Here is a 105,403-nt window from a genome sequence, read left to right as displayed (position 1 = left end):
AATAAAGGTACGTGTTGCGCAATCATATTGTTAAAATCCTGTTGCGGGTCAGATGGTTCGTAACAGAGAAACATCATAAAATCTACCCGCGAACTATGGGTTTCACAAGATTAGACACGTAAAACTCTGATGGTCTGACCACCACTTGAACCGGGAATTTGTATACGGTCAATAACCTATTTAACTGCTAAGTGCTTTGAATTTGTTTAACTGCACAACTTACTTTTTGAATTTAACTAATTTCATAGCTAATCGGTATAACACAACTATATTTTTTTTTTTGCTTAAAAACGAGAGAAGCAAACGTAAAAGAATTGATTATTAATGAAAATAATCAACGTCTATTATATATGATTTTTTTTTTGTTCTTTATACATGTACTGTTGCTAGAAAGAATCCTTAATTATTTTTTTTTAAATAGCATGTTATATGTTAACAAAGCTCAATATGCTTGCACTACTACAGAATAAGTGATTGCACACGGACATAAACAGAGGAGCTACACGGATTTTCTGTCGTGTGAAATGTGAGGGTGTAGAAATCTCTGAATATTTATACACGGATATTTATCCATATGAGATTATTGAGAGCTATCCTCAAGAGGGGGCTCTTTAGAGAGACACACCTTCAATGTGGACAATAAATTCTCGAGTTCTTTAGGAAGAGATCACCATTAATGGCCGACAATAAAAATCTCTGGTCCGATTTAATGAATGTTTTGGTGTGGGATTTTAATTAAGAGACCGAATCTTCTGCTGAGAGATCCAACTATTCATAATTTGAACGGTTATTAATTATAACCGTTAAGATTATAATTGAATTCTATTGGTCGAATTTTCCTGTCAACATGTGAGAAAAATTAACCCAACTTTTAATACATAATAACATATCGCTACATTTTAACTTTTATTCTATAATGTTTCTTTATATACATAAAAAAAGTTATCACATTTTAACTTTTTTTTTAAAACTAAAACTTATAAAATTTAATATTAAAAAATTATCTAAATCAACTACAGTCCCATATTTATGCATAAAAATATGACTTGACGTGATCAAAATTATCCACATCAACTACAGTCTCATATATAAGCATAAAAATTATCCACATTAACACAATATGATGTGAATAACACATCGTGATTTGATCATGTTACGTGATAAAAAAAATTCACATGACGTGACGTGACGTCATGACCAAAATAATGAAGGGTCACATCATGAAAATAATAACATTATGCTTGATCACATTATATGTGTCATGCCATAATAACCAAACATGACATCAACTAATTAGATTTAACTCCAGTTTTTTCTTTCCAAATTTTAAGTTAATTCATGAAAAAATAATCATGAAAATGTCAAAAACACATGAAAAGTTACAAAAATGGTAAAAAAAAAATAGTTGGAATTAGACTGATATATGGCTTGGTTGTTACGTTTTCTATGTAGCTTCTGGATATTTTTATATTTTTCTGGTAATGATGAAGTGGTTTTTCGCCGAAATTTTTAAATATATCATACTTTCAAAAAAAATAAACCAAACAACCACAACTTCTGAAAATTTCGATTTTTGACATGGCCGCATCCCCTAGATGCGGCCACCCCTTTTTTTTTCCTGTTCAAATTGAACTGCACGAAGAAGAGAAAAAAAAAAAAGGTGGCCGCATCCCTAGATGCAGCCCGCAGAAAAGTGGCCGCATTTTGGGAATGCGGCCATGTCAAAATTCGAAATTTTGAGAGAAAGTGGTGATTTGGTTTATTTTTTTTGTATAATGGTATATTTAAAAATTTCGGGGTTTTTCGCTTTTTATGATCATTGAAATGGGCCTTAGCTTTTTAAATATATATATATAGAGAGAGGGGGTTGACTACTCTACTTATATAAGTACTAGTAATCGTGCCCGTGCACAGCAACGGGAGCAAATTATGTAGTAAAAATCATTAAGCTCCTTAATAAGAAGGAGAGATAATTTAAATCAAATTTGTAGAGAAAAATAGATAAATATTATATTTATCTACAAGATAACACATGTGAACTCTAGTGTAGAGGCGCGTTCCACGGGTGCGGCGCGCGGTCTACGGGCACTGGGATCATATGCGGCGCGACCAGTGCATACTTAAGTGTTGAAGCTCATAATTTGAAAAATTCATCTATGTGCGATCTGGAAATTCAAGGCTGAGCATCATTCAGAAAAAAAAAAAAAAAATCAGGACCCTTGCAGGATCTAGACATTAAGCTCCTTAATAAGGAGGAGAGATACGGGGGTATATGCTTATAAGTCATTTTTTTTGTTTTCAAAATCCAAAAAGTCAATCTGAACCGTTAGATGTGATTTCTATATTAAAATGTGCTTGGAGACCAAATTTTACATTTTTCTGAATTTGTTTATCTCTCCTCCTTATTAAGGAGCTTAATGTCTAGATCCTACAAGGGTCCTGATTTACTGTTTTTTTTTCGGAATGATGCTCAGCCGTTGAATTTCCAGATCGCACATAGATCAATTTTCCAAATTATGAGCTTCAACACTTAAGTGTGCATTGGTCGCGCCGCATATGATCCCAGTGCCCGTAGACCGCACGCCGCACCCGTGGACCGCGCCTCTGAACCACGCACAGTACCTGCGGACCGAGCCTGTGCACCGCGCACCCTTTTTCTTTTTTTCTGCTGAAGGCGGGATTCGAACCCAGAAGCCTCTGAACCACGCACGGCACCTGCGGACCGAGCCTGTGCACCGCGCACCCTTTTTTTTCTGCTGAAGGCGGGATTCGAACCCAGTTGGGTTCTGTTGGTGCCAAAATTCTTACCACTACACTAGAGTTCACATGTGTTATCCTATAAATAAATATAGTATTTAACTATTTTTCTCTACAAATTTGATTTAAATTATCCCTCCTTATTAAGGAGCTTAATGTTTTCTACTACATAATTTGCTCTCGTTGCTGTGCACGGGCACGATTACTAGTTATTTATTAAGTCACTTTAAAAATCGCTGATTCAACAGTTGGCTTAATAAAACAGTAAAATCAAAAGGAGGCTAATACTATTTAAGTCGGGCAGATCTGTAGTTTTTGATGTGTTATTGGTTGATTTGTTGCTCTACCCTCTTTTATGTGTATCATGACTGTGAATGGTGGTCGTGTGGTGCGGGCGAAGGAGGCTAATGCTTTCACGTCCTCTCGGATGCCGATTGGATCTTTTAACCGGTAATGCAAACTCTCTTGCCGTCAATCTTCCTTGTGTTACTCTTTTTTTGATTTCGGGCAGAGGCTGCCAGAGTTTTAATATTAGAAATCTAGAAAAAGGGTTACAACCAGCATGATCAACGTCCAATACCAGAACAGTGCTATGCACACACATCCCTCAAGCCTAAAGATAAACTGCCTATATTATTCCAAAACTAAAAACCCCTTTTCCCAAACAGAAACATTCCTTGTGTTACTCATGTTGGTCATTTGAGGATCAAGCTCTTCTCGGTGTCGTTTTCCCTGTTGTTTAGTGGAGGGGTGAACCGTCTGGGATTTACTTGTCCTTGTGTACGTCGACTTTGATTTCAATAGTTTTGCATATCTAATTGTTTTGCCTTGATGTCGTATGATTTGTTAACTTGGGGGATGGTTAAATTGTGAAACCACTTAGACCACTTTCTATTAATGCCCTGTTGGTACCAATATCCGATGGGCTTAGTAATTGTGATTTTTCTACCTTTTGAATTGAGCTTGACTCTAAATGCTTGATAAATGTATGAACTAGCAATTAAACACTTCACTACACTTGATTTGTTTTTAGAATAGCCTAGAGTTATGATTTGCTTGAGTTCTCCTATTAGTACCACATGTACCATAGTTCGGATATACCCTAGAGATTATATACAATTTGAATTCCTTGATGCCTTGCTCTAAATTACATTTTTACACCCACCTACACACTGGTATCTGTTGATACCAGCATTTTCTGGTATACTGGAATGCGGTTCTGAGTTTCCAGAGTCATTTCTGCAATTTTTCAGCATTCTGCACAGTTCTGTGTTATTCTACAACATTCCAGGGTCTTTTCTGTAATATTTCAGGGTTTTGTACAGCTTTGAGTGGATTCTGTTAAATAACAGGGGTTATAATACAAAATTACGGGTCTGACAGGGTTTAGTAGGGGTGATTAATGAGCGAGTTAGGGTATGCTCATGCTCGCTCATTTAGTAAATGAGCGAGTTGGTAAATGAGCGAGTTTTTAATGAGTGAGTTATGATCGGCTCACGAGTTATGAGTACTAAAATTTAATAAATTGTCATAATTCATTTAAATAAAATATAATAAAAAACCAATAAAAATAGAATCATAGTGATACTTTCACAGCTATCGTCCAACAAACAACAATAGAATATAACAAAAATCAATAGTATCATCTAACAAAGTGTAATACTTTCAACTTGTTCTGCCGAATTAAAAAAAATGAATGTATGATGAAACTATGAATATTACACATGATTTAATGAGGCAAGGCTGATGTGGCAGAAATTTATTTGGGATTGAATGTGGCAGGGATTAGATGTAGCAAATCATAAATGAGCGAGTGGGGCATGCTCATGCTTGCTTATTTAATAAATGAGCGAATTTAAGCAAGTTGATAAATGAGCGAGTTTAAGTGAGCATTTAATGAGCGAGTTATGAGCGGCTCACGAGTTATGAGCAATTTACTCACCCCTAGGATTCAGGGATCAAACTGTGACAGAAAATAAAACTTATTTAGAAAACAGTCTCTGAATAGTGAATAGGGACCTCTTTGTGACATGATGTTAAAATTTGTATAATAAACCTTTTCTAGTGGGAATTTCATAGAAATATTAGTTTTAAAATGTAGAAAATTTTAGTAATGATTTTAGACTACTATTTTGATTATAGGAAGTATATTAGAAGTTTATGTCATAAATTTTTAACCATGAATTAACATTAGATCTAAAGGTAAATAGAACTAAATAGAAAGAGATTTTAAATAAAATATGAGCTTCGGCTCTTCTGGACACGGTCCAAGAATTTGACATAAAAAGATTAAAGGAAGATATGTGACTAGATCAAAGTAATCAAATTTATTTATAATTTTCTTATTAATTATTACAATTAATTATATGACAAAATCCCACTTAACTGAATAATTTTAGATGTTTCATTTTGGACTTGATCAAATTTAGGAAGTTAATTAAAAGTAGCATAACGAGATGATTTAAATGAAGATTTCGGCTAAGTTTTTTTATAAATTAAAATTTAAACAAGCAATATATCTTCAAATAGAATTAGATTAGATTAAATCAAGTTACTCATGATGAATTCGAATCAAGTCAATCTGACTGACTGAATTGGTAATTTTTATAAAACCAAAATAATCGAGAATTTGACCTACACATATTAATTGGGGCAAGGGTTAGAATAAATTAGAGTATATTTTAATTAGTTTAAATTATGTAATTTCATATCAGCAGACTCCGTACGAGTCTGATCCTTGGACCGATCCGACTGACACGCAAATCGGACCATACGAGGATCTCGCTAATTTTGCTGAGGGTTAGCTGCCGCGTCTTCAGCCATTCAGGTGTGAGATATCTGAATTATTCTTTTCGTGTGCGTAATCTTGCCAGTCGATCCAAGTTACAACAAGTTACAACTTGCCATTCAGGTGTGGGATATCTGAATTATTCTTTTTTTGCATGTAATCTTGCCATTCAGGTGTGAGATATCTGAATTATTCTTTTCGTGCGCGTAATCATATAGAGGAGGGATCAAGTTACAATAATTTTTGAGTTACAACAAGTTACAACAACCATTTTTTACATTTTCAAAGTCCAAATCGTCGATCCAAACCGTTAGATGTGATCTCCACAATAAAATGTGTTTTCAAATCAAATTTTATATTTTTTGGAATTTTTTTACTATTTATTAAGATGGGTACAAAATTTAATGGTCTGAATTTGACTAGTTTTTGTACTCATCTTAATAAATAGTAAAAAAATTTCAAAAAATGTAAAATTTGGCCTCCAAGCATATTTTATTGCAGAGATCACATCTAACGGTTTGGATCGACGATTTGGACTTTGAAAATGTAAAAAATAGTTGTTGTAACTTGTTGTAACTCAAAAATTGTTGTAACTTGATCCCTCCTCATATATATATTATTAGAATATTAGGTTATTATTTTGTCTTCTTCTCGTAGAAGACAATATATTATTATTTTATGTGCATACGCATGCATTGGTGAGAGCTGAGTAGAGACCGAGTGACTTCGTTCCTTCTTGTGGTATGGGACATGGGACGGCTCAACAGCCATTGAGCCGAGGTGTCACTTGACTTTCCGGATGGTCTTCTAGGACTTCTATTATATGTATAAACCTTTGATTATATATTCTTTTCGATCATTTTACCATTACGTGTGGGCCAGACTCGAGCCTTGAGGCACGAAACGATTCGGGAGTGATTCCCCCTACATTAGGAGCTACATTGCCTAGAACGGAATTCCAAAGGCCTGACTCGAGCCTTGTGGAATTGTGTGTGGTGCATAAGGTCGAACTCGAGCCTTGATGCACGGAGCCTGACTCGAGCCCCTGATCTTATTGGTCTGGCTGGACAGTAGAGTTCTCTTTTGCTCATGAGGGATGAGATTGACTTATTTTATGACTTGCATTGTATGATTTCTCCTATTTTATATGTTTGGTTGACGAATCGTTTAGGCGAGATGAAACACGAAATTTAAGATATAACCATCTGCTAGTGTGCTACTATCTTGTGGGCAATGCTCAATGTTATTAGGCAACGCGTATCATTGTGCCTCTGATCACAGTACTTGGATTATATTGTTGCGGATCTCTTGATCCTATTGGCACGGCACGAGGTGATTTACTTAATCTGTATCATTATTATATTTGAGCACACAGTGCTTCGGTACTGGACTCCGATTTGATTATCATCTGCTATTGTATTTTAAACTTTGGGTTATTTCGCATGTTGGCATATTAGAATATGCGCATCATGGCATTGATTAAAAAATGTTTTCTTTTGTATTAGATATTGATATAGGTTCACACATGTGCATATTTAATTATATTCATAACTGTACTCAATTTATAAATAAAAGTGTTTTGACCGTAGAGGATCCCTGAGGGGATAATTCTGGGTTACATACTGGGCGGTTAGTCACTCACCCACAAGTTATTTTGTGGGTTTATAGGTAAAGAGTCTGGCGATCCGTAGCAGGAGGTGTCAGGAGCTGTCCCTGATGACCACACCGTTTGATTTACTTTTATTTAGGATTTTGGTAAGGATCATGAGTATCTATATTCTTGTATTATATATGGAATTCATTAGATTATATACTCCCCTTCTTTAGATGATGTTTATTTTGAGGTAACGTGGATTACACTTTGTACGATGTGTATGTTTATGTTTATTTATTTATATGTTACTGATGCTTGACATTTTATATTATGCTTCCGCTGATGTTTTATTATATGTTTATCTTAGCCTAGCGTGCTTAATGATTAATTAAGCACGGGACATTGTTGATCACACCTTAATCCAGAATTCCTGATTTTAGGTGTAACACTAATTCATGAGCAAAACTAGGGTGTGATGTGCTCACCAAGAGGGGTTGGTGAGCACACCTCCAAATGACTATCGAATTGACTCCGAACTACGAATCTAAACCGTTGAAATCCAAGTACTTCGTAAGTGATGCATGTACATGCAAATTTTTTAAAATTTTGAATTCATTTAGCACATGGTCAAGCGGTCAAAACAATGGACATTTTATAAATTATTTTTTTAAATGGTTTATGTATTAATTTTTCATCATTGTTTTGACCGCTTGACCATGTATTTAATGAATTCGAAATTTTAAAATATTTTATGTACATGCATCACTCACGAAGTACTTGGATTTCAACGGTTTAGATTTGTAGTTCGGAATCAATCCGATAGCCATTTAGAGATGTGCTCACCAATCTCTCTTAGTGAGCACATCACACCCTACTTTTGCTCCTAATTCATTAATCGACGAACTGTATTTCTTTTTTATAACGAACAAACTCATTACATCTTTTACAATAAAAACATTATCCCTATTTGTGCATTGAACAAACTGGATTCAAATCAGCTGAAATTCGAGATCCATGAACAGTACCTTGAAATTTTTGAAATTCTGAATCTAACCGTCCAATTTTTTTTGTGCACGCATCTCGAAACAGTTGGTTATTATGTGCATGCATCTCAAAACAGTTGGACGGCAGGATTCGGAATTTCAGAAATTTCAGAGGTGTTGTTCATGATCTCGGATTTGAGCTTATTTGAATCCAATCAAACTAGACAGTTGACTGCAGAGAAGATATCCAATTTTGAAAGGGCCCACTTAGTGATTTAAATATTCGAACCTTTAGATGTTTAAAACTCACCGTTTGAAATGACGATTTAATATACTGCCAGTTCTACTGGCGATTAGGATATTTTTTGAATTATGACGAAAAAGAGGTTAACTCTTTTTGGAAGTTGGTAAAATAAAAATTTCGGATCCACACGTACGGATCGAATAAAAAATTAGACAAAAATGAGTAAAAGAACCGTAGTAGGATACAAAATAAAAAGAATAAAAAGGAGAAATTAAAATTAGCAAAAGGATCTACTTTTAAAAAATGATTACATTGAGAAAAAATTGTACATCTCAGCAGATCAATACTTGGAATATTTTAAAATGAAATTTGAGAAAAAAAAATTAATGTAATTTCTGTTGAAGAGAATAAAATTCTGAATCAGAACTAAATTTTCAGAAATAATTATTATATTTGTAAACAATAAAGAAAATCATGTCATGTCAGCTGGAAGCAAAATAATTAAAGAATCAGATTCTTTTTGTGTAGACCATATATCCATCTTTTTCAAATTTCAATGGACATGTACGGGATGAAACTGATATATTTATTAAACCAAAAAGTATGATTCTAATTCCATGCAAAAACTTTAATGGAAACAATGAAATATAAAAGAAGCATACAGAAAAACATAATATAAGAAAACAAAAATTATAGCCTTTGAAAGGTTGGAATTTGTGATTAAGTTTTTAAATAGAGGTCCTTAATATTTTGCTCTTTTTTTTTAAATTGAAAATGAATATAAACCAAATTTTAAATTTCATTTAATATTCTCTTAAATATTAAATTAGTGATTCTATAAGAAGTAGGACTGTACAAAAAAAGCTAAAATTTGTAACTTGTTCATAACTCGCTGGCTAACTGTTTGTTTTAACTCGCTCATTTATAATTCGAGTTGGCTGACTCGTTTAATAACTTAGCTAAGTTTGAGCATACTCAACTCGTTCATTAACAACTCGAGTTACACAAAATTCATCACAATAAATTATATGTCCTTCTAAATGACTTCTAAGCTATTGTTTGGATTGTTTGGATTGTTTGTTTTGTTAATTGTCTTGTTAATTATTTTAAAATTGTTTGTGCTTAGATAAACTCTTACTAAGTCATTTGAATTGTTTGTGTTTAGATAAATTTTTACTAGTATATAACTATAACTAAGGAAATTAACTGGTTGAATGAGTTATAAACAAGCTGTGAGTCAACTCGAGTTGATTTTACAGCTCATTATTATCATCCCAACTTGAATTGACTCATTAATTAACTAAATAAGCTAACTCAAACTCGTCTCATTTACGTCATAATAGAAAATAAGGACAATCATACAAATAAAATCTAGATATTACCCCTCTTCAAAAAGAGAAAAAGAAAAAAATAGATATACCCTGACACGTGGCACGTCTGAGTCATCAATAAAATTTGGCTGTATCATACTGACATGGTTGAAGCAAAATCCCGCACTAAAAATAGATAACCGTAGAAACAAATGAAACAAAAATTGGGTGAAGATATTTACAAATTACAGAGTTTTGTGCTTCATGCCGCAGACGGACAATAGAATCGAAACAGCGACTCGTGTGCAAAAACTACTCTGTCAATATATTTACCCCAAAAATTCGCTAATTCCATTCCATTAAATAAAGACAAAGCGAGGTCTCGTCTCTCCATTTCTCCCTCTTTATCAACTCTCGCTATTTGCCTCCGCTCTTGTTCCTCAAACTAGAAAGCGAAAGAATTAAATTTGTGGTATCGATACAACAATGGAGAAATTGATGGGATTGCTCAAGGTGAAGGTAGTAAGAGGGGTTAACCTCGCAAAACGCGACGCCCGAGGCAGCGATCCTTATGTCGTTATTAAAATGGGCAATCAGGTTTCATTTTTTCTTTCTTTTGTTAATTTTGACCAAGTGCCGCATACTGGTCCGTAAGATTGTGCTTTTATCTTGACTGTTAAAGTTGATTATTTAATACGAGAGATTCTTGTATTAGAAACTGTGCAAATTTTATTATCTGCACTTTAATTTGAGTTTGTATGATTGTAAAGTAATGAAGGAATGCATTACATCAGGGGAACATAGACAGATACTAAATGTGCAGATGCAACCCTACAAACTGATGAATATTTTCGGTTTATATATGCAATTATGTGATATAAGCATACTGGTAACTTACAAAAGCATCCAGGAGACATTGAAAATTCTAATAAATCAGTAAAATATTTTTATGATATCCTCTGTGACAGGAGTCTCTGTCCTTTAGTGTACTCCACAATTTGGAATGGTCAGATTGAAGTATCTGAACTGTCTGATTGAACCCATGGGTATATTTCTACAGGGCTGACAGCTTTGAGATTTGTAATCAACGGTTCAGATGCATTGATCGGGAGTTAAAGAATAAAAAATCGATTTTCAAAATTTGTGATTAGAGTTTTTTAAATTTTGATGCAGAAAGTTAAAACAAGTGTCAAGAAGAAGGATGTAAATCCTGAATGGAACGAAGAACTCACTTTATCTGTCTCAGATGCTACTGTGCCCATCAAACTTGTAAGTTCAAACTTATTTTTACTGCTACTTTTGTTGTTACAAGGTTTTAGTTGATTTACACAGATGGTACCTGAATTGTCATTTATTTATTGTTTTGGTTCCCATATTTCAAAAGTTATGTTTTGTGCCGAAATAATTCTAAATATATTTTTTTGTGTTCTTATCATCATCATATTTTCAAATTAAAGGAATGGATCAGAATTTTAGCCAGATTGTGAGAGTCCATTATTGACTGAAAGAAGCGGGTCACTCCACTTGAGCAGTAAATAGGAATTCGGTTACTTTTTAACTATTAAATTTTTGGAAGGAATTTCATGTATACCCCTCAAAAAACTTGAATTACGTATTTCCCCTTCAAAAATTCATAATATCATATTTACCCTTCTAAAGTTCAAAAACTCATAAATTTACCCAATTTATTGCCTTTTATATTAAAACTCATTTTAAATTTAGAATGTACCCATTTTACCCATTTTAAAATATATATATATATATATATATATATATATATATGTAGCCTCTATCTCTCTGGTGAAATACATGAAATTCCCGCTAAATTTTTTGGTCCTTCCTATCTCCTTGTTCTTTATTTTTTATTTTTTAAAAAGGTCATAGTGGGCTCTACCTCTCTAGTGTAATATAAATATCTTGAATTACTCACCTTCTGTGACCAAAACAATTTTGTATCAGTCAATTAGGGCTCATACTATTTAGATGCTGGTTGACATCTTTCCTTCTTACTGTCAGGTCAGTATGTGCACAGAAAAAACTTCAACCATTTTGTAAGATAAAATAGGATATCATATGAAGTATCAATATTATTGTCCTTCAATTATGGTGATCACGATAATTGGCAATTGATAATTCTTTCATGTGTCAAAAAAAAAAATATTTAATGGGAGGGCTTGTGATAGTTATTCAATCTAGCAGTTGTTCAAATTTCTGTCTAATCAGAGTTGATAAATTGAAAATTATAGTTATAGTACTCAATTTTTTCAAGGATAAAAAAATAATTGATGAGGTGTCTTTAGGGCCACCTCCCCTGATGAAAATATACTTTTACAAGAGATATATAGCCGAAATATCTTGCAAGTTGCAACAATAGATGCACTTGACATGTTTTTATCTTCTTTCTTAAAAAAAAAAAAAAAAAACATTGAACAATTAATGGGAGAGGGTTTATGTCTTACAGCTAACTACTCAGCAATACAAACAATCAACTTGATTTTAACATCTTGAATTTGTAATTGGACATAAAATTAATGTCAAGATATACATCAAATTGTATTACTTGATCGATTTTTTGCAAACATTGTCAAATACAAATTTCATATGGCCAAGATAGAAGAATCTAACTACAACCTATGACTAACAACTTAGGGAACATTAACAAAACAACTAACATGCGTAATAGGCAGTCTACGACAAAGACACGTTCACCAAGGACGACCGCATGGGTGATGCCGATTTCAACATGTGGGACCTCGCAGAAGTGGTGTCGATGGAACCTGACCAACTCTTGGCCTTGACCGGCGAGTCAATCCGGATCGTTAAACCAACCCGGACTAACTGCCTCGCTGAGGAAAGTCATGTCAAGTTCACTAATGGTAGAATTTGTCAAGACCTCGTCTTGCGGTTGCGCAATGTAGAGAGGGGCGAGATCGAGCTACAGCTGCAGTGGGTCAACATTCGTGGGCCCATGATTTAACTAACATTGCTAGGTATACTAACTGTTGTTGTAGAGTATTAAATTTTTCCAAGTCTTCAGATGACTTAACACTGTGCTTGTGACGCAGAGTTTAATGTTGTGTTGTGTATTTCTGTGTTTGTGTAATAGTGTTATTGTGAAGTATATGAAGTTAGATCTGTGATATAAAATAATTGTGACTATATCGTAAATGATGCACATATAGCATATTAAATATCCTAGATAAACCTTTTTAATTTGTCTTCGATGATCATTGATCATACTATTCTGTTTTGTTCCTCAAAGGATGAAAACACAACATAAATTAAAATTGTTATATTGACAACCGTTTTGGGGAAGTTTCATGTATATCCCTCAAAAACTATGAAATTATATATTTCCCCCTCTAAAATTCATAATATTAGCCCTTCCAAATTTCAAAAACTCACAAATTTACCCATTTGATTTTATTTTCTATTAAAATTTATGAAGTACCTATTTTGCACTTTATTAAGAAAAATAAAAAATATGTAGCATGTTATAGAAAAATGGTAGTCTTCTAATTGGTCGGTTTCCAAAGAAAAATGGGTCATTTTTCTACTTATGCTTACACAAGTATATACCTAAATGTCACTATGTGATAGGAAAAAATTGTGACTATATCCTATATGATGCGCATATTGAAATACTAGATAAACCTTTTAAATTGTTTCTTCGATGATCATACTATTATGTTTTGTTCCTCAAATGATGAAAATCCAACATAAATTAAAGTTGTGATATTGAGAATCATTTTTATCTGTTCCTCTATTATTAGGTTTCTTTGAAACATCTTTTCTTACAAGCATGATCAAGTATGAAAAACTAAAAATCCCAAATATAAAATAAAGTCACAAAAGGAACTTTAAAAGTAATTATGTTCTACTTTTATTATACAAGTTGCTAATTTGTCCATTAATATAGGAAATTTTGGACAAAGACACTTTCACAACGGACGACTCAATGGGAGAAACTGAGTTCACCATACACGACTTAGCTGAGGTCGCGATAATGGACCTGAAGAGTATACCCGATAATACTGTTATAAAAACACTTCACCCAACCAAGCAAAACTTGCTTGTATGTGCAAGTGAAATCACTGTGAAGAAAGGAAAGGCTTTTCAGGGTTTGATTTTGCGGCTAAAAAATGTCGGCTCCGGGGACATCCATCTGGAGTTACAATGGATTAATGTATCATCTTCATCGCATTAAGATTTGCATTTTATGTGATGTATGGTGTGCATATTATGATGTCTTTGGTTATTATGCATAATTTGTTTAATAAGCAGTCTTGGCAATAGCCAGGAATCTCTACAACCTTCTTATTTTTGGGTGCATTTTTCTGAGTGCTTGTACCAGTATACCAGTGAGATTATGAGTGCGTCTCATTTTGGAGACTAAATAAAAATGCTTGTTTTGCTCATCCGGAGAACAAAAAAGGAGAAGGAATGTGTTACATTTCTTTTGTGGTGTTGTAATATTTTTTTTCATGGGAAATATCATATCATGCGAAATGAAAAGATTGCTGATGATTCCGAGAAATAGAAATTCTAGTTGTAGTGATTCCTAATAAAACTTCAAATGAAATAGTTTGCTTTCGTAGTTCATTCGAGGAATATCATGAATGAAGAATATCATACACTAATTCAACCTTAAAGTTTAGTTGGCCAAAATCAAAGTTGCATGTATCCTTCTTGCTTTGCTAGTTATATTGTCACATCTTGGATTTTTGACCTACAGGAACATGATTACAACAGCATCTTCGTATCTTTTTTTGACACATCAATCTACGCCGCTAAAAAGTAACAAATTCGAGGAGCTATAGAAATCATTGGTTATTTAACGACATGTTTCCCTATAACAAATTTTATACAATCCAATAATTTACAAATACATCAAATTAAATACCACAAATATTATATATATAGAATTTACTTTTGCATCATTTCACGAGACTATCGCACGTTGGTCTTTCAGATCAAGACAAACCATGTACGTACGTAAATCCCAGTTCAATGATTTCATGTACCAATCACAAAGCAAAACTTTAAGACCAGCAATTTGAAACCGCTAAATATGCCAATTGTAAATTACACAAATTAATTCTCTTGATATAATTTGATTCCCATTATTTTGACGGCTCATATTTTTTCTCATGTACAATATAATTCAATTCTTATAGTATAAATAAGGAATTAATAATTAAACAAAATAACAAATAATTGTTTATTCAAGTTATAGAAAATTTCGATTAACTGAAACATTAATATGATAATGGGTGATGCCAACAATTCGAATCGGAATGCATGCCAACGAAAATCCAACTTGAGAAATTCATCAATTATATTTGCTCTTTTTTTCCACCACTTTCGGAAGCAACAAGAACTCTCATCCAGACGAATGCGTATCCTCTACATTAACTCAAAAGGAATCTTTTGAGTTAATCAATATCAACCGTTTGATTTTAAACAGAGCTAATTCGCTACCTGCCTATACTATAAGGGGTCTTTCAATATTAGTGCAGATCTAGTCTATACAATTTTTTTAAACAGGTTGGACGGTTGAGATTGATTAACTCAAAAGATTCCCTTTTGAGTTAATGCAGAGGATACGGATTCCATCCAGACTGGGTTGAAGGGGATACGGCCATTTTTATTAATACCCTAAAAAAAAGAAAATTTTAAAACTGCCCTCGCATTGAATTTTTTTTTTTTTAAAATTGCTCCGGCCGCTGGGCCCATGGGTGGCCCACCCTCCCTAACAGACTGCCCGGGTCAGGGGCGATCCACTAGGGACCAGACTGCCTGTGGTCTGGGCGGTCCTCTTTTCTTTTTCTTTTTTAGAGAGATCTTAATATTTTGATTTAAATAATTTTATGAAGAAATTTTTTATTTATTTAGAGTGTATGCCAAAAAATAAGACATTTGATATATTTGTGCAGTGATGTCGTAACTCTTTATAATTTTGATTTAATTTGTCAGTTAAATATCACAAGTCTAAAAATAACACTAATTAAGGACTTGGCATTGATTCTTAATAATTTATTTTATTCAAATATATACAAGGAAATATAGTTAGATTGCCTCAATGATGTCAAGTTTTTTTTTTTTTTAGAGAATAATTGGATTATTTGATTATTGTCAACATATACCATTTGCTCGGAGATAGGCAAACGAACACAATAAATATTAAATGCATTTTAAAATAATTATATGAATAATTCTTGAATAATCTCTTAGACTTTTGACTAAACAAAATACCAATCGTTGTACGTCTACCGTTGAACGAAAACTTAAACTGAATTTTTGAGGCACTAAACGACATTGTTTGAAATTCTGATGCTTTGGATGCCCGGGGGTGATCCCCAGTGCGATATTCGGATCCATCTCGTCCCCCCCTATTTCTGAAAAGTGGTCATACGCACAAATCTGACTTTCTTAGCCAAAGTTATGATTTTTTCTAAAGCCGAACTTTGAAAATTCATAACTAATTGTAGAAAAATCTAAATAAATTGAAATTTGTATCAATTATGTGTATTTTTGAATGTTCTACATGCTGGTGTAATCACTTTTTCAGTTTGGTTCCTGTATCAGTCCAGACTTGCTGATTTACCAGAAGATGTCAAATTTGATGTTTTAATGCATTGCACTATACCAGTGGACTTTGCTTAGTGCTTGGCTGTTGAGTTTAGACTTGGTACCATACCAGAGGTCAGTCTATGGTGCTTTGTTTATAGATAGAGATCTAATTTGAAGTTTGTTCATATTTTAGTAGCTCTAAACTACTGTTTTAGTACCAGAAATAAAGAGAAGAAGATCAACAAGCTGTCAGAGTTTGAAAATTTTTGAATCAAGGCCAAATCCTTAATTAGTGTTATCTTTAAACTTGTGATATCCAACTAACAAATCAAATCAAAGTTATAAATAATTACAACATCACTGCATAAATATATCAAATGTCTTATCTTTTCGCATACACTCTAAACAAGAAAAAAATTTCTTCATAAAATTATTTAAATCAAAATATTAAGATCTCTCTAAAAAATAAAAAAAGAGGACCACCCTCCCTAGTGGACCACCTCGACCTGGGCAATCTGCTAGGGAGGGTGGGCCGCCCGTGGGCCTAGTGATCGGGGCAATTTAAAAAAAAAAAACCAATGCGGTTGCAGTTTAAAATTTTTTTTTTTAGGATATTAATAAAAATGGCCAAAGAGGATACACATAAAAAGGGGTCAAGTATATCTTAAGTACATCGGACAAACCAAAATCGAGCAAGAATAAATTTTTTTGTGGTTTTTTTTTTCCGGGAATCAAAACAAAGAACAAGGAAAAAGGGTACAAGTAATGTTTATCTAAAATTTCGTCTACAGTATCTCTGATAGGTGGGTCCCATTTGTCAGTGACACCAATTTTCAGCTCGCTCTGATTTTTTTTTTCCTGAATTACTATTTTTCATTGCTCCAATTGGTATTTTAGTTTTGGGACTACACACCCTTATTTTATTGTCTTTTTTTTTTGATGTAGAAACAAAAAAAAGACAATAAAGTAAGGGGTGTGTAGTCCCAAAACTAAAATTACCCTTTTTTTAATTACCAACTCAAATTCATCTCTAAATTGGTATTTCATTCTTCTCTTCAATCGAGACCTGAATTTCTATTTTTCGTTGATCTCATTTTTATTTTAGTTTTGCAACTACACCTTAGTTTACTGTTTTCTAAAAAAAAAAATTTAATACCAACTTTTTTCTATTTTATACATAACATGGTAATCCTGCACACTTCCAATTTAGATGTGTAATGTATGAGAAGGCATTATACATAGTAATATATAATGCCTTCACATATCTTGCAACTAGAGCCTATCTATAAGAGTCTAGACATGCATGACATTTGGCTAAAAAATGTTTTATCTACGCAATTTGAAATTCATGACATGGATTTCTATAACAATTAATAAAAAAATATTATTCATGTATTTTTTTTTTCTTCATTGCAAATCTATTAGTGCTCGAAATAGATACAATTAAAGGAGCCAGCAGCAATTCTTAATTTCCCTCATTTGTATCAGTTATTTATTGCAAAAGGTTAGCTTATTTTCTGGAATGTAAATTTACAATTTTTTTTATAATGTAAATTGAGAAAAGTACAATTTTACATATATACATCATTGTTTCAACTTTTGGCATAAATTTTGCATGACAGTACTAATCTGTTATGTATCCACATAATGTTTCGACTCAACTGTTAAAGAAGTAACTAATTCTGAAACTAAATTTGCAAATGTGTTAGTAAGCTTCTATATTCTAATTTCAGATGGTACCGTTCGTCTGATTGTCTACAATCATACACAAAGTTTGACTAATAACTGTTCTCACATTTTCAAATATTTTTAAATGACAACTCAGAACGACATAATGCCACTTGCAAAACTCTTAATTGGGTACGCTTGGGTGACATAGGAATAGCGCTAATCCAAGAATAGCAGCTATTCCTGAGTTAGCGCTATTCCTGTGTCATCCAAATGTAACCTAAGTGCATAGAATTGTACTGGCCAACAATTAATTATGAGAGAAAAGCAAAGCTATGGACTGCTTATAACGCCATTCACAACAACAATTACTCTTTATGATTTTATATTGTTGACAAAGAGGTAATCCAACCAATCAATAAGTTTCTGGTCACGTGTAATTTCAATTATTGGTTAACTTTATTTTCCTAAAAGACTTTTATTTACTGTGCGATGGAACAATTACATCTTCTTACACGAGATCACTTGCAAACTTGAATTTTCGTAGTTTGATATATGATTTAAACAGAATCAAGTGCTATAGTTTGCAAAATCTTTATACATATAATTCTAACAAGAAAGTGAACAAGAAAAGCTTCACACCCTTTTTTTTTATTATTTACAAAAGCCTATTATTATTCAGAAGGAAATTAAAACAACACGGCAACATTAGAATACAATTGAAAGTAAATTACAGGAATGAAAGAAAGAAGAAAGAAAAAAAAAACAAACAAACAAAAAGGAAGAGAAGACATCATTTCAAATTACCATAGAAGAAAAATCGGAATCGGGATGGGTCTTTTGATCGTGAAATCGGAATCAAGTGAATCGGTCGGAATTGGCCAAATCGGATTGGAAACTCGTACTTTTTTGAAAGAAGCTTGTTTTATACTAAAAAGTAATTTGTCAACAATTTTTGTTTAATCAAGTAATTACAATCAAATAATTCACTAATACAATATAATACGAGCATTACTCCTCTTCAATAGTTGTTTAAACACTTATATTTAAATATAGGTATATATTCTAGCAACAAAAGTAGCATAGTGTGGTGTTAATTGGTTTGATATTCAAGAGCTCCCTTGTTAGAGCCCCATAGGAAACAAAAAAATTTGGAGATTGGTATTTGTACATTTTGGCCAAAATTTGACTCGATTGGACCGTTTCAGCTGAAATTTGACTAGAATCGGACTATTTCGGTCAAAATTTGACTAGAATGTATGAGACCGTTTTAGTTGAAACTGAATGAAAAAATCACCTACCATATAACTCAATCTAAAATCAGATTGGTACAGTCCGATTCCGATCCTGAACGGCCGATTTTCCTTTCTATGCAATTAACTGCTTCAAGCAAGACTGAGGTTATTAGATTCTCGGTATCAGTGTCGGGCTTGCCCTTGCCATATCCATCGCCATTTTGGTAAATAAATACGTTGTGCCATGCGCGAGACATTAAAAGTGACATCATTGATGTACTTCTCCAGAGCAGAATTGCCTACAACTTCACCATCAAGTGATGTCTAGTATTTCCAAATCAGTTCCTTCGTTTCTTGGCGAGCAACAAATTCTGTGACACCTTTGTCACGCCTATAACATTGAGTGGATTTGTTGGTAGCCCCCGTTCTATCTCGTCCTAAAATTTCAATTGTGATTTGTAATGAAAGAAAATTGTTTTAAATGCAGTGTATATATAATAGAACGAATCATTTTCTTCTTTTTCAGATGGTTCAGGATCCTAATATTGATACCAACCTCGCTCATTTTCAAAAATCTTAATTTTGAGGCTGTCTGATTCATTTTGAAAGAATAGGAACTAATTATCTATTTGGGTATGTGCCTCCAGATTAAATTTATTTGGGCAACAGCATAAAATTCATTATTATTACTTGTTCTATCCATATTATTTTAACGATAATTTGTGAACAGATCTTTGACGATAATTTATTATTTAAAAAACAAAAACAAAAAAAACTGTTCATTTACTGCACAAAGCCAAATATAGAAAGCAGTATGTACAAACAACCGTAGCTATGTACAGTCTTACCAAAAGTTCTCCATAAAAATAGAACTTAAAAAACAAAATCTTGAACTAACTAATTGTTGATTATTTCCTCCAGCCAAAAAGTTTCAAATCTCTCTTTCTCTGTAAGCTAACTACAGCTTATGATTAGATCATGTATAAAGTTTGTATCTATTCGTCAAGAGAGAGGTATACTTTCACTGGCATTGGCATTTTTCAAAGTCTCGTGCTGCCGGTGATGTTTTCCGAGTTGTATCTCTCTATAGTGGGTTCTTGCTTTAGCATATGGAGCCTCCCTCGCTACAAATGAGAAAGAAAGATAGGAATATCAGACAGAATCAAGATTGCTACTTTCTTTAGGGGGAATTTCATGTATATCCCTCAAAAACCTTGAAATTACACATTTCCCCCTCTAAAATTCATAATATCATGAGAGATCCACTTACAACATTTGAAAGTTACATCTTACAACAATTTGATTTTGTAATTTTCAAAGTCTAAACAATAGATCCAAATTGTTCAACATGATATCTATATTAAAATGTGCTTGGAGATCAAATTTTACATTTTTTTTTTATTTTTTTTACTATCTATTACGTATTTTACAAAATTGCTATTTTTCAGTGGTCCAGAATTGTCTAAAAATAGCAGTTTTGTAAGATAATAAATAGTAAAAAAAATTCAGAAAAATATAAAATTTTATCTTAAAGCATATATTAATATAGAGATCGTGTTTAACGGTTTCGATCGACTATTTGGACTTTGAAAATCACAAAACCAAATTGTTGTAAGATGTTGTAACTTTCAAATGTTGTGGGTGGATCCCTCCTCTAATATCATCTATACTCTTCTAAATTTAAAATGAGTTTAAATAGAAAATGCAATAAATTGGATAAATTTGTGAGTTTTTGAAATTTATGAGGGTGAATTTTTGGCATGGTATAAACAAAAATTATAAATCAGTACAACATATGTATGCCCTTGTGTCGCAAATTCTACACAACATCCAGATAACTGCAAACTTACACTGAATGTTTTTTTTTTCTTTTTTTTTTTTTTTTTTATATTTTTTTATGAGAAGCCGGTAGGCACACTGAATGTTGCTCATATTTGTAATTCAATACTAATCTTTTTGGGCATTCTTTGAAGACACTGAACCATTAAATCAAGGTCCAGTCAAGCAAAAATTGACTACTTAACAGTATTAACTCAACCAAATCACTATTTCAATCAGTTTATGCAAACTTCAAAATCTGCAATTAAATTTTACTTGGCTTGATTTTATTCATATTTGGCTTAAAGAAAAAGGAAGCAAAGTTGGTCAAGGGGAAACTCAAAAACTAAGCCAAAAAGCTTATGGATGGGCCAATTTTACATTAGCGATAATTATTAAACTGAGTGATACTAATTTAAGGGCCTTCTAGTTCTCATACTGTTTTTTCTATTATAACATGAGTATATATCATTTTCAGCCTAGATCGCAAAAAAACTGAAAAAAAAAATACTAAATGTTGTAAGTTTGTAAAATAACAAATTTTAACAAACTTTAACTGAAAAAACTGTTTGAAATGCTAGAACACAAGTAATTCTTACCTTCTTATTAAATCAATTAAATTAAGAAGGCTAACTTTATTTTAAGTATGTAGCACAACACTCTTGACTAAGATGGAGTATAAGAGAAATGAAAGAAGCACCGATCATAGGGATGTCAAAAAGCAATAATTTATTTTTTATATGAAGTAATTTTCACAAATTAAGGGAAGTTCATGCCCCTCCATTACCCCCTCTCACCCCCCCCCCCCCCCCCCCCTCTTATATAATATAATAATTGTTAATTTTAGCCTCACCTGCTGCCAATTTCTGGGTACGAAGAATGTTTTGCCTCCGCTTCCACCAACAAGTTATAAAAACTAGCACAAACAAAAGAGCAAACAGTGAGCCAAATGCTATGCCAATTTTAGCACCAACTGACAGGTGGGGCCCACATTCTGGCAGCCCGGGAATCCCGCATAGCCCATCATTGCCTGTAAAACTGTAATGCCATTTTAAATTGGTTATTGTACAAAGGATAAACAAGGCTTGGATTTTATTAACAAGTCATTCAGACTCTAACTTTTTATTTATGGTGCAATTTCATGTATTCCCCTTCTACAAATCAAAATATTACCCCTGAAAAAAGAGAATCATGTATAACCCCACAAAAAGTATGGAAGAGGCCTTCCATTATAATTTTACATTTCGTGAGCCATACATGACATTATTCCTGTATTTATACATTTTATTAGGGTATCCAGGTGATCCAATCTTGAAACGTTTCCAGGTGAGTTTATAAAGTACCTATTTTAATAGAAAAGACAATAAAGTGGGTAAATTTGTGAGTTTTTGAAATTTAGAAGGGCAAAAATGATATTATGAATTTTAGAGGGGGATATACGTAATTCGAAGTTTTTTAGGGGTATACATGAAATTCTCCCTTTCTTTTCTTACTTGAATCTAGCTCTGTGAAGAGGCCTTCCGCCAAGGTTAGCCGGAACTTTTCCAGTAAGGGAGTTGCCATTAAGATTCCTACAAAAGAGAATTTATAATTTCGGTCTTCTAATTGAGCTTAATTCAACAAAAGATAAAATCAACACAGGCAATCTTACAATATCTGTAAATTTTGGAGTGCACCCAGACTCTCTGGAATTGTGCCATTGAGCTCATTATACGATAGATCCCTACCACAACAAAATTGTGTTAGTGTCGGCTTGTACCATCTAATCTGCTGTCATCATTTTTACTTATTTGCCTTATTTGAGATTTTCATGTTAAATTAGAAGGTTCTGAGTTTTGCAGCAACCATGTTATCTAGATTTAAATTCCAAAAAAATAAAAATAAGAATCTGCAATAATACTATTACCTGAAAGCAAGAAAAGTGAGGCAATTGATAATAAGAAAGAGAGGAAAATTGAAAAAGACTAAACTGTTGGGAAAGAACTATTAAAGGTGTGTCGTTATGTTTTCTAGGGTTATGACTTACAAATGATATAACTTGCTTTCAGAGGGAACATATCTGGGGATAATATCTTAAAAGAACTGGAGTATATGTAATGTACTTACAGAACTTGCAATTTAGCAATCTCACCAAGTGTCACTGGGATAGGACCCCTAATGCTGTTCTCACTCAAATTTCTATTTTGAGAAAAAAAAAAAAAAAGGTTAAGAAATTAAATAAATGAATTTTTGTAATTAGTTAAAGTTGACCTACCAAAGTCCAAAATTAAGTTTGCAAACTCACATGCTTTGAAGATGTTGCAGTTTTGACATTTCGTTGGGCAAGAACCCCCTCAATCCTTGGTTGTCCAGCCCTCTACATATTAAAAAGATAACAAAGATGAGATATATAATTGATATATTTTTATTTCTAAGATTGATGCAAGCATACAAGAGTTCTAGAACATAGAAATAGTAGAAGAGATATATTATATTACAATCCATCAATGACCCATTTGCCCTTGGTGCTATCAAACTGACAGTCGACCCCACTCCAAGGATGTTGCTGTGGTACACAAGGGTCACCATTCCATCCGAACCGAAGAGGGAGCCCCAGCATAGCCTTCACAATTCGCAGTGCCAAAACTTTTAAAAGAAATCGCAAGAGATAGGTAAAGAATTATTAAATAGCAGTGAAATGCAACTTGATACATATAAAATGGTAATGTCATGTATAGCCCAGTGATTAAAGATATTACTATTTGTACCCAAAGAGCACACATTGTGAAACATTAAAATGTCATATGTGGCACCACCCCCACCCCCTCCAAGGATCAAATTACCAGGCTTGGGTACCAATTTAGAAACTTTTTGTTACATGTAGGCAGGCTTATATAATATAATACTTGCATGGATTCTAGTAACCTCAAAGAATGCTGCATACCTTCATCTGTCATAGTAGTCATCTCAGCGGCAATTACCTCGAAGACCTCAATTGCACTAATAATAGCATGGCCAGCCGAGGGCTTTAATGTAATTTTGAGTGACTTCCCACTAACTGATACAGTTTTATTCAAGACAACAGCAGTGTACCGCTCTCCAGTCATGCGTATCACATCTACGTCCTTAAACATGACATCTCCATTTATCAACACATCAAAAACCCTTTGCAACTCCTTGGTAACCGCCGGATCAATTTCCGCAAAATGTAACCACACCGAATAATTCTTGTTTGGGTCAATGTCTATTTGAAATGATAACCCAGTTTCTCTATCCGTACCAACAATGGCTGACTGGTACAGAGCCAGGGGGTAAAAGTTTGGCGAAATTGATGTCTCAGCTATGACATTCTCAGTCGATATAGCCTTGTCATCTCCAGTAGAAAATGTTTTGATCGGCTTCCAAAACCGGTCCCCACCCCATTGGGTCCCGTTCAAGTCTTCATCAAAGGCTGGTTTTCCGGTCCCAGATGACAGTCTCTTCACCGGCCTGAGCACAAACTTATCTACCCACGACTTGCCAAGGTTGTAGGCATTGTCGTCTATTTGGAGAACTTCAATGGACAAAATAGAGGGGTCGCCGTGACCCGTTCCATGGAAACATATAGAGGCTGAGGTGCCAGTGACATCCACAATTGCTTCAGCAAAAGACTGTTCGTCCACACCACTCCAGCCAGGTTGGAGAGAAGCAAATTGTGTGCCCTCAACAGATAAGTCAAAGATTGGTTCAGAAGCAAGATTTGGGTCGGCAATCAACCCGAAAAAGACCCGTATCTGGTATCGACCAGCTGGGATGTTTTCAATGTAATAGCAATTCTCAGGGCCATCAGAAAGGGGGAAGAAGCGAAGGGTTTTGAGAGGAGGGGAGATGAAGCTTGGCCGTGTGGCATTGGCAAAGCGGCCACCTGTGTAGCCGAAGTCACGGTACCAGAGTGTGCTGGTGGGTGGTGTACGCACATCTTCTCGGCTCCCACAACTGATTCGGAGTGTATATGGTGCTGTAAAATTGAAATATTTGTAAGCATGTTTGTAAGCATTGTACCAGAAATTGAAATATTAATTATATTCCTTAATTGAATATTGCAATTTAGAATATGCTTTGTAAATGGGGCTTAGTTTATGGAATTAGCTCAATACTACAGTTTGATAATGGCCTGGTTTCAAAGAATAATTACAAACTGTAGACTAACTTTTACCAAATGATCCATAAAATATGCTCAAAAAATAAACTAGAAAATCTAACAAGTTATCTATTATGGTACAGAACACAAATAGCTTACACTGGAGTCCCAAAAGCATCTGTTAATTTGGTAATAAAGCAAAGAATAAAACGAGATTGCTGGAAAATATCCAAATACCATAAGGGAGCTTAACTAGGACCAGAAACCAAAATATTCCTAAATTTGTAATTTTGATAAACCAGCTTTTACCAGAATTATGGATATTTTAATAATGAAAAACAAATCCATAGTTTCTTGCTAATTTTCAACTAATCAATTCCTTTTTCAGGAGTAAAAAATTGGCTAACTAGACATAAATTACTAGTTCAAGCATAACCGAGAGACTGAAGAAAGCTACTAAAATTGCGAATTAACAGAAATGAGAAAACAAGGTCAGATTATTCATAATTGCTTCCATTAAAAGAGCATTGAAGGTTGAGAGTACAAAAACTAGGGCAAGAGAGGAAGGTAAAAGAGAGAGATTCTAACTGTTGGATTGAGCAGCAAAACCCCAGAGAGAAGTAGCTGACAGATAAATATGGATAAATAGCACCTGAAAAATGGTGGATCCAAGCTGCATTCTCTCTCTCTCTCTCGATCGAGATGAGCTTCTCTTTCAACTCTCTCTCTCTCTCTCTCTCTCTTCCCTGACGCAGTGACCCTCTTACTGCCCAACACGAGCCATAGTTGCCTCGAGATTGTTAATTTAATTTATTAAATTAATGGGTTCATATGGTATGTTTTGTTTTGTTCCCTCAAACGGTCCCCAAAAAATCATCGTGACTCACATAATATTCTAACTTGAGTAAGGCTACGATGCTATGAGTTGCATAGAGGACTACGGTACTACGGCTTAATATTTGAGTTTTTTAAATTCTAACGGTCGATCCGAACCATTCATCTTGTTCTTCATATTAATATGTGTTTGGAAACCAAATTTTACATTTTTTGAAAAAAATTTACTATTTTTTTAGATAAGTAGAAAATTAAATATCTGAATGGTGCAGAATTTTTTAAATCAAGTGATTTTCTACCTATCTAAAAAAATAGTAAAAAATTTTCAAAAAATGTAAAATTTGGTCTCCAAACACATATTAATATGGAGAACAAGATGAATGGTTCGGATCGACCGTTAGAATTTTAAAAACTCGAATATTGAGCCATAGCACCGTAGCCCTCTATGCAACCAATAGCACTGTAGCCTTACTCTTCTAACTTAATAACGTGACCACATGACGTAACGATTCCTAATTTAAAGTATTAAATTAATAAAATTTGATATGTATCTTATTTAAATGGCAAAAAAAAACTCATCTTTTAATTTTACCATCTGTAGATTAACTATTTAACTTTAACATTAGTTGTGAAGGTGTCATGATAAATTTAATGTCAACAAATATCTTCTTGTTATATAATTTATTTTTAAAATCAAGAATTTGTATATCTATGTGAGTTAATTTCATATGTATGAATTGACTAGTACAAAATTACACAAAGTCAAGAATCAGTAAAATTTTCTTACTTCTAACTCATGCAAGTATATATTTTCTTTGTTTGTTTTCTTATAGTCTTTCATTTGAGAAAATAATCGCAAGTTCATTGTAGCATTTCTTCTATTAAACGAAATACTAAGAGCATTATGGCATAATATATTCTTAAACTTTGTTCTTGAGTCTTGACAATCAAGCACTTCAAATAATTAGTTCAGCATTGGGTACCTCTGGGTGCAAATTGGGTACCTCGAGCTCAGCATTTGAAATTAACCAAAAATGATTAGCATATTTTGATAACAGTACATATTAGTTGGTAATATTTGGCAACAATTGATGCCAAATAAGTCCAAACAGAGATAACTGCAGCGATTAGTGGGTTACTATGCTTTGGATCATAGCCGGTAGCTCCCAGTCACGAGGGCTTTGTAAGATTCTCTTGCCGGTGGGGTCCACAGAACAGATTAGTCCGGATCCTGTGTGGTGAAACATTCCATTGTACCTGAATTATTAGATCTACTGAGTACTAACACTGAGAATGCTGCCATGCTGGCAATAGTACTCGTAACATTTTCTCTCTCAAACCACGGAACTCTTAGGGCGTGTTCGGCGTTTAAATGGGATGGGAAATGGAAATGAGAATTGAACTGATTTTTACTGTGCTCGTGGAAAAAAAAAAAATTCAGTCTGAGTGAATTTTTTTTTTCCCACACGCACAGTAGCGCACAGGCCCTTAGTCTCCTACTTCGCAAACGAATTTGCATCCTTCTCAATCTCATATTTTGAGTGACTTCTTGGAAAATCTCAACCGTTGCAATACGTTCTATGCGAATCTCAAAGCTCAAATAATACTGACCCCCTACGTCATCCCCGAATAGGCACCGGACACGTCAGTCACACACAATATGAGATATCTCAGAGGATACGCACTCCTCCGTAAACTTTGCTACCGACTCCCACAGACGATCTCTATCCTGTTTGCTCAACAAACCTCCATTTTAAAAGTAATGGAGACGACCAGCCCTATAGTCATAAACCCACAAGCTTTTGTCAACGAAAGAAGAAAAGGCGTTGAAACGGAGACGCTTGCTGCGTGAATAATGGCGCGGTGAACGGTGTCGTCGTCGTACGAGTTACGACCCTGAAAGCGACATTGACCTTCCTCATTATCGTGCTCCCACGCGACACCGCAATCTCCTCTACAATTATTCTTCGGTTCTTATGTGGCGATGCCTTTGTAGCCAGCAGGACTCCGAGACGAACCCGTATCCTCTGCATTAACTCAAAAAAGAATCTTTTGAGTTAATGAATCTTGACCATTCGATATGCTTTAAGTTTGTGCATACTAAATTCGCACTAATAGTAAAGGCCGCCCTATATCATAAGCAGGAGCCAAATTAGCTCCGTTATTCTCTTTTGAGTTAATGCAGAGGATACGAATTCCACTAGAGACAAGACAACTCAAGTAGACAACAGCGGTGAAATATATCTAGTGGTTTGCTACTCGGGCAGGGCCGGGCGGACCGGGCATACCCGAGCACGGGTATCTCGGGTAGACGGGTACCACGGACCGGACATCCTCGAGTTTTTTCCCCAAAAACCGTGCCCTTCCTGTCCTATACCCTTGCCCGCAGTACCCGCGAGGGGCAGGGCGGTCCGGGTAGGGGCCGGTCCGGTCCGGTTTTTTTTCTGTTTTTTTTTCTTTTTTTCTGTTTTTTCTTACGGTGTCGTACGAATATTATTACGTGTTTATAATTCGACTTTTAAAATCTGAATAGACATAATAGTTCAATATCAAATAGTGTAAATATATATACATAAAATTATCAAGTCACATCTTTATAATTTCTAAATAAATAAAATTTGTAACTTATATATAAAAATTATTCGTGCGGAAATTTGTATATTTATTCGGCTAAGTACAAATGTATTTATTTATTTCTTTACACGAGTCATTTTATTTTATTTTCAAATTCTCATTCTCATTCTAATTATATTTTATTTGTAAATTTTAGTTTTATTATTCATTTCTTTGTCGCATATCATTATGTTAAACTGTAGAGTTGGGCTAATATGACACTAGTGTTATATCAAACTAAATAACACCACATCTTAAACCCTTAGATCTGCTTTAAGATTCGTACTATCCGCTTTTACTGTTCAAGCACTTCATTTTATACGAATCTTAAAGCAGATCTAAGGGTTTAAGATGTGGTGTTATTTAGTTTGATATAACACTAGTGTCATATTAGCCTAACTCTAAACTGTATATTTGAATGTTGGAATTTTCATGTTTCACTATATAAAAAAATATTACTATACAATTGAAAAATCTATCATAATAGTAATAACGGACATGATATTAACAACACAATATCATTATTACTACAATAATTAAAAATAATTTGTGACGCATATAAATAAGAAATATAATGTTGTGGCTTCAGTAAAAAAAAAAAAAACATTATGTTGTGCTTTTTTATATTGTTTTTATTTGTGCAAAAAATGAATTCAAGAACTAAATTGATCATTTGATTTATAACATGAAGAAAGAAATGATATAAGATCAGAGGCGGAGGGAGTAAGAGTCGTCAATTGACTCCCATATTTTTTTCAAAATTTTTGTATTTATACACAATTTTCTATATTATATAGAGTAAAATGCTACGGATACAGTAAATTGATCCCCATTCTCAGTATAAAAATTATATATGATTGACCTACATTCACAAATGACCTCCATAGTCAGAAAGTCTGGCTCCGCCCCTGCATAAGATCTTTAGAATTTACCTGCTCAAACTTCGCTGACTAACAAATAGTAAAGAAAATTGGTTAACAGGTTTAATGAATAACGAACTTTTTGAATAAACATTACAAAACTATATAATACTCTTACCTGTTAAGAGTAACGAATCATAAGTAAATACTGAATAAATATCAAATATATTGGCACGGCAGAGTTAGTGCAGTAGCATGTCGTCTCTCCATATAGAGATCATATGTTCAATTTTTAAAAATAATATCTGCTTGAGTATCCTGAAACCCTTTAATAAAACAAAATTATCAAATAAATAGATATTAGATAACATATATATTTGAAGTATCTATTTAAGAAAAGAAAATTCAAAACTAAATATATTATTTTAGACAAATTATGTACATAATTTAGGGGTGAAAACGAAGAGGATATGAAGCGGATAGTGGTAAAATCATATCCATATTTTTTTTCAATTTTTCGGATATGAATACGGATATGGATCGAATCGGATATCTATTAAAATAATATTAAAATATTAAAAAAAATACTAAAGTTCATAATATTTACCTATTATAATTATAATGGTGAATAACAATATTTTTTATAATATATATTAAAATATATAACATATCGGATATAGATAATTGAAACGTAAAACCATATCGGTATCCATATCTACACGGATATTCGAATATCCACATCTAATTTTTCAAATACGGGTCGAATACAGATCCAATATTATTCATACCGTTTTCACCCCTAACATAATATAATAAAAATATAAACATTATAATTATTGGTTTCATTATTTTTTAAAATAAATGAATTACTTATTACATAAAACTATATAAAATTTCTTATATATCATTCTTATAATAAATACAACTATATAAAAATATCCTTTTAAACACATTATTTCCATTGTTTGTACATAGTTTATAGAATATCGTATAGTCAGTGCACCATATAGTACGCATGATACATTATTGTATAGTTTAAACACATTATATTTCTTAAAAAATGTCAAATCCGGTGGGAATTTGAATTTCAAAATTCAAACGGGTCGGGTATAAGGGTAGGGTAGAACGGGTAGGGTACACGGGTATACGGGCACGGGTACGGGTAAACCGGGTTCCCGGTCCGGTCTAGACGGGCACGGGTTCAAGGCGGTCCGGGTATACTCGGGTTTTTCCCCCACAACCGGCGTCCGGCCCGTTTTATATCCGTACCCACCATACCCGTTTACCCGTCTATAGCCGGACACGGGTACGGGTACCTCGGGCAACGGGCACGGGCGGGCAGAGTAAAGACTGCCCAGGTAGGATAAAATTAAACCTCTAGATATATCTCACAAATTGTTATAATAAGAATTTTTTTTTTTTTTTTTTTTAAGACCCGTAGGCATTTCATATATCCAAAAGTTATTATACAAGAGAGCTGCTGTTTGAATTGCAGCCATCATGTACATCCACTGTAAAAAAGACTTATTCCCAACTACAACGCCAGTACAGGTCTAAAAACAAACATTGAGACCAGTACCAAGCGCAGCATATTACATTAGGGATGGTAATGGGCCGAGCCTATGGGTATTTTACTAAGTCTATGTCCAACTTATTCGTTAAAAACTGATAGCCCACTTGCCCGGTCTAATCTGATGGGTTTGAAAATCTATGCCCCCTAAATTTTTAAATATACCATATTCAAAAAATAAATAAACCAAATAATCACGTTTTCTTAAAAAATTAAATTTTGACACGGCCGCATTCCATGTGGCCACCTTTTTTTCTTTTTCTTTTTCCTTCTCAGTTAGCTTCGGTCAAAATTTTCAGTCAAACATGATTTTGGTCAAAATATTCGGCCCCTTCTTTTTTTTTAATTGAACGGCGTGAGAAGGAAAAAAAAAGTTTGGCCGCATCCCCTAGATGCGGTCCCTATTAATGGTCCGCATACCCTAGATGCCGTCTTCAAAAAAGAGGCCGCATGTAGGGAATGCGGCCGTGTCAAAATTCAAATTTTTCAAAAAATATGGTTATTTGGTTTATTTTTATTATTATTATGGTATTATTAAAAAATTTGGTCCCGGTCCGCCCATGAGTCTTTTCCCCAAGCCGGAGATCTCAATTCCACAAGGGAGCAAAAATAAAGATTAAAAAAAACTGGGAAAAAATTGCAAATAATTCGGAAAATTCGGAAAAATATTCGTAAAATTTGCAAATTATTCACAAATAATTCAGTTAAAATTTGATCAACTAAATACTTCGGCCTTTCGATTCGCCATCACAGAAAAAAAAATTAATAATTATTCACGAATAACGCGAAACTTGTGACTATGTTGTAGTCAATAAATGAACCCAAACTTTTTTTTAATGATAGAAGGGTTAAGCCTCATGCTCCCCTAAATCCGCCTCCATTAATGATATCCGGTGGGTAGTTATTTTGGTGACCAGCTCAGCACGTTCATCTTAAAATATTCCAGACAAATATTATTAAATATTTAGGGTTAGGCCCGCTCTACGGTTCCATAATCCATTGGTAATTTGGCATTTAATATTCATTCTAAGAGCATCTACATCCGTGAAACTCTTGAAGTGTCTAAATAACTGTTAACTAATTTTTAGAAATTTTGTCTCTGAAAGTTTTTAAACCCCCACATCCCTGAAACTAAAATTAGAGTTTCTTAATTGCCACATCAGCAAATAAATTAAAAGAAAAAATAATTTCAGCGAATTATTTGGCCACGTCAGAGTTTATAAACGGTTTCTTATTAAGAAACTTTGGAGCAAAGTTGCTAAATAAGAAACCCATCTGCATCTCTGAAATTAGTTTAGAAACTGCCACATCAGATTAGAAACTCCAAGAGTTTCAGGGATGTAGATGCTCTTAATTAATACTTATTTTACTGTTTACAAAGCGTAAAAGTACATTCAAATAGAATGTCGCGACTCGCGGTAACCCTGAAACAGTGATTTAAAAAATAATTATATAAAATCATTTTTTTTTCTTTTTGCAAATATGTGATTGATACTTGGCGAATCCATTTGATCCGACTTTAGATGGTTTCTACATCCCAAATCTGCTTGTCCAAATTAACACTTGACGAATCCTAAAAGAAATTCACTTCACAAAAAAAGGATGGAAATAGTCACTGGCAGTCTGTTGCAATTCAGCGTTTAACAAAGAAGAGGAGAGAGAAAGAGGAAAGAAGAGAGAGATGGACTCCTATCCGTTGTGGTGCCCCCGAAAAGAAAGGCATTGGCTCAATTTATAACATTCATCTTATTGTTGATCAGTAGTAACCTTTGGCTACACAAACATAATCGCTGTAACTATAAGGAAAATGTTGTAAAAATAATCAGGCGCCTGATCAGAGCTGTCAAACGAGTCTCAGTGGAAACTGATGACTGAGATTCATTTCAGACTTACGCTTCCGTTCCCTCCCGGTTTCACGTTTCCACCGTCTTGCTAAATCACATTTGTACTTGGCATTATATTCAACTAAGTGCATTCTTCTTCTTTTTTTTAATGGGGACAGGACATTACAAATATCCAATTCACCTCTTTCCCCAGTTACCCTTGAATTGGAACCGAGTTGAATAGTAAGCCTTTACAAAAATTCTAAATGTATACTGGTAAAGTGGTAATCAACTAAAATAGACTAATTAATTAATTTAAACTGAGTTCACTAAACTATACACGCTATAAATTATCAAATACATTCAGTTGATGATTTGACTTGTCACAAGTTATGTTTTTTACTAGTATGTATAATGTATTCAAGTGTTTCAAAAATTATAAATTTAACCATTTACTACAACTCCCATATTTTTAGGACATGATGGGACGACTTTTTTTTTTCTCTGTAGCATTTTAAAAAGAAAAATAATTAAACTTGTTACATCAACTCCGAATTAATTCAAAATCTAGCTAAAAATATTTTTCAATCCACAAATTTCAACCTGTGCAACTAACTGTGGGGAAGCACAACCAAAACCCTAGTGCAAAAACTAAATAACTAATAGACCATGACAGTCTGGAAAACACAATTTGTGTGAAACAGCACATTTCTGATGCACAAGTTATATACCATGCCATCTGACGATACAATTTGTGTGAAACAGCTAACACTTCTGATACAAAACTAATAGACCCCATCAGTTTAGAACACAACTTGTGTGTGAAACAACTAACACCTTCGAAGCAAAACAATTTAAAAGACCATGCCAGTTAAGCCAGGTTTAGCACAATTTGTTCCAGGTACTGTCTTTTTTGACAATTATAGGCTTATAAATATTACGTGCCTTGCACAATGCTAGGCATTTAGAAACTATGCCACAAATTTTCATCTGGAACTCTCATCTCAGCAGTAAAATATATAGGCAGCTAAAAAGATTTATGTAAGACCATCAATATAATTATATAATCAGGCACTTGAGCTGAGATGTGAACAAAATATCTATATTTATGCACTGTTCTTCAGAGACTGGAGCATTGATTTGACGACCCAAATATACAATTAATCATTTTGAAACAAAAAAAAAATAACACTAGGGAAATGAGATTGGAATCAATGGTATGCACTCGGGCATTCAAAACAAATTAACTACAATTATCTCTAGAGCTTTGACCATTAGGTTGCTAACTATGACTCATAAAGCACTCTACAGAATAAAAAATTTAACTGCTGAAAAGGACTATTTGAAAAAAAAAAAAAAAAAAAAAAATCCAAGACGCTAACCCCATCCAACAGACCAAAAAAAAAAATGAAAATAAAAAAGAAGAAAATTATTCACATGGTATGAAGAAGTTTGGTAAGACCAGCCACCTTAATTTTCCCTTCTTGCATAAATCTCTCTAAAAGCAAAAGCCGCAACCAAACTACCTTCTTTTACCTAAAAATATTTCCGACCTGTAAATAAAAAAAAAAATGCAAACAAACAGTTCGCATAAGAGCAGTGGCACATATCTCCAATTATTGTACTTTTACAAACCTATCCGCTTTCTAATAAGTCAAGAAATATATAAGATGAAGCGTGACCTATGGGTACAAGAACCATTGATTCAAATATGGACCCATGTGCTGAAATCATAAATTAAAATGGTGGATTGGGTCAAATTTCTGGTAAAATTTGAGGTCAATTTAGGTCAAATTGCTTTAGCTCACCATTGTCTCAGGTTTTAGGTCAGGTTGATTCTAAATTAAGTTCAGGTATAGGCTTCGTCTGGGGTTCAGGTTCATTTGGTTTCAAGCAGTCGACTAAAGAAAGTATTCAGGTTGGGCCCACCTCAGTTTCAATTAGGGATCAGGACATATTCTGAGTCCACAAAGACTTTTCTGGTTGATACCGATAAATGGGCAAGTAAATACTAAACTGGAACAGACATGACCTAATAAATATCAAAGACAGAAAGGCTTCTTATATAATGCTTTATTTCTCCATTAAAATAGACAACAAAAATAGGTCTCAGCTCAGTACCATACAGGCAACAACCAATATACTTCACTAAATCCAGAATAAAACTGAAATACTAACATATATAAAATGGACATGCTAGAATGAATATTAAAAAGAACTCACCAAAAGGGGGTCCGTGTATAAGTCGAGACTAAATATTTGAATTAATAATTTTCTTTGTATTAATATACAGCAAGCAGTGTTAAGCAGGAGGCAAAGAGCGCCGGCAAGTGGGGCACTCCATTTTTATATCCATCCACCTTTGTAAACATCCCGAATGAAATAAATGCTCACAAGGTGTCACCTACAACAAAATATTTCATAACTTGGTTAAGTACAGACTAGAATATCTGTGGGCTTTTACATATATCCCACAAATTACAGTACACAATACTAGACTGGTACATGTAACAGGTGAAATGCAGCAAACGAGCAGGTGTTGTGCAGAAGTGGTACCATTCCCGAAATTACCCAGTAATAGGCAATTGGAACCAGCCCATATGGTTCCACTAAAATTGTTCAACTTTACATGAATCTGTCCAAATTAGTAAATTTACCTCTATGATCAAATTGAGAATAATAAATACCTTCAACTACAACTGTAAGATCCTTTTAACGTTTTTTATTTAATATTTGGAATTAAGGTTCTTTTACAACCAAGGTCCGAGGTCAGAAACAGCTACATATGAGATTATCAATCTAAATTATAAGAAAAACATTATACTGCAGTTCATCACAGTTCATATAAGATACAAAATACATGCTAATATCAAAAGTAACAAGCTAAATACCTAAAAATATTTCATTGCATATTTCATTCCACACCTAAGTAGCTTTTGGATGCGAAATAACGTATTCTGGTAACCTATTGTAAATGAATCATACCATGTAGTCATATCGGCGTGACAGGTCAATTGAAGCCATGCAAATTACGCAATCGATCGCTTGTGGGTTGGTCTCCACCTTTCTATGGTAGCAATATTTTTCCGGCAAGATCTGAAAAAATAAAAAACAAATTTGGTAAGGCAATTATTTACAATCAATTTAAACAATTTAGGGTCATCTACTTTTAGGTTATTTGCCAATTGGGTTACTTATTTGACTAAACTCAAATTTCATCCTATATTTTACTGTCTTTAAAGATCGCACCCAACATTTATCTAGTTGCATATAACACTCGATATTTGAGCAAGAAGTAGTGACAACCTGGCGAGGGATAAAACACCTTGACCCGAGATAATGCTGGAGTAGCAATATGCTGGCTTGTACCGCGACAAAGATCGTCAGGCAGATGCACCACCATTTGTCAGTTTCAATGCGCAAGAAGTTGGAGGGGCAGCCAAAGACGTAGAGTGGGATGGCAAGGCGGGTGGCACTCATACCCAGGATGTACTGCGGGTGGAGCGGTTTACGGGTATCTTTTATTATGTTGGTGACAATTTGGGGTACCCAGAAGGAATAGACTAAGAAGATTAAGGCATGCAGGAATACTCGCAGTTCATAGGTTACCAGGATTCCACCAACCAAAATGCCATCTACAAAAAAAAAGAAAAAGGGGGGGTATTTATTTGAACATTATCTCTATCTATTTGTATCTCCCTCATTAGGAAGCGGGGCGCGTCTGATGGGCATTGGACTAAAATCGATCCGATGCCCACTCGGAACCGCTTGATTTGCTCCAATATTCGTGTACGCATGATCCACACGAAACTTGAAGCGGCACGAACGAATATTGAAGCGGCGTGCACGAATCTTGGAGCAAATCGGACTGTTCCGGCCGGGCATCAGATGCACCCCGCTTCCATTCAATTAAGTCCTAACACAGCCTAATTATGCCCCGAATTGTTAATTACCGCTCAAGGAGTATCATAATAAAATCAGGTAGTAATTTGTACTCATTTGTGAAACTAAACCTCTATTATAGCTGATTGCAAAACTATAGATCAAGAAATTCTCAATAATAAACCTTGACCAACCTTCTATATTGTGATTGAACACCGAATAAACTAAGAAAAGTGGTCAAAACAGTACAATCACACAGCCACCTCATGTATACCTGATTTGATCAGTAAAGTAAAGGAACACTTACAGAAGCGACTGTAGAGCACAGAAAGTTCACGCCGCATCAGTTCCCAATTCTCACTGCTAGACGCCGGTCGTGTGGCCTTCCATATGGCCAAGAAGTACCTCATTTCAAAAATGGAAAACACCACGAATTTGAAGAATGCCGCTGTTGCAAATGCATTAAATAGTGACTCTGCATCCACCCCCGCAAAAAGAAATATTGTAAGAACTAAAACATCTTCCAAATTTATATTCATGCTCAGTTGTCTATAGGTGGAAGGACACAAGACTATATGGAGGAGGTACAATGGAAAGAAGTTAATAAATACAAAATTGGAGTCAGGCTACAATACTTTGCAAAGTGCACGGAACGGTCCATGCGATGGATCTGTTTAAACATTCAAAGATTCAATCTGAATCGTTCAAAATTATCTCCATATAAAAATGTACTTGGAGACCAAATTTTACATTTTTTAGAAATTTTTAATATCATTTTAGATAGGTAAAAAATCACTCAATCTAAAAATTTTGATCCATCCAAACGTAGTGATTTTCAACCTATTTAAAAAAATAGTAAAACAAATTCTTAAAAATGTAAAATTAGGTTTCCAAGTTTATATTCATATGGAGATCATGTTGAGCAGTTCCGAACTTCCGATCGACTGTTCTAAACTTTGAAAAACAGAGATATGGATCCATAGCACGGACTGATCTGCGCTTTGCAAAGTACCATAGCCTCACTCTACAAAATTGTACGAATGACTAAAAATATCCCACAATTTAAGTTGGTGCAATTTTATATAGTCTCGGCTGGGTGAAAGGCTTAACCAACCACCCAAACCAAACCTGGTAATTATAGATACTTTCTTTATATTTTTCATTTCCATCTCTCCATATTCTGCTTTTATATAGAGGCCTTAATTAAAAATAATATGTGTGGTTACTTCATTTCTCAAAACCAGTTCACAAAGAAAATGCTAGTAATAAACTAACCAACAACTGAACCACGGGCTTAGTGCAGTGGCGCGAGCCCCGTCTCTCTACAGAGAGACGCAGTTTCAATTCTTGATAATAACATCTAAAGATGCTGGGGTGTAACAGTACCCTTTAATAATAATATAAATAAAAATAAAAATAAATTAAAAAAAGAAGAAAAACTAACCAACAACTACTCCAGCTGCCAAATGCAAGAGACAGAGATAAGCATCCATGATAGCCTGTTGCCCAATCATTACTAAAGACACCTTAGATGCTCCCTGAAAAATTGCAAACAATTACAGTGACATGTATATGAGGTGCCTCACAAAAAGTAAAATTAGCCTTTATTGAGGAGATTCAAATAAATAACCAAGCTTACAAATTGACTATTGCTGTGTTCCATTTGTCTGATGTGGAGGAGAACTTGAAGGAAAGATATCTAATTTATTCAAATTAAAGAAGAAACATAAAAATAATACAATTTCTACATGTACAAGGCTATGAGATATCCCGTATTTGCATCTGCTGTTTAAAAGTACAAGATGTATTTGCCGTGCAAAAATCTGAAAAATCCAGACTCAAAGGGCATCGTAAATACTTCGGTAAACCATATAAGATGAAATATGCTGTGCATCCTTGCAAAACATTTGTGCCCACACAACTCCAATAGTCCCAAAAGATATCCCCTGTATAAACTTTCTGAATATACACACAGGAGAATAAAATAGATAAGTTCATTCAAGAAGGATACAAAAGTGACCATGAGGGTATAATTGACCGCCTTGTTGTAATAAACATCTACATTTATTGATGACGCATTAAGCAAAATGGGAGTGAAGCACTCTCCATCTGAATCAAGTGCGGGTGCCTCTGTTAGACCCTCGAACCGATACTTGTCATGCTCTCCCTCTGACGAAATGAAATTTCAATATTAAAAGTTCAACAGTAAAAAGAGCAAAGCATCAAAAGAATAGGGTTAGAAAGTGTTGACCTCACCAGAAAAGGTATATTTTTTTTCTTGAGAAATAATATACTTATTTCTTTGAGAACACTATGAAACGAACAAATTCTTGGACCTAGCCTAAATTTTTTTATAAATAAAATGTGTTCAACAACAGGACGCATTAACCATATGTACCAGACATATCACAAATTCATAATTCAGTTATTATTTCTTTATGGGTACTTCATGAAGTTTCAGAAAATGAATGTTAAGATTAAATGGAAGCTCATAAAGTTAAAATTAGAAGTTAATAGCTTCTTATGATACTTACTGGAAGTATTGGACAAAATATTTCTAAATGAACTAATTGTATGTAAAAGTTCAAAAAAAAAAAACATATTACACAAGAACTTTTTTCCTTGACAATATATTTGTGAAGATGAGCATTGCAAGTGGTTATTATAAAACTAAGAAAAAAATGAAGCACAAAATAATAATTAGAAGCAAAGATGGGATGTTTGAGATACCAATTTGACTAGCAGATATGCGCGACACCTTGGCTGCAATCTCTACATTACAGTACTTCTCCAATTCTTTTGTTAGAGCTGATACAAAATTAATGAATCAGTAGATAATAAATAAAACAAAAAAAGTATAAACAAGTTCATGAATTCGGTTTTTAAGTGAACTTTCAGAGGAAAAAAATTAACCAACAAAGACCCCAAAAAACAACAATATTGGTATCAACTATTTCTTATAATTACCATTCTTGTCCCCATTGTAACCCTTGAGGGGATCTGGATACACTTGATTGGAGAACATTCCCATCTATCAGAAAAAATATAAGAAATACCAATTAATCTAATATAACTTCAATTTTGACAAATTGTAAATTTTTTTTTTCTACGAGCTAAATTACGAATTATTACCAGATGGTATGGATTTGACCTAGAGTATTCCTCTTCTGGGAAGGGACCATCACCTCCACTAATAACAAAAATATATCAATTTATATATATTTATATAGTTATTATAACAGAACCACAGAAGGAACTGATTCTGTATCGGTATCTTACCTGTTAGCAACCATGCGTAATTGTCTGAAAGGCCAGACATACACACCTTCTATCCTCAGTCGAGCATGTTCACGTTCATTATCGAATAAATCTTGAAAAGTAATAGATCCCTGTAAAACCAAATACAGAAAATTATTTATTTTCTAAATATTTTTTTCTTAAGAATTCAGCAAATTATTATTATCTCCCAGTGATTACAACAATTAGCCACCCCGCAAGTAAATACACATATAGATGAAATAAAACTATTTGACAAGAGATGTTACAATGTGGTCTTAAATGCACCAATAGACTGTTACAATTGATACCAAATCATTAAAGTTAGATCTCTAAATTTTAAAAATTAATTGTACCGTAACATAATGTACGCCTTGTAACTTTGACGGCTTGCTAAGTAACTCCAAAACAGACACACCTTGAAATCCACTGGAATCAACGAATTTGGATGAACCATTTGTGGGGCCCATAAAATGCCAAGTTCCTGAATCAGAAAATAACAAAATAGATATAAAAAATAACAGAAATATCAGAGGTTACTTCCTCTTCAAATTTATAATTATGTCAGAAAAGAATTACCTTTATATATTCCAGTAATATTCCAGTAATAAGGGTTTAACTCGGCATCATCCCTTTTAAATAAAGCATTCTGGAGACACAGAGAGAACAAAATTAATCACATATCCCAAAAATATATGCAAATTGTATACATGCAGAAGTTCCCAAATATGGCATAGGCAACATATCAACATATGAATCCAGAATAGTGCCAAGTATATATTTGCAATGCATCAAGCACTAAGCAACTAAATATATGTATATAACTGAACAAAGTGAAGTATGGAGTTCTCAGCCAATTTTAGCCAATCGTAAAATTCCAATATCACAAATAACTAACAATTCTGCAAAAAAAGCCCCTAAATCAACCGAATTGCAAGAGTAATTCTACCCCAGTTGCCAACTTTGTTTTTAAATAATTGAGCTACAGTACTTGCGCTAATTCAGGGGGAATGCAAACTTATAGAAGTAGCACAAACACAAGGGAATAAGATAAACATCAAACCAAATACATAAATAGAAAAAAAAAAAAAAACAAAGGGTTCACACACTAATTTTAGAGAACAACCAAACAATTGCATCGCATAAAGGGCCCAATTAAGTATAGTCAAACAAATTAAGTAGAACTACAAACCTCATCACTCCATGCGGCTGAAGTAACAACTGTAGGTCGATCTCTTATAGGCCTCAGCGAAATCGAAGGTCTAAACAACCCAATAAGAAGGAGAAAAGCAGATAGAAGAGGAAAGGTTTTCATTGGCGAAAAGAAATTAAGCGCAGAATCAAACCCTTCTGCTCTCTGTCTTCCTGGAAAAGCAAGAAGAGAAGCCGAGGAAGGTGAAACCACCGAGCTTTATTTTTTCGGATAGAGGGGAGATTGCTTTGGATGGAGTCAAATACCAACCAAACACAACCCCATCTCTCTCGGAGAGATTAATAGGAGGTGGAGAGAGAAAACGAGAGCTCAACGAACTGAGAAAGAGAGAGAAAAGGAGAGAGGAGAGAGACAAAGAAAGGTCAAAGACGAAACAGGAGAGAGACAAGTTAGAAAGCGTGCGAAATTGAGCAATTTCTTTGTTGCTGGAGAGAGAATCGAGACGAGATTCTTGAAAGGGAAGGAGAGCGAGACAAACAGCAGATGAACCTGGACCATGGAAAGCTATCTTGTCCATGGGACCCACAAGAGACCTTAACTTCAGATCCCATATAGTGGGTCCAACATGTCATATACTGAATTGTAATTACCACATAATTTCTGTCCCGGGTTTATGCAGGCACCGGGGGCAATAATCTAGTCGGATTTCCTTGTTACAATTTCTCAGGACCAGACTCTGTTACAGTTTATGTTTAGTACGTCCCTCGAGATATAACTTAGTCTGTGGGTCCCGGATGACAGTAACTTGCATCATGATCTGTTTCAGAAATATTGTAGTAGAGAACCTAGACAGGCATAAATGCATTGGGCTCTGGCTGCTCAGTAGCCACAGTTTTTGGTTGCACCTTGATTAATAAATATTGTACGATCGAAGTAAATGTATTTCCCAACTATCAAAGTATGAACTATGAAGTACATACTCTCTTTCTCGGCTCACATTAAATTTTTCATTCCATGTTTCTCCACTAAGTTGTGGAGGGTAGAGTTGGCGTCCGATGAGAGCGGTTGGTGGGGTCAACTGGGGCCATGTGGACTTGAGCTGGGAGCTGTTAAAAATTATCTTACTCTCTTTTTTCTCTTTTAAGTAATTTAAGTTCAATTAATTCTTCAAATAAACTAAATCCAGTCAAATTATCTTTTCCTGTTCTGAAGTTATTTAAACTTAAACAATTCTACAAATGAACTAAATTCGGTTAAAAATTACTTCAACAGTTCTTCAAATAAACTAAATCCAGTTGAGTTCTCTTTCAGCCCCTGCCAGATAAAATAGTTCAAAATTGAACAACTTTGGAAAGTGAAAAGTAACAGTATTATCAAAGATAAGAATCAAACTAATAAAAAATCCTCAAACTAATTACGTCTAGATTATAGTTAATTATTGGTTTAACTTATGCTTCAACTAATGGTCATCCTTTTTGGGGACTGACTGATTTTCTCTAAGAATTGTTGGTAGAGAAGTTATAAATAAGTTATGTTTTAGAACGAGATAATTTGGGATGACTGGAAGGAGATTAATTATCTCATGTGAGATATGTTGATAATTTTATCCGCTAATTACTTTCGTTTCAAATTAAGTCATAAACAAAGTGTTTGATGCAGGAATTAGAAATTAGGAGTTTATTCTTTATATTTATAATTTTTATATATACTTATATTTTTGTAATCTCTTTATAAAACAAAATGATTTAGCGTTTTCAATCTAAATTTTCTAGTTTTGTCACTGGTTTTATTATCACGGTTATGAAATTATAAATAAAACCTATATTTTTAATTATATTCCCATTTTTGTTATCGATTCAAACATCGCCTCTGAGTTCAGAATCTAATTTATCTTATCATTTGATCATATAGTTACTATATTTAATTACTTTGTGATATAAGATGACATGAGATTTAAATATCTTTACTTTTAATTGGTCGATAAAAATGTATTTATTGCCATCAATATAAATTCTCCTTAATTGTAAGAGCACTTGACTGATACAAAAACAATTAATGATCATGCCCCTTAATTAAGCATAACATAAAATTCTTTATAACTTGTCATTTGTCTACTTTTTTCATTAAGATACTTGTCCTTCCAACTCATGAAGATACTCTCATCTGCAATTAAATTAACAAAGGTAAAAAAAATTGCAATAAAGCACAGGGAAATTATATTATAATGCATTAATAAGATTAACACATAATTAATGTTTCTTAAGAAATCCCTACCATTTATATTGGTTGGGGTCATCATGTGTGGAGCTGATTAATTGTCAATAATAAATTAATAAGGTGTAAAATGGAGAAGGCAGTGAGAGCACTACATAGGCACCCGGGACAAATTAAATATATATTGGGTGCCCCTATTTTTTATATTGATTGGGGTCTAAGAAATCTTCTCAATTTTTCACAGCTTTGTTGGTTCTTCTCAAAAGCAATATAAAATTTTATATTCATTACGTTTCTCATATGACATCTTTCGGAAGAAAGCAAAATTATTAAGTTAAGAATTTATATGAGTCAATGAATTAAAATTACCTAAATTAAGGAAACTTCACTGGCTATTAATTATTGAAGTACTTATAACAAATACAGATAAATCCACATGCAAACATTCTTTTTTTTGAAATAATATTGAATGGAAGCAACTTCAAAATAACAGAAACAATTAACAGCAGAGGTGGAATTGATATGGTAGAATCTTCTTATAGAGTTGAATAAAGGATATAAATTCACATGCAAACATTCATACCCTGCATATTTAATTTGTAGTAAGTCAACTAGGGAATGTTCTCCATAATTAGGCCATAACATGCAAACCCTAATTAAAATTTTTTTTTTCTGAGAGTCAAATGCTCTTGATGGCATTTGTTGTGCTTAATGATTAATTTGTTGGCTTTATAAATTGTAGGACAGATGGTTAGTTCAGAGATGCGTATTTGTTTAGTATTTGGCGATCGATGTCTATGATTAATGTCAACATCACATATTCACATCACCCATTAATTTAAGATTACAATAACAAAGGTAGTTGAGCTAAAATAATATATAGTTCTTCTGTGGAGCAAGAACATGTGGTTATCACAACAATTTAATTTCTCTTTCTATTTCAAGTATGCAATTGCAACATGTAATTGTTTGATTTGTCAAACTGCTAAAAAATTATTTCTTCTATTAATTATATTTTATGCAATTGCAATTGCAATGTTTAATTGTTTATGTTTTCTAATCGCTCCAAAATCAGCTATTTCATCTTTTTAAATAATATCAATTTAGAATTCAGAAAACTCACATTTTTGTTTCTCTTTTTAGTCCTCTGAATTATGCTAGCAACATGTGTTATTTTAATTAAGATTAGAGGTCAAACAACTCAACTATTTAATATCCATAGGGGATTCTCCTTTATGAGTTTCGAACATGTGATCTTCTGTAAGGAGGATATTATCTTTGTTACTAGACCAAATGTTGGTTCTCTATGCTAGCAACATGTTGATGTAGATAATTGTCAAAAAAAACTTCTAATTATTATTTTTCCTGTATCAGAGCTTACAAATTTTATTTGAGATGTCACGAGTATTGGAGAGATTTTTCTTCATCTCTTTTCTCGAAAGTTTATTCATCTATATTCATGTAATAATTTTGTAGACATTATGTATTCTTATTGTAGTTTAAATTATAACTAAGCGCAGCGTCGTGCTGCATTATTGACCTATTCATTTAATTATTTTTGTACAAATAAAGAGTTCAAATATCTTATAATAATGTTATGTATACATAAGAAAAAGTCTCCACTCAATGAACACTATTTCTTATAGATTTAGCAAGTATAATAATAAAAAAAAATATCTAAAATATGCGGTATGAAGCAAACCGTATTGAACAACATTCTTCAAACATATTAGTTGTAAACAAATAATAACGCAAGTTTATTTTGACATATAAGTTTTAAAAAAAAAATTGCTATTAAAAAATTAAAAAGTGAAGGTATAATGGATACACAAAAATAAAGACATGTAAACCTTCCTCGTTATAATTATAATATAATAGTAGTTATTATTATTATTATTATTATTATTATTATTATTATTATTATTGTTGTTGTTATTATTATTATTATAAGGATATAAACTAGAGAGATATATGTGTTGCCAATATGATTAAAAAAATCAACAGATACATAAATTCACTGTAAATACATTTTTTAAATAATTTTATGCATTTTTTTAAGAATTTGTTTGATTTAGAAGTTAGAACAAATAAAATTATGAACAAGCAAAATACATAAGTTAAGATGTGATTATGTGAGTTTTGGTATTTCTTTTTTTTTTTTTTATGAAAAATGAGGATCTAAAATATAGAACTCATACAACGGTCAGGATGTGATTGGGCTAAGAAAAAAATTTAAAAAAAGAAGAAACTGATCCAAAATAGGCCCACTACATACACCATCTTCCCAATTTCATGCATCTGCTTTGGGCCTTTTATTATATGTCTACAGTCTACACCCATCCATTAAAATTACAAGGCCTAGGCAACATGGTCTGATATATGGACCATTCTGTAAAAGGAAAACTTAAGTTTTACAGAGATCTTGCTGGAGCAGAGGGCCCACGAATTAGTGCTTATTCCTGATACTAGCATAGGTACCAAAATGCATGAATGGTGCAAGAAATTAACAAAATAAGGAGATCATTGGTGCATACATATATATAACTTCACTGTTTTCAGAGTGTGTTGCATGTGAATATTAATTGGGTTCATTGAATAATCTCAAGTGCAAAGCTTCACTGTTTTCAGTAGTTCTTGTATGACTATTTAATGTTAATTGGGGTTCATTGATAAGCAAGGTTTACAAAAAGATTAAAAAATAAATGAAAAATTCCAAAAGTTCAATCAAAATTTCATTCTCTTACGTTTCTACTACACATACATTTATTGAACCAAAGTAATCATATTATTTAACAAAAAATAGCTTGTTAGCTATTAAACAGCCGAGACGGGGAGTTCATGGTGTTCATGCTCTTCGTCTTGCATTGTCACATTTGATTTGGTCCATTTGATACGCAAGGTTATGATCAAAAGAGTAGTTGCTTGACAAGCTAATCCGCATATCAGACCCATCCACAATCCCTGCAAATTTACATATACATATATAATTAAAACTTCATTAGATGATACAGTGCAATATAAAAGTTTCTCATTGGATGAAATGGTTTACTATGTAACAACTTTAAAAATTATAAAAAGTACATGCGCATATTGTCCTTGATAAAAAGATGCGATTTTTGTAAATATATAATACTAGCGGATTTGAGATCTATTTTCTACTGGTAAAACACTTAGCCTGTGTGGGTAATAAAGATGTGATAAAAGTACCTTGGCGTAAAATTCTAGTTTGAATGCAAAGAGAACCGCCAATGGCATGCCGATGAAGTAGAAGGCTACTAAGTTGGTCCATGCTGCCAAGTGTTGCCACCCGCATCCTCTCGCGACACCTAAAATTTATCAATTACAATTTTCAGAATGTCATATGAAGGAGAATTAAGTAGCAAGTGAATAGCTGTGAAACCTAATATTTATGAATAAATAAATTAAGTGCAGCTGTCAGGTTTGTAAGGAAAGTTAAGAATATAAAATAATAACCCTACTGGATCCCCTGACAGCTTCTGTCAGGCCTTTCAGAAAAATAACCCTACTGGATATATCTAAAAAATCCATAATGTGACTTTCAGCAACAAATTATTGATGATTTTAATATTTTGAGGGGCCAAAATGGATAATTAGTTTTGCAAAATGATTTTTGCTGCATACTAAGTGGTGCAAAATTAATTAATCTGTTTCAGTCTAACTCAGTTTATTTGTATAGCCTTTCAAATCTAATGCACCTTACAATTCGATGTCATTTTTTTTGTTCATATTAGCTTTGGTTTGTATATGCCTGTTCATTTTATGTGAAATTGAGGTGACTTTTATGGGATAATTTTATACTGATTATTTTTTTCTGATAAATTTCGATATTATAAAATATGACAAGTAGTCAACAATTGAAACTGACCAGATAGAACTCCTTGAGCGGAGTCAAAAAGGATCGAAGTGGCAAGCAACGGAGTCATAGATGCGAATGCAGTAATGATATCTTGGGTACTACTAAAGAGACTGGCCCACAGATTATGGAAAATTGCGAGTAGTAGAATAACTGTCAAGGCAAGAAGAATTGACAGTTTTAGTGTCACTGATACAGCATTTTTCGCTTGCTGTATGTTTCCTGCTCCGATCTCATTCGAAACACGTGTGCTGAAAGAAAAGAATTTTGCCATAAACTTAGTATAACACGAAATTAGCAATGAAGATAAGATTTGAAACTTGAAAATTTCTTTCTAAGTACCTCACAGCTGCACTAAATCCATATGTAATCATGTATGTAATTGTCTCTGTGTTCACACTGCATTACATGTAACTGTCATTATGTAATGTTTGAAGAATACAATAAAAGTGAGACGAAATTAAGAGGTGTACATAAAAAGAAAATTACCACATAGCAATTAATGAAGTGCTTAGCTCGGAATTTGGCATCAGACCGGCAAGCAAGACCAGAATCTCAAATGCCCAATACTCAAAGCTGTATTAATGAAAAATGACATAAGTACTATTTAAATATGATATTTTTTTATTATTAATTACCTTTTACTATCATGTACCAGTTAGTAATAATGGTAGCATAATTAACTACTAGGAGTTCATATGTCCATTTTGCATAATAAATTTCTCTTTTTGATTGGTTTCATGATCGATTAAACATATTACTTGTAGTTGCAGTACTGTACAGGTAATATCAAGTGCAAGCTTTGTCATGTACCAAATGTGTACCAGTAAATTCATACCGACACCATATGTTTTCTCAAATGTGAATGGGAATATGGGATCATTTGATGAACCAATTCATACACACCACACACACACACACACACACACACACACACACACACACACACACATGCATACATGATACTAACCAGACCATAATTGCCGATGGAACAGCAAGTTTCATGCTCGGCAAAACATGCTCGAAGGCCTCCATTGAGAACCCCTCCCACGTGTGCTTGAAATCCTTGGAATACTTCACGTATCCCGCAAGCATTAGGAAAGAAACCCATAATGAAATTGACCCAGCAATGCCGGTCCCCACGAACCCGAGCCCGAACACATGCACCAACAAATACGTGATCAAGACGTGTGCTAGTAGAGCGACCAATGAGCACACAACAAGTGGCATCACAACTGTCTGTGTCTGGAGGAATCTCAGGATGCATTGTATACCGCCGTACGCGAATAGACCAGGAATGAGCCACTTCAGGTATACACCTGCCATGTGGGCCACCTCGGGTTGTTGTTGTAGTAAAAGGAGGATTTCTTCTGAGAAAAACCATAGAAGGGAGACCAGAATGCAGAAGGCTGTTGAGATTATAAGGGATGATTGGAGGTAGATGCCGAGCATGCGGTATAATTTTGCACCATGGCCTTGGCCGCATAGTGTCTCGAGAGCGCCACTTAGACCAGTCTGAAATAAAAAAAAATGATTATTTAGTGTGTGTGTGAGAGAGAGAGAGAGAGATTATGGAAGTAATGGATATGATTTTTTTGACTATGATCAGTACTGGTACAATTTCTGATTCCAGAATACATGACCATTACCAGTAGAATCAAAAGGTCATGATCAATTTAACTGGTACCTGGTACTCCTATTAAGACTGATACCAAAATATGATTGGTTATAATCAGTGTATTTGTAGTGTGTAGCATTAACTGTAGTGTTGCAATGAACAAGTGAAGTTAATTAAACATGAAATAGTTACTGTTCATGATTGTCCCTAATATCAGTACAATTATGGATGTGATCAGTACTGGTAATTTATTCGTTATCAACAATTCATCAATTTTTTTCATATATTTTTTAAATAGTTTCTCGATTATTATATTTTTGTGTCGTTGTCATGTACGTACATGACTATTCACAAGTTATGAAGTATGAACTTATCTTTGAATACTATAATGTTTTGATGTAACCATAAAACCTTACACCAAATTGGTACAGTGAATTGGTTTCTACTCTGATGAGAAAAATTACCATATACCGTATATGTAATATATATGTCACTGTTAAAAGGATAAGACGTCTGTTTTGAGTCAAGGAAAAAAATGGAAGGAGGAAAAGAACTTGTTTTATACTTCTGTTAAAAGTTGAAAAAGAAATTTAGTACAATTCAGTCAATTTCTTCTATGATGAATAAATGAATATGGCAAGAAGTAAACTGAGAGTAAAATTCCCGAAATTTTTATAAATACCCAAAAAAAAATATAAAATTACGGAATCTACCCACTCTTTGAATGAAATTCGAAAAATATCCAATCTAGTTATCCAATAACCGGATTTGTGACAAATTTCCGGTCAATGGATTCCCGGACTCAAAACAATATATCCGGTTAACCATTCACCGGAAAGTTGTATTTTTTTTTTAAAAAACAGAAATTTTTTTATTTTTTTTATTTTTGTATTGAAATATTAGAAATGTTGAATATATTTCTTTAAAAATAGATGGAATACAATATAATTTGATTTATTAGAAAGACTGCAGCAAATAACCCGGATCAATATTTTTCAGGCCGGATTTTTCGCGGCTGTAAGAAAAATTAATATATTTCTTTATGTGTTATTGGAAAAAAATAAAAATGCTTAGATTCTGAGTTATTGATCCCAGTTCAAAAGTCACTTCTATTTAATCTAGAAAATATTGTGATCCTTTTAGGACATTTAATTTATGAAAAGTTGTATCTATTTTTGAAAAAAAACAAAAACTTTAAGTTATTTAATAATTGTTATTCAAAAAGAATTCTCAAAATAGATACAACTTTTCTTAAATTAAATGTTCTAGAAAGATCACAATATTTTCTAGATTACATAGAAGTGACTTTTGAACCGGAATCAATAACTCAGAATCTAAGCATTTTTTACTTTTTTTTTCCAATAACACATAAAAAAATATATTAATTTTTCTTACAGCCGCAAAAAATCCGACCTGAAAAATATTGATCCGGGTTATTTGTTGCAGTCTTTCTAATAAATCAAATTATATTGTATTCCATCTATTTTTAAAGAAATATATTCAACATTTCTAATATTTCAATACAAAAAATAAAAAAAATTATGTTTTTAAAAAAAATAAAAATAATACAACTTTCCGGTGAATGGTTAACCGGATATATTGTTTTGAGTCCGGGAATCCATTGACCAGAAATTTGTCACAAATCCGGTTATTGGATAACCGGATTAGATATTTTTTGAATTTCATTCAAACAGTGAGTAGATTCCGTAATTTTATATACCTAGGCTAGTCATAAAGTACTGATCTATTGACATAAGGACAAATTTTTTTTTTTTCAAATTTTTGAGAAAATTTACTGGTTAAAACTTGGCTCAACAAAGAACATGTAACAAAGGGCTTGTATTGGAAATGTTTGTATAACGAAAGGGCATCAGAGAACATTACATATGTATATAATTAAGTTCATATGTTCAAGTTGAGAATAAATGTAGATATAACACTAAAGAAATCATTTTTTTCCTAATAATATATATATTCATATTCAAACTTTTAGAAAAATAAAAAACGTATATTAAGAAAATTGATACAAATAAGAGATATGTTATTATGCACAGTACAGATGTATATTTTTTTTTTTATAAACTTTTGAATGGTCTATAATCTTAAGTGATTTTCTACATATCTTACAAAAATATTTGTTTTTTTTAAATGTAAAAATTTGATCTACAATTATATTTTTATATAGAAATCATATGAATCGGTTTAAATCCGCTATTTAAACTTTAAAAATAAATATATTAATATGCACTTCTCTCAAATAATAATAATAAAAAACATATTCTAAAACTAGGTGGGACCAAAACAGAAAGTTGGTCTGAACTATTTATTTTACTTCTTGTTCGGGATCCAAATACAACTAACTCTGTTCATAATCCAACTGAGTTAACCTCTGTTACTTTTTTGTTTTTTTTTGTTTTTTGATAATGCTGCCAACTGGCTAGTGGCTACTGGCACGGAATCTATCTGAACCATTTATACGGAGAAAATGCAAGGAAACAATGAAAAGTGAGAAGCGACAAAATCATCTGAGGAAGCACGCGTCTCACATGTTATATATGCACATTAACAAATAAATTATTTGAGTTCAATCCGGCAGGCAACAAATTTATAATTCAAAAATAATTATATAATTCAGAAATAATTTTAAATCATGCGGATCGGAAATTTAAGTAGCAAAAAAAATCAGAAAAATTATGAGAATAATTTGATGTTCAGTTTACCATCATAATTCACAAATCCTGTAACTATATATAGAGAGAGAGAGACATATAATACTACAGTCAACAGCCACACCCACATGTATACTCTGACAGAGGAAATTATTTATTAATTAATTGCATTATTGTATATTATCTTATCAAATAAGATGGATGAAATATCTCCAAAAGTTTATAAGTGTTTTTTTTTTTTTTCAAATAAGAGGATCGATCAAATGCACATTAAAAATCATTTTTGTAATATCAGCGGTATAATGAATACACGTCAAGTCAGATTAATTATTTAATCAGAAAAAAAAACAATTCCTGTTCTTCGTACAAGAATTATAAACCTTTTGTCAGATTGCTGTCAGTTGCTTTTTGAAAATTTGCATGCTAACAAATTTGCTTACTGTTCATTTAACAAAAAAGAAAAATGATCTAATTGCTTATTGGATCTCTCTCAAGTGCATGCAGTTCACATGTAGTAGAGCTAGAAATGTGCATGTGAGATCCGTATCATGGAACCTATGCTAATTGATTTATGAATAAAATACTACAATTGCTGATTCTATTCTTTTCATATCTTTGGATTTTTAGGCTTATATTATTGCATTTTTTTTGGGAAACTAAATAGTATAAAATCATTAGATAATTCCAGACTTAAATTGTATATGTATATAAATTAATATTATATATACAGCTAGTTGAGAGTAGTCAACCGGAAGTCCGGAACCCTCATTTTATGGATGCAATCTAGTTACGCATCACAGTACATAGCAAATCATTTCTCCCCATCCTGATCAATATTTAATGCACTATTGAATATTGTTATATTGATGGATACAACATACAAGTCACGGTTGCAGCTATCTAGATATTTAAGTATCGAACTTTGTATGCACTACCACAAGTCTAGAACCCCCACATGCGGGAATTCGCATCCTCTGAGATATCTCACATTTTGCGTGACTTTTTGGAAAATCTCAACCGTTGTAATATTTTCTGCTCGAATCTCAAATCTCAAATAATACTGCCCCTACGTCACCCCGAATAGGCACCTGACACGTCGGTCACGCAAAATATGAGATATCTCAGAGGAAACGCACTCCTCATGCGGAGATCACAATATATATATAAATATATACACAGAGAGAGATAGGCTAATGTGCATTTGAATGTATATGGTCCGAAGTGCTTACGGTCCAAATTTGAAATTTCAAAATCCAAACGATAGATCTGAACCGTTCATCTTGTTCTCCATATTAATATGTGCTTGGAGACCAAATTTTACATTTTTCTGAATTTTTTTACTATTTATTAAGCCACTTTGAAAATCGTTGATCCAACGGTTTTACTGTTTTGTGCAGCCACCGTTGGATCAGCAATTTTCAAAGTGGCTTAATAAATAGTAAAAAAATTCAGAAAAATGTAAAATTTGGTCTCCAAGCACATATTAATATGGAGAACAAGATGAACGGTTCGGATCGACCGTTTGGATTTTGAAATTTCAAATTTGGACCGTAAGCACTTCGGACCATATACATTCGAATGCACATTAGCCTATCTCTCTATATATATATATATATATGAGTAGAACTAGGGTGCTCTTAAGCTCACCAAAGTGTTTGGTGAGCTTGACTCCAAAACCCATCAAATCGATTTTAAATTACGAATTCGAACCGTTGAAACCCGCCTACCTTACGTGTGATGCGTCTACATGTGAAATTTTTAAACATTCGAATTAGTTTAGTATAAAGTCAATCGGTCAAAATTAGAAGGTTAATAAATTAATTTTAGTGCATTCATTTTTTGAACATTTTTTGACCGCTTGACTTTATACTAAATTAATTCGAATGTTTAAAAATTTCACATGTAGACGCATCACACGTAAGGTAGGCGGGTTTCAACGGTTCAGATTCGTCATTTGAAATTGATTTGGTAGGTTTTAGAGTCAAGCTCACCAAACACTTTGGTGAGCTTAAGAGCACCCTAGTTCTACTCATATATATATATATATATATATATATAGAGTACGGCTAGCGCGCTTCCTCTAGCATATGGGCGGAAATGCTTCTGGTGAAAAGTTGAAATTTCAAAATCCAAAAAGTCGATCTGAACCGTTCATCTTCTTCTCCATATTAATATCTGCTTGGAGACCAAATTTTACATTTTTCTGAAATTTTTTACTATTTATTAAGCCATTTTGAAAATCGCTGATCCAACGGTAGCTTCTGATTTTTACTGTTTGGTAAGCCACCGTTGGATCAGTGATTTTCAAAATGGCTTAATAAATAGTAAAAAATTTCAGAAAAATGTAAAATTTGGTCTCCAAGCAGATATTAATATGGAGAAGAAGATGAACGGTTCAGATCGACTTTTTGGATTTTGAAATTTCAACTTTTCACCAGAAGCATTTCCGCCCATATGCTAGAGGAAGCGCGCTAGCCGTACTCTATATATATATATATATATATATATATATATATATATAAATGAGGAGGGTTCAAATGCCTCCATTTTTTGTGCCTCCACCATGTCTCCATTTTTTAAAACTTTAATAATTCAAAATTTAAAACTTAAAAATCAAAATAAAACCGTTGGATATGATCTACATCATTTTATCTATGCACATATAAAAAATTATGACATTTCAATTTTATTTTGATTGTCATCAAGAGCTTGTAAAAAATGCACTAATTTGGATGATTTCTAGACGTTGATTTTTGAACTTATTGATTCACATAAAAACAAAATTCAAATGTGATAATTTTTTATGAGCACATAGAGAAAATTGTTGGATTTATTTCTATGCAGAACCGTATTTGCATAAATAAACCCTAGATATGCCACGATCCTCTAGTGAACCATAATCTGAAATTTAAAGTTACCTTGATCAGTAGCCATGGTCTTCCAGGGATGCACAATCACCGTTGATCACCGGAAGCCTTTAGATTTCCTAGCAATCTCTCTCAAGTCCGATGGAGAGAGCGAGAGAGGCGGCAACAACAACACTCCGTTCTTCACAAGAAGAGATACCCGAATCACAAGTTCTTTACCGAAAATCCCCTTCTCAATCACAAGATATCAATCTCTAATTTTGTTTTCTGTAGAGAGAGAAACTAGAGAGAGAGACAGATCCGTCTGTATTATCAAAAAGATGCCGATTCAATTTGATTAGGAGCTATATATATCAGGATATAGGCCCTTTTATGAATAGGCGCCTTTTGGTTTATTAATCAGATGAATAGATACCGAATTCCATCTGATTAATAAACCTTTTCATTTAATCAAATGAATATGTCTCTTTCTTTCTTTAATTAATTAATTAATCTTATTTTCCTTATTGGATCCTTAGCAGGTCTAAATTCAAAACTTGCCTTATTGGGTATTTCCTTATTTACGGAACATTGTCATATTTGATTGTGTTCCCCAGGGACCAATAGCATAATTGTATTATTACCAAACTTTATATAATTTAGACCATCACTAAATCATAAAGTTATTAATACGCATTCTACACATTAAATGCCCCACTTCTCATGACACATATTAAACCCGACAAATAATATTTAATTTGATCACTTCATAACGGATCTAAATTTTGACAGTCTATTATTCAATATATATTTATATTACATATAAGCCCACATATGTTGTAATGAATTGAAATTAATTCCAACAAAAATAACATAGATCACATCTAACGGTTTTATTTTGACTTTTAAGTTTTAAATCTTGAGTTATTAAAGTTTTAAAAAATAGAGGCATGATGAAGGCACAAAAAATAGAGGCATTTGAACCGTCCTCTATATAAATATATTTGTTGACAAAGTTTTGTATTCCGTAATTAATTACTCATGATAAGCAAGTACGACTTGAACAGTAGGAATGATTTGACTAGAGAGATGTAAATTATAAAAGATGGAATGTAATTTGGGATCATTTGAGGAGCACATCATTTTCAATGAAATTAACTATTTGTGTGGACCCAAATATATATACTAGGGTTAATTTCTCTCCGTTCAATATAAAATACGAAATTAATTCAGATCCAAGATACAAACTTACGAGATTATGACAAATTGACAACATTTTTTTTTAAAAGAAAGACAAATTTCAATTAATCTTTCAAACTCATCAAATATCTGACACTACTAGAATTTGTATTACTAGTATGGACAAAATAATACTTATATGTAAGCTAGGTTATGACTTGACTAAATAATTACAATACTTTTCATATAGTCAGTAATTTATTTATGACACGGATCAAATTTAGATCGAAGTAAAATTTTTTTAAAGAGAAGTAAAGTCTTGCATTTATGACGATTTCACATTTTAACACACCAACAGTCATCAAATTAATAGTAAACATTTAGAAGGAAATATGAACTAAATTATATCCCAACCACCACCAGATAAAAAGGAGAAAAAAAAAATAGGAAGATGAAACTAATTAATGTTAATCAGAAACACAAAAACAAACATTATTATTTAACTTCAAATTGGATAAGGTTGACAACAAGTACATACCATGAGGGCCAATCCAGTGACGGTACCCCACGAGTTTCCGAGTGTTGCACCGGCGAGCTCGGCATCACCGAGGTGTCCGGCAAACATGACAGACACAAGCGTGATGGCATAGTACGACATGTTCGTCAAAATCATCGGCAATGCGAAGAGCAACTGCCCCTTCGCTTCCTCTACATCAACTATCTTCTCTAATCCCCATTTCTTTTTTCCTTCCCAATTATTGGGCTCTAGCAATGGTGTTGCACTAGACATTTTTCTCTAGAGACAGTACTGTTTCTAGCTTGCTTTGAGTTAAATGGAAGGGGATTTAAAGAGTTGTGTGGTAACTTGACTTTGTATGTGGCCTTTTAAAGAGTTGTGTGGATGTGATCAATGTTGATGCGTACTCTGTGGATCTCTCCGTTTTCTTTTTTATTTTAAAATGGTTGTAAGGGAATAACTTAGGTGCACATGGTCTAGTATTAAATATTTGCAGTACGAAAGTGGCAACTTGAGGGTATATAATGAATTTGAGTAGAATTTTAAGTCCATCATGTATTTTTGTGAACTCAATTCTAGAATCTATCAGATTGATTTAAATGACGAATTCAAACTGTTAAAATTTGTCTAACTTACGAGTGATACATCTTCATACAAAAAATTTGAACTTTCAAATTAATTTAGTATAAAGTCAAGTGGTCAAAATTAAATAGTTTATAAATTAATTTAAATGCATTTATTTTTTTTTATCGATTTTTGACCACTTGACTCTATACAAAATTAAGCATTTCAAAAAAAAAAAAAAACTATACAAAATTAATTTGAAATTTTAAAATTTTTTGCATGTAAATGCATCTCCCGTAAGATAGATGTGTTTTAACGATTCAAATTTGTTATTTGAAGTCAATTCAATAAATTTTATCGTTTAATTCATAATAAAACTTGGTGAGAACATTCTAGTTCTACTCAATGAATTTCATATTGTTGGTCCCAAAGGCACTTAGAGGGGGGGGTGAATAGCGCATTTTTTAACTTTTAGTCTAATTTATAAATTCCTCGTGTATTGTATAGTTATTCTTGGCAAAAACTAAAATAACTTTGTCTTAAACTAAAATATAAAATAAGTAAAGTAAATAGTAGAGTTTAGAGACAATTGATACGAGAGTTGTTTACGGAGTTCGACACTAATGCATATGTCTTCGGGACCTGTGACCTTCGAGATGGTGTGTATTTCTTTACCCAATGAGAAAGGAATACAATGTGGAACCAGTGAGCCCTTACAATCTTCTGGGAAGTCACACGGTCCGAACACGAGTACTAAAGGCTCAAAGGAAAACAATCTGATCCGCAAGGGCTCAAGGATTGCAAGGTGAGCACAAGGCTCAAGGTAGTAGTTGATTTGATCACGCAGAATCACTGTAGGAGTTGTTGTATTGATTGAATAAGTTTGAGATTAATTATAAGTATTGAAGTTTAAGTGCACAAGCAACAACTGTTTTTTCTAAATCTAAAAATACAAATTGTTTTATTGTATAGTTGGGCTTTTTATAGGCTAAAGCAAAATATAGCTGTTGGGAAACATAACAGCTGCCTATTAATTCTAACGGGTGCCTATACTCTCAAAAAAGGAGAAAGAGTTATAGCTGCTCTCTTTAATTTTAAATGGATTCCTAAATGGATCTGAGGCTTAACGAGTCTAATATAATTTATTCTTCATTCTCAACAGTTATGTCAAATTTAATACAGATTCTATATATTATTGAGGTCCGAATCGAACAAAAGTTCCTAAGAAATAGTTGCAAATTTAACATATTCAATACTGAACTCATTTTGTTCGCAAAATTGAGACGAGTATTTATTTTCTATGAAAAATAAAAAGACATGGAGTGTTTTCGCTAATGTATGTATTAATTCTTTTTTCATAAACCTCCTCTATTTAAATGAAAGATACCGTGGAACGCGAGTAATTCACTAAGAACACCTTTGAAAAGATTACGTGGTACAATTGGAATCCAATGAGCCCAAGTATTCAGCTTCCTGTACACCCTCGGGTACTTCGATCTTCATTACTTCTTCAATCACTCTTTTACCTGCAAATGCAATGGTTGCATCTGGTTCACCAATAATTATATTGCCAAGCATTCCAAAACTGGCCACCTATTGTAGGTGATGTCAGAAGTGACACTAAAAAGAAGTTTTCATGGAATTGAAAATTCAATAAAGTCGAAGATATTTTACCCATCTACATTAAGCTGAAACTTCATTCTTGCATACGAGCTCCTCCAGAAGCACAACAAATGATGAGAGGTAAGGATTTTCTCGTAGCATATTGAATTAGACGGGTTATTTTTTCACCCACTACCGATCCCATACTTCCTCCGATAAACTCAAAATCCATAATCGACCGTCGAAACAATATAAACGATATAATAATAAGAAGGTTTATTTGCGTCGAATTCAAGCCACACAAAGTCCCCAATCAATACACGCCTACCGCGTAACTGATCACAAAGCTCGCACGGTACGATTTCTCGAGCTGGCTGTGGCCTGGGATCACGCAAAGAAGTTTATGTATCTTGTTTTAAGATATTTAACAATTTCTAATTTGATTTCACTAACATGTACTATACTATATTATATTATAATTGAGAGGGTATAAATGTCTTTATCATGTCTCTATTTTTTAAACTAAAAAAGTTAATAATTTAATTTTTAAACTCAAATATCAAAATAAAACTGTTAGATTTCATTTATATTATTTTCTCTATGCACGTATAAAAAATTATGACATTTCAACTTTATTTTGATCGGTATCAAGAGTTTGCAAAAATATATTGACATGGATAAATTTTGAATGTTGATTTTTCAATTTATTGATTTATATAAAAACAAAATAAAAAAGTAATATTTTTTTAATATAAATGTAGATCACATCTAACAGATTTTATTTTGACATATAAGTTTTAATAATTTTGCTATTAAAAAAAAAGTGCAGGTATAATGGATGCACAAAAGATGAAAGCATGTAAACATTCCTCATTATAATTATAATATAATAGTAATTATTATTATTACAAGGATATAAACTAGAGAGATATTTGTGTTGCCAAAATAATTAAAAAAAATCAACAGATACTTAAACTCACTGTAAATACAAAAAAAAAAACATTTTTTAAAGAATTTTATGCATTTTTTTTAAGAATTTGTTTGATTTAGAAGTTAGAACAAATAAAATTATGAACAAGCAAAATACATAAGCTAAGATGTGATTATGTGAGTTTTGGTGTTTATTTTTTTTGGATGAAAAATGAAGATCTAAGTTCTCATTTGATATATTGATTACTTAAAAAAAAAAGAGTTTTGGTGTTATTAAGATTGTAAACGCAAAGCAAATTGATTAAAAGCATCAATGAACACACAAATAATTTAATTTCCTCCGGATTCAGAGTAACAGGTAAAACCAACAATATTCTAACAGCACATTGGTTACTTAATTAGATCACTAATACTTTGTTTATGTGCTTTGATTTTATTGTTCTGAGTTTTGCCTTGTAAAACATACACCAACACCGTCTTGCTAAATATAGAATTTATACAACGCTCAGGATGTGATTGAGCTATGAAAAAAATTAAGAAAAAAGAAACTGATCCAAAATAGGCCCACTACATACACCATCTTCCCAATATCATATATCTGCTTTGGGCCTATTATTATATATCTACAGTTTACATCCATCCATTAAAATTACAAGGCCTAGGCAACATGGTATGATATGGACCATTCTGTAAAAGGAAAACTAAAGTTTTACAGAGATCTTGCTGGAGCAGAGGGCCCACAAATTTAGTGCTTATTCCTGATACTAGCATAGGTACCAAAATGCATGAATGGTGCAAGAAATTAACAAAATAAGGAGATCATTGGTGCATACATATATGATATAACTTCACTGTTTTCAGAGTGTGTTGCAAGTGAATATTAATTGGGGTTCATTGAATAATCTTAAGTGCAGTAGTTCTTGTATGACAATTGAATATTAATTGGGGTTCATTGAATAATCTTAAGTGCAGTAGTTCTTGTATGACAATTGAATATTAATTGGGGTTCATTGATAAGCAAATTTTACAAAAAGATTAAAAAAAAATGAAGAATTCCAAAAGTTCAATCAAAATTTCATTCTATTACGTTTCTACTACACATACATATTTATTGAACCAAAGTAATCATAATAGCTTGTTGGCTTTTAAATAGCCGAGACGGGGAGTTCATGGTGTTCATGCTCTTCGTCTTGCATTGTCACGTTTGATTTGGTCCATTTGATACGCAAGGTTATGATCAAAAGAATAGTTGCTTGACAAGCTAATCCGCATATCAGACCCATCCACAATCCCTGAAATTTTGCATATATAATTAAAACTTCATTAGATGATATGTATAGTGCAATATAAAAATATCTCATTGGATGTAACAACTTTAAAAATCATAAAAAATACATGTGCATATTGTCCTTGATAAAAAGATGTGATTTTTGGAAATATATAATACTAGCGGATTTGAGATCTATTTTCTACTGGTACAAAAACACTTAGCCTGTGTGGGTCATAAAGATGTGATAAAAGTACCTTGGCGTAAAATTCTAGTTTGAATGCAAAGAGAATCGCCAATGGCATGCCGATGAAGTAGAAGGCTACTAAGTTGGTCCATGCTGCCAAGTGTTGCCACCCACATCCTCTCGCGACACCTAAAAATTTATCAATTACAATTTTCAGAATGTCATATGAAGGAGAATTAAGTAGCAAGTGAATAGCTGTGAAACTTATTTTTTTATGAATAAATAAATTAAGTACAGCTGTCAGGTTTGTAAGGAAAGTTAAAAAAATAAAATAATAACCCTATTGGATCCCCTGACAGCTTATGTCAGGCCTTTCTAAAAAAAAATAACCCTACTGGATATATCTGAAAAAACCATAATGTGACTTTCAGCAACAAATTATTGATGATTTTATATACGACAAGTAGTCAACAATTGAAACTGACCAGATAAAACTCCTTGAGCGGAGTCAAAAAGGATCGAAGTGGCAAGCAACGGAGTCATAGATGCGAATGCAGTAATGATATCTTGGGTACTACTAAAGAGACTGGCCCACAGATTGTGGCAAATTGCCAGTAGTAGAATAATAGTCAAGGCAAGAAGAATTGACAGTTTCAGTGTCACTGATACAGCATTTTTCGCTTTCTGTATGTTTCCCGCTCCGATTTCATTCGAAACACGTGTGCTGAAAGAAAATAATTTTGCCATAAACTTAGTATAACACGAAATTAGCAATGAAGATAAGATTTGAAACTTGAAATTTTCTTTCTAAGTACCTCACAGCTGCACTAAATCCATATGTAATCATGTATGTAATTGCCTCTGTGTTCACACTGCATTACATGTAACTGTCAGTATGTAATGTTTGAAGAATACAATAAAAGTGAGACGAAATTAAGAGGTGTACATAAAAAGAAAATTATATACCACATAGCAATTAATGAAGTGCTTAGCTCGGAATTTGGCATCAGACCGGCAAGCAAGACCAGAATCTCAAATGCCCAATACTCAAAGCTGTATTAATGAAAAATAACAGAAGTACTATTTAAATATGATATTTTTTTTATTATTAATTACCTTTTACTGTCATGTACCAGCTAGTAATGGTAGCATAATTAACTACTCGGAGTCCATATGTCCATTTTGCAAAATAAAATTTCTCTTTTTGATTGGTTTCATGATCGATTAAACATATTACTTGTAGTTGCAGTACTGTACAGGTAATATCAAGTGCATGCTTTGTCATGTACCAAATGTATACCGGTAAATTCATACCGACACCATATGTTTTCTCAAATGTGAATGGGAATATGTGATCATTTTGATGAACCAATTCATACACCACACACACACACACACACACACACACACACACACACATGCATACATGATACTAACCAGACCATAATTGCCGATGGAACAGCGAGTTTCATGCTCGGCAAAATATGCTCGAAGGCCTCCATTGAGAACCCTTCCCACGTGTGATTGAAATCCTTGCAATACTTCACGTATCCCACAAGCATTAGGAAAGAAATCCATAATGAAATTGACCCAGCAATGCCGGTCCCCACGAACCCGAGCCCGAACACATGCACCAACAAATACGTGATCAAGACGTGTGCTAGTAGAGCGACCAATGAGCACACAACAAGTGGCATCACAACTGTCTGTGTCTGGAGGAATCTCAGGATGCATTGTATACCGCCGTACGCGAATAGACCAGGAATGAGCCACTTCAGGTATACACCTGCCATGTGGGCCACCTCGGGTTGTTGTTGTAGTAAAAGGAGGATTTCTTCTGAGAAAAACCATAGAAGGGAGACCAGAATGCAGAAGGCTGTTGAGATTATAAGGGATGATTGGAGGTAGATGCCGAGCATGCGGTATAATTTTGCACCGTGGCCTTGGCCGCATAGTGTCTCGAGAGAGCCACTTAGACCAGTCTGAAATAGAAAAAATGATTATTTTAGTGTGTGTGTGAGAGAGAGATTATGGAAGTAATGGATATGATTTTCTTGACTATGATCAGTACCGATACAATTTCTGATGCCAGAATACATGACCATTACCAGTAGAATCAAAAGGTCATGATCAATTTAACTGGTACCTGGTACTCCTATTAAGACTGATACCAAAATATAATTAGTTATAATCAGTGTATTTGTAGTGTGTAGCATTAACTGTAGTGTTGCAATGAACAAGTGAAGTTAATTAAACATGAAATAGTTACTGTTCATGATTGTCCCTAATATTGGTACAATTATGGATGTGATCAGTACTGGTAATTTATTCGTTATCAACAATTCATCAATTTTTTTCATATATTTTTTAAATAGTTTCTCGATTATTATATTTTTGTGTCGTTGTCATGTACGTACATGACTATTCACAAGTTAATTATGAAGTATGAACTTATCTTTGAATACTATAATGTTTTGATGTAACCATAAAACCTTACACCAAATTGGTACAGTGAATTGGTTTCTACTCTGATGAGAAAAATTACCATATACCGTATATGTAATATATATGTCACTGTTAAAAGGATAAGACGTCTGTTTTGAGTCAAGGAAAAAATGGAAGAAGGAAAAGAACTTGTTAACCCGAATTACAAATTAAACATCCAGAGGGCGGCAAAATTTTTTTCAAGGAGTAAAGTCGATCGATACCGATAGATCACCACCAAAAATCAAAATTCAAGGGAGGCGGCTGCTATTAGGTTAGTCATAAAGTACTGGTCTATTTACATAAGGACAAACTTTTTTTTTCAAATTTTTGAGAAAATTTGCTGTTAAACTTGGCTCAACAAAAAAAAGAGCATGTAACAAAGGGCTTGTATTAGAAATGTTTTGTATAACGAAAGGGCTTCAGAGAACATTACGTACATATGTATATAATTAAGTTCATATGTTCAAGTTGAGAATAAATGTAGATATAACACTAATGAAATCATTTTTTTTTTCTAATAGTGTGTGTGTGTATATATATATATAGGAATATGCTAGCATGCTATGCATAGCATAGAGCCTCTCCATGCAATGCTTTGGATTTCGACTTTTCAAAATCTTAACGGTCGATCCGAACCGTTCATCTTGTTATCCATATTAATATGTATTTGGAGACCAAATTTTACATTTTTTGAAATTTTTTTACTATTTCTTTAGATTTATTGAAAATCGCTGTTTTTTTATGGTCCAGATTTGCTGAAAACAGCAATTTTCAATAAATCTAAAGAAATAGTAAAAAAATTCCAAAAAATGTAAAATTTGGTCACCAAACACATTAATATGGAGAACAAGATGAACGGTTTGGATCGACTGTTAGGATTTTGAAAAGTCGAAATCCAAGGCGTTGCATGGAGGGGCTCTATGCTATGCATAGCATGCTAGCATATTCCTATATATATATATATATATATATATATATATATATATATTCATATTCAAACTTTTAGAAAAATAAAAAAACGCATATTAAAAAAATAGATACAAATAAGAGATATACGTTATTATGCATAGCACAGATGTATATTTTTGTATAAACTTTTGAATGGTCTAGAATTTTAAGATCAAGTGATTTTTTACATATGTTAAATTTTTTTTTTTTTAAATGTAAAATTTGATCCATAAGAAATTTTTTATATAGAGATTATATTAAACGGTTTAGATCAGCTATTTAAACTTAGCACTTCACTCAAATAATAAAAATAAAAACTCTGTTCATAATCCAACTGAGTAAATTAACCTCTGTTATTTTTTATTATTATTTTTTTTATAATCTTGCCAACTGGCAACTGACACGGAATCTATCTGTACCAACCATTTATGCGGAGAAAATGCAAGGAAATAATGAAAAGTGAGAAGCGACAAAATCGTCTGAAGCACGCGTCTCACATGTTATATATCTCATATGATCATAAATAAATTATTCAGATCGACCAAACAAGTAAAAAGTTTATAATTAAAAAATAATTTGTACATAATTTAAAATGGTTCAGAATCATTTGAATTGGGAATCGGAAATCTTAGTTCCACAAAGGAGAAAAAAGAAAATCGAACTTTTTTTGCGAATAATTTGGTCAACTAAATAATTCAGTGTTTTTCATCACCAAACTTATGAATTATCAGGGAATAATTCAAAAAATTTGTAACTATATATATAGACATGTAGTACTTACAGTCAACAGCCACACCCACATAGATATTAGATACTAGAGGAAATTATTTATTAATTAATTGCATTATGTCTAGGAACATAGCTAAATTTTTAAGGATCAACCACAGGTTTAAAAAAAAAAATGGGAGTCATCCATAAATCTTTAAATTTTTTTTTTTTTTTCAAATAAGAGGACTGATCAAATGCTCATTTAAAATCATTTTTGTAATACCAGCGGTATAAATTACAATGAATACAATTGAAGTCAAATTAATTATTTGTTCTTCGTACAAGAATAAACTTTTTGTCAGATTGCTGTCAGTTGCGTTTTGAATTTTTGCATGCAAACAAATTTGCTTACTGTTCATTTAACAAAAAAGAAAAATGATCTACTTGCTTATTGGATCTCTGTCAAGTCTCAAGTACATGCAGTTCACATGTAGAGCTAGAAATGTGCATGTGAGATCCGTATCATTGAACCTATGCTTATTGATTTATGAATAAAATACTACAATTGCTGATTCTATTCTTTTCATATCTTTGGTTGTTTAGGCTTATATTATTGCATTTTTTTTTTGGGAAATTAAATAGTATAGAAATCATTAGATAATTCCAGACTTAAATTGTATATGTATATAAATTAATATTATATATACAGCTAGTTGAGAGTAGTCAACCGGAAGTCCGGAACCCTCATTTTATGGATGCAATCTAGTTACGCATCACAGTACATAGCAAATCATTTCTCCCCATCCTGATCAACTATTTAATGCACTGTTGAATATTGATGGGTACAAGTCACGGTTGCAGCTATCTAGATATTTAAATATTGAACTTTGTATGTACTACCACAAGTCTAGAGAGACCAAATCTCATGCACTACTGGGTAGAAAACAATTCCTGTTCTTCGTACAAGAATTATAAACCTTTTGTCAGATTGCTGTCAGTTGCTTTTTGAAAATTTGCATGCTAACAAATTTGCTTACTGTTCATTTAACAAAAAAGAAAAATGATCTACTTGCTTATTGGATCTCTGTCAAGTCTCAAGTACATGCAGTTCACATGTAGAGCTAGAAATGTGCATGTGAGATCCGTATCATTGAACCTATGCTTATTGATTTATGAATAAAATACTACAATTGCTGATTCTATTCTTTTCATATCTTTGGTTGTTTAGGCTTATATTATTGCATTTTTTTTTGGGAAATTAAATAGTATAGAAATCATTAGATAATTCCAGACTTAAATTGTATATGTATATAAATTAATATTATATATACAGCTAGTTGAGAGTAGTCAACCGGAAGTCCGGAACCCTCATTTTATGGATGCAATCTAGTTACGCATCACAGTACATAGCAAATCATTTCTCCCCATCCTGATCGAATTCACATCCTCTCCAATACCTGATAAGGGAATCTTTTACAATTACTAGATCTGAACCGTACTTTTTAACTTGGCACGAATCTCAAAGCCCAAAAATGGGGCCCCTACAGTGACCCGAATCCCAAGCCGGTTGAGATTTAATCTCAAACCGTAAAGTAAGTGATCCTCTGCAATAATTGTGCAATACCTGAGAGGATACGGGTTCATCCTGATCTACTATTTAATGCACTGTTGAATATTGATGGGTACAAGTCACGGTTGCAGCTATCTAGATATTTAAATATTGAACTTTGTATGTACTACCACAAGTCTAGAGAGACCAAATCTCATGCGGGGGCGGAAAATTTCTGTCTCCAGAGTCACTATTGGTGGGTCCCAGGTGGACTCAAAATTAAATATTTAAATTTTAAAAGTAACTCCGGCTCCACCCAGCAGTGACTCTAAGAATAGAAATTTCCTGCAACCCGGAGGGCAGATGATCCAATCACAAGTCTAGAAGCCCCACATGCGGAGATCACAAAATATATATAAATATATTTGTTGGCGAGATGAGCTACGGTGAGCCATGGAGTAAAATGAGTTGGTGCTCCATGGTACTATATTTTAATTTTGAAAATTCAAACGACATGAAGTACAAATGCGTTTTACTCCATATCTCGCCGTAGCTCATCTCTTTATTGGCAAAGTTTTGAATTCCAGCTAAATTGTAATATAACTCATGATAAGCAAGTATGACTGGAACAGTAGGGATGATTTGACTAGAGAGATGTAAAATATATATGAGGAGAGTTCAAATGCCTCCATTTTTTGTGCCTCCATCATGCCTCCATTTTTTAAAACTTTAATAACTCAAAATTTAAAACTTAAAAGTCAAAATAAAACCGTTAGATGTGATCTATATTATTTTCTCTATGTACTCATAAAAAATTATCACATTTCAATTTTGATTTTATGTGAATCAATAAGTTCAAAAATCAACGTCTAGAAATCACCCTCAGTAGTTCATTTTTTACAAGCTCTTGATGACAATCAAAATAAAATTGAAATGTAATAATTTTTTGCACGTGCATAAATAAAATGATGTAGATCATATCCAACGGTTTTATTTTGACTTTTAAGTTTTAAATTTTGAATTATTAAAGTTTTTAAAAATGGAGGCATGGTGGAGGCACAAAAAATGGAGGCATTTGAACCCTCCTCAATATATATAACTATAGAGAGAGAGAGGAGGTTGACTAATATCAAATCGATTATTTTTTAGATCTTGCGCAACTAAGTCATTTTTTAATTTTTAAAATTCAAAAAGTCAATCCAAAACGTTAGATGCGATCTCTATATTAAAATGTACTTGGAGACCAAATTTTATATTTTTTGGATTGTAAAATATTTGACTAGAGTTTTCTTGATCACTTAAAAGTATGTTTGAAAATTTATCCCGAAGCAAAGTTTGAAAATGGCAACGTCCTAACTGAAGCAAACATTGAAAACTAATTAAGCAGCTTTCAATAATAATAATAAAAATAACAGAATATTGAACGTGTGCTATGAAAGAAGATATTTATTAAGCTTTAATCTAAGTCAAGTGTTGAAGATAGGTCTCAAATGAAGTGTTATGAAAATGCGATTTTTTTTAGAACTTGTTTGGATGGAGAGTAAATGAATAGATCATAGATGGAAAAATAGAAGAGAATGAAATAAAATAGAAAGAAAAATTAATATTTTTTTAAACAGATTTTTTTTTCATACATCTTGCTCTGTGTGTAGACATATAATTTGTGTTCACGACATCGGTTCGGAAATAGAATTTGTGTTCACGACCAGAGGCGGAGCCAATTCATCACAGGGGTAGGCACTTGCCTACCCCTAAAAATTGAAATTTAATTACTCCTGTATTGATTACTAACGTTTGCCTACCCCTGACTTACTACGTGCCTACCTCTGTTTTAGTCCACAAAAGCAGCAACGTCACGCCAACATGTGTCCTGCACAGGAGAATTGAAATAATCGTAGGCTGTTCGATCAGGTTGACTGGAGGACAACAGTTAACATTGTCCGTTTGATCTTCGCAGCAGTAACTTTTTTGTTTCTACGCAGCAATATTTAACATGGTGGGTCCCATGACCCTGCTGAGTTCTCTAAATGTCATGCGGATTGTCTACAACTTTCTAAGAACACTGTAGTTAATTTACTTGGTTTTGAGCGTCCGATTCAAATTGGTCGGTTAATATTTGCTCACCTATGCTAACATAATATTAGTGGATAAAAGATAATTTACCTTGGAAAGACAATTTATTTATTTATAATTTCGTAGCTGCAGCCCAACTCTTTTTGCATTGTTAATTTTAATATAGCAGCAACTCATTTAGAAGAAGATTCAAACCCGAAGTCCTGAAGCCGTTTGTGTGCAAATAGGGCAATTTGGAAAGAAAAAAAAAATCAAAGGCGTGATACGGATCGAAAGAGACGATTCCAGAGGAGAAAAAATTCTGCCTACTCCTGGCTCAAATCCTGGCTACGCCACTGTTCACGACATCTTGCTCTGTGTGTAGACATATAATTTGTGTTCACGACATATATATATATTTTTTCATACATCTTGCTCTGTGTTTATTGGCAGGATAACTTGTGCTCACGACATCGGTTCGGAAATAGAACTATCTATTTATTGACATGATAACTTAATGTGCTCACTACATCGGTTCGGAAATATAACTATTTGTTTATTGACATGATAACTTGTACTCACGACATCGGTTCGGAAATGGTTCGTAATTAAATAACTTGTTCGAACAGATTCACTTTGTTTGGACTTAATATGTTAATAATTACTAGCTAATCTAGACTATTAATTATATTTTAATTCAATCTGAAATATCATTAATATGCTAAGATTACACACTGTTTATCTCAGTCTCAGTTCAACTACAACAACGCCGTAGAAATTGTAAACTAATTAATGCAATTGTTGATAATTTAACTGAAATACACTTATATGTAAGCTAGGTTATGACTTGACTAAATAATACAATATTTTTCATATAGTCAGTAATTAATTTATGATAAGGATAAAATTTAGATCGATGTACATCATTTTTTTTTTTAAAGAGAAGTAAAGTCTTGCATTTATGACGATTTCAGATTTTAACACACCAACAGTCATCACATAGTAAACATTTAGAAGGAAATATGAACTAAATTAATTTCCCAACCACCACCGGATAAAAAGGAGAAAAAAAAATAGGAAGATGAAACTAATTAATCTTAATCAGAAAAACACAAAAACAAACACTATTATTTATCTTCAAATTGGATAAGGTTAACAACAAGTACATACCATGAGGGCCAATCCAGTGACGGTACCCCACGAGTTTCCGAGTGTTGCACCGGCGAGCTCGGCATCACCGAGGTGTCCGGCAAACATGACAGACACAAGCGTGATGGCATAGTACGACATGTTCGTCAAAATCATAGGCAATGCGAAGAGCAACTGCCCCTTTGCTTCCTCTACATCAACTATCTTCTCCAATCCCCATTTCTTTTTTCCTTCGCAATTCTTGGGCTCTAGCAATGGTGCTGTACTAGACATTTTTCTCTAGAGCTAGAGACTAGTCTTTCTAGCTTGCTTTGAGTTAAATGGAAGGGGATGGAATTTGTATGTGGCCTTTTAAAGAGTTGTGTGGATGTGATCAATATTTTGTACGCCTACTTTCTTGACCTGTCCGTTTTCTTATTTATTTTAAAATGGTTGTAAGGGAATAACTTAGGTGCACATGGTCTAGTATTAAATATTTGCAGTATGAAAGTGGCAACTTGAAGGTATACAATGAATTTGAGTAGAACTGCCATGTTTTTAAGTCCATTAAGTTTTTATGTGAATTCAACTCTAGAATTTATCGGATTGATTTTAAATGACGAATCCAAATTGTATTCGTCTAACTTACGAGTGATACGTCTTCATACAAAAAATTTGAACTTTCGAATTAATTTAGTATAAAGTCAAGCAGTCAAAATTAAATGGTTTATAAATTAATTTTAATGCATTCATTTTTTTGATCGTGACTCTATACAAAATTAATTCAAATTTTTTTAATTTTTAGATGCATCACTCATAAGGTAGATGGGTTTGAATGATTCGGATTCGTCATATGAAGTTAATCTAATAAATTTTAGAGTTGAGTTCATAATAAAACTAGAGGTGCTACTTTTACACGATTACCCGGATCCGATCTGGAACCGAACCGGATCCAATTAATTTGGATAGGGTATGGTTTAAAAAATATAACCAGCTAAATTATGGGTATGGTTACAAAATTAATAATTTAATATCCGACCTAGATCCGAACCGGAACCGATACTGTAATGGGTAGAATATGGGTTTCATTTAATTATCGGACCCGATACCCGTATAAATACCCGATAAAACATATATTAATAACTATTAATATATAAAAATATAACTTTGCATATTAATTTTTGAATAAGCCGTGGTGAGCCTAGTACATTTTTGAATATGAGAAAATAAAATGCAGTAACATATTCACTATGTTTATACACATAGATGGATACCAAATTTATTCCTTCTATAACAACCGCATTAATTTTTTAAATAAAATATATTACTGTGAATACATCATTCAATATTTGCCTTGATATCCTCTGTATAATAATGGAAATTTATTGCTCTCATTGATATGTCATTTCTACAAATTATTAGTATTCTATTCATATTTTTTTGAACCATAGAAAATGAAATCGTCATCTCTAATATTTTACTTTTTAAAAATTATATCTTTTCTTCAATATTTTTTTTTCAAAAGTTATTTTCTCTCCATCCTCCTGATTTTTTTGTGACATATACCTGCTCCGGATCCGGAACCCGATAATCTACAAACAAGTTATGGGTATATATCTACCCAGAACCGAAAGACTGAACCCGAAATATCTACGGGTAGATAGGTATCCGGATCCGGACTCGACCCGAATTGAAACAGATAAGTGTATGGATCGAAATTCAGACCCGAACACTTTTAGGATACGGGTCCAAATATAATAGTATCCGGATCCGACCCGACCCGACCCAACACCTCTAAATAAAACTTGGTGAACTTAAGAACACTCTAGTTCTACTCAATGAATTTCATATGATATTGAACTTGTAAGAACAGTGAATTCTATATTTATCTTTAATGGGTATTTTCTTTCTCAAAAAAAATGGGTATATTCACACCATCATGTTTTATTATTGGATAACTAGTGCTAGGAATTTACGTAACTATATTCATACTTTTTCAAGGAGGGATCATCATATATGTCGATGATGTTTATTTATTTTTAATAATAGTTTGAATTTAAATTTCGAAGAAAAAAATGAAAAAATATTTCAATTCATTCTACCTCAAACTTATTATATGTATTTATAGAGATGGATCTAGAAAATATTTTCTTGTGGGACAAAACATATTATAGTTCTTAGGACAGGGGATTAGTTTTTATCTATTTTTTTCATTAGCATATTTTTTTCATTAACAGAATCAAAGAAATGAAATCTAGTTCTTTTAACTAGGCTGAGACATCATGCATGCATCTTATAAAATTAAGAATTTGTTCTGTACAAATTAATTTGAACTATATTTTTTATGTGAATATTCTTTGCAATTAATTTAGACTAGAAATTAACGAACTAGTTTAAATTTATTTCTAGTCCAAATTATTGCAACGAATATTCGTATCGAAATCATAAAATCAAAAACCTTTTTGTGTGCAAAATAAAAAGGCTAAAAATATTATTTGCAATTAATTTGGTGCTATCTTATTTTATCAACTTTGGTTAATAAATTCTTCCTCGACTCTCTTTGCATAGAAATCATTTTTTTTTTGTTTTTTAATAAGTCTTCTCTAGAAGAAGAAAAAATTGGGATCGCAAAATGCCTGTACGAATTCCAGTATTTGAAGCTGCAAATGGCGAAACGGCCTGGATTATTTTCAAAATCCCCAGGAACAAGAATGTTTTGGTATGTTTTTTTTTATGTTAGAAATAAAACTTTCGGAATTAAGACATTCAAAAAATAAATAAAATTAAAAAAAATAACCAACTAGCTGTTGAAATTGCAAAACTACCCAAACCGGTTAATCAGTAACCGGACTCAAATCAAATTTCCGGTCCTCCATTTTCCGGACCCGTTGAAATAGTCCGGTTAACCATTAACCAGAAATTTGATTTGAGTCTGATTATTGGTTAACCGGATTTGTGCATTTTGCTTTTTTTTTTTTTTTTTGAAAACATAATTTTTTTATTTTTTGTATTAAAATATTAGAAATGTTGAATATATTTCTTTGAAAATAGATGGAATACAATATAATTTGATTTATTAGAAAGACTGCAACAAATAACCCGGATCAATATTTTTCAGGCCGGATTTTTCGCGACCGTAAGAAAAATTAATATATTTTTTTATGTGCTATTGGGAAAAAATAAAAATGCTTAGATTCTGAGTTATTGATCCCGGTTCAAAAGTCACTTCTATGTAATCCAGAAAATATTGTGATCCATCTAGTATATTTAATTAATAAAAAGTTGTATCTATTTTGAGAATTCTTTTTGAAAAACAATCATTAAATAAATTAAAGTTTTTGTTTTTTTTCAAAAATAGATACAACTTTTTATTAATTAAATAATTAAATAATTTATTGGAAACTAAGTCTTTCCTAAGCTAAATGCATTGTGCTATTTAGGCAATCAGCTTTTGATTCAGTGTTAAAAGGTAATGCTCTCTAAGTAAAATAAAATTAATGGTTGGATGTTTAATTTCTAGTTTTTACTAAAAAATGGTGCATTCCGTTGTTTTGAGAAAAAAAAATAGCCAACAGTGCTTTAATTCTTGCTCAAGAGCTAGTCATAATTTGTTTACTCCAGGAAGAAATAAGATAGTCAATCACAATTTGATCATGTAAATGTAAGGTAACCTTGCAACAGTCAAGGCAATTTAAAAAAAAAATAAAATAATTATCTGTGCAGCATTGATCTTTCCCTTCAATGTCGTGTAGAAATGCAAAAGTGTCAGAATAATTTCCTTTTGTCCTAAATATGCCACTCTTTAATGCTTAAAATCCTTAAGTCTTGTCTTTGATAAGTAAAAAAATAAATAAACGAATGTAAGAAGTAAATTCTTAATTGCACATGGACCCATAAATTAAAACGAAACAAGTGCGGCATGCATGTTTATATAATTATAAGGGTCTATTTATTGGAACCCAATCCTCTACCCACCTGTGGGCAGAAAAATTCTGCCAATTATTGAGTTTAACTAATCTCAGATTGACACGTGGCTGCTATCATTCATCACATTAATTTATGTGAGAAGAATTTGACCACACAGATATTGAATAAAAATAATTACAAAATCAGAGCAATGTGATTCACGAGTCGCCACAATATCTGCATATTGCACACATGCAATAATAATTGGATTTGTGATGGTCCTGGTGCATGATTTATGGTGGTGCTTCATAATTTTAAGTTTTTTTTTTTTTTTACTTTTATTGCTTGAAGGAAAATAGTTTTACAGGTAGACTGAAACATTTATTCTTTGAGATAACGAGGTAAAAAGTGAACTTACCGGAAATGCGGCTATTTTTATTAATACCCCCCAAAAAGTTAATTTTAAAAATAATCCCGCATTGGTTTTTTTTTCATAAATGTCCCGACCGCCTGAGCCTACTACATTTACAAAAAAAAAATATATATTAATCAATTACAATTTAAGAAATCAAAATTTATTCGAAGTTTTAAACAATTTCTAAATATTTTCAACCAAATTCAAACCCTAATTCAACTGCAAATTCAAGCAATTGAAACTCTATAATGATTAATTATTTATAATAAACTCCTAATTAATTATAAGATATTAATACATTCAATAATTATACAATAACTATAGTATATTATATTATTATTATAATAATTATTTAATATGTGAGCAATATAAAATATTAATTATATAATTATATATTAATAATTATTAATAATAATAAAATACTAATTGTTTAATTATAAATTAACAATAATTATTAATCAAAAGATTCTAATTATATAATATTATTATAATAATTATTTAATATATTAAGAATATAACATATTAATTATATAAATATATGTTAATAAAAATTATTAATAATAAGATACTAATTATATAATATTAATATATTAGTAACAACTATAATATTTTATAATATTATTATAACAATTATTTAATATAACTATATAACATATTAATTATATAACAACTAATATAACTAATATAACATATTAACTAATATATCCCGACGAGGAGACACTTAAAAATTTCTCCTCTTTTGCTTCTTTTCAGACTTCCAGTTTACTAGATTTATACATAATACACGTATGTACCACTTTTGCTAAAGGTCTCCAGCTCACATGCATTGTTTTAGCTTTTATCAAATCAACGTGTTATTTTTGTCAAATGATCACTCAAAAAATACCAATACACATGAAATTATATTATTGTATAATTATATAACGTAATAATTATATAATTTCAATTAATAAAAGGATATCAATTCTACAATCGAATCGAATAAATGATATAATTATAGAATAGGGACATAAACCAAAATCCTAAATTCGACCCTAAACTCTAACTCTAAATTTTTAACCATAAACTCTAACTCTAATTTTTTATAACAACTAATATAATATATCATGTGTTGAGTTTGACACATCGAAATAACTAATATAACACACATATTTTTATTATCACATAAAAAATACATGATACAACTAACACTTAACATTACAATTACTAAATTAACAACATAAATCATCTTTCAATACACATGAAAAAAAAAAAAATTCTCACCCATTCATCTCACGACACTTGAAAAATATATATGCTAACCAATAACCCTAACACATTAATTTTAATCGAATTTTAATTATAATCAATTACTAAATAACATTTTTTTCCGTTCAAAAACTTTAAACCTAAACCAATCATTAATCCTAACATTTTTTTTGCTCAAAAACCCTAAAACAATCACAATCCTAACATTAATCCTAAAACAATCACAATCCTAACATTTTTTTTTAAAAACCCTAACATTTTTTAATTACAATTATTAATTTAATCACACTCATAACCGCAATCACAATCACAATAATCACTCACAATCACATTTAATCGCATTCAATCACATTCAATCGAATCGAATCAAAAACTTACCCGAGAGAGAGGAGTGGTAGCGAGGTAGAGGGTGGGGGAGGTGCAGAGCCGCAGTGGTGAAGGTGAGGGCGGGGGAGGTGCAGAGCCGCAGTGGTGAAGGTGAGGGCGGAGCACCGGCAAGGTAGAGAGAGATATCAAGGCAGTGGAGAGGTGGCGGAGCAGTGGCGGACTTGGTGGAGCACCGGCGGCGGCGGGGGCGGATCTGGTGGGGAGGCACCGTTTTTTGGACAGAGGTATGACCCATCCATGTAGAGGCGGTCCATTTGGGATGTGGCCCGCCTCTGCTGGGGGCGGTTCACTGGAATTTTTGGACAGTTCCAGGCCCAGGCGGTTGGGGTATTTGTAAAAAAAAAAAAATGAATTCAGTAGTATTTTTAAAATTTTCTTTTTTTTAGGATATTAATAAAAATGGTCGCCGGAAATGAGACACATCGCCGAGCACAATTTAATAACAACACGAGAAAAATGATACTATACGGCGCCGAGCTGTAGAGCAATAATGTTTATCTATTCAAAAATATATATGATATTATCATGGACGAACTATATATATACTACGTACAATAATACGAAGTTTATCTATAGACTTAATTATAACTAAGTGTTTCGATATTTTTTTTTAATTAACTTTTATATATCATTTTGTATTTCTAATTATTTTTCACAATGCACATATTAATATCTCCTATTTAATAACGTCTCTACTAACAATATTACGTTATTCAGTTAATAGCAACTGTTATCTATCGTTTGACCAAAATGACAAGTTCGCATCTATTATTGTTAAAAATCAGTAAGAAACTTTTAGTTATTTAAGTACCTTCAATAGTTACCTCCGGCATTGTGAATTTGTGATCAATTCATAAAGTAACTCAATTTTGAGTTTAGACCTGACCAGACATTGGTATCTGCTTTGGTACAAATAATAAAGAGATGTTCATTCCATCTCGGATCAAATTGGTCCATATTCTAATCAGATATTCAAACATAAACTCAAAATTTGAGTATTTGAGCTAGACTTTTAAAATATGAGAAAAATATGAATGAAATCAATTATATAAATTTTACTCTAAAATATAAAAAATTATTTATAAAATAATTTTTTTACAAAATGAATGTTAATTGACATTCATTCATTGTTGGTGGCTCGGCAACTGACTTTAAGAGGATCCGGAGTCGTTTGGATTGACATTCACGATAAGATAAAATAATATCTACATTAACGCTTATTTACTAGTAATTTGTAAATCTTATCTTCTTTTAAAAGTATATCTAGCACAGTTAATTCGCGTGAAAGATTATTGGATCGAAATTTAGTGTCTGCAGTGTAATGATTTGAGGCTTTATGCTCATCTCATTATGTGTGTGTACACACACACATAAATCAGATTTTTCTTGTTTTCTATGTTGATAGTAGTGTTGTAAATAACAGTATGAGGTCGTTGGACGAACAGGGTACGGCCAAGCGATTAATCGGTATGCGACTGATTAATTGGAATTATGCGGACTAAATCAGATTTTTCTTGTTTTCTATGCTGATAGAAGTGTTGTAAATAATAGTATGAGGTCGTTGGACGGACAGGGTACGACCAAGCGATTAATCGGTATGTGACCGATTAATCGGAATTATGCGGACAATTTAACGTTTTTTTATTAAATTTATGTATATATATCATAATTTATTAAAAATAATTTATTTAACTCATTAAACTTATAAAATAAACTTAATATAACTTAGTTCTATTATTATAACATGACACTGCGCTTATTTTTTCTTAACGCATAACGGCATAAGTATTTTACATGTGTAAGTAACATATTTATTTAATGAAAAAATGAATTCAAGAATTAAGCTTTTTAAAATACTAATAATATATTATTTGAAAGAAATGAAACATTCCACCATAAAATCACTAAATTTAGTTTATGATAACAACTTAGTTTCATAATGAACATATCGTACTAACTGAAAAAAAATTACATCAGTAAGTAAGAAAAATATATAGTATATAAATAATAAAAGAATTAATCAATTTCAAAGTAAGTAAGAAGAAAAAACATATATAAAAGAATGTTGGATTTATATCCAAGCACAAATAAAACTACAATACTTGATTTACAAAACTTACTATCACATACAATCACTGGAAAAAAATAATCAATGTGAAAATAAATATTTACTGGAATAAATTAGAATAAACGAGAATAAACAGACAATTAAACGGTAAACCAGCCTATTAATCGGAAAAAAATAGCCGATTAATCATTTTTATCTGCAAATAGTTATCCGTTAAGTGTATTCGTAACGGTTTGACCGCCGTTAATGATTAAACGGCCGTTAAAGCCGTTTTTACAACATTGGTTGATAGTATTGCTTTTTGAGGCAATAAGTGTTGTTAACCTTTTGAGGCTTTGATTTTTTGATGGAGTCCGTTGGGCCGTCAATTTAAATTTAGCCCGTTCATTTTCACATGAGAGCCTTTTTAAGGCCCAGCTAGTATCTATCAAACCTGAAGGTTTCCGGCGTAAATTGGCCCACATTGAAAACCACTAACCACAGAAACAAATATTGTTCTGCTGCTTAGTGCAGTTAGTAGGACTGTAGGAGCATAAGCTTTTTTCTCAAAAAAAAGAAAAAAAAAAAAAAAGGAGCATAAGCTTTTCTAGGAATGTACATGACAAGAGTTTGAATTCTGTATATACAGTACAGGAATAAAATGTGTGAATGGAAGTATAGTTTACGAGTTATTATAGAAAAGAAAATATTGTTATGTTTGACTTCGGATCCCAAAGTAACTCAAATTTTGGGTTTGGATTTGGACCTTCAGATTTGCTCTGGCACATCGAAAAGGCCCTGTGCTTTCTTTCTCTGACCGGATTGGTCAGGATTCTGATCGGATGGTCCAGATCTAAGCTCAAAATTTGAGTTACGGGATCCTGATTCCTGACCCATTTTTCTTAGCTTCCAGTCTGGTTGCGGCGTAAAAAAATATAAAAATATTCCCGTTGATTCCGAGTCTCCGACTTTAAATAAACTTTGTTTACAGACTTCTATAATTTCTACAATAGACTTTTTTTTTTTTTGGTTTTTTTGTTTTTGTTTTTGTAAAAGGGGTAAAGAGGAGAGAATTCGGATCCAGTAGGGTACCGCACAAGGGAATCTTTTACAATGATTCTCTAAGGGTCCGTTCGGCTCCCTACTGTTCACCGTGGAAAAAAAAATTCACTCAGAGCCAAGTTATTTTTCCCATGATAAACAGTAAAAATTAGTTCAAAATTATTGATTCCCATTTCCATTCCTTAGCAGGCCGCCGAACAGGGCCTAATAGAATTCGATAACTAAAAAAAATAAATACAGTAAAGCCCACTCTCCTCCACATTGGTTCAAACTCAAAGCAATTGGAACTCTCCGTTCTGTCTGAAGCCTGTCATTTTTTTGCAGAGAAGTCCCTCTTTTCTTGTTATTTTGATGAGAGTCGATTGATCGAGCATCATTTCTGTCGCAATATTTCTTCAGTAGTATCAGCGCTCGACCGATTTGACTTGATATCTATGCAGAGAAGTCCCTCATTTTCTTGTAACATTGACAAGAGTAGATCTCCGGTTTCACTTAAAAACCTAAAACCACTTCTAATTGGTCTCCTATAGTTTGTATCATTGTTGCTAATTTTTTGCTGAATAGCCCTGGAAAGAATAAGTTTTGCACCCCATGGGAACTGGTGAGGCTGCCAAGGAGTATGGGGCTGGCTTTGCGGCCGGCCTTTCCATGGTCATTACTGGTCACCCTTTTGACACTATCAAGGTTTTCTCTTTTAAGTAATTTCTATATTTATAGATCGGTTTAGTTCTTTTCTTAATGCATTTTCATTTTTCATTTATTTCTACATATAATTGGTTTTTCTGATAGCTTTATGAAGTCAATGCAGAAAAATAGTTACTGGGTAATATTTACCCACTTGGTAGGGTTTGTGTACAAAGTCCAAATACCAGTATATGATCTGTTACTGTTAAGTATTACCAGAGTAGCAACAGTAAGAGGATTTTTTTTCATGGAAATCGTATGATAATACACTAACAACGGAAAGGGAAATTAATTATAAGTGCCCCTGGAATGTCCTGATAAAGACATTTTGGAAACGGTTTTGAATTCAAGCATGGTACTGAAATGAAAGCATGGCTCATAATTATGGATTGTCAAATGCTCTAGCTTCTTGTTCCTACCAATTTTTATGTTTTGTTTATTTATTTGTTTGTAGGTCAAGTTACAAGCTCACAACACTACTACAAATCAAAAGTTGTACAAAAATGCTTTACATTGTGCCAGTCGAATCTTGATCAATGAAGGAGTAAGCATTTTCTCACTTCAATTTTCGATATTGTATGATGCAGTTCAGGACAAAATACCTAATTTAGATACCCTATTAAAAATAGGCTACCATTAGGGCATGTTACTTTACAATTTTGGTTACTCAGAATTTTGCTTAATCACATAGAGCACATAACTTGTAGTATCTTATTTTTCAAACAAAAACCATTATGTTTATACTTGCACATGATACTGATCTGGTAGATTAGTCTGATTAAAAAACATATAATCTGTTAAATACCAAAAAGTTTGTTCCTCTCTCATCATCTATATTTCTGATCAATTAAATCAAAATCATCTAATTTATAAGGAACTTTTCTTCTTTTCTAAACTTAAATGTATTTTTCTTTTCTTTTTGTGAATAAAGGGCCCAGTACACCCAAAATATGAGAACTTGTAGTGCACTTCACAAACGATGCAAGTACTGGGTCATATGTGCAAAAAACACTCATGAGGTCTAAAGTAGGGTTGAAAGTTGAGAGGATATGGGTCAGATAATGTCAAGGGACCCATATGTTGGTAAAATTTGAGAACTTCTAGTGCACTTCACAAACGATGCAAGTACTGGGTCAAATGTGCAATAAACACTCATGAGGTCTAAAGTAGGGTTGAAAGTTGAGAAGATATGGGTCAGATAATGTCAAGGGTTATTTGTATTTATATTATTTTTGTATATAGTAAGGGCTATTCATAGATATGAATACGTACAAGTTATGAAATGAATACAAGTATGGATGAACATGACCAAATATGAGCATGTCATCTGGTTTAGATATTCAATTTGATACAGAAGTGTCAGTACCTAAAAAAAAAGGCTTTTTGAGAATTGAAATATACTCTTAGTTTAAGGCACCATAATATTGTTCAGATTATAAAAAGTAATAGAAATATACTTTTAGTTTTAGGTTGAATCATGAACTACTTTATCTCAGAAGAGGGTAGCTCTCCTCTGCAATTGCTGCCCAAACCTTTTCTTCTATAAAGCCTGGTTCAGTATGCTAAGTAATAATGAAAATATGACCGAATCTGGGTATTTATTTCCTGTTAACATCCAATATCTGTATCCAAAACACTCCACTGTCTTTTTATATTTTACTGATGTGGGTATAAATATATAATTTTTCCATTTCCATGAACTTTCTTATTAGTATAAGGGTTTGTGAGGATGTTATCCAACATGCTTTCGCACCTAGTCTCTAGACTTAATCTAATTGTACTTTCAAATAAAATTGTAAGAGTGATCAACGAAAATTTCCCTATTGTTTTATTTTTAATATAGATAAGAGGATTGTATCGAGGTGCATCTTCTTCTTTCATTGGGATGTCTATAGAGAGCTCTGTCTTCTTTGGCACATATTCGCTTATGAAATCATTTTTCCAGGTACTTCGTAGTTTTCATTTCAAGAAGTTATACATATATGCACAGCACAAATATTTATTTAAAGTGTAATTATTTGATCAAATTAGGGAACAAATGTTGATGGTCAACCACAACTACAAGTGATACTGCCTTCGGCAGGATGTAGTGGTGCATTGATTAGTGGCATCCTCTGCCCAACTGAGCTGGTTAAGGTAACACCATATTTCTTTTATGATCATGCATTGCTAATTTCATAATATAATAATGTTTATGACATGTAATGCTGAGACTTCTCCAGTGTAGGATGCAAGTGCAAGGGAAGATCAACACTGGCTCCAAGTACAAGGGACCTTTAGACTGTGCTTTAAAAACTTTGCAGAGTGAAGGAGTAAGTTTCACTTTTTCTTTGTCATTGTAGTGATGCTATGGTACTTTGCAATGCACACATAGGCCGTGCTATGGATTCATATTTTTATTTTTAAAGTTCAAATAGTTGATCCGACCCGTCCAACATGATCTTCATATGAAAATGTACTTGACCAAAATTTACAGCTTTTAGAATTTTTTTTTACTATTTGTTTAGATGGGTAGAAATTACCTGATCTAAAGATCCTGGACCATCAAAAGTAGTGATTTTCTACCTATATAAACATAGTAAATTTCTTTTTTAAAAATATAAAATTTGATCGATAAGTACATATTTATATGGAAATCATATTAAGCGGTTCGTATCGACTGTTTGGACTTTGAAAACGGAGATATGGGTCCATAACACGGACCGATCTGTGCATTACAAAGTACCATAGCCTCACTCTTGTCATTAATATCGTATTTGCTCTTTGGCTGAGTAAATTTGGGCTATTGTATCGACAGGTAAGAGGTATATTTCGTGGTGGGGTCCCTACTCTTATGAGAGAGGCCATAGGGAACTCAGTTTTCTTCGGAAGTTACGAGTTTAGCCGGTATTGGATGCATTTGCGTATGGCTTCCATACCCGGTATTGAGAAAAACCGAATTCTCAATGATATTGGTATTGGTATCGTAAGTGGCGGATTCAGTGGGATTGCTGTAAGTGCAATTACCTTCTCTTTTGAAATAGTAATTACCCTCTCTTTTGATAAAGGTAATGTACAGTAAGACCCTTAAATACATAAATCACCCTTTTGATGTCATAAACAAAACACTTATTGCTTGTATTGTATGAATCAATTTCCGAGTAACATAAAATGCAATAAACAGAATAGTCATTTTCATTTTTAACTCTGAATTTATTTGCAAAGTAATTACAAATGTGGTGCATTTCGTTGCAATTATGAGAAATGGTGGTTCCTATTTCATATTTGAACAAATATAGTCAACAGTGTGTGCAATTTGCACATAGCATGTGAGCAATTCCATTTTCCAAGGATATTGTATCTTATCCATGCTTATAATTCTAGTTATTGTACAGTAACGTGCTAGTAATTGTAGCTTGGGACCTCTCTTTGCATTTATGAACTTCAGTAACTACTGTCACTGCTGTGATGCCAATTGATTATTTCTACTGAAAATCGTAATTTTCTTTTTATAATTATTTCATCTTTGTTTCATAGTTTTGGACAGCTGTGATGCCAATTGATGTAGCTAAAACTATTATTCAAACCACTCCTGATATGAATTCGAGCCGAAACCCTTTCCAGGTTATAAGCCTGGTACGTAATATGTACTTCTTGTACCGCATATTTTCGTTACTTGTACCAATGTGATCGGAGACCCTGCTCTACTGTTAATCCATAGTCTTATCTTTTGTTATTTTCATTTAATTTTTCAGGTATATAGGAAATCTGGATTGCGGGGTTGTTACGCCGGTCTTGGGCCTACATTAGCAAGAGCCTTTCCTGCAAATGCTGCTGCTATCGTAACTTGGGAATTCACAGCTAAATTACTTGGCATCAGGCATGAGTAATAATAGAAGGTACACCCCACATTTTTAGGGAGTCACGACAAATATTCTTTAATCTTTTTTTTTTAAAACTAAAATCATTTGCAATAGTTCTCAATAGGTGAACTTATGAAAGAATATAGTAAATTGCCCCTCTATATTATTAAGTTTTAATTCTAATAAGTTGCCTCATGGTTCTTGTATACTGGGAAAATAACCATAAAATGTTGCTATACTATCTTATCCAATGGAACTGCATTCTTTGCAAGAATTCTAAGATGATTGGTTGTTATTTGCAAATTATGAAAATGTGTGGGTGTAATTTGCGAAAACAATTTGTTATTTAATAGCTTACTGATACATTTTAGTTCATATTTTTCAGCAATCTTCCTTGGAGTTTTAAGTTCTCTTTTGTTGATGTGGACCAACCGACCCCACTGTCCATGACGAGTTTTTGACAGCTTAGAGTGCGTTCCTCATTTTGTGATATTTACCCCATAAATATATTTTTGACCTGTGAACTCGAAAGTGAATTTGGCTGATTAAGGCCACAACATGCACATGCTCAAGGTAAATAAAAATATTATTATTGCTCATAGAGTTTTTGCGGAATGCAGAAACAGTTTCATGAGCAGATTTCTTTCAATAAAGCTCTAGCATAATTAATCTTTATACTTTACCTTGATAAACATGTCTTATTTGAAAAAGTGTGGGCTCAGGCTAGATCTGAGTTAGGTTTTTAACTTTAAGATATTATTTGGTTGGGTTGAGTTCGAGATTTGATCAAGCTGAGCACAGTATTTTGATTATAGTCAACCTAGTTGAGTTTTCATTATATTCAACAAACGCTAGTTGTGTTCGAACTGAAATGTAGAGTATATTTGAAATATATGTTGATGCAATTGCATTAGCAGGTGTAGTTGTGTAGAGATAAATTTATACATTTTTTTTTTGAGTAAATAGTAAGAGTATATGCTCTTATTCTCCTATTAAAGTCATGAAAAGTTCGCAATACAGAATTCCTACCAAAAATATAAAAATAATCTCAACAGTTTCGAGATGTTTGACCTGAAGACAACTGCAAGTGCCTATGATTATTTAATTTTTCATCTCTAATTTCTTCATGCATGATGTTAAATGTTTGTTTGAGTGTGCTTCAAAATTCTATTGAACTTTATCTACTAACAATTAGAAAAGATAAATGTTTTTGGAGTTAATTTGCAAGGAATATGTGGATACGATAAAAATGCCGAAAACCGAAAATTGATTTAATCAGAATCCATTCATCTGAAGGCCTTTTATAGGCAAAGAAACAAAAAGGAAAACTAAATATGATTTCCTAGATTTTCTTAATTATTCTCCACACCATCTCAGCAGCCATTTGTCAAAGATATCAAAGATACGAAGCAGCAATAGTTGAATTAAAATAGAGGATTCTTATTAGTTGCAAGTTGCAACGGTTTCTTCTTTAAAATTTCTCTGCTCGAGCGCCTGACCGACCTGCCCACGACTTTGTCACCTTTGATGTTACTGTTGACTGAGTCAAAATTCGGTCTGTTTGTTCTTAATTCGATTTGGGATCGTGACACTAAGGTTGTTTTGTTGTTCAAATCTGTTGTAACTATGATTTTTTATTTTTTTCAATTGTAGGAATAAATTTGAACTATCATTATGTTCAATTAAGTGCTTTTATTTCTTTATATTTTTTCCCATTAATTAGTTAATATAAATTAGTAGGCTTTTTACATACAAAATTTAAAACAAGGGACGCACAAGTCCTTTGGTATTCACCAATGTCTCATAAAATAAAATATAATTGGAAATCAGTATGTCAAATTTCAAATGCGCTGTTATAAAATAACACATCTGTAATGATATGCCACTTCGAAAACTATGGTCTTTTTTATAGCTGTAGTTGTTTTAATTGGTTATATCTCACTAAAAAAACTGAACATCATCTAATGTGTCAAAACTGTAACTTGAACGCTGCATGCCAATTAATTTAGAAATAAAATATTATTTTCTGCTGAAAAAAAAGAGTCGGATAAGTTTTCGGAAAAAAGATAACATCCAATTTTTTTAGAATCGCATATTACAGAATTAGAACATCATTTATTTTATGCTATATTATTTGTTTTTAGAAGTTTAAGGATTAAACTCTTAGTTATATATTAATATCTACAAGAGATCTCTATCTAGATTTGAATGTGCGGTCTTTTATTCAAATAACATTTTCTTAGCAACTAACTTGTTATTTTCTTCTTTTCATTATTTTTTTTATTGTTCAAATTAAATTTAAAAAGTAACACTAGACCACGATAACATTGTTTTTTTTTTTTTTTATAGATTACACATGATGAAATAGAGGTCTAGTATATGTCAAATATAAAAAATAAAAACAATTAAACTCTAATCGTATGATCAAGATTTAAAAAATTCGGTGTGTAGGATAAGAAATTAACATCATTGCCTTTCACAAAATATATTCTGATTTCAAATCTAAGACAACAAAAAAAAATATTTAACCCAGTTTAGAAATTTTAAAAGAATTTTGGTCGGACCATTTGACGACAGTGTGACAGCTATTGATGTGCAACAGGTTGGGGGGAACGCAATTAAAGAGAGAAGATGGAATATACGGTAAAGTTTATAACAGAGCACTTTGAACTTCAAGCAGTGCACACTGTACAGCGCTGTATGCTGTTCGTGCGCTGCATAAAGCTAAAAATGCTCTAACAAAATATTTACCCGAAATTTAATCTTAAAATAGGAGTTCAAACTTAGATTGATGCATATCATAATAATCAGAGACAAAATCTCATACGTTCAGAGTCAAGACATATAAATTAGCATCTTCATCATAATTCGTATGATTTCGACTTAAATTGCCCCATGCTCTTCACTTGAAATGCCACCAACATAACCAACTCGCTATCACTTAGCAACAGCATCAACTCTATCTCCAGATTCTCTCTTCTCCGTTCCTTTTCTGTCAAATACTGATGAAACTTCTCCATTTTGCTCAACTAAATTCTCATCTACAACTTTTCCAAACAACCCTCCTATGTCCTCCAAATTCCTTCCCCTCGTCTCAGGAAGAAAAAAGTAGATAAATAATTGTCATGCTAAGCACCACTGCCCATTTCTTGTGTGGGTAATGGTCGATAATTGTCAGGCTGGACCCAAGTATGAGAAGGGAGATGATCATTCCAGCGGAACTAGCTAGTAAGAGGGCCCGTCGTCCAACCCGGTCAACAAAGAATACAGATACAAGAACAAATCCTGTTTTGCAAAAACCTACGGCAACTGTAGCGCCGAGTGAGTTGGAATTCGATTTGATCTCTGCTTTCTCAAACACTCTGGGACTGTACATGACCACCGAGTCGATGCCGGATGCCTGTTGGAAGAACTGTAAACCAAGTGCGGCGATGAGAATTCGCCGAACTGATGGTGTTGGACATAATAGTAGCTCTTTCCAGGCTCCGCCTCTACTGCTCTGTGTTAGCATGGAAACTGATTTATCATCTGTACAGTCGTCTGGTATACCCAGTCGTTTGCCACTCTTCCCGTCTCAACTGCTACTACAGAACAAGCTTTTTCAGCCATAAAACTCGTTAAAACTGGACTTCGAAACAAAATGGGTGATGAGTTTCTTAAAGATTACATGCTTGTTTATATCGAAAATAAAATAACTAATAAGAATAGCTTATATGAGATTATTGCAGAATTTGATCTTTTAAAAAAGCATAGGTCTAAATTTAAATAATATAAAAAAAATATGACGTATATGGTATGTTTTTATTATTTTTTTAATTTTGTTAAACATGTCATTCATTGGTGTTAATTTGTTAATTATTGTAACTTTTATAAAATCAAATAGTGAAGAATCATATTATCTTGTATTTTATATATTTTTGATTTTTATTTTAATATTTTTCAAGCATATGATGTTTAGTCAGTTAGCCCCCCTATACTCAAAGTTGAGTTCCGCCCCTGGATATACCTAGCGTATGTTTAATGTCGAGTAGCCGCTGCTCAGCCTCCTCAGTTGAATCTGAGGTTTTGAACAGCACACGCTTGGCCTCATCAAGTCGGCCTTGCACGACAAGCCAGCTAGCGTGGCGATTCTGGCATGACAAGAACACCAGCAGCCAGAAACACAGGTGGTACTGCACCGGCAAGAAACATCAATCTCCAATTTAGGTTGATAGGAAGCTTGGCAAATGCAAAATTAGCAATATAACCGAGTAGTACGCCGGAGTTTATGAAAACTTCCGGGAAGGATGTAAGACAACCACGGAAGGATGCGGGCGACACCTCAGCGGTATAAACTGGAGCGATCATTAGGGCAAAACCGACACCTATTCCTGCCACGAAACGGCCAAGCATGAGAATAGCATAATTGGGAGCAAGGCCCATTAGAAGAGCACCGGCAAAAAAGTTGACGGCTGCTAGGACCATGGTATACCGCCTTCCAATCCAGTCAGATGTCCTGCCGGCTGCTAACGATCCGACCAGTGAGTAAAGGTTAATGATTCCGGCTAAAATCTCGATCTGAGTATCAGTAATATGGAGATCCTTTTGAATGAATATCTGAGCTCCACTTATCACTGAAGCATCTGGAAAAGAACATAAATATTTTACAAAGTTAATTAAGGCCTTAATTTGCTTTACACAAACTTTTAAATAAGAAATGAGCAAGTTTTTGCTTTAAAGCTTTATTTTTTAGGATATAATTTTGTTCTGTTAATTTTTTTTTTGAAAAAAAAAAATAGATCATGTAGTTTTGTTTAATATATGAATGTACGTATCATTAATATGAGCTTTGTTTACAATTAGAATAAAGGACTTTTGTTCCTTTCTTTTAATATTGATAGTGAAAAAAAATGAGCTATATTAAATTCATAAAAGGTTCAACAAAAAGAGAGACATCAATTGATAAAAGGTTCATAGAAGGTTATTTTTCATTCAAAATCAATGTCATCAAGTAAAATTGACAGTTATGTGCGAAAAATATAGTGTCACACAATAGAATTAATTTGGGGATATCTATCCAAATTAATCGTTTGGTAGTTATCCCATCACTGTCCAAGAATCTGCTTAACTAAACTATCCCCTATATATTGTCCGATCTGTATTGGCACAAATATTAAAGGGATTCCGTACAATCGATCCGAATTATAATTGAACAGTCCGAATTTAAACTCAAAATTGGAGTTACCTCATAATTTATATAACTAATTATAATTAAGAGAGAAAATGAAAATAATTAAAATGGGTTTTGAGGAGAATAACCATAGCCAAATAGGACGGAGGTCATGGAGGCAAGAAGAGCGCAAGCTATGGCATATTTGTTCCTAGGAGGCTTCTTTGACATTAATGTTGCCTCAGCCTCAGCTGCAGGAGAATTATTTGTTTTCTCAATGTTCATGCTTGCTTTGATTTGTCGAGGGCCAAGAGGTGGGGGACAATAATTGAGAGGCAGTGTATAGTGTATGCTCTCTTAGCTAGTCTATATTTAAAGGGAAAAAAAAAAAATCCGGTATCTTTCAATCTTTCTGACACTTACCTGTTACATCTCTATATATATTTTAAATGAGAAGAAATCAAGTTACAACAATTTTTTAGTTATAATAAGATACTACAACTATTTTTTATATTTTCAAAGTCCAAATCGTCGATCTAAACCGTTAGATGTGATCTCTACAATAAAATGTGCTTGGAGACCAAATTTTATATTTTTTGGAATTTTTTTACTATTTATTAAGATGTGTACAAAATTCAATGGTTTGAATTTGACTAGTTTTTGTATCTATCTTAATAAATAGTAAAAAAATTCCAAAAAATGTAAAATTTAGTCTCCAAGCACATTTTATTGTAGAGATCACATCTAACAATTTAGATCGACGATTTGAACTTTAAAAATGTAGAAAAATAATTATAATAACTTATTGTAACTCAAAACTTGTTATAACTTGATCCCTCTCATTTTAAATAATAAATAACAAATTCTATATAAATGAAAAGGACAGAGAAAATGTAAAGGCCCAACATGGCACCCATGCCACGGCCCACATGCAAAGGATAAAATCCCCCTTCCAGAGATTTTTTTAGAGATTCTTAAAACCTATTTTGCAAATAGCACAATTTAGTGTTTGTTTTTGTCCCAATTCCTTAACAAATAACGGGACTCACATTTTTATTAGTATTCACCAATATCTCTTTAAATTAAGAGAAATATTCTGATACTCCGAGCCATCATACCCGAGCACATCCCCCAAGTAATTTAATAGAAAAACCTTCCAATATTATCTAACTTTCATTTCCAATGCTAATATCCAAACATTTAAAGCTATGTTTATAATATTTTAAAATGTTACTCACAAGCATATAAACCTCTATCTGAAAGCATTTCTAAATAGTTTTAACTCTCAACTACTTTTGTCTTCAAGCCAAAAAATGAAAGATTTTTTTCACCTATTCTTTTTTATTTTTTCTCTGATAATTATAATTTATTTTTCCGACGATTCGTGATGAATTTTACAAATCTAAAAATACGAACATTTTCTATTTGATTTTATCTTTCAAATAAGATCCATGAAGAAATACTTTTGAGTAATTTTAAAGTCATTTGTTTTTTTAAAAAGTAAAACTCATGAGCACTTTAAATTTTCAAGTTTTTAAATCTCAGTCTACAAACATTAAAATTTTCAAGGTTTTGTACACGAGGTTTATATGCTTTGTAAATGCAGTGTTATTGTTGAGTTTATATGCTTTGAAGTGTTATTGTTGAGGTTTAAATTCTTTTTATATATTAGGATTATATGTTTTATTCTCGAGATTTAAAGTGTTATTAATGAGATTTATATGCTTGTAAACAGAGGTTTAAATTATTTTGAAGCAAAATAAAAAAAACTGAAAGTCACAGAGATTTAAAGTGGTAAAAAAATTACGATACAAATATAACTCGAAAGTTATTTTTCATGGATATCATTTGAAAGAGAAAATCGGATAAAAAAACGTTCATATTTTTAGATTCGCAAAATTCATTACGAATCGTCGATAATATGGATGAGAATGATCAGAGAAAAAAAAAGTGGGTAAAATGAATATTTCTGTTTTTGGCTTGAAAACAAAAATAGTTAGGAGTTGACACTATACAGATTTAGAATTTTAATGCTTGCATATAGAGGTTTAAATGCTTGCGAGTAGGGGTGCACAAAAAATTCGAGATTCGTGATTCGATTCGAGTTCGATTCGAAAAAGATCAAAAAAAAATTTGATTCGAAAGTAATTCGGTTCGAAATTAATTCAAACCAGTTCGATTCGAAATTAATTCAATTCGAATTCGAACCAGGGCAGGTTCGAATCGGTTCGGTTCGAAATTTTTTTGGTTCGATTCGTTTGCAGCCAAAGAGTCTGGGGTTTTAGAATTTGAAGGAGGAATTTGCTGGCGCCAACTGTGTCCTTGCGTTTTGTTCTTTTTTGCTGAACGGTTTGGGAGAGAAGGCTTCATTATATCGCCTATACTCGGTGCTATAAACCGTAGACTCAATACATGAAGGTTTCCCATAAACCGTGTCCATGACTGAAAATAGCGTGGAGAGCATGATTCAAATTCAGACAGAATCGGTCTGATAACTGGGACCCATTAGTCGGGTTCAATGAGAGACAGGAGGCGCTGCTTCTATTTTTCCATCTGAACATCTCTGACGCTTTAAACTAACTATAATTTACTTCGGCCCAAATTTACCCGACGGCCCAATTTATTCAAATTCCGGTCAATGCATACTAGAAAAATGTTAGTCCCACAGTTCTAATCGATCACAGTCAAAACCGCTCTCCAGCTTGTAAAAGGAGCCTTGAGGTGTTTGTTAGAGTTACCCTAACGGATCTGGAATCCGTTATTGGGTTCGGATTCAGTATGGGTTTGAATTTAAATTTGCTTGGATCTAAATCCAAATATTTTTGCTCTCAATTTTGAATTAATTTTAAATCAAATCGAACCAATTCAAATTATACCGAATTGAATTCGAATTGATCTGTTAGGTTTGAAATCTATTTCAATTTTGAACTGGGTTCGGTTCGAAATAATTTCGAATTTGAATTCGAACCAGGGCAGGTTCGATTCGGTTTGGTTCCTTTGCAGCCCTAATTGCGAGTAGTATTATAAAATGTTATAAACATAGTTTCAAATATTTGAATATTAGCACTGGAAATGAAAGCTAGATAACATTGGAAGTATTTTTTTTTCTGTTAAACTAATTGGGGGACGCGCTCGGAGATTTTGTTTGGGGTACAATTATCAGGCTCCTTAAATTAATATAATAATATCTTTCACTGAAATACTTAAAAATATGCATTCTATATATTATTGGACAGTATTTTGAATAAAAATAATTAATACGATGCCACATTTACAGAGTAAGTTCACCGGTTATTTAAAATGGTTGAAGAATACTCAGGTTAATTGTATTTATCTGGTTAGGTGTATCATGGCCATTTTTATTAATATCCTAAAAAAAAAGATTTTTTTAAAACTGTCCTCACATTCGAATTTTTTTCAAAACTGCCCCGATCGTCCGACCCACGGGCTGTCCACACTCCTAGTAGACCGCCTCTCTGCGGGGTGGTTCTCTCTCTGTTTTTTTTAGAGATCTTAATATTTTTGTCACACCCCGCGGCCACGGGTCGTAACAGTTCCCCGCCGTAAGCATACAACGCCGTGTATGCTTACAAGGCAATTAACAATTCAATCAAAACAACACACAATTCAAAACAAGTTTCTAATATAAAATCAGAGTACACAGTTTGGACAGTAAATAATACAATATAAGTATCTCATCCGGATACCAACCATGAGGCCTACCCTAAAACTATACACCAAAATATCTAGGGTCCTGAGATGGTAAGCTTCTATGGCCTACCCTAAAACTATCCACCAAACTATACACCAAAATATCTCTCCGGAATCAGTCGCACCAGTACCTGTAAAATAACCGGGAGGGTGGGGGTGAGAATAAATTCTCAGTGCGAATTTGCCACAGTTCAGACTATTGGACTTGCAATCAAACTCCATATTCAAAAATGAAACCCAAACAATAACAATGCAAACAGATGTATATAATCATAAATAACAGTATACCAATGCTCGACAACAATTAATCAACCTGAAACACAGTTCACGGAATTTCCAAGATGAATTTCAAACACAACATATATTTGGCTTAACTTAATTTAATTCATTAGGGCTTGTAGCAACTACAGATGTTCTTTCGAGCTGGACCGTTATCAAACCTACATCTGTAGGGTTACAGGCGCCTACAGATGGCCAACCAAGGTGGGCCCTTTTATCCGACACCCATCTGTAGCTGTTTGGCTTAACCATATCCTAAGGTCTGGTTACAAGTCACCTATACAGGTCAACTTGACACAAATGCAATCACACGGAATCAAAGTCAGCCATACCGCTCAACTTTGCAATTTCATTCAAATAGAATCACAATCAGCTATCAGCTTTGCACAATTCATTAAACAGGTCAACGGATAGGTCACCGTCACCTTATCCAGCCACCTAAACAGGTCTGTCTGGCAAATTCTAACAGGTCAATGCATAAGTCAGCAGCGTCACCTTAATCCAGCCACCTAAACAGGTCGGTCTGGCAAATTCATAACAGGTCAACGCATAAGTCAGCAGCGTCACCTTAATCCAGCCACCTAACCAGGTCGGTCTGGCAAATTCATAAACACAGGTCAACGGATAGGTCACCGTTACCTTATCCAGCCACCTAAACAGGTCGGCCTAGCAGATTCATTCACATCAAGAACAATTAATAGAACTAATCAAATAATAACCATACCAACATGCCAATTAATCTTAACCGAACAATTCAAATCATTCTCATTTATGCAAGAATCAATATACATCATGAATTCCAAAATATGCAACAATTAAGCATTCAACATGACAAACGAATAAACAGTTTAATTCCTGAAAATAAAGTATCAAACAAGTCCAAGAATCCCGCACCTTAGTATGACGAGCGTACCGCTTAATTTAAGGATCGGACGTCTCGTATTGCCTCGCTAAGTCTTGCTCAACCGAGCCTACACCTATATTATACGTATACTTGGTTTAATTTGGATTCAGTGGTCCATACGTTTACTTAGGGTTTGTACAGTCCTAAATCAATTCTTATGTCTTGGTATCGATCCTTTTCGGTTCCTTCTTTCTTATTAAAAATCTCATAGAACGGTGCACAATTGCATCTAGGCCCTCTAGCCATATACCCTTTCACTTTGGTAACCATCAATCACCGTTTCACTACTTTGGTTCTCGGATCAATTCGATTTACCGTTTGGTTATCCCTAATTTGGTCAAAACCTCAAATCAGTCGTTAAATGTTCTAAAAATTCACGATCAGGAAGCAACCCTACCGATTACAAGTCTAATTGGTTGGGTTAAGTAAATCAAATCACGATTATGCCAACTTTCATTTTTTGCACGAAACCCTAGAAATCAGATTTCACAAATCGGAAGAAATCGGGAAAAAGATTGACAAACAAACTAGTAAGGAGTGTAGAGGAACTAGTCCTCGAGTAATTCGAACACAAATCTCGAGTTTAAAATGAGAATCTGAGAAATCAAGAAAATTCGAGGTTTTGAAAGAAAGAAGGAGAGAAAGAAATACCAAATAGGAGAGTTCGGAGAGATCCTCGGCAGCTTACTCGGTTCCGATTTCGATTTCTCGCAACAATCGGAGGTTTGAAAGGAACGGAAAGTTCTCACGTTCTTTCTCTTCTATTTGGGGAGAAAATCACAAGAAATGGGGAATGGTGAAGAGAGAGAGAGAGAGAGAGAAGCTTTGATTTGGGTTTTAGGGTTAAAAATACCCTGAATGCGGATGCACCCATCCGCACTGCGGGTGGCTTGACCCGCACTCAGCACTTAGTCGGTTTCCAGAAAATGAGTTTTAACACAGAAGTCATCCGCAGTGCGGGTCACCCATCCGCACTCGGGACTTAGGCAAATTTCGGAAAAAGTCCGAGCCTATTGCGGATGAAATCCACCCGCAGTGCGGGTCAAACCATCCGCACTCGGGACTTAGCCAATTTTTCAGGAAATTCAGCTCAATATAGGAATTCATGAGTGCGGCTGGACCCATCCGCAGTGCGGGTCACTCACCCGCACTCAGTACTTAGTCAATTTTGATCAACACAGAATTGCATGAGTGCGGATGCTCCCACCCGCACTGCGGGTCAATCCCATCCGCACTCAGCCTATAAAGTTTCAAAATCTCAAAATTTCGACGCGGTTTCGATTCACACTTAACCTACTTATTTAGGGGAACCTTAATTAAGGTTTAAACTTCCATTTTGTGAACATGATTTATCGATTCTTTCTTTTAAATCATTTGAATTCAATTGTAAAAATTTCGTAACGTAACAATTTTTATTTAAATAAACTTTAGTTTTTTTTGTTTAGGGTGTATGCCAAAAAATAAGATATTTGATATATTTATGAGTGAGATGTCGTAATTAAGGACTTTGATTTAATATTTATGAGTGATATATTTATAACTTTGATTTAATTTGTCAGTTGAATATCACAAGTCTAAAGATAACACTAATTAAGGATTTGACCTTGATTCTTAATAATTTATTTTATTCAAATATATATACACAAGGAAATATAGTTAGATTGCCTCAATAATGTAAACTTTTTTTTTATTTAGAGAATCATTGGATTATTTGATTACTGTCAACATATACCATTTGCTCGGAGATAGGTAAACGAACACAATAAATAGTAAATGCATTTTAAAATAATTATATGAATAATTCTTGAATAATCTCTTTGGCTTTTGACTAAACAAAATATCGATCGTTGTACGTCTATCGTTGAACGAAAACTTAAACTGAATTTTTGAGGCACTAAACGATATTTTTTTGAAATTTTGATGCAAAGTCCATTGGTATAGTGCAATGCACTAAAAACATTAGATTTGACCTCTGCTAGTAAATTAGCAAGTCTGGACTGATACATGGACCAAATTGCAAAAGTGATTATACCAGCATGTAGAGCATTAAAAAATACACAGAATTGACACAAAATTCAATTTATTTGGATTTTTCTACAGTTAGTTATGAATTTTCAAAGTTTAGCTTTCGAAAAAACTTTAAACAGCCATAACTTTGGCTAGGAAAGTCGGATTTGTGTGTATGACAACTTTTCGGAAAGGGGGGGGGACGAGATGGATCCGAATATCGCCCTAGGGGATTTTGCTTAGTGCTTGGCTACTGAGTTTAGAGTTGGTACTATATCAGAGGTCAGTCTAGAGTATTAATAAAAATGTGGGGGCAGTTTTAAAAAAATCTTTTTTTGTAGGTATTAATAAAAATGAAGCGTCTAATTGTCCACAGATTTTTGTCCACCATTTGTCCACAGATTTAACTTGCGCGAATACTGTAAAACTATTTTTACATACTGTATAATTATACAATATACACTACAGCAGAATTGGCTTTCTGCGACCGGTATCAGTGACCGGTGTTGACGCCGGTCGCAGATACTCAATTTCTCCTGAAAAAAATGAATTTCAATCAAAATTAGGCGACGAATTGTATCAGCGACCGGCGCCAACACCGGTCGCAGAAATTTTTTTTTTTTTTTAAATGTCGCTGAAAAAAAAATGAAAAAAACGCGGCTACTGAAAAAATCGAACGCGCCATCAAACCCTTCTCTGCCAAAATAAAACCTTCTCCGCCAAATCAAAACCCTAGATTTCTCTCTCTCTCTTTTGCCGCACCATCCTCTCTCTCGCACTCTCGCCTCACCATCCTCTCTCTCTCTTGCTCTCTCGCCTAACCATCGCCATCGCGCCAGCACAGACCCCCATCGCGCGAGCACAAACTCGCCAGATCGACCCACTGTGGCACAAGCAAGCTATCTTCTCGACTTCTCTGCTCTCTAAATCTGGCATCTTAGTGTAAGTTCTAATTTTTTTTAGTTGTGATATCTTTCCCCTCAGGTATGGACAGAGTTCGGATTAAACGGTGATAAATGACTTGCTACTGGTCAGAACTTGCGAGTGAGAGAAGACCATCAGGTGCATAAGCTTTCATTACTCCGCTGTCTTTTTAAAGTTTGTTAGGCACACTGAATTAAGTGGAATTGAGTTGAAAAGGTGGAATAGATGGAAAATTTTGCAATTAAATCCCTCTCTATTCCTTTAGATAGAATAAGATATTCTCGGGTGGTGGAATACCTTATGCTATAGAAAGAATGGGTTAGAATGAAAGATCCATTTGCTTTGGAATTAAATTCTACTTTGCCGAACACCTATGATATAATTGAACTTGTTTGGTATTAATCAGAGGCTTTTCTGAACTCACTATCAACAACTTTCTGAACTCACTATTTTTGCGGGGTGTTTGCTTAACTAAAGTTGAAAGTTTTAAATTATTAAACACAGGGGACCTATGTGGAAGGAATAAAGGAGGAGGTGGTTCTATCTCCTGGACATGCACTTTCTTTCATTGCTGCTGGTGAAGGTGTAGTTTAAATTCATTACTTATTTTCTTTTATTAAATTTTAGAGAAAGAGCTGCAAGTTATTGTGAACTTTAGTAATATTTGGAGGATCGTCGCTTGACTGGTGTAAGAACAGCAATTCTGGTGGATTATCAGAAAAATTTGTTTTGAAGAATTAATTGCAACTTTGGTTTAACAAATGCTAACGTTATCTAGAACTCTGTCCATACCTCTAAAGCTCAACCTAAGATGTATATTTGGTTCGGTTCGGTTCGCTCAACCAGGGATGAAGGTCATGTCTTCAATGTAGAATTGACTGTCCATACCTGAGACCAGGGATGAAGGTCATGTCTTCAATGTAGAATTGACTTACAGAAATGCTAGTAGTTGTCTATATGCACTAGGGAACTTTTATTTTAGTGATACAACCTTAGAAAATTTAATTATATTAGTGTTGTAACTCTGCTACATGCACAAAGTATGTATTTTAGTGTTGTAATTCTGTTATTTGCATGCAAAATCATTTGTAAGGTATGATAGATCAAAAGAATACTACATTTACAATATTTCTGGTATGCATACCAAGCGATTGTAAAATCAAATGTTTGAAAGTACTTGCAATTTTTTTTTGTTTAGCTATACTTTTTTCTAATGCGGTCTGTTATCCTCTCTTCTTTCAGATGTAATTGGCATTGTGCAAAATGTGTCATCGACCCTTAGCATAAGAAGAAAGAGTGACAATGAAACCATACCTAAGCGTGATATCACTATAGCTGATGATTCGTAAGTGACATTTACAAACTCTTTTTCTTTGTTAATTTTATGTAATTGCTCGTTTTGTTTCTAATGGCCTTTCAAAATGTTTGAAAATTTCAGGAACAAAACTGTAGTGGTCTCTTTATGGAATGATCTTGCTTAATTTGGGAAAATAACAATAGGTTAGCTTAATTTGGAAAAATAACAATAGGCTAGCTTAATTTGGGAAAATTAGAATTGAGAATTTTGAGAAACATGTGTTGTTGTTTTTATTTCATGACTTGAGCATTTTGAGGAAATTGTAATTGATATATACTATGGCAAAATTAGAATTGTTGTGTTGATATTGTTACTGTTGTATCTCAAATATAAAACCGTAATTTTGTATGATATTTAATGATACAATTGAATCGATCGAAAAATAAAATGAAAAAAACCCAAAAAAATTGACAGAAAAGTAAATAACCAAAAAAAAACTGACAAAATAGTATCAGCGACCGGATTTAACGTTCAGCGACCGTTAATTATGGTCGCAGATTCCTCTTCGTGACGTCAGCAAAAAAATAACAGCGACCAACCAAATTGGTCGCAAAAAAAGTATCAGCGACCGGGTGACGTCATTCAGCGACCGGTGACATCATCAATTGAGTATCTGCGACAGCACTTTCAGCGACCGGGGTATCAGCAACCGGAATTAACTTTTTGAGACCGGAATCACTATCAGCGACCGGCGACGTAACTATCAGAGACCGGAAAACCGGTCTCTGATAGTCTTTTCTGTTGTAGTGATATCACGTAAAATATATCAGTTAATCACAAAACATTCAACAATTATTTGAAGTGGTCTAATGATAGTTAAAAACAGATTGCAACTTGCACAACAGGACAAAAAAATTATACTTTTAAACTGTGCTTTCATAAATTACAGTTATAGGAAGTTATTGGCAGTTATTTTGACAAAAAGTATGATAAAAAAGCAAAATTAAATTTTTTGATTTTTTTTATTCTTTTTTCTCGATTTAATGAACACACAAAAAAAATCATCAAAATAATAAATACTGTAAAATTGACCACTTTAACTATAAAAATAAAATATACAAACTATAAAATTACTAACATGCCAAATTCACAGATGAAAACGATAAAATAAAATGTTGAAAAATATCAATTTTCAATATTGTAAAAATATTAAGTTAAACTATAAAATCAAAAGGTAAAAACTATAAAATCACAAAATTGTAAAATTAGCAGATTAAATAAAAATAAAAAAATGTCAATTTTCAATACTGTAAAATTGTAAACCTAAACTGTGAAAATAAAAAGTAAAAACTATAAATTTACAACAATGTAAAATTAGCAGATGAAAACGATTAAATACAATTTAAAAAATGTAAATTTTCAATACTGTAAAAGTGTGAATTTAAACTATGACAGCAAAACATAAAGACTATAAAATTTCAATAATGTAAAATAAGCATATGAAAATGATAAAATAAAATGTAAAAAAATACAAAATTTCAACTTAAACTACAAAAATAAAACATACAACCTACAAACAATCAATACTATAAAATTTCTAAATCTAAACTATAAATCAATTCCATGTATACTGTAAATTTTTTAAATCTAAACACACATCCATCATATGTTCAACAAAATCATAATATTCACCACACACAACATCTGTTCAACACAAACCAAAATATTCACACAAAATAACAAACCTAATTATATCATTCAACATTCAGAATAGCATAAAAAAACTATGGAAAAATAACTTCTACATTAAAAATATCCTGTCGTCGTCACGACCCTCGCTGCCGTCGTCGACCCTCGCTGTCGTCTCTTCAACCAGGTCCACAAAGCAGGGATAAGGCATCATTTTGCAGTCGTCGTGGCTCTCGCTGCTGTCGCGGCCGTCGCTACTGTCGCGTTAATACACAAGATTCGAATTCACAAACCTATTCAGATTTTGAAATCTTCTTCATAAAATTTTATAATCAAATCAACAAAAGTGCGATTATCGTAAAAAGCGATCTATCTGTCAATCAATTAACAACAACTTTAAAAATCATCACAAAATAATTCAACTAATATAAAATTCTTCAATGATTTAGGGAGCATATCGCAATCATACTCAAAAAACAAAATACCTTTGTAAATCGTTCGATAGGAAATTTTTTGGAGAAATAGTGAATAAGCCCAATCGAATCGCTGAATGGATTTTTGGAGCATATCACCAGTTGTTGTTCGGTGAAGAATCGATCTTCAAAATACTTTAGCGAATAATGAGTAATTGGTTTCTGGGAAGGGAGATCTGAATATTCACGTTTTTGTAAAGAGAGAAAAAGAGATTGGAAATTATTTCCAAAACAGAGAGACATATTGAGAAAGTTTATAAAAGAAAAGTTGGTACGGATCGTACGGTAGAGTTTGTTATATAAGCATTAAAAGACGGAATGGATAAGGTGTGGACAAATGGTGAACAGTAGAAGGTGAATAGAAACCTTTTCTCTAATAAAAATGGCCGGGTGTATCACACCAGCTAACCAGGGGCGGATCTACTGTAGCACAGGTCAACTGCCCCTCCCTGGATTTTCAAAAACAGTACTAAAAATATGCTTATTTCAGTTCTGCCCCTCCCTGGAATTCAAATTGCCCCTCTTGAGCTCAATTTAAATTGTCTGTAGCCCAAGGTAATTTTGGCGGAGCCTAACAAACTTAAATCCATCAATTACCAAACTTTTCGACTGAGGCGCTGAGCCCAAAGTAAACAAACAAAACAATTATTTAATGAATAAAAAAATGGCTGCAGCTCTCCTCTCTCTCTCTAGCTCTCCAATTTTCACCCATGCCAGTACGCCATTCGTTGGATTGGCATCTATAATTGGCCAGGTATCTCAAAGTTGGACCCAAATGTGCGTTAAATCTTATAAAATTCATATAAAATTAACTGTTTGGAGGTTTTTCGCGTTCTTCATATCAAAATTCTCAGTTTAACGCATTGAATATAATTATGGATTTTATTTTCAATAAATTCAAATCTCATTTTTTGTGAATTTTAAAAAATTAAATTTTAAGGCATTGAATCGACCCAATAAGCTAATGGGTTTGAATCCGATAAGCTATTTGAATATGATTCCTGCCTCTCCCTGACAAAAATCCTAGGTCCGTCCCTGCAGCTAACCATGCATGTATGTGCGCACATGTCATATTTACGTGATAAATAAAAAAAAACAAATGAAACGCACTCGCACCTTTTTCTCACAGTGATCCCATATAGGGGTGAGTAAATCGCTCATAACTCGTGAGCCGCTCATAACTCGCTCATTAAAAGCTCGCCTAAACTCGCTCATTTATCCGCTCATTTAAACTCGCTCATTAACAACTCGCTCATTTACTTAATGAGCAAGCATGAGCATGACCCAACTCGCTCATAACTCGCTCATTAAGAATTTGCCACATCTAATCCCTGTCACATTTAATCCTATGTAATTCTATGTAACATCAACCTTGCCTCATTAAGATTGATAGATAGTGAGCATAGTTTCATATTTAATCCTGTGTAATATAGTGAGCACAATGTAACATTTAATCCTGTATAATATACTAATATTCATAGTTTTATATTCATTTTTTTTTTGTAAATCGGCAGAATCAAAACCTCCGCCTAAAGCCCAAAACAAGTAATAGTCATAACAACTCGCTCATTTACTTAACAACTCGTTCATTTAAATGAATTATGACAATTTGTTGGATTTTGTTAAGATGACTTTTAACAAATTTTGTTATGCGTGGACACACTATATAATTTTGTTATGAGTCATAAGTCATAACTCGTGAGCCGCTCATAACTCGCTCATTAAAAGCTTGCTCATTTACAACTCGTTCATTTATCCGCTCATTTAAACTCGCTCATTTACTTAATGAGCGAGCATGAGCATACCCTAACTCGCTCATGCTCGCTCATTAATCACCCCTAATCACATATGATATAACAGTAATGATTTTTTGGAAAAGCTTTAGTTTTGCTGCAAAATCCCAGATTTACGAAAGGTGTCATTACAGGCCAAACTTTAAGTTAGGGTTGGACTATGTCGGATCTGGGTTGGGCCGGATTTAAAATCATCAGAAATAATTTATTTTCTTTAATTGATTCAAATTTTTTTTTTTTTTGGTCATGAGATGTAATAAAAAATTATACATATTTTATAAATTTATACTCTAAAGGCTAGGGCCATGCATGTGAACCCCTACAATTTTTCTGAATCCTACAACATGTCTAGTTTCATCGGTGGATTAATTGAAGCCTGGTTTAAAATTAACAATTTGTGAAGATTACAAAAACCCTCAATTATTGAAGAAATTATTTATAAACCTCAAAAATCTAAACCAAGCAGTCTGCTGACAAAACGATATCTTACAAATCATCAGATTCTGCTAGAGAAAGAAGTTTCACCCTGTAAGTGTTTAATTTTTTTTTTTTTTCAGAAGTTCCTATAAAAATCAACCTGCCATCTTCATCGCTTCAGTCTTTTTACTACAGTCTACGGCCTACTGGCCTTTTCCTTTGTGTTTGCATGCAATTTTATTTTAGCCAGATATAAATGAAGACTTAATTGTTAGCTATTTGTCAATAGAGAAATGTGATTGAAAATCAAATAGCTACAGACATGATATTTGAAAAACTGATCAATTTATCTAAACATCAAATATAAGAAAAATATTAAAAGTATGCCAACTACTTGTAAATAGACAGTTACAACTTTACTTCTCCTTTTAAATAATTGACCACCATCGAAAATCTGACTCCGCTCTTGAGGTCATGCAACAATAAATCTTTGGTACATTAAATGAGGCAAGTGAATATTAATCTTTATATTCTCTATAATCCCAGTACAAAATCTAGATTAAGTTTCCAACCAAATTGCTGCAAAGTCTGGAGTTGAGTCCAATTCATTTAAAAAAATATATGCACCAAGAAAAGATTCATTTGAATCCAGTGCATCCAGTTTATCCTTCCAAACTCGCTTAATTCTTGTCAATATTTATTAGGAAGAAAAAAGCAACGAAGAAGTAACACACTCAAGATCACCTCCATTAAGATTGAAGTTTCCGTATTAATTACTTGGTGGGAGCCTCGGAGGCTACATGCATTAACTTTATACAAATCGTATGAAACTAGGGGATTGAATCGTCTGCCCCCATAGTCACTGTTGGTGGACCCTCTAAACCCTAAACCCTAAATCCTAAACCTCTAAACCCTAAACCCGGCCCCACCCCGCAGTGACTGAGGGGGCAGAATTTTCCTGCACCCGGAGGTAGGTGATCTGCTTCCCGAAACTAGATACTTCAAATATAACCATAAAAAAAAAACAAAAAAAAAAAACAGATCCTAATTTGTAATAGAACATGAAAACATAATTAATTAAGGAGAACCATATCAGTCGTTATTAGATAAGCAATTGGGACTATAACTGGAGGAATAAAACATATCCATATATAAGCGAAATCAATTATGCTCATGCATTTCAGACTTTGTAGAATTGCTACTTGTGGTGGCCCCCAATTCTTCTCGATTTATCTGCATGTCAAATTGTCCATCCTCCAAATTACCACTTCAACATCATCATTGATACACACTAGAAATAATGTTATTTTTGCCGATATACCATAGCAAATAGTCACTTCTCATTCTTATGGTAGAAATAAGGAACACCTTCATTTAATATAAAGAGTATATTTATCAATTCAATTTTTAAAATAACTAAATATATATCATTAAATAAATAAAGGAGATAGAAAAAATTATATTAAGTTTATATGGGAATATTCAATATTATAGTGTTTTAATGGAGAAATTGACTATTTTTTTTTTGTAAAGCCGGTATGGACGCACTAAAAATTTTCTCAATTAAAAAATATAAAAGGAAAAATAAAAAGAATTCTTATTCTCCTCACCATGAAGTTTGTTTCTTACCGGTTGAAAGTAGAATTCAGTAATGAATAGATAGAAATGCCAACGTTGTTAGTGTACGAATCATCCACGTGGACATAATCTACAAATAAACAAGTCATTAGTTTATTAGCTATATGTTTTGAGATTTTAATAATGCTCTCATAGGCTTCTTTTAGGTAATTATCTCAAATACATAAAAAAAATGATTAAAAACAGGACCAACAACGGTGGACAAAATCTACTCCTTTTCAAACTTGGTAGTAAATAAAATTGAAATAAATAATTTGGGTAATTTCATATAAGACAAACATTTTGGAAGTACAACGACTAAATTTTTTTGGAACTTCTACAAAGCTCATTTGTAAATAATAAAAATTGAATATCTAAAACAACTTATAAATTAACTTATAAAATGTTCATTTCTTTGACCGTTTGACCGTGTAGCAAATAAACTCGAAACTTTCAAAATTTTGCATGTACATACATCACTCATGAAGTACATGAATTTTAACGGTTTGAATTCGACGTTTGAAGTCAATCCAATGAACTTTTAGAGTTATGCTCACCAAACTCTCTTGGTGAGCACATCACACCCTAACTTTACTCAATTTATAGTGTTAGTTTTTGTTCTAATTTCTTAACAAATAAAAGTACTCACAATTTTATTAGTTTTCTTCAATATCTCTTCAAATTATTTTTTTAATATCTTTCACCGAAATATTTAAAAATGCGCACTCTATTATTGGACAATATTTTAAATAAAAGTAACTCATATGGTTTCACATTTACAGAGAGTGAGTTCATCGGTAATTTAAAATGGCCGAATAACCCTCAGGTCAATTGTGTTTTATCCTGTTAGGTGTATCACACTAGAAAACCATGTGCGAATCTGGTGCCTCATTTGTATGAGCGTTATGAAATGCTCTTGCCCTGTGCGAACATTTTGCTCCGGATTCAATACTGTTAAAAAAAAAGAATCCGCTAGCTCCGACCCAGATCTGATCCAATAACAGTACTGATTATTTGAATTGCAGAAGCTCAACTTTTGCTAAAAAAATTTTCTCAGATTTACCAAAGCTGTCATTGCCTCATTGGACCGAAATTGAGTTTATGTCAGGGTTGGATTGGATCATATATCTGGGTCGGAGCGGATTTAATATTTTTCACAGTATTGACTCCGTAGCACCATATTCGCACAGGGAAAGGGCATTTGATACAAATGAGGCACCAGATTCGCACATGGCTCTCTAGTGTGATACACCTAATAGGATAAACACAATTAACCTGATGATTTTTCAACCATATTATTAAATAACCGGTGAACTCACTCTTGTAAATGTAACAAGCTATTATTCAAAATGTCATTTGTCCAATAATTGATTGCACATTTTTAAATATTTCGGTGAAAGATTTTGTTATATTAATTTCAAGAGATACTGGAGAAAACCAATAAAATTGTGAGTCGATTCCATTATTTGTTAACAAATTGAAAAAAAAAAAACTAATTACGCTATTAATTACGCTATTTACAAAGCAGCTTCTTAGTATCTCTAAACGGTTTATGGGTTGTACTTCAGAAATATTCATCTTATATGAACTTATCCAAATTGTATTTCTTAATTTTTTTTAATACCAATTTTTGAAATATAGTAGATTTGTGTCACGGTGATTGGTCCTGTTCTTAATCATTTTTTGTATGCATTTGAGACATTTATCTTAAAAAAGCTCTAGGAGAAGAATTGAATGCCCTAATCATATACATAACTAATGATTTATTTATTTGTAGATTATGTCAACGTAAATGATTCATATACTAACAACATTGGCACTTAAATATACTCGTGATTGAATTCTACTTGCAACCGACGAGAAACAAACTTCCTGGGAAGGAGAATTATAATTCATTTAACATTTTTCTAATCTGTTTGGATAACCTCATGGCTGTTTGAATGGCAACTGCTAGAAATGTACTAACAGGCCAAAATATTTTAGGCCTTAATTAATAGTTAATTAATTATGTATTAAGTTTTTTTGGACTGCATCAAATATGGGTCCGAAATAATCTGTTTTTTCTGATATAATCTGATCTGATATGATTGGATAAACATCTCTGAATTAGTGCAATTTGAATGGATGCGATCA

The 105,403-nt window shown here is 32.9% G+C and overlaps 6 protein-coding genes, 2 long non-coding RNA genes and 1 pseudogene across 11 annotated transcripts; 3 read left to right on the top strand and 6 right to left on the bottom strand.

The window, feature by feature from the left end:
- Positions 1-9,927: 9,927 nt before the first annotated feature.
- LOC144574865 (protein C2-DOMAIN ABA-RELATED 4-like) lies at positions 9,928-14,094 on the top strand. 2 transcript variants are annotated; one of them, XM_078324950.1, is made up of 3 exons: positions 9,928-10,273; positions 10,850-10,945; positions 12,360-13,021. In XM_078324950.1, exons 1-3 carry the CDS (start codon positions 10,163-10,165, stop codon positions 12,651-12,653), a joined length of 501 nt encoding a protein of 166 aa, XP_078181076.1. In that variant the 5' UTR covers positions 9,928-10,162; the 3' UTR covers positions 12,654-13,021. The 2 variants fall into 2 exon arrangements, with proteins under 2 accessions (XP_078181076.1, XP_078181077.1); XM_078324951.1 differs by lacking the exon at positions 12,360-13,021 and adding an exon at positions 13,596-14,094 and having other exon boundaries at positions 9,966-10,273.
- LOC144574866 (uncharacterized) lies at positions 13,801-14,294 on the bottom strand. Its single transcript, XR_013518298.1, has 2 exons — positions 14,129-14,294; positions 13,801-14,090 (listed from the first exon to the last, which is right to left on the bottom strand). It is a non-coding gene; the product is annotated as an uncharacterized LOC144574866 (long non-coding RNA).
- Positions 14,295-19,928: 5,634 nt separating this feature from the next.
- On the bottom strand, positions 19,929-25,854 carry RLP4 (receptor like protein 4). The gene is made up of 9 exons (XM_078324504.1): positions 25,658-25,854; positions 23,894-24,946; positions 23,448-23,595; positions 23,255-23,326; positions 23,077-23,148; positions 22,622-22,693; positions 22,464-22,541; positions 21,824-22,008; positions 19,929-20,276 (listed from the first exon to the last, which is right to left on the bottom strand). The coding sequence occupies exons 1-9, from the start codon at positions 25,746-25,748 to the stop codon at positions 20,155-20,157; spliced, it is 1,893 nt and encodes a 630-aa protein (XP_078180630.1). The 5' UTR covers positions 25,749-25,854; the 3' UTR covers positions 19,929-20,154.
- Positions 25,855-33,805: 7,951 nt separating this feature from the next.
- Positions 33,806-41,567, bottom strand: LOC144575068 (transmembrane E3 ubiquitin-protein ligase FLY1-like). The gene is made up of 15 exons (XM_078325189.1): positions 41,120-41,567; positions 40,507-40,576; positions 40,284-40,411; positions 39,931-40,040; positions 39,784-39,841; positions 39,619-39,682; positions 39,382-39,459; positions 38,663-38,820; positions 38,291-38,350; positions 38,096-38,189; positions 36,959-37,126; positions 36,076-36,404; positions 35,755-35,865; positions 34,993-35,173; positions 33,806-34,322 (listed from the first exon to the last, which is right to left on the bottom strand). Exons 1-14 carry the CDS (start codon positions 41,240-41,242, stop codon positions 35,072-35,074), a joined length of 1,653 nt encoding a protein of 550 aa, XP_078181315.1. The 5' UTR covers positions 41,243-41,567; the 3' UTR covers positions 33,806-34,322; positions 34,993-35,071.
- A 4,379-nt stretch (positions 41,568-45,946) lies between these two features.
- Positions 45,947-56,300, bottom strand: LOC144575069 (protein DETOXIFICATION 18-like). The gene is made up of 7 exons (XM_078325190.1): positions 56,019-56,300; positions 48,139-48,683; positions 47,658-47,744; positions 47,511-47,567; positions 47,181-47,419; positions 46,502-46,620; positions 45,947-46,255 (listed from the first exon to the last, which is right to left on the bottom strand). The coding sequence occupies exons 1-7, from the start codon at positions 56,268-56,270 to the stop codon at positions 46,109-46,111; spliced, it is 1,446 nt and encodes a 481-aa protein (XP_078181316.1). The 5' UTR covers positions 56,271-56,300; the 3' UTR covers positions 45,947-46,108.
- A 3,735-nt stretch (positions 56,301-60,035) lies between these two features.
- LOC144575070 (protein DETOXIFICATION 19-like) lies at positions 60,036-69,769 on the bottom strand. The gene is made up of 7 exons (XM_078325192.1): positions 69,462-69,769; positions 61,985-62,529; positions 61,514-61,600; positions 61,363-61,419; positions 61,033-61,271; positions 60,618-60,736; positions 60,036-60,385 (listed from the first exon to the last, which is right to left on the bottom strand). The coding sequence occupies exons 1-7, from the start codon at positions 69,711-69,713 to the stop codon at positions 60,239-60,241; spliced, it is 1,446 nt and encodes a 481-aa protein (XP_078181318.1). The 5' UTR covers positions 69,714-69,769; the 3' UTR covers positions 60,036-60,238.
- Positions 69,770-78,689: 8,920 nt separating this feature from the next.
- Positions 78,690-83,760, top strand: MBAC1 (Mitochondrial substrate carrier family protein). Of its 3 annotated transcripts, XM_078325168.1 has the most exons (10): positions 78,781-78,882; positions 79,049-79,168; positions 79,623-79,712; positions 81,012-81,113; positions 81,200-81,304; positions 81,391-81,480; positions 81,966-82,160; positions 82,685-82,783; positions 82,903-83,046; positions 83,396-83,760. In XM_078325168.1, exons 2-9 carry the CDS (start codon positions 79,076-79,078, stop codon positions 83,035-83,037), a joined length of 909 nt encoding a protein of 302 aa, XP_078181294.1. In that variant the 5' UTR covers positions 78,781-78,882; positions 79,049-79,075; the 3' UTR covers positions 83,038-83,046; positions 83,396-83,760. The 3 variants fall into 3 exon arrangements, with proteins under 3 accessions (XP_078181293.1, XP_078181294.1, XP_078181295.1); XM_078325167.1 differs by having other exon boundaries at positions 78,690-79,168; XM_078325169.1 differs by lacking the exons at positions 78,781-78,882; positions 82,685-82,783 and having other exon boundaries at positions 78,928-79,168.
- Positions 83,761-85,947: 2,187 nt separating this feature from the next.
- LOC144575218 (polyol transporter 5-like) lies at positions 85,948-88,444 on the bottom strand (annotated as a pseudogene).
- A 7,288-nt stretch (positions 88,445-95,732) lies between these two features.
- LOC144575111 (uncharacterized) lies at positions 95,733-97,654 on the top strand. The gene is made up of 4 exons (XR_013518357.1): positions 95,733-96,122; positions 96,489-96,567; positions 97,227-97,329; positions 97,423-97,654. It is a non-coding gene; the product is annotated as an uncharacterized LOC144575111 (long non-coding RNA).
- The last annotated feature ends 7,749 nt before the right edge of the window (positions 97,655-105,403 follow it).

Source organism: Carex rostrata, chromosome 23 (genome assembly GCF_964058835.1).
Source record: "Carex rostrata chromosome 23, lpCarRost1.2, whole genome shotgun sequence".
Taxonomy (NCBI): Eukaryota; Viridiplantae; Streptophyta; class Magnoliopsida; order Poales; family Cyperaceae; genus Carex; species Carex rostrata.
This window is presented reverse-complemented; position numbering and strand designations above follow the sequence as displayed.

Excerpts from the sequence above, each read along its gene's own strand:
- LOC144574865 (XM_078324950.1), top strand. The coding sequence starts at position 10,163 with ATGGAGAAATTGATGGGATTGCTCAAGGTGAAGGTAGTAAGAGGGGTT. Across the intron at positions 10,274-10,849 it reads TTATTAAAATGGGCAATCAG|AAAGTTAAAACAAGTGTCAA; the intron begins GTTTCATTTTTT and ends ATTTTGATGCAG. Across the intron at positions 10,946-12,359 it reads CTACTGTGCCCATCAAACTT|GCAGTCTACGACAAAGACAC; the intron begins GTAAGTTCAAAC and ends CATGCGTAATAG.
- RLP4 (XM_078324504.1), bottom strand. The coding sequence starts at position 25,748 with ATGCAGCTTGGATCCACCATTTTTCAGGTGCTATTTATCCATATTTAT. Across the intron at positions 23,327-23,447 it reads AAATGGGTCATTGATGGATT|AGGGCTGGACAACCAAGGAT; the intron begins GTAATATAATAT and ends TTTAATATGTAG. Across the intron at positions 22,542-22,621 it reads CTCCAAAATTTACAGATATT|GAATCTTAATGGCAACTCCC; the intron begins GTAAGATTGCCT and ends TCTCTTTTGTAG.
- LOC144575068 (XM_078325189.1), bottom strand. The coding sequence starts at position 41,242 with ATGAAAACCTTTCCTCTTCTATCTGCTTTTCTCCTTCTTATTGGGTTG. Across the intron at positions 40,041-40,283 it reads AAGGCGTACATTATGTTACG|GGATCTATTACTTTTCAAGA; the intron begins GTACAATTAATT and ends TTGGTTTTACAG. Across the intron at positions 39,842-39,930 it reads TTACGCATGGTTGCTAACAG|TGGAGGTGATGGTCCCTTCC; the intron begins GTAAGATACCGA and ends TTTTGTTATTAG.
- LOC144575069 (XM_078325190.1), bottom strand. The coding sequence starts at position 56,270 with ATGTCTAGTGCAACACCATTGCTAGAGCCCAATAATTGGGAAGGAAAA. Across the intron at positions 47,420-47,510 it reads GGATTTAGTGCAGCTGTGAG|CACACGTGTTTCGAATGAGA; the intron begins GTACTTAGAAAG and ends CTTTTCTTTCAG. Across the intron at positions 46,621-47,180 it reads CGCTCAAGGAGTTCTATCTG|GTGTCGCGAGAGGATGCGGG; the intron begins GTCAGTTTCAAT and ends GATAAATTTTAG.
- LOC144575070 (XM_078325192.1), bottom strand. The coding sequence starts at position 69,713 with ATGTCTAGTACAGCACCATTGCTAGAGCCCAAGAATTGCGAAGGAAAA. Across the intron at positions 62,530-69,461 it reads TCACTGGATTGGCCCTCATG|ACTGGTCTAAGTGGCTCTCT; the intron begins GTATGTACTTGT and ends TTTCTATTTCAG. Across the intron at positions 60,737-61,032 it reads CGCTCAAGGAGTTTTATCTG|GTGTCGCGAGAGGATGTGGG; the intron begins GTCAGTTTCAAT and ends ATAAATTTTTAG.
- MBAC1 (XM_078325167.1), top strand. The coding sequence starts at position 79,076 with ATGGGAACTGGTGAGGCTGCCAAGGAGTATGGGGCTGGCTTTGCGGCC. Across the intron at positions 79,713-81,011 it reads GAATCTTGATCAATGAAGGA|ATAAGAGGATTGTATCGAGG; the intron begins GTAAGCATTTTC and ends TTTTTAATATAG. Across the intron at positions 82,784-82,902 it reads CTTTCCAGGTTATAAGCCTG|GTATATAGGAAATCTGGATT; the intron begins GTACGTAATATG and ends TTAATTTTTCAG.